The 144,179-nt window shown below is 44.2% G+C and overlaps 2 protein-coding genes across 5 annotated transcripts; one reads left to right on the forward strand and one right to left on the reverse strand.

The window, feature by feature from the left end:
- Positions 1–8,043: 8,043 nt before the first annotated feature.
- On the forward strand, positions 8,044–103,553 carry PYCR3 (pyrroline-5-carboxylate reductase 3). 4 transcript variants are annotated; one of them, XM_033933417.1, is made up of 6 exons: positions 8,044–8,338; positions 26,323–26,387; positions 57,672–57,851; positions 78,845–79,057; positions 86,437–86,529; positions 101,898–103,553. In XM_033933417.1, exons 1-6 carry the CDS (start codon positions 8,251–8,253, stop codon positions 102,090–102,092), a joined length of 834 nt encoding a protein of 277 aa, XP_033789308.1. In that variant the 5' UTR covers positions 8,044–8,250; the 3' UTR covers positions 102,093–103,553. The 4 variants fall into 4 exon arrangements, with proteins under 4 accessions (XP_033789308.1, XP_033789311.1, XP_033789309.1 ...); XM_033933418.1 differs by having other exon boundaries at positions 8,047–8,338; positions 101,910–103,553; XM_033933420.1 differs by lacking the exon at positions 78,845–79,057 and having other exon boundaries at positions 8,045–8,338; positions 101,910–103,553.
- Positions 103,554–136,205: 32,652 nt separating this feature from the next.
- TIGD5 (tigger transposable element derived 5) lies at positions 136,206–140,558 on the reverse strand. The gene has a single exon (XM_033933044.1). It carries the CDS (start codon positions 140,089–140,091, stop codon positions 138,358–138,360), a length of 1,734 nt encoding a protein of 577 aa, XP_033788935.1. The 5' UTR covers positions 140,092–140,558; the 3' UTR covers positions 136,206–138,357.
- Between the last annotated feature and the right edge of the window lie 3,621 nt (positions 140,559–144,179).

Genomic DNA, 144,179 nt, shown 5'->3' on the forward strand with positions numbered 1-144,179 from the left:
TCCTCTCTCCCAAGTCCATGCCTTCTGTGTCCAAAAACCCATTCCCTCCCCCACCTCAGCATCTCTTTCCCTCCCTTCCTTTCTCCCAAGTTTATGCCTTCTGTGTCCAAAAACCCATTCCCTCCCCCACCTCAGCATCTATTTCCCTCCCTTCCTCTCTCCCAAGTCCATGCCTTCTGTGTCCAAAAACCCATTCCCTCCCCCACCTCAGCATCTATTTCCCTCCCTTCCTCTCTCCCAAGTCCATGCCTTCTGTGTCCAAAAACCCATTCCCTCCCCCACCTCAGCATCTCTTTCCCTCCCTTCCTCTCTCCCAAGTCCATGCCTTCTGTGTCCAAAAACCCATTCCCTCCCCCACCTCAGCATCTCTTTCCCTCCCTTCCTTTCTCCCAAGTTTATGCCTTCTGTGTCCAAAAACCCATTCCCTCCCCCACCTCAGCATCTATTTCCCTCCCTTCCTCTCTCCCAAGTCCATGCCTTCTGTGTCCAAAAACCCATTCCCTCCCCCACCTCAATATCTCTTTCCCTCCCTTCCTCTCTCCCAAGTTTATGCCTTCTGTGTCCAAAAACCCATTCCCTCCCCCACCTCAGCATCTATTTCCCTCCCTTCCTCTCTCCCAAGTCCATGCCTTCTGTGTCCAAAAACCCATTCCCTCCCCCACCTCAGCATCTCTTTCCCTCCCTTCCTCTCTCCCAAGTCCATGCCTTCTGTGTCCAAAAAACCCATTCCCTCCCCCACCTCAGCATCTCTTTCCCTCCCTTCCTCTCTCCCAAGTCCATGCCTTCAGTGTCCAAAAACCCATTCCCTCCCCCACCTCAGCATCTCTTTCCCTCCCTTCCTCTCTCCCAAGTCCATGCCTTCTGTGTCCAAAAACCCATTCCCTCCCCCACCTCAGCATCTATTTCCCTCCCTTCCTCTCTCCCAAGTTTATGCCTTCTGTGTCCAAAAACCCATTCCCTCCCCCACCTCAGCATCTATTTCCCTCCCTTCCTCTCTCCCAAGTCCATGCCTTGTGTCCAAAAACCCATTCCCTCCCCCACCTCAGCATCTATTTCCCTCACTTCCTCTCTCCCAAGTCCATGCCTTCTGTGTCCAAAAACCCATTCCCTCCCCCACCTCAGCATCTCTTTCCCTCCCTTCCTCTCTCCCAAGTTTATGCCTTCTGTGTCCAAAAACCGTTTCCCTCCCCCACCTCAGCATTTCTTTCCCTCCCTTCATCTCTCCCGTCCATGCCTTCTGTGTCCAAAAACACATTCCCTCTCCCACCTCAGCATCTCTTTCCCTCCCTTCCTCTCTCCCAAGTCCATGCCTTCTGTGTCCAAAAACCCATTCCCTCCCCCACCTCAGCATCTCTTTCCCTCCCTTCCTTTCTCCCAAGTTCATGCCTTGTGTCCAAAACGCACTCCCTCCCCCTTTTGTGTTCCCCGTTTGTCTCCCAGCCCATCTTAGCAACTTTCTCAGCAAAATGTAGCTCGAGCCGCGTAGGCTTGTCTTCTATTTCCTGCCTGTCCCGCCGCGCACACATAGCCGATCGGAAATCTTCCCCGACTTCAGCGCTGACGTCGGAGGGCAGGCTTTGCTTAAGCCCTCCCTCCGACGTCAATGCTGATGTCGAGGAAGAGTTCCGATCGGCTGTGTGAGCGGCAGGGCAGTCGGAGTAGAAGATGAGCCTCGCGGCTCGAGTTATATTTAACCCCGCGGGTCCCCCATCGTCCCCGTTCAGCTCTCTCTCCTGTGCACCCCCTGGTAGTACTGCCCTGATGGCGGCCCTGCGCGTGCCAGCTGCAAGGCCTTCGCGTGCCACAGTTGGCACGCGTGCCATAGGTTCGCCATCGCTGGAATAGACGGTTTAGTTGCTTCCTATAAGAAAGCCGTGCTTCTGTGATGCATGGCCAGAGGGGCGTGCCCAGAGGGAAATCCAAGGTATTTTATATTTTGTTAATTTGTTGGAATGGGGAAATGTAAACAAAAATAACAATTTCTACACCAGTTTCTGTTGGGCCTATGGATCGCATTTTGCACCTATAGGTGATCTAAATCTCTACCAAAAATTGTTTTCTCCATTGGAGGTTTCATTTTCTCCCCCCCAGAACATATTTCGCCTCCTCCACCAGGACCTTGTGATAATGGGACCATATTAGAAGATCCTATGTCAGAGACAAGAACTCAAAAGGAACTACAAGGCACTTCAAAACTGTATTTTACTAAATTACCGCAAGCAGTGGCCTTGCAAGATTCACAATTGAGTATTCCTGTAACCGAAGATAAGCAAGATATTACCCTTAAATATTTATGGGATCTTAATCAAAGGATGGAAGGGATGTTAAGATCTGTTGTTTCTCAGAATAAGACATTTTCACAAGAAGCAGTTGAAAAATTTGTTGATTTGGATTCTAATATTTCCTTATAGGATAAAAGTAGGATAATTAAATCTCAGATTTGAGCTCTACAAGCTGTTTCAGCCTCAGCAATTAAAGATTCTTGCAATATACATTTTAAAATGGAAATGCTTGAGAATGCTGATAGAACTAGAAATTTAATATTTGTTAATTTTCCTATCATAAATTTGCTTTCACTTGAGATCCTTTACCTCAAAGAGATTCTAGGTGTGGAAAATGTTCCTACTTTTTCTTTTTTTAAATGTTATCTATATATCTTCTAGAAAAACAGCTCCCAGGAGAACAAGAACAATGGGTTGATCGTTTGGTTTCCTCTGCTTTTTTAGAGAACTCTCAAGATATAATTCAGACAAGGTCAACCCATTTGGTAACTTGTCTTAATGAAAATGATAAATCTCTGATAATGAAACTTAACTTTAAAAAGAAAGATGAAAACTTCTGTGGAGCTACTGCTACTATTAATTATTTCTAGAGCACTACCAGACGCACACAGAGTCACAAAAAGTAAGAAAACAGCCCCTGCTCGAAAGAACTTACAATCTAAACAGGCAAGACAGACAGATAAACAGGAGCTAAAGTGATGTTGTTCCCTTATGTAGCTTGGCAACTCAGTTGAGGCGGAAGGCTTTTCTAGCCTTGAAGCCCAGAAAGCTACTTTGAATCATGATTTTCCCCCTCCTTTACAAAGCCTTGCTAGTGTTTTTAGCGTCGGCTGTAGCGGTAACAGCTCGGATGCTCATAGGACTTCTAGGATCATTGGAGCTGTTACCACAGCAGTTGGCGCTAAAAATGCTAGCAGGGCTTTGTAAAGGAGGGGGTTATTGATGTATATTATAAGGATTTCCTTTTTTCATTATGTTGGATTGTATATAACAACTGAAAACTCAATAATACAAAAATAAAATAGAAAATAAAATTATTGATTGGTTATTTTATGATTTAAATCATGTTGGTCCCAGGTTCTAGTTTCTGAGGAGTTTTCTGTGGAATCGCTCACCAGAGTCTCCTGCCCATTTGACATTTTCTTCTTTCTCTGTGCCCACCATCCATCTTCCATCTCTGTACCTTTGCTTCCCTTCTCTCTCCTCCTCCCTGCAGGTCCAGCACCCCCTAAAGGTCAGCAACCCCCCAAGGGTCCAGCACCTTTTTTCCCTTCCCCCTCCAGCCCCCAATCCAGTGTTTCTCTTCCTTCCCTCCACCCTGTGTGGCCAGCACCCTCTCTCTTCCTTTCCTTCCAGCCACCAACACCACCCCTACTCCATGTGGCTAGCACTCTCTCTCTTCCCTTCCCTCCAGACACCAGCACCATCCCCTCACCCCATGTAGCCAACACCTTCTCTCTCTCGCTCTTCCCACCAGCTCCATCCTCAGTCAGTCAACATCCCCCCCCCCCCCACCATGGGTCCAGCATCCTCTCTCTCTTCAGTGAGTCTGATTCAGTGAGTCTGTAAAAAAAAAAAAAAAATCAATTTGAATCGTGAATTGGGCAGCTCTAGCCTAAACACACCTCTTACACACCTCTTTTAGACTCAAAGCGAAAAGGGCGAACAGAATGCTAGGAATGATTAAGAAGGGGATCACGAATAGATCAGAGAAGGTTATCATGCTGCTGTACCGGGCCATGGTATGCCCTCAACTGGAATACTGCATCCATGAAGAAGGACACAGTAGTACTCGAAAGGGTCCAGAGAAGACCCTTGGTTAAGGGGCTGGAGGATTTGCCGTACAGTGAGAGATTAGAGAAACTGGGCCTCTTCTCCCTTGAAAAGAGGACACTGAGAGGGGACATGATCGAAACATTCAAGATAATGAAGGGAATAGACTTAGTAGATAAAGACAGGTTGTTCACCCTCTTGAAAGTGGAGAGAACGAGAGGGCACTCTCTAAAGTTAAAAGGGGATAGATTCCGTACAAACGTAAGAAAGTTCTTCTTCACCCAGAGAGTGGTGGAGAACTGGAACGCTCTTCCAGAGGCTGTTACAGGGGAAAACACCCTCCAGGGATTCAAGACAACCAGAACATATGCAGGTAAGGCTAGTCTCAGTTAGGGCACCGGTCTTTGACCTAAGGGCCGCCGAACCACTGGTCTGACCCAACAGCGGCAATTCTTATGTTCTTAAGGATGAGCATTCCCTCTAAATGTCTAAAATCATAGTTTTGAAAAGCGGCACTTGGACGTTTTGCCGAGAAAAATGTCCAAGTGTCGATTTAGATGTTCTTTTGGATGTTTTTGTGTTTTGAAAATGCCCCTAATAGTATGCATGTTTGCTGTATGCCAGTGTCTCGCAAACTTCTGAAAGCTGCGGCACACTAAACCCTGTGCCGTGGCTGGAAAGCATCCAGAAATGCGCATATGTTGACATGATGTCACACACATGCATGATGTAATCATGGCATCTACGCATGCGTATAGGCCCTCCAGATGGGAGCCTGAGCTGCCGGTGTGTGTGTGTGTGTGTGTGTGAGGGGTGTGCTGCAAGAGGAGAGGCAGTGCCGGCATTGGCTGACTGCCTACAGAATGTGCCTCTCACCGCCAGAGGCATATTGTGTAGGCAGTCAGTTGGTACCTCTTCTCCTTGTCTGCCTTTTGTGGCACATAGCTGCTATGTACTATAATATTAGTGTAGCTGTATTGGGAGTATGCTGTATGTACAGGCATGATCATGTTGAGTGGGGACTTATTTAAAAAGCTTATGTATGTTAGGTGTCATTGACTGTGTATGAGTCCTAACAACTTCATGAATTACAGATCTAAAATCACATAGCCCGGTAAAAAACGTATAGCCTACTTAAACCTAAGATTACCTGAGTTTGTTAGTCAAGCTCCTTCCCTTGTTTAAAAGCAGATTGAAAACCCACATTTTTGATATAGCTTTCAATCCTTAACCCTACTCCTCTGCCCTCCAACCCAGCCAGCTGATTAACCGTTCCCCTTAACTGTATCCATGACATCCTGTTTGTCTGTCTTACCTGTTTAGTTTGTAAGCTCTTTAGAGCAGGAACTGTTTTCTTACTCTTTGTGACTCTGTGCAGCGCTGCATGCATCTGGTAGCGCTATAGAAATAATTCATAGTAGTAGTAGCAGGTTACAGAAAAACATAAAATCTTAAAATAAAATCAAGACATAATACATATAAATAAATTGGGAGCATGCTGTATTTTGAGGTATGGAGTGTGACTATTTTGGGAGTGTGCTGTATTTTGGATGTTATTCAGCAGGGGTGCCCAAAAGGTTGATTGCGATCGACCAGTAGATTGCAAAGGCAATGCGAGTCGATCGCGTAGCCCATCCCGGGTTCTGTGATAGACTCGCGTTGCCTTTGTGTTCTCCCCGTTCCCTGACACTGTAACAGTCAAGACTGCAAAAGCGCCGGGCACACCAGCATTCCCCCTCCCCCAACGTCAATTCTGACATTGGAGAGGAAGTTCCGGGACAGCCATGCAGCGATTGGCTGGCCCGGAACTTCCTCTCCGACGTTAGAATTGATGTCGGGAGGAAGGCTGCTGGCCTGTTACAACATCGGGGAGCAGGGAGAACTCAGCGGCAAAGACAGCTTGGGGAGGTTGTTTAGCGGGCTGAGTTTAAGTTGCTGAGTGCAATGGCAGTGGGGTATATTTTTTGTGTTGTAGAGGTATTTGTTGGGTTGAAAGGGAAGTTTTGGGAGTGATGAGTAAGTTGCTGGGGCTTCATTTTGTTAGGTGGGGCATTTTGATGGAGGTAGGGCAGTGGTGGGGAATAATTTCAGAGTAGGGGCAGTTTGGAGGGTTGGGAGATTAGAGAACAGGGAGAAACAGCAGAAAGGAGGACTTGCCTAACTGCTATGTACAATATGCATGCAAGTGTCTGTGCTATAGGATCTGGAACTGCTTCTCCCTTTGAAATGCACTGAACTGGAGGAGTGTGTGGCACAGTGATTGGAGCTACAGCCTTAGCACCCTGGGGCTGTGGGTTCAAACCCTGTGCTACTCCTTGTGACCCTGGGCAAGTCACTCAGTCCTCTATAGCCCCAGGTACATTAGATAGATTGTGAAAGAAAGAAAGAAAGGCAGGGAGAGAGGAAGAAAGAAAGAAAGAGGGGCAGGGAGAGAGGAAGAAAGAAAGAAAGAGGGGCAGGGACTGGAGAGAGGAAGAAAAAGTTGGACAGTCAGAAGAAGAAAGTGCAACCAAACTCATGAAATCTCAGCAGTGCCTTCGACCACGGTAGAAAAAATGATTTTATTTTCAATTTAGTGATCAAAATGTGTCCATTTTGAGAATTTATATCTGCTGTCTATAATAGCGGTTTTTAGCGCAAGGAGCCTATGAGCATCGAGAGCAGCTCAGGGCATTCAGCGCAGCTTCCTGCGCTAAAAAATGCTATAGCAGATTAGTGAAAAGGGAGAGGGTATATTTGTCTATTTTTGTATAGTTGTAAAGTCATCTGCCTAAAAAACTCCGGAATATAAATGATAATTAACATTTTCTCTGCGTACAGTGTGCTTTGTGTTTTTTTTTTTTCAAATTTTATTGTTGGTAGATCATTTTGACTTGGTTAGTTTAAAAGTAGCTCACAAGACCAAAAAGTGTGGGCACCCCTGTTATACAGTGTCCTCTCCATGCGTTTTGCACAGTATTGGCATGGTGGCGGTGTATTGTCTGTAGAATTAAACACGTTTGCCATTATGTTGGGGTGCGCTATATTTTATAGAATACAAGTATCATTGCCTTGTCTGTGGCACTGTGTTTGAAATTCAAATTAATTACCAGCTTTTTTTAATTTCATTTGGTCAAAAACCCATTTTTTTCACTTTCTAATATTTGATTAATAGTATATATATTCTGTACTCATAACGTTAATAATTAAATATTAAAATCATTCTAGGGTAGGGAGGGAAATAGGAATGATGATTTTAATATATATAAAGGGAAAAATAGTTTAGATATATTAAAATATATGTTGGAGGAATGATAAAATGTGTATGCAAATGTTTTATTATGAATTTAATTGTAATGAATGACTTTTTGTATTGTATTATTGTTTATTTATTTGATTCCTTCAATAAAATGGTATAGTGTAAAATACGGGGGGGGGGGGGGGTCGGAAATTGAGGGAACATATTGAGATATAAAAATTTATTTTGAAGGAATAATAAACATTTATTAGAAGTTAATATGGTCAATTTAAATGTAATGACTATTTTACTGTGTTATATTATTATGTATTTATTGTATTTCTTCAATAAAATATTATTAATAAATATTAAAATAATTTCTATTAGTGAGTGCTCATGGCTTATGTGCAGATTAGAGAAAGCACTTATTAATAGTAGTAAGAAATGATTGTAATATTATTAACTTTATGAGTATAGAATATATATATATACTATTAATCAAATATTAGAAAGTGAGAAAAATTTTTTTTTTGACCAAATGAAATAAAAAAAGCTGGTAATTAATTTGAATTAGCAATATATTACGAACCGGCAATCTAAATTATACACTCCTAATCATTCAATGTGTTTGAAATGACATTTAGCGGAGTACAAACGAAGTTTGCTGAAAATAGGGCAAGCGGGTGACCGTTGGGGGGGGACGGGCTCTGCGCACGCGCGTGCCACCTGTGCCGCTCGTCACGCGGCGCGGCTGTATTATGCGCTAACCCCCGCCCCCCTCGCTCGTCACGCGGCGTCACGCTGCTCGCTTTCCTCCCGACCTCCGCGCTCGCGCCTCCAGAGCAGAGACCGGCTTTGCGCCCCCACACCCCCCGGGTGCTCGTGCCACGCGCAGCCGTTGATGACGCAAGAAGGCGTGCGGCTGCCTTCGCTCGCGCGCCGACGGGCGTCCGATAGTGACGCGCTGGTAGAGGCGGCATGGAGAGTCTGGGCCGGCCGCTGCGGGTGGGCTTCATAGGGGCCGGGAAGATGGCCTGCGCGATCCTGGAAGGGATGGTGTTATCAGGTGGGCCAGGGCGTGGCTTCGCTCTGTGACGTTTGCGGGGCGGACGGCTTGATCAGACTTCCCCGGCGTTACCGTATGGCTCCAGGAAACCAGACGGACGGGTCGGGATCCGGCTTTTAGAGCCATTGAAGGACGGATCCGGATCCGGCTTTTACTTGAAGGTTATTGCCACTAATGACTGTGTAGTAGAGAATGACACGGGGAAAAAAATCTGTCCCCTTCGCCACCCCGTCCCCACAGCATCTACCCTTCTCTCTCACCACCTTACTGCCCTTTGGCACCCTTCGCGGGGTCCCTGCATTTCTCTTCCTCCCCCTTACTTTCTCGGCACGTTTTAAGGTTTCAGACTTGTTACAAGCCGAGTCGTGTGCGTGTGGGCAGAAGCTTTTCCTCTGACGCAACCGGAAGTTGTGTCAGAGGAGAAGCTTCTGCCTACACACACATGTGACTGCACGTATGCTCCAGCGGCTTTCAGCAAGTCTGAAACCTTAAAACACACCGCAAAGGTAACGGGGGAGGGGGGGAGGGAGATAGATAGATTCGGGTGGGTGAGTAGGTAGGAAAGAGGGAGCCACGCGCGTTCCCTCCCTTAACTGCGGTGACAAGGCCATTCACCGCTCCACGGGGCGGGTGGATGGCCTTGTCCCCATACCTGCAGTGAGCCCCTTTCCCTCCTCCACCGTTTTGGCGGGTTACCCGCGGCTAGCCGCGGGTAAAATCCACCGTGTCATTCTCTACTGTGTTGTCCAGCGGTCTCAAACGCAAACCCTCTGCAGGACCACATTTTGGATTTGTAGGTACTTGGAGGGCCACAGAAAAAAATAGTTCATGTCTTATTAAAGAAATGAGGTAAGAAGGCATTAACTTTTTTTTCTACAGCCCTCCAAGTACCTACAAATCCAAAATGTGGATTATCTGAAATTATCAGAAGCAATTAAGGAAAGATTTATAAACTATAACGGTTATAGTTTGTAAATCTTTCCTTAATTGCTTCTGATAATTTCAGCTATACAGTACTCCCCCGATATTCGTGGTGGTTTCATTCCAGGAACCTCCGCAAATCTTGAAAAACCGCAAATATGGTTTTTCGTGGGGGAGACTGGAGAGGGCAGCCGGAGCGCTGGTGAGTGAAAGAAATCACTCGCAGTATGCTCCAACCGCCTCTTCCTGTACTAAAGTCGGGCCTTAACAATCAGGAGCAGCATGTCAAAGCAGCTGCTGATTGGTGAGGCCCAACTTTAGTACAGGAAGCGGCAGTTGGAGCATCCAGCTACCCTCTCCTGCCTCTCCAGCTGTCCTCTCCTGGTTGGAGGTTTGCAGTTGGAAAATACTGCGAATGACCAGAACCGCGAATTCGCAGGGGAGCACTGTACACAGCTGAAAGCAGCGCAACAAGCAGAAAGTGAAAAGGTATCAACTGCAAGAGACAAGATTTTGGACCAATTATATTTTGAGGCCTTCGATATTATATAGAAGGATTCTTTATGCAAAACTTGTGCCTTAAGTGGTCAGCATCCGCAACCGTCTTCAACTCTCGCCTCCTCCAGCACCGGACACATGCACAAGCTTCACTGCCTCCGGTGGTTACCTTACGTTCTGGAACGTTGCCCGCCTCACTGCTACAACCTCACACAGCGCTTTCCTGCCTCTGTACGCGATTGTCCTCTCCACTCTACCCTTTTTATAATCACTAATTCTTATATTTTCCCTTCCTTATTTTAAAGTTCCTGTAAATCGTGCCGAGCTCTATCTTTATGGAGAGGATGCGGTATACAAACTTTAGTTTAGTTTACAGACGCAGGAAAGCGCTTGCGTGAGGTTACAGCAGTAAGGCGGGCAACGTTCCAAAGCGACCGCCGGACACTTAAGGCACAAGTTTTCCACAAAGAATCATTCTTTATAATACCGAGGGCCTCAAAATAGTACCACAAGTTTGAGACCACTGGTGTAGTCAATTCAGAGCAGTTTACGTTACTTTCCGTTATGGTGGTGTGATACATGAGTGCAGTGGCATAGTAAGTGGGGGAGGGGCGCCTTGCCAGCACCCGCCCTCTCTGCCCCCTACCACCACTCTCTGCCCCCTACCACCTTCCTCCATACCTCTTTAACATGCTCGGCGTGAGCAGCAGCCCCCAATCTGCTGCTCGTGCCAGCATCTGCTTTTTCTCTGACATCACTTCCTGGACCCATGCCTAGGAAGTGACATCCGAGGAAGAGCTGGCGCAAGCAGCAGGTTGGGGGTTGATGCTCTTGTTGGGAATGTTACAGAGGTATGGGGGAAGGGAAGGAACGGATGGGGTGTGTCTCACCCTCGCTACGGCACTGCATGAGCTTCAGTAATGGTGTTACAATGCCTGAGTAAATGATGTTACATGAGATTCAGTAATGGTGCTATTTATGCATGAGCTATGATGTTATAATAAATGAGCTACGATTTAAGGAGCTACATTTATCTTATGTATTTATACCAAATACGATGTATATTAGATTACTATGTTTACCCTATAACTACATATTCTACATATTTATACCATAATAAATTACTCTTTTTTTCTGGATCCATATGATAACTCTAGATTTTAGGGTAACAGAATGTGCAAAGCTTCTACTTCCCATCCTCTCCCTGCCGGGGGTGATATAAAATTATTTCCATGTGTATGGCTTGTTTTACACATGTACAGTATAGGGCTCAAAATAAAAAATAAAAAAAAGTCTAAAAAGTGGCCTAAATGGGTACTTGGACAATCAAAAAGCCTGATCGTCCATGATCGTACCCATAATCAAAGCTGGATTTAGACCAGTGGTCTCAAACCTGCGGTTCGAGGGCCACATGCAGCCCGCCAGGTCCTATTTTGAGGCCCTCAGTATGTTTTATCATAATAACAAAAGTAAAATGAAACAATTTTTTCATCATATGTCTCTTTAGCTATAAATTATAATATTATTATTAAGACTTAGCTAAAGGAAAGATTTATAAACTATAAAGAGTTTTTCCTCATGCAAAATTGTCATTTCTTTAATAAGACATTAACTATTTTTTTCTGAGGCCCTCCAAGTACCTACTAATCCAAAATGTGGCCCTGCAAACGGTTTGAGTTTGAGACCACTGATTTAGACGTATCTAAAACCAGCTTAGGCCTTTTCCCCTGCCTCTAAACGCACAGAGAAAAAAGAGGCGTTTTTAGAGGAGGGGAAAGGGCGGGCGAAGGTGGGCTGACCTAGACCTAGGTGTACAGCAGGTATAAGTGCCAAAAAGGGGCCGCTGAGCTGATCGTGGCTGCTGCGATCAGCTCAGCGGCCCCAGCAACCTGCCTACCCCCTTACAGCAATGATCACAGCAGGAGAGATGGCTCATCTCCCCTGCCGTGATCCACTCTTCCCCCCCCCCGACAACGATCAGGGCAGGAGGGAGCCCAAGCCCTCCTGCCCTGCGGCATCCCTGACTACCTGATTATGTTCGGGGCAGGAGAGAGCCCAAGCCCTCTTGCCCCACGGCACCCCCAACTCCCCGATTACGTTTGGGGCAGGAGGGAGCCCAAGGCCGCAATCCTCAACCCTCCCCCCACCCCCCGCCAAGTCCGATGGGGCCAGGAGGGAGCCCAAGCCCTCCTGGCTCGGCGACCTCCAACCCCCCTCCCCACCCCCATGATTCGGCCAGGAGGGAGCCCAAGCCCTCCTGGCCTGGGGATACCCTCTAATCCCCACCCCCCACTAAAATAAGGGCAGGAGAGATCCCAGGTCCTCCTGCCCTCAACGCACTCCCCACCCATGACCGCTCCCCGTACCCTCGCTCTTCCCCCCCCACTGACCTGCGACCCCCACACCCCAATTCCACCCCCCGTACCTTGCAATCATTGGACGGGTGCCAAGCCCGCCCGTCCGGCAGGCCAGCCAATCCAGGAGTGGGCCGGATTGGCCCAGGCGGCTCAAACCCTGCCCACAGGTGGGGGCCTGAGGTGCCTGGGCTAACCAGAATAGGCCCAGGAGCCTTAGGCTCCTCCTGTGGGCGGAGCGTTAGGCACATGGACCTGGCCCAAGGCCCTGCCCATGGGAGGAGCCTAAGGCTCCTGGGCCTATTCTGGTTGGTCCAGGCGCCTCAGGCCTCACCTGTGGGTGGGGTTTGAGCTGCCTGGGCCAATCCGGCCCCATTCCTGGATTGGCTGGCCTGCCGGATGGGCGGGCTTGGCACCCGTCCATCTGGCCAACGATTGCAAGGTACGGGGGTGGGTGGGGGGGGTTGCGGGTCAGTGGGGGGCCGATCAGGGATTCGGGGGGCAGTCATGGGGGGTGCGTCGTGGGCAGGAGGGCCTGGGATTCCTCCTGCCTGTATTTTAGTGGGGGGTGGGGGGTTAGAGGATGTCCCCGGGCCAGGAGGGCTTGGGCTCCCTCCTGGCCGAATCGTGTGTGGGGGTAGGGGGGTTGGAGGTCGCCGGGCCAGAAGGGCTTGGGCTCCCTCCTGGCCCAATTGGACTCTGCCAGGGGGGGGGGGGGGTTGAGGATCACGGGGCAGGAGGGCTTGGGCTCTCTCCTGCTGCAAACGTAATCGGAGAGTCGGGGTGCCGCTGGGCAGGAGTGCATGGGCTCCCTCCTGCCCTGATATCGTCGAGGGGGGGGGGTCGCGGTTTGACAGGGCAGGAGGGCTTGGGCTCCCTCCTGCCCGGATCGTTGTAGGGAGGGTGGATTCTGTAACCGGTGTTGTTTTTGACAGACACCTGTTACAGAATCCAGCTTTTAGGCGAAGGATTGGCTCCTCCTTCACCTAAAAGCCCTTGTTTTGGACGTTTGGGGCTTAGGCTTTTTTTAGGTTGATTATATGGTATAAGTTTACACGTAGTGATGGTCTGGGCGTTTAAACAGCTGAACGTAGAGGCAGGCCATTATCAAAAAATGTCCTTTTGGACATTTTTTTTGATAATGGACATTTTCTCTGCTTCTACTTTAAACGTTTAAGGCCTTAGGCCTAAAGGGGACTTAGACGTTTTATTTAAGTATGCCCCTCCACGTGTGTAAATTTGTACTTATTGTCTTGGGTGGAGCTGCAATACTCATATCTTATGTTTAAATCATATTTATTGAGCAACAGAGAACAAACACAGCCAACACGTCAACCAGCAAATCAAAAATGAGTATCAAAACCAGTAAATAGCAAGCTCAATCAATTTACAATTTCAACCACCAATCCCAGCCCACCCCAATGCAAGGGAGCAAAGAAATAAGATAGAGGGACCCCCCCCCAAAAAAAAAAAGTACTCATATCTTATAAAACATGTATGTTGCAAGGCCCTAAATGAATATACATGAGGTCTATTTGCATGCACTGCTTTCATTGTATGCTAATAGATCTCATGCATATTCACTGGGGAAATCCTGAAAACCCGACTGGACTGCGGCCCTCGAGGACCGACATTGGACACCCCTGCCCTAAAGTGTAGAATAGCCTACTCTTCTATATCAGATGCATGATTCACAAGTTGTCTCTCCGCTTATGTCTTCTGTAATCCTAATGTAACCCAAAGATTACTCATTATCTTAATTGTAAACTGCATTGAATCCTAGTTGAAAATTGTGGGATATAAGAAACTATGGTATGGTATTAACTAAATATTTAAATTTAAATGTTACATATAATCAGATTGGATTTATTTTATTGATATACTGCTTATATCAAAGTATTAAGTGGTTTACAAAAAAAGCTACATACTTCAAATACAATACATCACAATTTATCTATCAAAATATATACAATAAAACTCAATCTAAAACAAAACAAAAAAAATTACAATAAAATTTTAACGAAATCAATAATATTAAAATACTGTAATATAATGGGACCATCAGAATATGGAGCTTGCAGAACAGCATACAGTAGCTGTTTTTATTAGTTCATATGATAGTTTCTTATATCCTGCAGATTTTCAGCTAGGATTCATCCTGGTTTACAATTAAATGGAAGACTGGTTAATGGGTTACTATAGGTATTTAGGAGGCAAGAGTGGATATGCAACATGCAAATCACATAGAGAAGAGATGGGTCTTTAACATTTTTCTGAAGTTGTAGTAATCAGCAATCTGACGTAGTGATAAGGGTAGGTTACTCCACACTTTGGGGCCTTGAAATTAAAAAGTGGACTCAAATATCTTTTTCCTCTGGGCATGTAGTGAGGATGGGAAGTTCAGCTTGTAACGCTGAGTCCCACAAACCATTTTTTAAAAGATGTGTTGGTATATTAAACATTCTGTATGGCTGCAGTGAATATACATTAGCCTCAATTATCTGATGTAAATTGGTGCAACAGGTTGTTTGATAATTAAATTGAAAAGTCAGATAATACAGAATAAGTTTCAGGGCTGGCCCAAGGGTCCATGGCACCCTCAACCAACTTTTGCTTTATCTTGGAACATAAGAATATAACAGTTGCCATACTGGGACAGACCAAAGGTCCATCAAGCTTACTGTCCTTTTTCCAACAGTGGCCAAAGCCAGTACCTAGCAATATTCCAAGGAATAAAACAGATTTTATGCTGCTTATTCTAGGATAAAGCACAATTACTTACTGTAACAGGTGTTATCCGGGGACAGCAGGCAGATATTCTCACATCCCTCCCACCTCACCGGTTTGGCTTTTTGTCTCTTAGCCTGTTTATGGAACTGAGGAACTGCGAGCCGACGTTGGGTGGGAAGGTGTGTGTACGGTGTGGGCAGTCTCGAAGCGTCGTGAAAGCCTTAAAGTGACACTTTAACACTGTCTGTTCCGGGCTCCGTGGATGACGTCACCCACATGTGAGAATATCTGCCTGCTATCCCCGGATAACACCTGTTATGGTAAATACCGTATATACTCAAATATAAACCAGGATTTTTGGGCCAAAAAACTGGCCCAAAATGGGGGTTCCGGTTTATATTCGGGTCAACCCCCAGTGACCACCCGAAACCCTCCCGGACTTCCTGCAGGCCTGCCTTAGGCCGGGACAGGAGGGATCCCTCCGTCTCCTGCCCTGGCTGACACTAACAATTACCACCCTCCCTCCTTCCTTCCCTCGCGTACCTGTGTGTTCCCTGGTGGTCCAGTGTGTATCTCGCGCTGAAATCCTCAAGAAGATTGTCAAGGTAAGCAGCCAGCGGCGCACCCAGGCCAGCACGCAGCAGCAAGTTTTCCATGCTGACGGCCGGCCCTGCACCGCTCCTTGATAGGCTGCCGCAAGTTTTCGTTGAATTCGCGGTTCTTGCAGCAGCCTATCAAGGAGTGGTGCAGGGCTGGCCAGCAGCATGGAAAAGCTCGCTGCTTTGTGCCGGCCTGGGTGCGCCGCTAGCTGCTTACCTTGACAATCTTCTTGAGGACTTCAGCGCGGGATACACACTGGACCGCCAGGGAACACACAGGTATGAGAGGGAGGGCGGTAATTGCTAGTGTTGGCAGGGGCAGGAGATGGGAGGGCTTCCCTCCTGTCCCGGCCTACCACTAAGTGGTTTATGTTAAGGGGAATGGTTAGTCTGCTGGCTGGGTTAGAGGGCAGAGGGGAATACGGGACAATCAAGCCATTGTGATGAGGTTGGCTCTTTTTAGGGGGCAGAGGGTACAGGGAAGGAAGGTGGGACAGTGTTCAGAGCCTGGCAGGGAGGGGGGACAGTATTCAGAGCCTGGCAGGGAATGGGACTGAGTGCAGGGCAGGGAGGGAAGGGGACTGGGTGCAGAACTTGGCAGGGAGGGGGCTGAGTGCAGAATCTTGCAGGGGAGGGTGTGACAGAGGGGACACTGGGTGCAGATCCTGGTAGGGCATGGCGCTTGAATATTAAGCCCCCGACTTATATTAGAGTAAACCATTTTTCCTCCTTTTTGGGGGGAAAACGGGGGTCTCGATGTATATTCGGATCGACTTATATTCAATTATATACAGTAACTATGCTGTCATGATCCACTAGGTCGAAGGCACTGCTGAGATCTAGTTGACGTACGAGTGTGTTTTGTCCCTTGCTCAATAGACTATAGATCATTGAAGAGGGAGGCAATTACCATCTCCATGCTGAATGATGGTCTGAAGCCTGATAGGGAATTGTGGAGTGGCTGAAATTGTTCTAGGTGGTTCATTAGCTGAATTTGAATTATCCCCTCCATAAGTTTTATGAAGAGGGGGGATTTTGTAGCATTAGAATCTCTTCTGGCTTGTATTTTTGAATGAAAGTAGTGAATGAGTGCATCTGGGGTGGGAGTGGAGTCATGGGAAGCGCGTGTTAGAAGGGTGGTATCCTTCAGGTTAGTGACTAGTCTGAATAGCTCTTTTGTGTCAAGTCCGTGCTGGTTTATTAGAGTGGAATAGTAGTCTTTTCATTTTTCTTTCAGTTTGTATGCTCTTGATTTCTCTTGCCATTTCAGTTTGGCATCGTCTCCTCTAGTCTTATTCCAGGCACGCTCCAGGTGTCTTACTTGTCGCTTCAGTATTTGCAATTCTTATCAAGCCATTTGTCAGACTTCCTCTGATGTTGGACTTTCAGTCATTTTGATGCGATACGATTTAGTGTGTTATTACTGAAGGAATGAATCCCAGTAGGTATAGAAGTCTTCTGCAGGATGTTCTGCAAAGTTGGTTCCTTAACTGGCCCAGAAGGTTGACTTATCTATTGGGCCTCTGGTTAGGATTGTAGTTGGGGGTGAGCCTTGTTGTTTCTTGTTAGTTGCAAGTTCAGCTTGAACTTGTATGTGTGATGGTCTGATCAGAGAGACTGCTGTCATTTGCTTTCTGTGGAGGATTTTGAGGGGAACATGAGGTCCTTAGTCAAGGTGGCAACTAGGTCTAGGTGGTGGCTTTTTATGTGTGTGGAGGTGATGGGGGACCATGTATAGTCTAGGTCCTGTAAAAAGGTGAGTAGTCTATGACCATTTTGTCGTCTTTTGCTTCTAATTGGATATTTAGGTCCCCTAGCAGTTTGGGGAGAGTGAGTTTTTGAACACAGTCATAGAATGTGTCCCTTACGTTGGGACAGCTTTTGGGTGTCACATAGAAGAGGATGCATGCGAAGGGGTCTGCTGGAGTTGGGCTGGACAGTTGACACAATAAGATTTTGATTGAACTCTTGTATATTGGACTCGAGGAATTTTTTCACTATGAGTGCAAGGCCACCTTCTCTTTTGTTCTTCCTACATAACAGTATTATTTTGTAGCTTGGGGGCAGAGGTCTCTAATGAGTGGGTAGCCATGTTTTTGTTAGGAATAAGTAGCCTAATTTTTCCTCTGTGAGCTAGTTCCCAATGAAATTGGCTTTGCTCCTGACAGATCCTATATTGACGTATGCACATGGGATGGAGAGGTAGTTGGTTGCCTGGTAACCTGATGAACGTTGCAGAGTGGATAAGGTTCTGCCTTTCTGTGTCTGGAGTGTGTAGTTTTATTTCACTGGTTTTGCAATGGTTTCTTGACAGTCTGTTATGGTTCTGAATGCTGGTGGGAGTTCAAGATATGTGTTGGATCTAGTGATTGTGTGTAGTGGACAGGGATTTGCCTAGGACTAACTGTGGTTTATCCCATGCCACCACACCATATGAAGTAGATAAAGGCCAAATGGCCCATCCAGTCTGCCCATCCACAGTAACCATTATCTCTTCCTCTCTCTAAGAGATCCCATGTACCTGAAGAATTCCCTGGTTAATGAGTAGCTGGTAGGGAAGTCGGGGCAGAGCAAGTTTCCCATGCTGGTCCGACTCTTGTTCCTTCCAGTGTGTGGCAGTATCAGAGCAGCTCCCGATGGCAGTGGAGCTGCCCTAGTTGGGACTTTTTTAGATTAACAGGTTATAAGTAGGGCTTTTATTCATTAGTGTTTATAATCTGTAAATGTACTGTATATGTTTAATATCAAGGTTATTAGAGATTTTTTGAGGGTACAAAATAATTAGTGTTTATTGCTGTTTTTATGCCACAGAGGCCTGGATGCACTAAACTCTCCAATGGTCGAATGATCATCGCTAAACCAGTTTGAACTGGTTTAGCAATGACCTAATTTGTCAACCCGATGTACGTAATTGCTCACCGTGTGGTTTTCTGTGCATTTGTATATCGGCTGACTCTGCCATGCAAATGATCTCATTAGTATTAAAATATTAAAACAAGCCAACCAATCGATGCTTCATCGTTAAGGTATCCTTTAAATTGAATGATGGCTGCTAAGGGATGGAGATTACTGAAAGGTCTTCCATATTTTTTATTTTTTGATGGGAACAGATGTGTGTTACATACGGTTCACGGAAGTTTCGCCCCCCACATTTCGCCCCCCACATTTCGCCCCCCACATTTCGCCCCTGCACATTTCGCCCCCCGGATGTTTCGCCCCCACACATTTCGCCCCCACACATTTCGCCCCCCGGATGTTTCGCCCCCACACATTTCGCCCCCCCACATTTCGCCCCCACATTTCGCCCCCCCACATTTCGCCCCCACATTTCGCCCCCACACATTTCGCCCCCGTCTCGGAGCGAAAATCCTTACCTCGGAGCGCAAATCAGTCCAGCTACTGTTGTGAGCGCGAGAGAAGCCAAGGGGGGATCGAGGCTTCTGGAGAGATGCAATCAACTGCAGCATTAGACAGCTGTATTAGAGAAGGGTGGGATGTGTGTGCTGAACACGGCTACTTTCCCCTCCCCCCATACACGCCAGTGATTATCCAAGCAGGAGCACCTGGCCAAAGCGAGACAGCGTCCCGCGAGAGCTGTGCGCGAGCGAAGCCTAGGGGGGGTAGGTCAGTCCAGCTACTGTTGTGAGCGCGAGAGAAGCCAAGGGGGGGGTAGGGAGACGAAGTCTGGGGATGAAGGGGGATCGGGGCTTGGGCCGAAAGGGAACATGAGCGAAGCCAAGGGGGGGTAGGTCAGTCCAGCTACTGTTGTGAGCGCGAGAGAAGCCAAGGGGGGGTAGGGAGTCGAAGTTTGGGGATGAAGGGGGATCGGGGCTTGGGCCAGAGCTCCGTGCTATGTGTGTCATGCACACATGGAACGTTAAACATTGTGTGGAAAGCATGGCATGAGGGATTGTAGCAAGGCAAGAAACTAACTGCAACAACTCCAAATCTAGCCTCAAAACCTTTCTCTTTAAAGATCTATACCTAGGTTTAATTGCTCATGAGACTCAGGCAATGGCCACATATCAGACATTCCATTTCTCCCTCTTCTTTTCCCCATGCCCCTTTATTTTTATGCAATGTGTCCCAACCATTTTCCCCTTTTAGCGTGTTTTGTCTTTAATACCATGCAGTCTGTCTTTTTACTACCCCATTTTTACTTATATTTTAAATTTTGTACAATGTAAACCTCTTTGGTAATTAACGCAGTATATCAAAGCTAAATAAACTTGAAATTTGTATACATTTTGGCTTCTTTTATGCACCATGAAGAATATGCGCTCCCTGTGAAGAGTGCACACCATTTGCAGAGAGCATATATTGGGGATGACCTGGATTGGCCACTGTTGGAAACAAGAGGCTGGGCTAAAACAGGATTTATTTTTTTAATTTTTTACTGTGCTAAACAAAACAGTCAAATAACATTCAAATAACAAGTAAAATGAAATACAGTGATAAAGTGAACAAAAACTAACCTGTCAAATGAAATAACAGTCCAAACACAACACAGTCAAATAACAAGTAAAATGAAATACAGTGAACGTCAATCAAAATTCAAAATTGTATGCTATTCCTCTGAGATAGTCGATCAAATTTCGATTGTCCAAGTCCTCCACAATACGCAGAATTCTTGCAGAAATAGCCGCGTATTTCTTGTTTCGCGCATTGACAGGATTGCCTGCTATAATCTGCGTGATTTCAAAATTGTGAAGTCCTTGCTGTCTTTTCAAGCAGTTGATGAAGCGGTATATATTGGGGAAAAGTGAGCCGCAGGTTTCTTGAAAGCTGCGATGCCAGCCCTCGACGTCATTGTTCGTCCGATGTTGGCCTTTCAACGTTCGTTGATGAACATTCCAAAACACAACTGGAAACAATGGATTCTGGCGTCCTCTTCGGTTCATTCGACCAATGTAGGTGTCCTCGAAATAGTTGGCAATGGGTAGTGCTTCTTCTGGAAATTTGGGATCTTCCAGCAGCTCTTCAAATGATTGCACAACACTGGCCGGAGGCAGAAAAGCAAGAGCTGGTATCATGCGGATCCACTGTGCAAATTCGTGGTCATTTTGGTAGCGCACTTTCAATCCTTCATTCTGAACTCTTCGCCATATTGACTGCGACAAGTGGAAGAAGCAGCCTGTTTTCTCCATGTTAGGAAACTCGATTTCAAACGCTTGAATTGCAGCTTGTTCAAAATCGGTCATCAACTGCTTCGGTTGGAGACCTGGCTGCATATTCTTAAGCTGCTGCAGCATCTGTCGATAGGTTGTTCGGGTCTTGTTCGGCAACAGCGCGTACAATGCTGGAATGATGACACCACCGTGAACTGCATGGATCGTATAAAGCTGCTCGAACAAAGCTGGTGCAGTAGAAAACGTGCCATCAGCGAACCATTCACTGCTCTGTGCCAACGAGTGGAGATTATCCCTCGTTCCAAATATCAATATTCGGCTGGTTCCAGTCCCTGAATAAAAATAAAAATAATTTAGGCATAAATTTAGGCGGTGGATGGAGGAAACCCCTCAGTTGGGACGGGACATACATGGGCTTTTCAAAGTCCAAAAAAGGGTCAGAAATAGTCAGGGGTGCAGAAAAAACAACATTTTTCGACGAGCTCTATTCGCTGGCATCAAAAAATTCCGAAAGACAAAAAAAAAATTTTTTCTTCATTTTTTTGAGCTATTACGTTAATGGAATGTTTCACAAATTCTACTAAAATTGTACCTAGTAATTTAGTAAAATTAAATGTGGAAGATTATATAGCAACAATAATTCAAGATAACGCTTAAAACGGCTTAGAAAACTAAGACATACTTGTTTGACCAATTCTAATAAATTAAGAAATTTTGGGCCATTTAATGTGCCACAAAGTGATATAAAATGCGAGCAAATAACGCCTACATGTACGAGTACATAATGCTAATAGCTTGAAAAGAAAAGTTTACCCGAGTCCCACAAAAGAAATTGCTGTTGGACGCCATTGATAATGATCTCCTGAAATTCTGGCGGGATGACGAGTTGATCAACGGTTTGAGGCAGCCGCGGCATACCCTCGACTTGTCTTGACGATCGAATTGATCTCTTTAGCGAATCTTTTCTAGGCAGAAGCGCTCCAACGTTTGCATGGCTGCCTGAAATGACCTCACTAAGAATCTGCTGTGGCGTCTCCTGTGTCGACCTTGCCCTGGAAGTAACTTCATTGATTAATCGAACTACTTCAGGCCTTGCTGCCTGTGCTGCATGATTATGTATATTTACGATTTTCACAACTTCGCCATCAATTCCTTCAGTCCAAACGCGTCCTTTACACCTTGACCGCTTTTCGCATACCCAAATAGCATGTCTGTCATCTACTGTTCGTTTAGAGAATACATAAATATGATTTTCGTAAACTAGCTTCTTCTTGCCACGCTTTGAAAGAACTGATTCCATAACAAAATAAATCACTACACAGATCAGTTAATCAGGAAATCGAAAGGACTAAATGACCAAGAGGCAAGAACATGTCATATTTATAGAAGCTCTGGTGAATTTTGCAAAGTCATTGGCGCCAGATTGGCCGAATTTAGCACTGGCGACTATACATACATTTCGCCCACGCACCTTTCGCCCCTGAGCGTTTTCCCCTACTTCAGGCCTTGCTGCACTTATCAGCGCGCTCCAGCGGGATAAGCTCATGTTCCCTTTCGGCGGACCTGCGGCTCGTCGGAGGCGGCGTACGCTCGCGGGACGCGGTCTCGCTCTGGCCTTGGGCCCGATCCCCCTTCATCCCCAGACTTCGACTCCCTACCCCCCCTTGGCTTCGCTCAGCTCATGTTCCCTTTCGGCCCAAGCCCCGATCCCCCTTCATCCCTTTCCGCTGTCTCGCTCTGTCTCGCTCTGGCCTTGGGCCCGATCCCCCTTCATCCCCAGACTTCGACTCCCTACCCCCCCTTGGCTTCGCTCAGCTCATGTTCCCTTTCGGCCCAAGCCCCGATCCCCCTTCATCCCTTTCCGCTGTCTCGCTCTGGCCTTGGGCCCGATCCCCCTTCATCCCCAGGCTTCGACTCCCTACCCCCCCTTGGCTTCGCTCAGCTCATGTTCCCTTTCGGCCCAAGCCCCGATCCCCCTTCATCCCCAGACTTCGACTCCCTACCCCCCCTTGGCTTCGCTCAGCTCATGTTCCCTTTCGGCCCAAGCCCCGATCCCCCTTCATCCCTTTCCGCTGTCTCGCTCTGTCTCGCTCTGGCCTTGGGCCCGATCCCCCTTCATCCCCAGACTTCGACTCCCTACCCCCCCTTGGCTTCGCTCAGCTCATGTTCCCTTTCGGCCCAAGCCCCGATCCCCCTTCATCCCTTTCCGCTGTCTCGCTCTGGCCTTGGGCCCGATCCCCCTTCATCCCCAGGCTTCGACTCCCTACCCCCCCTTGGCTTCGCTCAGCTCATGTTCCCTTTCGGCCCAAGCCCCGATCCCCCTTCATCCCTTTCCGCTGTCTCGCTCTGGCCTTGGGCCCGATCCCCCTTCATCCCCAGGCTTCGACTCCCTACCCCCCCTTGGCTTCGCTCAGCTCATGTTCCCTTTCGGCCCAAGCCCCGATCCCCCTTCATCCCTTTCCGCTGTCTCGCTCTGGCCTTGGGCCCGATCCCCCTTCATCCCCAGACTTCGACTCCCTACCCCCCCTTGCCTTCGCTCAGCTCATGTTCCCTTTCGGCCCAAGCCCCGATCCCCCTTCATCCCTTTCCGCTGTCTCGCTCTGTCTCGCTCTGGCCTTGGGCCCGATCCCCCTTCATCCCCAGACTTCGACTCCCTACCCCCCCTTGGCTTCGCTCAGCTCATGTTCCCTTTCGGCCCAAGCCCCGATCCCCCTTCATCCCTTTCCGCTGTCTCGCTCTGTCTCGCTCTGGCCTTGGGCCCGATCCCCCTTCATCCCCAGACTTCGACTCCCTACCCCCCCCTTGGCTTCGCTCAGCTCATGTTCCCTTTCGGCCCAAGCCCCGATCCCCCTTCATCCCTTTCCGCTGTCTCGCTCTGGCCTTGGGCCCGATCCCCCTTCATCCCCAGGCTTCGACTCCCTACCCCCCCTTGGCTTCGCTCGCGCACATCTCATGGTCCCTTTCGGCCCAAGCCCCGATCCCCCTTCATCTCTTTCCGCTGTCTCGCCCAATCCCCGATCCCCCTTCATCCCTTTCCGCTGTCTCGCTCTGACCTTGGGCCCGATCCCCCTTCATCACCAGGCTTCGATACCCCTTGGCTTCTCTCGCGCTCACAACTCCCTCCCCCCCTTGGCTTCGCTCGCGCACAGCTCTCGCGGGACGCGGGACGCTGTCTCGCTTTGGCCAAGCCTCGATCTTGGCCAAGCCTCGATCCCCCTTGGCTTCTCTCGCGCTCACAACAGTAGCTGGACTGATTTGCGCTCCGAGGTAAGGATTTGCGCTCCGAGTCGGGGGCGAAATGTGTGGGGGCGAAATGTGTGGGGGCGAAACATCCGGGGGGCGAAATGTGTGGGGGCGAAATGTGTGGGGGCGAAATGTGTCTGGGGGCGAAATGTGGGGGGCGAAATGTGGGGGGCGAAATGTGGGGGGCGAACCTTCCGGATCCCGTTCCCTTTCGGCCCAAGCCCCGATCCCCCTTCATCCCTTTCCGCTGTCTCGCTCTGGCCTTGGGCCCGATCCCCCTTCATCCCCAGGCTTCGACTCCCTACCCCCCCTTGGCTTCGCTCAGCTCATGTTCCCTTTCGGCCCAAGCCCCGATCCCCCTTCATCCCTTTCCGCTGTCTCGCTCTGGCCTTGGGCCCGATCCCCCTTCATCCCCAGACTTCGACTCCCTACCCCCCCTTGCCTTCGCTCAGCTCATGTTCCCTTTCGGCCCAAGCCCCGATCCCCCTTCATCCCTTTCCGCTGTCTCGCTCTGTCTCGCTCTGGCCTTGGGCCCGATCCCCCTTCATCCCCAGACTTCGACTCCCTACCCCCCCTTGGCTTCGCTCAGCTCATGTTCCCTTTCGGCCCAAGCCCCGATCCCCCTTCATCCCTTTCCGCTGTCTCGCTCTGTCTCGCTCTGGCCTTGGGCCCGATCCCCCTTCATCCCCAGACTTCGACTCCCTACCCCCCCTTGGCTTCGCTCAGCTCATGTTCCCTTTCGGCCCAAGCCCCGATCCCCCTTCATCCCTTTCCGCTGTCTCGCTCTGGCCTTGGGCCCGATCCCCCTTCATCCCCAGGCTTCGACTCCCTACCCCCCCTTGGCTTCGCTCGCGCACATCTCATGTTCCCTTTCGGCCCAAGCCCCGATCCCCCTTCATCTCTTTCCGCTGTCTCGCCCAATCCCCGATCCCCCTTCATCCCTTTCCGCTGTCTCGCTCTGACCTTGGGCCCGATCCCCCTTCATCACCAGGCTTCGATACCCCTTGGCTTCTCTCGCGCTCACAACTCCCTCCCCCCCTTGGCTTCGCTCGCGCACAGCTCTCGCGGGACGCGGGACGCTGTCTCGCTTTGGCCAAGCCTCGATCTTGGCCAAGCCTCGATCCCCCTTGGCTTCTCTCGCGCTCACAACAGTAGCTGGACTGATTTGCGCTCCGAGGTAAGGATTTGCGCTCCGAGTCGGGGGCGAAATGTGTGGGGGCGAAATGTGGGGGGCGAAATGTGTGGGGGCGAAATGTGTGGGGGCGAAACATCCGGGGGGCGAAATGTGTGGGGGCGAAATGTGTGGGGGCGAAATGTGTCTGGGGGCGAAATGTGGGGGGCGAAATGTGGGGGGCGAAATGTGGGGGGCGAACCTTCCGGATCCCGTTACATACACAATATCTGTCTCCATAAAAAAAAAAAGTCATGCCAGTCCCCACTCCCGATGGCGTTCCCCACCCCCAACGATGCCCCCGAACAAGAAAAAGAGACAGGAGAGATGCCCACTCCTCCTGCCTCGGTCACCCGGACCTCTCCACACTCCACACTCCCAATACCCTACTACCACGTCACTCAACCTTGACCTCTCCACACTCCCGACCAACACCACCACCGCGAACTTTGTGACCTCTTCGGACACCCTCTCCCTGCAAACATTATGGCCCCCAACCCCCCCGGTGAACATCGCAACCACCCAGGACCTCCCTCCCCCCCCATTGAGCACTGCAACCCTGGCTCCCCTACCCCCCACCCCGAAGATCCTTGGCAGGAGGGATGCCCATTCCCTCCTGCCACTGGCTCCACCCATACACACCCCGAACCTGCCCTGTAACTTATTTTGTGGAAGGGAGCAGGAGGGATGCTCAGTCCTTCCTGCATCAGGCCCGCCTCTCCAAAATGGCAGGCCTTCCCCTTCCCAGTGCATCCTGGGATGCACTGGGAGGGGCCTAAGGCCCTGATTGGTTCAGGTGCCTAGGGCCCTCCCCTATAGGGGAGGGGCCTTAGGCACCTGAACCAATCAAAGCCTTAGGCCCCTGCCAGGCGCATTCTGGGATACCTAATTTTTCCTATTTGCATTTTTAAAATTAAATTCTTTTTATCGGTGTTTATCAATTACAAAAGCCCTAGTTATATTAACAGAGAAATATCACAGCATATAAGAACTGTAAAATCATCTAGGCTATCCATTCCTGATGAAATATATACCTGGGAGCCTAACTGATCTCAGCTTTGTAATCTCATTTTTGTATTCATATATTCTCTGCTTATCCCATGCTTTCCTTGTTTAGTTCTGTTGCAGAAGATGGTACTTTAACTTAAAAATATTACCAGTGCCCACATAACAGTGTTTCACCACTAATGATGATGTGTTGGCATATATTTTGGAGGTGTATAAAGAATAATGGGCCTTATTGGGGGAGGCTATTTTTGTTTTATTGACTTCCCTGTAGGGGCTCTCTGGTACCCTTGCTAATTTACTTTTTTTTTTGTATTTTTAAAAAAATTTTAAGATCAAATCCAGGCCACAAATGTCCTTGTGAGTGCTCCCTCAGACAAAAATCTACTAAAATTCAAGGTAAGAGTACAGCTCTCTGTTTAGTGCTTTTTTATTTTAGCTAATACTCTTACCTCTCAATGAGGTGTTCTTTTGTACACACATATGCTCTTCTGTGGTGACATGTTTGCTTTCTAAGGAAAATGCAGTGTGCCTTGGAAATTGCAGATGTTTCTCAAGAAGCACATTTCTTAATACAGGCAGTCCCCAGGTTAAAAATGAGTTTCGATTTTTAAACCATTCTTAAGTTGAATTTGTATGTAACTCGGATCCTGTATAGTATATTAAAACACATTAAACATGAAAGCAACAGTCCTCAAAATAAAGTACTATAGTTTAAATAGAAAGAAAAGATAAAATGTTTATACTTACTCTCGTTCTTCATCTGTCCCACTGATCCCTCTCCACCACAGTATTCAACATTTCTCCTTCTCATCTCTCTTCCCCATGCATCTGTACCTCACACCTCCTCCACCACGTCCAATATTTCTTTCTCCATCCCTATTCCCAACAATTCTCTTTCATTTCCCCATGTGCACCATCTCTCTTTCCCTCTCAGTCAGACAGCAATTCCCAACAATTCTCTTTTTCTATTCCTTTCCCCACCTCAGCATCTCTTTCCCTCACTCCCTACATTCTTTCATCCTATGTCTCAAGTTCATGTTCCCCTATCTCCCTCCATTCTGTGTCCCAGGATCATGCTCCTTCCGTCCTTTATCTGAAGTTTGTGCTCCATTCCTTTCTTCCTTCTATGTATCAATGTGACCCTCTTTTTCCCTTCCAGTCCTAATGTGACCCTTTTCCTTTCTTCCATGTCCCAATGTGCTCCTCGTTGTTCTTTCCTCCCTCTATGCTGTGCCCAAAATTCATGCCTCCCTCCCTCCTGCATGTGTTTACCTCCTTAGGCCGGCTTCCTCCTCCCAGCCACACTAGTCTTCACAAAGCTGTGGCCATGGTTCCTACACCTACACGCGGCCCATGGCTGACCCGGAAGCATTCCTTCTGACATCAGAAAGGAAGGCTTCCAGGTCATCCATGGGCTGTGGCTTTGTGAAGACAAGTGTGGCTGGGAGGAAGGAGCTGGCCAGAGGAGGTACAAATTTGGGACACAGCACATAGGGAGGGAAAGACAACGAGGGGCATGTTGGGACATGGAAGGTAAGAAAAGGGGCATGTTGAGACAGAAAGAGAGGAAGAGGGGCACATTGGCACAAGAAGGGAGAAGCAGGGTCACGCTGGGATGCAGAAGGAAGAGAGGGAGCAGAAACTTCAGACAAAGGAAGTAAGGCAGGAGGGAGCATGAACTTGAGACACAGAATGGAGAGAGGAGCATGAACTTTTCTTTTCCTATCTTTTCTTTCTATTTAAACTATCATATTTTATTTTGAGGACTGTTTCTTTAATGTTTAATGTTTTTATAGACTGTGTACTGTACAGGATCTGACTTGCATACAAATTCGACTTAAGAACAGTTTAAAAAATGGAACTTATTCTTAACCCAGAGACTGCCTGTATATCTAATTGGCAGCTAAAATACTGTATTTTTCGCTTCCTAAGATGCACTTCCCCCAAAAAAAACTGGATGGAAAAGTGGGTGCGTCTTATGGAGCGAATACAATTTTTTTTTTTTTTTTTAAACACCTCCCCTACCACCTTTTTTTAAAAAATGCCGGTGGTCCAGCGCAGTCTCACCAGGAGCTTTCCACGCTTCTGCTGGACGGCTACCTCCTTTGTTGCTGCAGTGCGGCGAATAAGGCAGGAGCACAAGCTTTTTGCTTCCTGCCTGATCCCGCGCCACTCCTTGAATGGCTGCTGTCAGTTCTTGTGAATCGCAAGAACTGACGGCAGCCATTCACAGAGTGGCACGGGACCAGGTAGGAAGCGAAAAGCTCGCGTTCCTGCCTTATTTGCCACTTTGCAGCAACAAAGGAGACAGCCATCCAGCAGGAGCGCGGAAAGCTTCTGGCAAGACCATGCTGGACCACCGGCATTTAAAAAAGGTATGGCGGGCTGCAGATCACCAGACACACATGCGTGTAGAGGAGGAAAAACCAAGAAAAAAATAATTCTGAACCAAATTTTTTTTGCTTGGTTTTTCCTCCTCTACACGTTGGTGCGTCTTATGGTCAGGTGCGTCTTATAGACCGAAAAATATGGTAATTCCCAGAGTGTTGGGGATATATATTTTTTCTTCTTTTAAATTCAATTTTCAATATTATTACATATATAAAGAAACATAACAAAAATATAAGCCATGACTTAAATGCAAGAAAAAATATCATTGCATCAGATTAAAATCCAATCATTATTCCAAAGAAATTGGGAGTAGGGATAAAAAATAAAATGTACAGAAATAATTGGAGGAAATTAAGCTATCAGGGGATATATTTTTTAATTCCAATCACCCAACTTGACATATAGATTTTGAACAGTTGGCAGTTCTATAATTCATTTCCTGTGCAAACAGCATATTATTCCTTACAGATGGGTTGTGTACCCCAACTTGTGAATTAGATTGTAGAAGGCATCAATCATTTTTCTCAGCTGCACCTCCTTGTCTCCCTGGGCAGTGCCCTCTCTCTTCAGTCTTAACTTGTACAAGAAAGTTGAGAAGATGTCTTTATCTCAGGACAAGCAGGCCTATATTCTCACAGATGGGTGACGTCACCACAGAGTCTTCGGCGGACCACTTTAAGAACTTAAAAAGTTCTTGAATCCCTACCGCGCATGTGCGAGTGCCTTCCCGCCCACCGGAGGTGTGCGTTCCGACAGTTATTTAGTTTCCGCAGAGCTAGTCAGTTGGCTCTTTTTGCTTGTGCATTTTCAACTGCCTTCTCGCTCGCACGGTTTCATTTTTTTGATCTTTTTTGATCGTACTTTGTTGTTTTTTGTTATATTTTATTTTATTTAGTTGTTGTTAGTTAAAAAAAAAAAAAAATTTACGTTTTCGTTTTCACAAACACGGCCCGGCGGGGCTTTTTATCAGACTCAGCCTTCGGCTTTTGATTTGGCTGAGGCTGTTTTTTCCTCGATGTCACGTCCATCGACAGGTTTTAAAAAGTGTAAATGCTGCGCTCGTCCGATTTCTATTACAGACCCTCATTGTTGGTGTCTTCAGTGCCTCGGGCCGGATCATCGGGCGGAGACTTGCGCATGCTGTTCCACTTTACAGAAAAGGACATTAAAAAATCGTCAGCTTCAACAACAATTATTATTTGGTACCGGCATGGAGGGTGATTCGGCATCGACCCAGGTAGTGGAGGCTACGCCGAAGTCTTCATCCCAGCACTCAACATCGCAGGATTCTCCGTTGGTGTCAGTGAGTAGGCCGGCTAAGAAGCCTTCCCCTTCCTTTTCAGGGTCTCAGGTCACTAGTGCAGAGACCCAGGTTTCTGGACTGCTTACGAGAGAAAATTTCACATCAATTTTCTGGAGCTCAGAGCGATGTTTTATGCTCTCAAGACATTTCAGCATCTCCTTTTCCCTCAGACTACTCCTTTGCACAGACAATCAAGTAGCGATGTATTACATCAATAAACAGGGAGGCACGGGGTCTCTCTTGTTGTGTCAAGAAGCTCAAAGGATTTGGACTTGGGCGACAGCTCGCAATCTGTTCCTCAAAGCGGTTTACATTCAGGGAGAGAAGAATTCTCTAGCAGACAATCTCAGCAGAATCCTTCAGCTCACGAATGGACTCTCGATGCTGTCACTCTTCAGTCAATTTTCACTCAATGGGACACTCTACAGGTGGACTTGTTTGCAGCTCCTCACAATCATCAGCTGCCCCAGGTTTGCTCCAAACTTTACTCTCCTCTCCGTCTGGCGGCGGATGCATTTCTTCTGGATTGGACAAGTCGGTTTCTGTATGCCTTACCTCCTTTTCCTCTCATGCTGAGAACGCTGTTCAAACTCAAGCAAGAATCAGCCACCATGATTCTCATTGCTCCACGGTGGCCCAGACAACATTGGTTTTCCCTTCTTCTACAACTCAGTTCCAGGGAACCCATACCACTTCCAGTGTTTCCTTCTCTACTCACGCAGAATCAGCAGTCCCTTCTACATCCCAATCTGCAATCTCTGCACCTGACAGCTTGGTTTCTCTCGGCTTGAGATCTTCTGAATTACCTCTGTCTCAACCTGTTTGTGATATTATTGATGCGTCTAGGAAACCGACCACTCTACAATGTTATCAACAAAAGTGGATTCGGTTTTTTTCCTGGTGTTTACTTCATCATCATCATCATGATCCTACTTCATTGGTAGTGGAATCAGTGTTGAATTGTCTTCTTTTTCTGTTGTATTCTGGTCTTAAATCCACATCCATTAGAGTTCATCTCAGTGCTATTACTGCTTATCATGCTCCAGTACAGGGTAAACTTCTTACTGCTCGTCCTTTGATATCCAGATTTATGAAGGGGCTTTTTAATGTGAAACCACCTCTCAAGCCTCCACCTGTGGTCTGGGACCTTAATGTAGTTTTGTCCAGTTTGATGAAGCCTCCGTTTGAACCAATGGACATGGCTCATCTTAAATTTCTTACCTGGAAAGTAGTTTTTCTTATTGCTCTCACCTCTGCCAGGAGAGTCAGTGAGCTACATGTACTGGTAGTGGATCCACCTTTTACTGTTTTTCATTATAAGGTGGTTCTCCGTACTCATCCTAAGTTTCTTCCTAAAGTTGTCTCTGACTTTCATCTTAATCAGTCTATTGTTCTTCTAGTGTTTTTTCCAAAACCTCATTCTCTACCTGGGGAACGAGCTTTGCATACTTTAGACTGTAAGCGGACTTTGGCTTACTATCTGGAGTGCACAAAGCCTCACAGAGTATCTCTTCAACTTTTTCTTTCTTTTGATCCGAATAAGTTGGGTCGTCCTGTTTCCAAGAGGACGATTTCTAATTGGCTTGCTGCCTATATTTCGTTCTGCTATGCTCAGACCGGACTGGCACTGGAGAATCGTGTCACAGCCCATAAGATTCGAGCTATGGCGGTGTCTGTTGCTTTCCTCAGATCTACTTCAATTGAGGAAATCTGCAAAGCTGCCACTTGGTCCTCAGTTCATACCTTCACTTCTCACTATTGTCTGGATGTTTTTTCCAGACAGGATGGGCACTTTGGCCAATCTGTTTTGCAAAATTTATTTTCTTAATGGCCAACCTCCCTACCGTCCCATTTTGTTAGCTTGGAGGTCACCCATCTGTGAGAATATAGGCCTGCTTGTCCTGGGATAAAGCACAGTTACTTACCATAACAGGTGTTATCCAGGGACAGCAGGCATATATTCTCACATCCCTCCCTCCTCCCCGGGTTGGCTTCTTGGTTGGCTTACCTTAACTGTCGGACTGCACGCCTCTGGTGGGCGGGAAGGCACTCGCGCATTCGCGGTAGGGATTCAAGAACTTTTTAAGTTCTTAAAGTGGTCCGTAACGAGGGCTCCGTGGTGACGTCACCCATCTGTGAGAATATATGCCTGCTGTCCCTGGATAACACCTGTTACGGTAAGTAACTGTGCTTTTCCTTTGCACTGGATTTGTTATTTTCGGATCTCAATCAGATCTTTTTTGAGGCTTCACTGTGCTAAGAGGTTCGTAATAGTCCTGGGACAGCTCTGCCTGGGAGAAAGGTCAGATGTTTGGGTCTGTAGCCAGGAGGACCGCACTTTTGAAAGAGCACCTGCCTGGCTGGCCTGCTCTATATTTGGAAGCTGGAGGAGAGGTCTCCTGGGAGTGGTCCTTAGAAACATAGAAACATAGAAAAATGACGGCAGATAAGGGCCATATAGCCCATCAAGTCTGCCCACACTATTTACCCACCCTCTTAGATCTTCTGACTTCTTAAGTATAATTGTAATTATACTGTCACTCTACTGACCCGCTCATTGTAATTATACTGTCACTCTACTGACCCGCTCATTCAAGTCCTAGTGACCCTATCCTTGGCATGACCTCGTAGGGATCCCACATGGGTATCCCATTTGTTCTTGAAGTCTGGGATGCTGCGTGCCTCGACCACCTGCACTGGAAGCTTGTTCCAATGCTCGATCACTCTCTCCGTGAAGAAGTACTTCCTGACGTCTCCACGAAACTTCCCTCCCCTGAGTTTGAGCGGATGTCCTCTTGTGGTCGAGGGTCCCCTGAGAAGAAAGATATCGTCTTCCACCTCGACCCGTCCTGTGATGTACTTAAATGTCTCAATCATGTCTCCCCTCTCCCTACGCTCTTCAAGAGTGTAGAGCTGCAATTTGCTCAGTCTTTCCTCGTACGGGAGACCCTTTAGCCCCGAGACCATCCTGGTGGCCATCCGCTGAACCGACTCAATTCTGAGCACATCCTTACGGTAATGTGGCCTCCAGAATTGCACACAGTACTCCAGATGAGGTCTCACCATGGCTCTATACAATGGCATTATGACTTCAGGTTTCCTGTTGACGAAGCTTCTCTTGATACAACCTATCATCTGCCGTGCTTTAGATGAAGCCTTCTCCACTTGAGTGGCTGCTTTCATGTCAGCACTGATGATTACTCCCAAGTCTCGTTCTGCCGTAGTTCTGGTTAAAGTTTCTCCATTCAAGGTGTAAGTTTTGCAAGGATTTCCATTACCGAGATGCATGACCTTACATTTCTTGGCGTTAAAGCCCAGCTGCCATATCAAGGACCAATTTTCTAAAGTACGCAGGTCTTGCTCCATAGCATCCTGTAGATTATAGCCGTTTACTATATTGCATAGTTTGGCGTCATCAGAGAATAAGGTTACTTTGCCTTGAAGCCCTTGAGTCAGATCCCCAATGAATATGTTGAAGAGGAGTGGGCCCAGGACCGAACCCTGTGGCACTCCGCTAGTCACCTCCGACATTTTAGAGAGGGTACCGTTAACTACCACCCTCTGAAGTCTGCCATTAAGCCAATCTTTAACCCATGCAGCTAGAGTCTCTCCTAATCCCATCGATTTCATCTTGTTCAGCAGCCTGCGGTGTGGGACGCTGTCGAACGCTTTGCTGAAGTCCAGGTACACGACGTCCAAGGACTCTCCTGAGTCCAGTCTTCTTGTTACCCAGTCAAAGAAGTTGATTAGATTTGACTGGCATGACCTACCCTTGGTGAATCCATGTTGGTTGGGATCCCGGAGATTTCCCTCGTTCAGGATCGTATCTAATTTATACTTAATTAGTGTTTCCATGAGTTTACACACTATTGAGGTGAGGCTTACCGGTCTATAGTTTGCAGCCTCAGCCTTGCAGCCCTTTTTATGTAGAGGAACGACGTTGGCTGTTTTCCAGTCTAACGGAACTTTCCCCGTACTTAGTGAGAGATTGAAGAGCACTGCCAACGGTTCTGCCAGAACGTCTCTCAATTCTCTGAGCACTCTTGGGTGTAAATTGTCCGGTCCCATGGCCTTGTTTACCTTTAGCCTTGCCAGTTCGTTGTAAATGTCCCCAGGTGTGAACTCAAAATTCTGAAACGGGTCATCCACGTCTTGTTTTATCATCAACTGTGGTCCGTGTCCCGGTGCTTCGCAGGTGAAGACTGAGCAGAAATATTCATTTAGTAGTTCTGTTTTTTCTGAATCCGCCACCGTGTAGTTTCCGTCCGGTTGTCTAAGGCGTACTATACCGTCTGTGTTCCTTTTCCTATCACTGATATACCTAAAGAAGGATTTGTCCCCTTTTTTAATGTTCTTTGCCAGAGTTTCTTCCACTCGAAGTTTGGCCTCCCTAACTGCTGTTTTGACCATTGTCCTTGCCCCCATGGAGTCAGGCGCTTGAGCGTAGTCTGATCAGACTTCATTACTGGAGGTCAACTGCATTCTCCCTTCCCCAAAGAATCGTGTGGAAATGTTAGGGGTTGAGGGTTTCAGGTTTTTGAACCTTAATAAAAGGAAGCCTGAAGAGACAAGTCGCTGAAGCCATCCGTGCTTGTCTGTGGCAGAAATTCCTTCTCCTTTTCCAGCTGTAGTAAGAAGCTGATGCAAGCATAGCACATGGCAATTCTGTGAGTACCATTCATTACTGTCTATGGGAAAATCTGGGTGTGTCTGAATTAAGCAAACCTAAAGGTTTCTAAGGTTGCCCCAAGGGTTCCTCCATCTTTAAAATCCTATTTTGATAATTCTTGGAGTTTTAGTTTTGCTCCCACAGGCTGTTTTTGGTGCCAGAATCGCTGCTGCTATGGCCATCTTGCATTTCTCAGTTTTATTTTAAAAGCCTCTTTATGCCTCCAAAATACCTCAATTTTGGTTTAAATTGATTGTAATGGACTCCTCAGGTGATTTGACCACTATGTCATGCCAAGTTTGTACTGGATGGGACACTGAAAAGCGTCCATGTGCTGCGGGGCATACAAGAGGGGGCAGGAATTGTGGGCTTAGCTTCCTCTGTTCCCTCTGTGGGTTATGAGTCGCAGAATGAGCGAGAGTTGGGTCTCAAATCCCTGTTAGAGCCCTTAAAATGCGGCTATGTGTCGCTGCCAAAACACTTGAGGAAGCACCTGACCCTGAGAGGAGGTGAATATCAGTCTGGCAGAGGTCATAATCAGGCTCAAGGAATGGGCATCGGCATGACAGATGAGGTTAGAAACATAGAACATGACGGCAGAAAAGGGCCACGGCCCATCCAGTCTGCCTACATTAATGGCCCACCCCCTAACTACCTCCATGAAGAGATCCCACATGCCAATCCCATCTTTTCTTAAAATCTGGCACGCTGCTAGCCTCAATTACCTGTTGTGGAAGATTATTCCAGCGATCAACCACTATTTCGGTGAAGAAATATTTTCTGGTGTCGCCATGAAATTTCCCACCCTTAATTTTCAACGGATGCCCTCTTGTTGCCGTGGGTCCTTTAAGGAAAAAGAGATCCTCTTCCACCTCGATGTGGCCTGTGACATATTTGAACGTCTCAATCATGTCTCCCCTCTCTCTGCGTTCCTCGGGTGAGTACAGCTGCAACTTACCCAGTCGTTCCTCATACTGGAGATCCGTGAGTCCTGAGACCATCCTGGTGGCCATTCGCTGAACCGACTCAACTCTCCGCACATCTTTTTGATAATGCAGCCTCCAGAATTGTACACAGTATTCCAGATGGGGTCTCACCATGGATCTGTACAACGGCATTATGACCTCGGGCTTATGGCTGACGAAACTTCTACGGATACAGCCCATGATTTGTCTACTCCTGGATGAAGCTTTCTCCACTTGATTGGCAGTCTTCATGTCTTCGCTAATGATCACCCCCAAGTCACATTCAACTACAGTCCTTGCTTGGATCTCACCATTTAGGGTGTAAGTCCTGCATGGATTTTTGCCGCCAAGGTGCATGACCTTGCATTTTTTTGGCATTGAAACTTAGTTGCCAAGTCTTTGACCAATGCTCCAGCAGGAGTAGGTCCTGCATCATACTGTCGGGCATTGAGCTTTTGTCGGGCACTGTGCTTTCATCTGTTGTGCAGTTGCCTACTATGTTGCATAGTTTGGCGTCATCGGCAAATAATATAATTTTACCTCGAAGCCCCTCAGCCAAGTCTCTTCCGAAGATGTTAAATAGGATCGGGCCCAAGACCGAGCCTTGCAGTGGCGGCGACGGCGGCCTTAGGGGTATTTTAAAGTTGAAGGATGCAGCGGCGGCTCCTCAAGATCCCCGACTGCATTGGACTTCCGACGCAGGTGGGGATTCGTGAGAGGATCCGCTGCCACTTCTTCAATGGTGTACCAAGTGGGGGGGAGGGGGGCGGTCCTGCCCCCGCCCCGGCTGTGCACCCCTCCTAAGGCTGCAGTCGGAGAGACAATCGCTGCCTGGCTGGGCGGAACTTCCTCTCCAACAGCAGAATTGATGTCGGAGGAAGCAGAGAGAACTTGGGGCAGCCGCGGCAGTGGCTTTGAGGCCTGTTTCCCCCGATGGTTGCGGCGGTGGCTTTGGGGCCTGTTTCCCCCGATGGATGCGGCGGTGGCTTTGGGGCCTGTTTCCCCCAATGGTTGCGGCGTTGGCTTTGGGGCCTGTTTCCCCCGATGGTTGCGGCGGTGGCTTTGGGGCCTGTTTCCCCTGATGGTTGCGGCGGTGACTTTAGGGCCTGTTTCCCCCGATGGTTGCGGCGGTGGCTTTGGGGCTGTTCCTCCGATGGTGGCAGCTGTGGCTTTGTGGAGGGTAGGGAGAAAGAAAGAAAGAAAGAAAGGGGGCAGGCAGGGAGACAGAAGGAAAACAGAAAAAAGGAAAGGGGGCATCAAGAGAGAAAAAAGAAAGAAAGGGCAGGAAGAGAGGAAGAAAAAGTTAGGGGAGGGAATGAGGTCTGGAGGAGAGGAAGCATACAGGCTGAAAGAAGGGAAGAAAGATTGGATGCACAGTCAGAAGAAGAAAGTGCTACCAGAGACTCATGAAATCACCAGACAAGGTAGGAAAAATGATTTTATTGTAAATTTAGTGATCAAAATGTGGCTGAATTTATATATGCTGTATATATTTTGCACTATGGCCCCCTTTTACTAAACCGCAATAGTGTTTTTTAGCGCAGGGAGCCTATGAGCGTCGAGAGCAGCGCTGGGCATTTAGCACAGTTCCCTGCGCTAAAAACTGCTATTGTGATTTAATAAAAAGGAAGGGGGGCATATTTGTCTATTTTTGTATGGTTGTTACTGAGGTGACAATGCATAGAGTCATCTGCCTTGACCTCTTTGAAAAAAACCCAGAATAGGAATGATAATTAACATTTTCTCAGTGTATAGTGTGCTTTGTGTTTTTTAATTTTATTGTTGGTAGATCATTTTGACTTGGTTATTTTAAAGTAGCTCGCAAGCCCAAAAGGTTTGGGCACCCCTGAGCTAGAGCGTTGAAGCTGTGTATTTCTATTTTATCCCCCCTTTTACAAAACTATGGAGCGTTTTTTAGCACCAACCGTGGTGGTAGCAGCTCTGATGCTCAGAATTCTATGAGCGTCAGGGCTGTTACCACTGTGGCTAAAATCCACACTACAGTTTTGTAAAAAGGGGGAGGGATTAGTTTGTGATGACATATTCCATACTAGGCGAAGGTGTTTTCTGTGTTCTGTGTGTTCGAAAGACATGGTTTTCTGTTAGGATTGACGGTGTAGGATTGATCTGTGCTGGTCTGGCTTGTTTAGTTTTTCAATGGATGTATTGATGTACTGCTCACTGCAATATGTAAGATGCTTTTTCGTAGGTACTCATGTGTGACGTGTGGCTTGTTACTAAAAATCATGTTTTTCGTACAGATTGGGGGGGTGCCAAAAAATGATGGGCCCCGAGTGTTACATATGCTAGGTACGCCACTGTATGTAAAGACACCAGAAAGCTGGCGAAGCAAAAACTTTAAGTAAATTGTTATTCTTCTAAGTTTTGAGTATTTAACCCTCCCACAATCTCACGGGCACTAGTTTCAAGTTTCAAATTTATTGAGATTTTGATTTAAACAGCAATATCAAATATTTTCAATGCGTATAACAAAAATAAATTTGGGGAAATAAATAAAACCATTTGAACAATAAACATACAAACATATCCATGGATGATTAAAAATACATAAAGAGTACAAGGATAAACTACATTTGTTTAAAAATGCATCCTCTGCGCCTGCTCATAAATTTGTGGAGTATGTAACTTGTCGCTCACGCATATTTTTTTTTGCACACACCTCATCAATCCTTAGAGGGAACATTGGGCAGGACCTTCCCTTCGTAAAACCATGTTGATGGGGATCTCGTAGATTCTCCTCGTTCAGGATCATATCCAATTGGCGTTTGATTAGTGTTTCCATAAGTTTACTCACTATCGATGTGAGACTTCACCGGTCTATAATTCTCAGCCTCCATCCTGCATCCCTTTTTGTGGAGTGGAATGACGTTAGCCATTTTCCAATCCAACGGGACTCTTCCTGTACTTAGGGAAAGATTGAAGAGTGCGGTTCCGCCAGGACGTCACTCAACTCCCTGAGCACCCTGGGGTGTAGTTTGTCCGGTCCCATAGCTTTGTTCACCTTGATAGCTCCTCATAGACACTGCTGGGCGTAAACTCAAAATTTCGAAACGGGTCTTCCGAGTTTTCCCTCGTCGGCAGCTGAGGGCCAGATCCCGGCACCTCGCAAGTGAAGACCGAGCAGAAGTATTCATTTAAAAGTTTGGCTTTGTCGGAGTCTGATTCTACATAGTTCCCGTCGGGTTTCCTAAGGCATACTATCCCATCTGTGTTTCTTTTTCTGTCACTAATATACCGGAAGAAGGACTTATCGCCCTTCTTGATGTTCTTCGCAAGGTTCTCCTCCATTCGGAGTTTGGCCTTCCTGACTGCCGTTTTGACCGCTTTTGACTTGGCCAGATAGTCTTCCTTGGATTCTCGCTTCCCTGATTGTTTTTAGAGGATCAACGCTCTTTTCTTCTTTTTTATGAGGTCTGAGATCTCCGCAGAGAACCACTGTGGTCTATTGTTTCTTCGCCGTTTACTTACTGATTTGACGTAGCGGTTGGTTGCTTCGTGTAAGGTTGATTTCAGAGTTGACCACATTACCTTTACATTATCTGTTTCGGCATGGTTTTGCAGTGCCCGATGGACGAAATCTCCCATGCTTTCGAAGTTTGTGCCCTTAAAGTTGAGGACCTTGGTTGATGTGCTTGACTTAGTGAAACCTTTCCTGAAGTTGAACCATATCATATTGTGGTCACTGGAGGCCAACGTATCGCCTACCGAGACCTCTGTGACACTTTCTCCGTTGGTGAGTATTAGGTCTAGTATTGCCCGATCCCTAGTGGGCTCTAATACCATTTGTCTGAGTCTCGCTCCCTTTATAGAGGCTAATAGCTTCCTGCTGCCGCTGGTCGTAGCGGAAAGATTGTTCCAATCCACATCAGGCATATTGAATTCTCCTAACAATACTGTGTCTCCATGCAAAGTGATATTCTCAATGTCTTCGACTAATTCTATTTCCATGTCCTCCTGTTGCCTTGGAGGTCTGTATACTACACCAAGATACAGGCATTTGTCCTTCCCCCTAGCCAAATTCACCCAGAGGGATTCCCCAGTGTACTAGACATCTGCGATTTTGGTAACTTTGATGTCCTCTTTAGTGTATAGTGCTACCCCTCCTCCCATTTTGCCTTCTCTGTCCCGCCGAAGTAAGTTGTATCCTTGTATAGCCATATCCCACTCATGGGAGTCTGTGAACCAAGTCTCGGATATCGCCACCACATCTAGGTCGGCATTCCTCATTTCCGTCTCTAATTCCAGAATCTTATTGCCCAAACTGTGGGCATTAACGTACATAGCCCTCCATACCTTATGTTTGCTATGTCTCTGTGTAGATATTCCTGCTTGAGCTAATTGGACTCCTATAATACTGTTTGCAATGTGTGTACTTACCTCTGACTCGGAAATGCAGTGTGTACTTACCTCGGACTCAGAAATGGATTGGCAACTTACCTCGCCAAGTTGGTTACTTGCGCCAGCACATGAGTGGGAACCCTCCCCCAACTTACCTAGTTTAAAGCCCTACGAAGTAGGCGGGCTAGTTGGTGTCCAAAGACGTTCTTTCCCCTTCTGGTCAGGTGAAATCCGTCAGGTTCCTGTAGTCCTTGCAGCGCCTCTCCATGGTTCAGGAATCCGAAGTTCATCTCCCTGCACCATCCATGCAGCCAGTCGTTTGTCCTCTGGATACGATCCTCCCTGGCTCTCCCCTTGCCACTCGCTGGGAGGATCGAGGAGAAGACCACCTGCGCTTCCATCCTCCTCAGCTTCTCATCCAGGGCTCCAAAGTCTACAGGTATGTTTTCCGTGGTGTTCCTGGCAGTGTCGTTCGTTCCAACTTGGATGAGAAGCATGGGGAAGTGGTTCAACGTGGATAAGCATGGGGAAGTGGTTCAACGTGGATAACTGTAAAATGATGCATGTCGGTAACAAAAATCTCATAGAAACATAGAAACATAGAAAGATGACGGCAGATAAGGGCCATAGCCCATCAAGTCTGCCCACACTATTTACCCACCCTCTTAAGTCTACTGACCCCCTAAAGAATAATTGTAATTATACTGTCACTCTACTGACCCGCTCATTCAGTCCTAGTGACCCTATCCCTTGGCATGACCTCGTAGGGATCCCACATAGGTATCCCATTTATTCTTGAAGTCTGAGATGCTGCGTGCCTCGACCACCTGCACTGGAAGCTCGTTCCAATGCTCAATCACTCTCTCCGTGAAGAAGTATTTCCTGGTGTCTCCACGAAACTTCCCTCCCCTGAGCTTGAGCGGATGTCCTCTTGTGGTCGAGGGTCCCCTGAGAAGAAAGATATCATCTTCCACCTCTACCCGTCCCGTGATGTACTTAAATGTCTCAATCATGTCTCCCCTCTCCCTACGCTCCTCGAGAGTGTAGAGCTGCAATTTGCTCAGTCTTTCTTCGTACGGGAGACCCTTTAGCCCCGAGACCATCCTGGTGGCCATCCGCTGAACCGATTCAACTCTGAGCACATCCTTACGGTAATGTGGCCTCCAGAATTGAACACAGTATTCCAGATGCGGTCTCACCATGGCTCTGTACAGTGGCATCATGACTTCAGGTTTCCTGTTGACGAAGCTTCTCTTGATACAACCTATCATTTGCCGTGCTTTAGATGAAGCCTTCTCCACTTGAGTGGCTGCTTTCATGTCAGCACTGGTGATTACTCCTAAGTCTCGTTCTGCCGTAGTCCTGGCTAAAGTTTCTCCATTCAGGGTGTAAGTTCTGCAAGGATTTCCGTTGCCGAGATGCATGACCTTACATTTCTTGGCGTTGAAGCCCAGCTGCCAGATCAAGGACCAACTTTCTAAAGTACGCAGGTCTTGCTCCATAGCATCCTGAAGATTACAGCCGTTTACTACATTGCATAGTTTGGCGTCATCAGCGAATAAGGTTACCTTACCTTGGAGCCCTTGAGTCAGATCCCTAATGAATATGTTGAAGAGGAGTGGGCCCAGGACCGAACCCTGTGGCACTCCGCTGGTCACCTCCGACATTTTAGAAAGGGTACCGTTGACCACCACCCTCTGAAGTCTGCCACTAAGCCAATCTTTAACCCATGCAGTTAGAGTCTCTCCTAATCCCATAGATTTCATCTTGTTCAGCAGCCTGCGGTGTGGGACACTGTCAAACGCTTTGCTGAAGTCCAGGTACACGACGTCCAAGGACTCTCCTGAGTCTAGTCTTCTTGTTACCCAGTCAAAGAAGCTTATTAGATTGGACTGGCATGACCTACCCTTGGTGAATCCATGTTGGCTGGGATCCCGGAGATTACCCTCGTTCAGGATCGTATCTAATTTGTACTTAATTAGTGTTTCCATGAGTTTGCACACTATTGAGGTGAGGCTTACCGGTCTATAGTTCGCAGCCTCAGCCTTGCAACCCTTTTTATGTAGAGGAACGACGTTGGCTGTTTTCCAGTCCAACGGAACTTTCCCGGTACTTAGTGAGAGATTGAAGAGCACCGCCAACGGTTCTGCCAGGACATCTCTCAATTCTCTGAGCACTCTTGGGTGTAAATTGTCCGGTCCCATGGCCTTGTTTACCTTTAGCCTTGCCAGTTCGTTGTAGACGTCCCCAGGAGTGAACTCAAAATTCTGAAACGGGTCATCCACGTCTTGTATTATCATCAACTGTGGTCCGTGTCCCGGTGCTTCGCAGGTGAAGACTCAAGCATGAGTACAGGATGTCTGGGGCGGTACTTGGAAAGACTTCCCAAGAAAGGGACTTGGGAGTTCTGATCGGCAAGTTGATGAAGCCGTCTACGCAGTGTGCGGTGTCGACGAAAAGGGCAAACAGAATGCTAGGAATGATAAAGAAGGGGATCACGAACAGATCGGAGAAGGTTATCATACCGCTGTACCAGGCCATGGTGCGCCCTCACCTGGAGTACTGCATACAGCACTGATCGCTGTACATGAAGAAGGACACAGTACTACTCGAGAGGGTCCAGAGAAGAGCGACTAAGATGGTTAAGGGGTTGGAGGAGCTGCCGTACAGTGAAAGATTACCAAAACTGGGCCTCTTCTCCCTCGAACAGAGGAGATTGAGAGGGGACATGAATGAAACATTCAAGGTACTGAAGGGGATAGACTTAGTAGATAAGGACAGGTTGTTCACCCTCTCCAAGGTAGGGAGAACAAGAGGGCACTCTTTAAAGTTGAAAGGGGAAAGATTCCGTACAAATGTAAGGAAGTTCTTCTTCACCCAGAGAGTTGTGGAAAACTGGAACGCTCTCCCGGAGGCTGTCATAGGGGAAAACACCCTCCAGGGATTCAAGACAAAGTTAGACAAAGTTCCTACTGAACAAGGACGTACGCTGGTAGGGCTATTCTCAGTTAGGGCGCTGGTCTTTGATCGAAACGGCCGCCGCGTGAGCGGACTGCTGGGCATGATGGACCACTGGTCTGACCCAGCAGCGGCACTTCTTATGTTCTTATCTAGGTCTGGTCTTTGACCCCAATTTGGTGGCCTGTTGTATGCAGCCTACCAACAATATAAAGGGGTACTTGCAGGGAGGAAACCCCTTCACAGTCTGTGGAGATGCAGAAACCATAAGTCCAGTCAGAAAAGGACTGGGATGATATGGGGTCAGATACTTTGCTATTGCTGTCCAAGAAAACATCCTCCTTGGAGGATGATGCTAGGGTCCATTTGGAATATTGCATTCAATTCTGGTCTCATCTCAAGAAAGATATAGTGGCACTAGAAAAGGTTCAAAGAAGAGCGACCAAGATGGTAAAGGGGATGGAACTCCTCTCGTATGAGGAAAGACTAAAATGGTTAGGGCTCTTCAGTTTGGAAAAGACACAGCTGAGGGGAGGTATGATTGAAGTCTACAAAATCCTGAGTGGAGTAGAATGGGTACAAGTGGATCGATTTTTCGCTCCATCAAAAATTACAGAGACTAGGGGACACTTGATGAAGATACAGGGAAGTGTTCTTAAAACCAATAGGAGGGCATTTTTTTTCACTCAGAGAATAGTTAAGCTCTGGAACGCGTTGCCAGAGGATGAGATAAGAGCGGATAGCATAGCTGGTTTATGTTTAAATTTGTTTTTATTATCGTCAATAATCAACCGACATAAAGTACAAGTCATACATAAAGCAATACAGAAGAAACATACCCACCCCTTCCCACCCACCCCCCCACCCCCCCAAAGGGAACAGCCCATATCATACATGCCTGTGTGTATTCACTCCAACAATCGAGCTTTCGCTACAGGAGACAAAGTGGAACAAAATGGTCTCCAACAATGGAGAAATAGCACCCCTTTTTTGGAATGCATGTCCAGAACATCTTGTCTTTCATAACCAGCCCAATAAATCATCTGAGTCCGCCAATGTGAGACAGTGGGCGTCTGAGGTGACAACCAGCATTGCAAAATGGTCTTTATGCCCACCAAGATCGCCCTTTGGACAAATGCCTTTACTCCAGGCCTAATTGGGTCCAGTGAGAATTTCAATGTGAAGAGGAAAGTCGACGTCTGTGTCCAGGAGCAGTTCCATAGGGACTGTATGATGAGCCCTATGCGCCGCCAGTAGGCTTGAATACCAGGGCATAACCAGAACATGTGTCCAAGAGTTGCTCCGACCGCCGCACATCTAGGGCATCTAGCTGAAGTGCTGATGCGGGCTTGGTAGGCTCTAATGGGCGCCATGTAAGCGCGAACCAGAAATTTATAGTACCGTTCCCGTTCGGTGGCTGCCACCAGGATACCTTTTCCCAATTTAAAGCTCCTCTGTAGCATGGATTCAGTGATTGTGGTTTGTAAGTCCAAGGACCAGGATTCGGCCAGAGTTCTATAATCAAGTTCCCCCGCCAACCCCTGCAGGTAACGATGATAAACACTAAGCGGGGTGGGATCTTGCGTTGTTAAGCAGAGGGCTTCAGATAATGTGTCTTGAACAGTGTCCGATAAGGCCAATCTGGGTAAGGAGTTCACATAGTACAATAGTTGTCCATAACTCAACCAATCATTAGCAGTTAAGATATGTGCCTCTATCAATTGCTGGAACGAGTGCAGGGTTCCATCCGCGTTTAATACCTGAGACAGATAAAACACCCCTCCCTGGGCCCACCTAGAAGGGGCCCCCAGACCTATTCCAGGAGCAAAAGCAGCATTGCCATGTATTGGCAAATATGGTGTCACATCCGGTCTGATGTGCAATTGTTTACATAGTTTCTTCCAGGTTTTCCTCAACGGAACTAGTAATAACTCCCCATAATGCTGTGTACGCACCGGTAATGTGGTAGTATGCAGTAAATAGCTGCAATGAAAGGGGTTAAATGCAAGGCATTCAATCTCAGCCACTGAAAAATGAGAGGTCCTACAGAGCCAATCATTAATATGTCGGAGTTGGCATGCCATATTCATTCTCCCCAGATGTAATAGTCCAAGACCTCCCTGGGATGCAGGTAAGAAAAGTGTACGGAGGGGTATACGTGCACGTCTGCCGCCCCACAAATACCCATTTAGTGATCTGTGAAGGGTGCAGAGGTGACGTTGTTGTAACAATAAGGGTAGTGTCTGAAGCAAATACAACCATTGGGGAATAATCATCATGTTGTATAGAGCTATTCGACCCAATAGAGATAAAGGGTAAGAGCGCCAGGCTCGTAATCTTTGTCCCGTTTGCTGGAGCCGGGGGAGTACATTAAGCTTGTATAGTTGAGTTAGGTCTTGCGGGATCCATATCCCCAGATAACGCAAGGACTTTGATGCCCATTCCAACTGAAAGGGCCCCTGCCAGGAGATTCGGACTTCGTCTTGTAAGGGCATGACTAAGGACTTCTGCTTGTTTAGGATTAGGCCGGAGAATATATGGAACTCGTCCAATAATTCAAGAGCTCTAGGCAGGGATTGCTGGGGGCACGCCAGGGTCAGCAAGATGTCGTCAGCAAATGCTAATACTCGCAATTGGGATGCTCCTTCTTTTAATCCAACTAAGATGTCGTCTCTTTGAATCGTTCTAAGGAGAGGTTCAAGGTATAGTATAAATAGTAATGGCGACAAAGGGCAACCCTGGCGTGCCCCCCTGCCCACCTCAAAGGACGGTGTGAAGACTCCATTTACCAATATGGATGCCGTGGGGGTTGTGTACAGTGCTCGCAATGCGGCTAGAAAATGTCCGCCTATACCTACATATTCAAGAACTGAAAACAAGTAGGGCCAGAGGACCTGATCGAATGCTTTGGCCGCATCCAGGCTCACCAAAATGCCCCCAACGCGCGATTCCTGCGTCCTAGCCATTGCTAAAAGAGTACGTCGTACGTTGAGGACAGAATGGCGACCCCGAACAAAGCCTACCTGTGCCGAGGATATGATGTGTGAGAGAAGCGGAGTCAGTCGATTTGCCAATAATCGGGATAGGATTTTTATGTCCACATTGAGCAGGGATATAGGCCTATAGGAGTCAACCTCCTCCCTGGATTTATTCGGTTTAGGGATCAATGTAATGGTGGCCGAGTTAGCATAAGCCGGGAAAGCTCCAGTGTCCGACACCTCCTCGTAGTAAGACATCAGTGATTCACAGAGCTGAGGTGACAGCATTTTATAGAATTCCGCCGAGAACCCGTCTGGGCCCGGGGCTGTGCAGGAACGCAAGGTCTTAATGGCTCTCTGGATCTCTTGGCCCTGCAATGGTCTGTTCAGAGCTTCTCGTTGATGTTCAGTGAAGCAGGGCAGGCCGGCATCAGTTAAGTAATCTAGTACATCGGGGCCTGAGTATGGTCTGGGAGTCGCATAAAATGTCGATAAGTGCTGATAGAACGTGTCCGCAATGTCCGTCGGTGAGGTGTGATAAGTATTGGGACCATGTCTAACTTTTGGAATATATCTGGAGTCTTGCCAATTCTTTGTTAAAGAGGCAAGCATCCGGCCCGGTTTGTTTCCATACCTATGAAATTTATATTTACGGTAGATGATAGAGCGTTTAGTACGGTCATGTATTAGTGTATTGAGAGCTACTTGGGCTACATGGAGTTCGTCCCTCAGAGCATTAGTAGGGGAACTCAGATACTCCGCCTTCAAGGCTGAGCATTTTCCTTCCAAGCTTATAATACTAGCTGCTATGCGTTTATTTCTTGCCGCAATGTAAGCTATGATGTCTCCCCTGAGGACCGATTTCGCGGTTTCCCAAAATAAACATGGTTCTGTACGATGTTGTGCATTAGTCAGTAAGAAGTCTTCCCAGCGTGCTCGGAGGTAGGCCCCAAAGTCCGGGTCCTCATGAAGGTAGGATGGGAATCTCCACCGGCGGGTTCCTAGAGGTGGTTGTCCCCAACCCAAGTCTATCCAAATGGGACAGTGGTCTGACACCTCCATTGGGCCTATAGTAGCTGCAGAGACTCGGACAAACCAAGACTCTGAGACCAGTACATAGTCTATGCGTGAATATGAACCATGTACTCGCGATTGATGGGTATAGTCTCGCTCTGTTGGGTGAAGCAGTCTCCACGGGTCCACCAAACCTAGTGATTGGCAAAGAAAGGGAATACCCTTGTTTAAATTTGGCACCGTCGATGATTGGGAGCCGGAACGATCTAAAGAAGTGTCCAGTACCTGGTTAAGGTCCCCAGCTATTATCAAAGGCAGTGAGGGGTCCTGCAAGCCCAGGGATACTAATTTATCAAAAAATATTTGAGAGTACGTGTTTGGTCCATATACAATCAGCAGCCGGAAGTCCGTGCCCTGCATTGATATCTTTATGAGTAAATATCTACCCTCAGGATCCTCAGAAAGTAACGTTACAGAGCAGTGTAGACCCTTACGTATCAGCAGACATATCCCGGCTCTTTTCCCGGAGGTAGAAGCCGAATAGACTGAACCCACCCAGCCCCTTTGCAATTTTTGATGTTCTTCCCGGGTCAATTTGGTCTCCTGGAGGCACGCCAGATCAGCCCTATGGTGCTTTATCTGTCTCAAGAGCTTTGTACGCTTAATTGGTGATGAAATCCCCGACACATTCCATGACAGAATACGGAGAGAGTGATCACCCAGGGTCAAAACACCAACAGCTTGATCCATCCAGCTGCGAGTATTCTACACCCAGGCGCCCAGCCTCACCTAGGTGAATGATAATGTCCCTGTAGTATCTGGTAAACAGGCAGAAATGAACGTACCACTTCCCCAATAACATTTCAATAGGCTGTTCCCCACACATCTGCTCCCTCCCCCCCTTACCCCCAGAATACCCAAAATCCATATCCCCGAAGGAATATGTGGAGGGTCCGAAAATGGCGCCTCGCAAGACCCCACCCCTACCCCCGCAAACAGTGAAACAATTGTGCCCCCATCATGTCAAACTTTCATCTAGTCTGTATTATTCAACATTACGATTGCTGGAACCACCGTCTGGTGCAGGAAGCGTTGCCACTCCGTCCGTTCCTATGTCGGCTCTGATGTTAGTTGTACAGTCTTGTTTATATAGTCAGCGGCTGCCAAGGCCTCGGTGAACACGTGCCAGGAGCCCTCATGATGAATCTTCAAGACCGCTGGGTATATAAATTGAAAACGATGCTTGTTTTCCTCCAGCTTGGCACACAGTGGGTAGAAGGCTTTTCTGCGTTCGGTGAGAGCCGCTGAATAATCCTGGCTTATCCGAATTGCAGAGCCTCTGAACTTCACTGCGTCGCGTTTAGTGCGGTACTGTCGCAGGATCTCCAGTTTGTGTCTGTAGTTGAGGATTTTCACGATCACCACCCTGGGCCTGGAGTCCCTAGTCGGACGGGGGCCGAGGCGATGTGCTCTTTCCAGGCACAGTGGGCCCAGAGATGTTGTGTCTGGGAATTCCAGCTCCAGCCAGCCCTCCAGCTCTGCAGTTAATTGATTGTCGGGTATAGTTTTGGGCACACCCATAAGGCGCAGGTTCCCTCGGCGAGAACGGTTCTCTAGATCATCTATTTTAGCAGCTTGTAACTGAACCGTCTCTTGCAGGGCCGAGAGATCCATTTCGTGTGAGTTTAGGGTGTCTTCCGCTGCCGACACCCGGTGCTCCAATTCGGTCGTTCTGGCCGTCGTGTCCGACATAAGCTGTTCAAGCCTGGTCATTTGAGTTGTTAGGGCTTCCATCTGGGGGCCCAGGACCTGCGCCACCGCCGCCTTCAATTCCAGCAGTGCCCCAGCCGAGAACTCCGTGACCGCCGTTCCGGATGCGGCCGCCATCTTGCCCGCCCCGGGACTCGCACGCTCTCTGTCTTTGCGCGCTGGTTTCGCGCGTGCCGCCTCCTGGGAACGGGTTAAATACCGTTCCATGCGGTCTAGCGTTTGTTGCCAGGCAGTCTTCGCTCTCGGGCGGTCCAAATGTCGGCGGTATGTGCGGGGGCAGAGACGGGGACTCGGAGCTGAGCGGGAACGCGTCCTCACTCGCTCATGGCGTCAGGTGACCTCTTATAGCTGGTTTAAGAAAGGTTTAGACAAGTTCCTGGAGGAAAAGTCCATAGTCTGTCATTGAAAAAGACATGGGGGAAGCCACTGCTTACCCTGTATTGGTATCAGGGAATATTGCTACACCTTGGGTTTTGGCCAGGTACTAGTGACCTGGATTGGCCAGCATGAGAATGGGCTACTGGGCTTGATGGACCATTTGTCTGACCCACTAAGGCTATTCTTATGTTCTTATTCTGATTCACAATTTGGGGCAGACAGCTTGGAATCAGTAGCAGCCCTAGACCAAGGAGAGAAGCCGACGATGCAAAGACTTTCAAACCATTGGATTTAGCTGCAGTTATTATAGTTTCTTTGCGGGAATTGGAACTAGAGTCTCGGCTTTCACTGTTATGCAGTACCAAGTCACAGTCCATGTGCCTCTCTTATTACCCAAAGATTACCAGGATGATAATGGAGCATTGGGACATGCCAGAAGTTCCCTTAACTGATGCGAAGGCGATTACAAAATTGTATTTCATGGCTTCAGAATTTTAGCAGTTTTCACCACCTAAGGTGGATTCATTGGTAGTGTAGGCTATTAAACGGACTTCGCTGCTTAGTGAAGGGGAAGTGATCCTGAAAGATATGCAGGATTGAAGAGTGGATTTGGTCTTCAAAAGATCCTGGATGAGGAGAATCTACGGGATCCCCGTCAACATGGATTTACTAAGGGGAGATCATGCCAATCCAACCTGATCAGCTTCTTTGACTGGGTGACGGGGAAGCTGGATATTGGGGAGTCCCTGGACATCGTGTACCTGGACTTTAGCAAAGCATTCGATAGCGTACCACACCGCAGGTTGCTGAGCAAGATGAGTTCTATAGGATTAGGTGACACATTGACGAAATGGGTTGGGAACTGGCTTGGAGGTAGGCTTCAAAGGGTAGTGGTAAACGGCACCCCCTCCGAAATGATAGAGGTGATCGGTGGAGTGCCACAGGGCTCAGTCTTGGGCCCAATCCTATTCAACATCTTTATAAGGGACCTGGCAGAAGGGCTTCGAGGTAAGATAACATTATTCGCCGATGACGCCAAACTAAGTAATGTAGTGGGCAAAAGCACAACGGACGAAGATTCAATGCCCGACAACATGATACACGACCTACTCCTACTGGAGCGCTGGTCTAGGACCTGGCAACTCAACTTCAATGCCAAAAAATGCAAAGTTATGCACCTGGGCAGCCAAAATCCATGCAAGTCCTATACCCTTAATGGCGAGATCCTAGCAAAAACGGTAGCAGAACGAGACTTGGGGTAATCGTCAGTGGGGACATGAAGCCTGCCAATCAAGTAGAGCAAGCTTCATCCAAGGCAAGACAAATCATGGGTTGCATACGAAGGGGTTTTGTAAGGCGGAAGTCATTATGCCTTTGTATAGATCAATGGTGAGGCCCCACCTGGAATACTGTGTGCAATTCTGGAGGCCGCATTATCGAAAGGATGTACTGAGGCTGGAGTCAGTGCAGAGAATGGCCACCCGGATGGTCTCGGGACTCAAAGATCTCCCATACGAAGAAAGGCTTGACAAATTGCAGCTTTACTCGCTCGAGGAGCGCAGGGAGAGAGGGGACATGATCGAGACGTTCAATTATCTTACGGGCTGCATCGAGACGGAGGAAGATATCTTCTTTTTCAGGGGCCCCACGACAACAAGAGGGCATCCATGGAAAATCAGGGGCGGGAAACTACGAGGTAACACCAGGAAATTCTTTTTCATTGAAAGGGTGGTTGATCGATGGAATAGTCTTCCACTGCAGGTGATTGAGGCCAGCAGCGTGCCTGATTTTAAGGCCAAATGGGATCGGCACATGGAATCTATTCACAGGGCAAAGGTAGGGGAGGGACATTAGGGTGGGCAGACTGGATGGGCCGTGGCCCTTATCTGCCGTCTATTTCTATGTTTCTATGTTTCTAATTTGAGGCTCTGGCTTTAGGCCTTAAAGGTAGTGGCAGCTTTATCCTTTGTGGTGCGAGCCTGACACAAAATGCTATGTCAGAATCCGGACCACAAAGGAGGCAGTGTGCTGGTGCCCCCCTCCTTGACATCATCTGGCAGCTTATACTATCTCCGCCTGCAGAATGCTCTGGATCAGGCAGTAGGCAGGCGATTTAGCATCTAAAGCTGCTTTCAGTGCAATAGATGTGTCATTCTAGAAAAGCGGGCTATCTCCCCATGACCACGAGCCATCTGCAGAAGGATTCCACTCTGGAACCAGGAGTGCTCATACAGCTGACTTGTGCTTAGCAGCCAATTCTAAGAAGTCACATTGGTGCCAGGTTGGCATCTTATCTCCCCTGCATAAGAGGGAAAGTTTTGGAGTTTTGGGAGACTTGGGTGCATATTTCTTCAGACCAGTGGATAGGATGCTGGACATAATCTAAGAGAGCTTCAAGCTCAAATTTTATCACCCATATAGTGACCTCTTCTTGGATTCTCCGGGGAGAAGACTGGAGAAGGCTGCCAAGGTCAGAGTGACTGTGCAAAGGCTGTTACAAATTGGAGCCATAGAGCCAGACGCAGACTCAAATTCAGGGAGATACTCTATATCAGTGTATCACAAACTGTTCCTCCTGAAATTTCATGTGTGCCATGAGACGCTGAGGAGGAGAGGCGCCGGCACTGGCTGACTGCCTACACCTTCACGATTGGCTGGTCAGGGCTCTATCCTTGCTAGACTGCCGACAAACATTTGCTTAGGTAGTCCAGCTCTTACAGGTTCTGGGGTGGATTATCAATTTCAGAAAGAGCCATCTGGAACCAATCTAGTATCTGGAGTATCTGGGAATCCTGTTCAGCATTGCAGAAAGCCAGGTGTTTCTTCCAGAGCCCCACAAACCAAAGATTAGACGTCAGATCTTAGACATCTTGATGAAGCCGGTTACTACAGCTTGGCATTATCTGCAGGCTCTGGGGTTTATGGTGGTGACCGTAGAGGTGATTCCACAGGCAAGAGTACACCTGCACCCCCTGCAGAGTTCACTGCAGGCACGTTGGTCTCCTGAGTCGGATTCACTCTAGCAGGAGTTAGCCTGAATGGCGAAGGTGCAACAAATCTTGAAATGGTGGCTCCAGATGAAGTTATTACCCAAAGGCATTCCTCTCTACATAAGAACATAAGAAGTTGCCTCAACTGGGTCAGACCAGAGGTCCATCGCGCCCAGTGGTCCGCTCCCGCGGCGGCCCATCAGGTCCATGACCTGTGAAGTGTTTTCTGACTAATCCTATAACCTACCTCTACTTCTATCTGTACCCCTCAATCCCCTTTTCTTTTAGGAACCTATCTAGACCCTCCTTGAACCCCTGTAGCGTGCTCAGAGTCATGGGTGATGCTAACAACAGATGCAAGTCTCTATGGCTGGGGTGGTTATTGCTAGGATCTCCCAGTACAAGACCGATGGCTGCCTTCATAGAAGACATGGTCCATCAACAGACTGCATTTGAGAGCTATTCAGTTAGCTCCCCCTCTTCTTCCAGACACAGCTGAAAGGCAAGGCATTCTCGGATAATGCTACACCGGTGGTTTATGTCAACAGGCAGGTCTGAACCAAGATTCTTCTCTGAAGCTGGATACCCAACTGTTTCAGTGGCCAAAAGTTCACTTGCAGGCAATAACAGTAGCGCATATTGTAGGAAAGAACAATGTCCAAACTGACTATCTCAGCAGGTGGATGCTGGATCCAGGGGAATGGTTGTTATTACAGTGAGCGTTTAACTGCATTGGGGGGTGACTGATGTTTGATCTTATGGCGTTGGCAGACATCAAGAAAGCCCCACAGTTTTTCAGTCGTAGATTTAAAACAGGAAAAGTTGGACACTCATACAACCTTGGCCAGCAAGAGAACTGCTCTACATGATCCCATCATGGCTGATAATAGGCCAAATCATTTGCAGAATAGTGAACCATCGGGGATTGGTAGTCTTCGTAGCCCTGAATTGACTGAGTCAACCATGGTATGCAGATCTGGTCCATTTGCAGCGGGACAGCTGCCTCAGACTAATGCTGCACCACAGCATTCTTTCGTAGTATTAGACAATCCATAATGCTTTGGTCTTATAGTGTGGCTTTTGAGTGCACAGCCTTAAGCACGGAAGGGATATTCGAAGATGGGGATATTGACTTTCAAACTAACTAAGGATAGGGACACAAACAATCACCATTTACCTCAAAATGCGCCCTAAATCGAACATTCAAGGGTCTTATGGGACACTGCAAGGCCACCCACAGTCTGAAAAAAAGATGACACAGAAAAAAGTGGAGAAAAAGCCTCAGTTAAGCTTCATATGGCTAAAAAAAAAAAACTCCACTTATGTGCCTTCACTATATCAAAAACAGTGGTGAAAAAATGAGGCACAATAGCAGCCCCCCAAAAAACACCTCACATCCAGCACGCCAAAATCTCACATACAAACATTGTTTACTCACAAGGCCTGGGTAGTGAGGCTTGGGAGTAAGCCTGATTGGAGACAGCTGGGACTTCGTGGACAGCTAAGTTTTTCTTTTTTCCTTGCTGAAAATGCAATATTTCTGAATGTGCCTCTGGACTGCAATCTTTTTTCACACAATGTTTGTATGTGAGATTTTGGCTATTTTCCTCAAACGAGAGGAGTTCCATCTCCTTTATCATCTTGGTCGCTCTTCTTTGAACTTTTTCCAAGCTCCATATGAATCTTTGTCAGACCCATCTATCATGGATCTGACTGTGAAGACGCTGTTGTTGGTTGCAATCATTTCGGCTAGGAGGGTGTCCGAGCTGCAGGTGGGGGTGTCTGTGCACCGTGCATTCATTCTGCATTCATTTCATTGATTTTGTTCATCAGGAAGTGAGGCTTCCTACCATTCAGCCTATGGGCGAGAAGGAACAGGATAAGGTTATCTTGAGATGACAAATGATTTTTGTCTTTTAGACCATCTGTTTGTCTTATCCAATGCTAATCATCGGGGAAGACCAGCTTCTAAGGCTTCTATTTCCTGATGGATTTGCATGGTGATCTCCTCAGCTTTCATTAGCTGTGGTAACTCTCCACCAGTCACCTTGATAGCTCACTCCTCCAGAAGTATGATGGTTCTTAGGCAGAGTCCAGGATGGTGCTGCTTGATAAAATTTGCAGGGCAGCCTGATGATCCTCTCTTCATACCTTTATGAAGTTTTACAGAGTGGATGTGTCATCATAAGCGGACATGGCCTTTGGATCCTCGTTGCTTGTTGCAGGCTCGTCTGTCCTATCCTAGACTCAAGGGACTGGCACATCCCACCTGTAAGGAATCATATGCTATTTGCACAGGAAGGAAGGATTAGTTTCTTACCTTGATAATGCTCTATCCTATAAAACCAACAATAACTAGGTTGGTATATCAATATTCTAAGAGACTTAGTCGAAATACCTCAGCCCCACCACTCCACCACTCCACTGAAGCTCTAGGGGCCAAGATACTTGAATTTCTGAATATTCATTTGGAGGGTGGCATGATCACCCACAGAGAGTATAGGTATCTCTATGAGAAATATCCAGTACCCCCTAGAATTTCTTTCGTGCCAAAAATACACAAAACTTTAAACAGCCCACCGGGGCGGCCAATAGTTAACACCCGAGGGTCGGTTCTGGAACCCCTTTCTAAATTTATTGATTTTTTCCTAAGGAGTGAGGTCCCTAAGATACGATCTTATATTAGGGACTCCTCAGATTTCCTTCGAAAACTAACAACAAATGAGATCATCATGCAGGGAAAATGGATGGTGACCCTGGATGTAGTCTCCCTCTATACTCAGATCCCCCAGCCAGAGGCATTGAATGTTATATCCGACATTCTTGACCATCGTACCCCTCCCCAACGGGTGTCTACCACTTTTCTCATGCAATTAGCCAAATCAAGTTTCAAGTTTATTTCGCTCTTGATGAATCGCCTATTTCGAATTTCTAGGCGATGTACATAATATAATAAAGAAACTTTAACATAGTAACATAAAATTCCAATAATAACTAACATGAAAAAAAGGAAAGGAGGTAAAGTTACAATAAGGGTAAAGAAAAAAAAAGGGAAAAACAAAAGGTAGGGTAAACAATTCCAAGGCACACTTTGTGAATATTAATTAAAACAGAATAGAAAATTTTAGAATTTTTAAAGGTCATAAGCATCCTTAAACAAATAAGTTTTTAAAAAATTTTTAAAAAATGGGTCATTCAAGAAAATTACTTCCGGTACCATCAAGAATTTTACCAACAGATTCAGGGGGTGGCCATGGGGGCCACTCTGGCCCCCTCGGTGGCAGCCCTCTTTTTGGCCAAATTTGAGGAAGACAATATATATTCATCTCAGTGGTTCGCTTCCATTGTATTTTGGGGCCGTTTTCTTGATGTTTTTTTCATTTGGGACGATACAAGGGAAGAGCTGGATCAATTTGTTCATTATTTGAATACGATTGATGGCAATATAAAATTTACCATGTTATGCCATCGTACACAAATGGTGTTTTTGGATATTGCCATTTCTGTCTTTGAAGGCAGAATCCAGACTTCACTATATCGTAAACCGGTGACACGGAATACTATCCTCCACTACGACAGTTTCCACCCATTCAAATTAAGATTTAATCTCCCCATAGCACAATTTTTGCGTGTCCGTAGGGTTTGTTCCTCTTTAGAGGAGTATAAAATACAGGCAGATCTGCTAGTGGGCAGATTTCGCAGAAGGGGCTACCCGGAAAAATCTATACGCCACGCCTATTTGAGGGCTAGATTCGCCCAGAGGGAGTTACTTCTGGGTGAGCCAGAGGATGTTGAGGAGGACGCTCATGAATTATTGACATGTGTGCTACCCTATTCGAAAGCCACTAAGATGTTGGTGGGTTATCTACACCAATATTGGCACATAGTACAGCTTCACTCCTCTCTGAGTGAGTTCCCTCGGATAGCATGCTCTAGAGGAAGGACCTTGGGACAAAGTTGCGACCCTTTAAAATATGGGAAGAGGACTGTGAGGGAGAGAGGTTGTCACAACCCCTGTGGGAAGTGCCAGTGGTGTTCCTCTACTATTATAGGGGACGTATGGAGGGTTCCAGGTAGATCATTATCTTTATATTCAAACGCGATCACGGATTGTACATCTGAAGACGTGATATATGCGATTGTATGCCCATGTGAGTTGGTTTACATCGGTAGGACGAATCGCAAGATTAAGATCAGACTTAATGAACATAAATCGCGTATTACCAACAACGTTATTCAGGCCCCCTTAGTAACCCACTGGCAGAGATATAAACATGGGGTGGATCAACTTAGGTGGAGAGTGGTTGAGAGAATAACGGGGAGGGAGGGTGGCAAGGATGTACGGAGATTGAATGAGATTGAGCAGAGATTAATCTTTACACTGGATACAGTGGAACCACGGGGACTGAATGCCGAGATTGACTGGAGCACGCTGATTGGAGGATGATTGGACCAATAGGTTTCTGTGGGGGGTGTGGTTATGTTAATGGAATGCATTTAAACTTGTACTGAGGACGCCGCCGCCATCTTTCACAGACTTTATACTTGCGAGTCGGATGACTGCGGCGACCTCGGTGAGTTGGTGTGAGAGGGGGTAGTGATGTATACATTGAGATTAATTTGGTGGGTGGTGATGTGTAGAGAAATGTCACACTTGCTGCCCTAAGGGTTTTGTTGCTTTTTATCTTTTCACAGGGAGACCCTTGAGACAGCACACATAGTGCGAAACATGTCAGGTCGGACTCCCAGGTTTAGCAGTGTGTAGATGTTAAGTATATAATCTTATACACTTTTATAACTTTCTATTTATTGAAAAATCAAAATTAAAATAAAAAATATTTAAATGAATACAATCACGGCGATTAGAGACGATTTACCAATGATGAAGCACCACGTAAATCTCCCGCTTTAGAAATTATTATTGCGGTGGAGTGGTGGGGCTGAGGTATTTCGACTAAGTCTCTTAGAATATTGATATACCAACCTAGTTATTGTTGGTTTACACGATCTAGCTGAGTGGGTTGGTTACATAACTACATAAATTACTGGTTTCAGATTAAAGCTATCCTATAAAACAGCATATGATTCTTATGTCCTGCCCTGTCAGAGATGAATACAGCCTGCGTTGAATAGTAGTAAGGGTTGAATTTCCAGTGGTTTGGCTCTTAGCAGCCTACAGAGAAGAAAAGAAAATTATTGTAATGCAGTGGGTTTAGATTCTGACTTCATGCTGCTTTCACAGAGCTATACAAGTGGTGGTGCTGGTTGCACACAGGTAGGTGGTGAGTTGGTTCCACTTTTAGTTTTGCAATTACAATGACTGTTTACTGTTTTTTGTTCCTTTTGCAGAGTAGAGCAAAATTAATGTTAATGGGGAGTTCCCCAAACCCTCCTTGTTAACCATTTCCTCTTATAGGGGTTATCACTTGCTTTGGTAGAGACTAAAGAGAGAGGGCATTGCCCAGGAAGACAAGGAGGTAGAGCTGAGAAAAATGATTGATGCCTTCTGCAATCCAACTTGTGAGTTGGGGTACACAATCCATCCAATAAGGAATCGTATGCTGTTCTACAGGAAAGAGGAATAACAAGGTAAGAACCTAATCCTCCCTGATATGTGAGGCCCATATGAAGACTTTTGCAGTAGTTACGTTTCTTCGTTACAGATTTCAGGTGCATATCACATAGTGATTTCATGAGCCTTCTTTCTTTCTGAAAAGTAGGCTAATACATAATTGGTAGTGATATTGAAACTTTGAAAAGTGAGGATTTATTGATTGTAGGCTCTTCCTGCTGCCATTAGGCACGGGAACAATAGTTGCAGAAACTAGATGGTGATTTTCCTCAGTTGGAGGAAATCAAGCTGATAGGTTACTATTAAATGTAATTCAGTGTTTTGGGTATTTAGGGCTGTGGCTGCATGGTGACTCATTCCAATGAGGCCGTGGTGGAGGATTGTAAGGTGGTATTTCTGGCCACAAAGCCCCATGTTCTTCCAGGTGTCTTGAAAGATATTTCTGATGCGGTGACCAAAGAGCATATTATCATATCTGTGGCTGCAGGTATCACACTTGAAACCTTGGAGAAGGTGAGTAGTTTTCCTCTACATCATTTTAAGCTTTCAGGTATGTGTACATATTCATATTTTAAATTCAAGCAGGATGTTGCCGTGCCTTTTCTTCATTCCAGCACACCTCTAATTGCTTTCTGGGAAGCCTCTAGGGCTAGCCTAATTACTTACCACTGCAGTTCCTTGTAACTTTGGGCAAGTCACTTAATATTTCATTGCCCCAGGTACAAAATAAGTACTTATCTAAAATATGTAAACCGCTTTGATTGTGTAAACTAGTGCAAAAGGAACATGAGTCTTGTCAAATGGGTTTCTTCCCTTCACCTGTGAGGATTGCAGAAGGCATCATCTACATTTTTCAACTCTGCCACCCTGTGTTACTGGGCAGTTCCTCATTTCCCCAGTTTTTCTTTTTGAAAGCAAGTTGAGAACATTACTTTTCCTCTGCTCTGTATCTGATTTATTATTTTTGGTTTTCTAATCCGACATTTGAGACTTCTGGGTTCTCCAGAGGATCACAGAAATTCTGGAACAACTCTGCCTGGGAGAAGATGCTGAGGAAAGTGAGATCGTACTTTCATCATTCTCACTTCACCATCCTTGTTCAATCCACCATCCTCTCTAGACTGGATTATTGCAACTCCATCTATTTAAGCCTAACTAAAAAAAACAAAAACCTCCATAGACTTCAGCTAATCCAGAACGCCGCGGCCAAGCTTATTTTCGCAAAAGGCAAGTTCGACCACATCTCCCCACTCCTGTCCAAACTTCACTGGCTCCCAGTTCACTCCAGAGTGCCTGTTTAGCCTTCAAGATCCTACATGGCATCCTCCCTCCCGTTATCCCACTCTTCTGGAATTCCTCTAACCCTAATTCCACTAGATCCTCCCAAAAACTGAAACTATCATTCCCCTCTACAAAAGGTATATCCCGCGTAGGAAAACTAGGAACATCCCTCCCCTTTAGAACCACAGAACTCTGGAATAACCTCACATCCCCGCTCAGAGTTTCAAGTGTCTCCAATCCTTCCGCAAACACCTGAAAACTTGACTCTTTTCAAAAATCTAATACTTCCCGCTTTTTGGTTCCCTGTCCCTCTTTATCTTCCTAGCTCCTTTCCTATAACCCTTCATTGTAGCTCATTTTCAACCTAACCCTGTAAACCATGCCGAGCTCTACGCTTGTGGAGATGGCGTGGTATACAAACCTAAGGTTTAGTTTAGTTTAGTTTAGAAGATACAGTCTCTGGTCTAGATGACTGTAGCTGGGAGGTCAATTTTTTTTTTTACAGGGTACCTACCTAGCTGGCTTGCACTAACTTTAAGGCAGCTCAGATTGCATTCCCCTGGGAGCTTAGCTTGCCTCTGATTTTGTCAAGTGCTTGAGGGCAGGCCGACTGGCCCTAGGTTGGTCCAGAGGACTGTAGCAGATGCTAACTGCCCTCTCCCCGAAGTCATGTGAGGAGCTAGCAGTGTCGAGGGTTTCAGTCTCTTAGAGCCTGTCTAAAAAGGCAGCCTGAAGAGACAAGCAGCTGAAGAATCTCTTATGCTTGTCTGAGGCAGAAATCTTCTTCATTGTCCAGCTGCAGTGTGAGCTGATTCAGGCACAGCACCAAGCACTTCTGTGAGTGCAGTCTGTTACTATCTATGGGAGACTTCAGAGTGGTTCAAGAACTGAACTTTTGAGGGTCTCTGGGGATTCCTATAGGATCCCCCTCCTCCAAAATCTCCTTTTCTGCATTTTTTGAAGTTTTATATACTCTCCCGGGCTGTTTTTTGGTGCCAAAACACTGCAGTGCATCTTAGATTTCCCAATTTTAAAAGCCTCTTATCTGCCTCAAAGCACCTCGTTGTTGGTAATAATCGATTTCTATGGATTCCCCAGTCCTTTCTACCCCTGTATCATTCCAGTTTTGTGCAAGATGGATGGCATGTGCCATATGCTGTGGGGCATATGAGGGAGAGGCGAAAGTGCTGGGCTTAGCCTCCTCTGGTCCCTCCAGGGTTGTAGAATTGCAGGAAGCTTGCTTGTTGGGGCATAAATCCCCCCTAGAGCTCTCAAATGGTAACTTGGCAGCAAAGCGCAAATGCAGAGACATCTCTGAACCCATGAGGAGACAAGATGTTCCCCTGCAGAGATCTTCAGAAGGTTCAAGTCAGGGATTTGACTCTGATTTTGTCAACTTAAGTGGAGTATAAAGCATCTACACAGTCTGGATTATCGTCAGTAGTTGTGCCTGGGGGTTTATATTTGCAGAGTGCAATTCCCAGCGGAAAGCTTTGCTGCAGGAACCAGATGTCCAGTCGGAAAAGGACTGAGATGGCATGGATCCTGATCCCCAGTCTTTACTCCCTCGTTGAATCTTTAGATTTAGAGGATATAGTAGATGACGGCAGATAAAGACCCGAATGGTCCATCCAGTCTGCCCAACCTGATTCAATTTAAAATTTTTTTTTTTTTTTTTTCCTTCTTAGCTATTTCTGGGCGAGAATCCAAAGCTTTACCCGGTACTGTGCTTGGGTTCCAACTGCCGAAATCTCTGTTAAGACTTACTCCAGCCCATCTACACCCTCCCAGCCATTGAAGCCCTCCCCTGCCCATCCTCCTCCAAACGGCCATACACAGACACAGACCGTACAAGTCTGCCCAGTAACTGGCCTAGTTCAATCTTTAATGTTATTTTCTGATTCTAAATCTTCTGTGTTCATCCCACGCTTCTTTGAACTCAGTCACAGTTTTACTCTCCACCACCTCTCTCGGGAGCGCATTCCAGGCATCCACCACCCTCTCCGTAAAGTAGAATTTCCTAACATTGCCCCTGAATCTACCACCCCTCAACCTCAAATTATGTCCTCTGGTTTTACCATTTTCCTTTCTCTGGAGAAGATTTTGTTCTACGTTAATACCCTTTAAGTATTTGAACGTCTGAATCATATCTCCCCTGTCTCTCCTTTCCTCTAGGGTATACATATTCAGGGCTTCCAGTCTCTCCTCATATGTCTTCTGGTGCAAGCCTCCTATCATTTTCGTCGCCCTCCTCTGGACCGCCTCAAGTCTTCTTACGTCTTTCGCCAGATACGGTCTCCAAAACTGAACACAATACTCCAAGTGGGGCCTCACCAATGACCTGTACAGGGGCATCAACACCTTCTTCCTTCTACTGACTACGCCTCTCTTTATACAGCCCAGAATCCTTCTGGCAGCAGCCACTGCTTTGTCACACTGTTTTTTCGCCTTTAGATCTTCGGACACTATCACCCCAAGGTCCCTCTCCCCGTCCGTGCATATCAGCTTCTCTCCTCCCAGCATATACGGTTCCTTCCTATTATTAATCCCCAAATGCATTACTCTGCATTTCTTTGCATTGAATTTTAGTTGCCAGGCATTAGACCATTCCTCTAACTTTTGCAGATCCTTTTTCATATTTTCCACTCCCTCTTCGGTGTCTACTCTGTTACAAATCTTGGTATCATCTGCAAAAAGGCACACTTTTCCTTCTAACCCTTCAGCAATGTCACTTACATACATATTGAACAGGATTGGCCCCAGCACTGAACCCTGAGGGACTCCACTAGTCACCTTTCCTTCCTTCGAGCGACTTCCATTAACCACCACCCTCTGGTGTCTGTCCGACAGCCAGTTTCTGACCCAGTTCACCACTTTGGGTCCTAACTTCAGCCCTTCAAGTTTGTTCAACAGCCTCCTATGAGGAACTGTATCAAAGGCTTTGCTGAAATCCAAATAAATTACATCTAGGATTCCAGGTCTCAGGTGGGTTCTAACAGCCAGGAGTCTGTGGCAGCCTTAGATCAGAGAGAGAACTCGACGGTGTGCAGACTTTTTAAACCTGTGGATTTGATGGAAGTCATTACAGTATCTTTGCAGGAATTAAATTTTGAGCTCCTGCAGACTTCCACGGCTGAAACTTCACATACAAGCAACTCTAAGGCCCAGTCTACTTTTCTCCCTCATATCCAGAAATCACCCTGATGCTAACGGAGCACTGGGAGGTGCCGGAGGGCCCTCTGAGGGTTGCCAAGATGATGGCTCCTGATTTCCATCAGCTTTTTGCTCCATCTAAGGTGGATTTGTTAGTAGCACAGGTAACTAAGCATGCTTGACTCCATAGGAAGGGAGTAGTGATTTAAAGGATGCAAAGGATCGCAGGACGGACTTGGTCCTCAAAAGATAATTTGAGGCTTTAGCGCTGGGTCTGAAAGCGACCACAGCAGCTTCCTTTGTGGTTCGTGCCTGCCATAAGATGCTATGCCGGAATCCATCCGCGGATTAGAACATATACCCCCAGGCATTAGTCAGAGGTGGATTATGTAGCAGACGCCCTATATGACATTTTATGGTCAAGGTTTCTGCTTAGAGAATGATGTGGGAAAAAATTTGTTCCCTTCCCTGCCCCATCCCTGCAAACTTTCTGATCCCATCTGCACAAGTCTCAAATAGTTGTGATTTTATATTGAAATTATTTTATTAAAGTATAAAACAAAACAATATTTTGTACAATCCTTATTTTATAAATCACAAATATAGAACAAGGATCAACAAAAAAACCCATCTCCCCCTCCCCCTCACAAATATTCCCTCCACTATTGAGAAAACTGAATAAGCCAAATAATTACAGAATGCATCATAGAAAAGCTAACAAAATACTTCAGTCAGACATGGCAGGGGAGTGCAACTAGGGCAACTGCCCCCTGACCAGAGAGAGCCCTAAGCCTGGGCTTTGCAGTCCTCAGTTATGTCATACACCAGCTCTAGCAGGTTTTCAAGAGTGATGATGCGGAGAAACTGAAAGAAAACTCAGTGGATCTGGAAGATATACTAATCCAAATCGACAAGTTAAAAAGTGACAAATCAACTGGCCTGGATGGTATACATCTCAGGATACTAAAAGAACTCAAACATGAAATTGTTGACCTGCTGGTCATTTTTCTCAATTGAGGAGAGTAAACAGTGGAGTTCCGCAGAGATCGGTGCTATTTAACTTATTTATAAATTATCTGGAAATTGGAACAAGTGAGGTGATTAGAACATAAGAAGTGCCTCTGCTGGGTCAGACCAGAGGTCCATTGTGCATACTGTTGTATCCACACTGTATTTCTACTTTACTGTATACTGTCTTGAACTGAAAAGGTATGACGGGATATAAATAAAGTTATTATTATTATTACAGTACACTTCTCCCTCCGTATTTACGGTGGATGTGGGCGGAACATAGCTGCGAATATGGCAGACAAGCAGCGATTCCCAAAGCTTTTAGGGCTTATAGCAGGCAAACATCAATTCCCAGCAATTTTCAGGGTAATAGCGATTTTCTCCATGCATGCTGGGAAGCAGCGTTTTTCTCTGTGCACACTGGGAAGCTGGGAAGAAGCGATTTTCAGGGTCAAACATTTGAAGCAGTGATTTTGTAGGAGAAAGCATGGAAGCAGCAATTTTCAGAGTGAATGTTGGTAAGCACTAAACTTTTTTATCGGTACAGTAAAAGAAAAGGAACTTTACTCATGATGTAATTTTTGGGGACGGAGTCAGAATGCAAAAAATCACAAATAAGCGAAACCGCGAGTGCTGAAACCGCGAATATGGATGGAGCAGTGTAGATGTCATTTACACAACTCATGGTTGGAGAGGAAAATAACCCACCGGTCAAGACTCATGTTCCTTTCTGGAAAGATTATCGAGGTAAGAATCTAATCTTATCCCAGGACAAGCAGGCAGCATATTCTCACATGTGGGTGATGTCATCCACGGAGCCCCGACGCGGACAGCTTTTCAAGCAAACTTGAAAGAAAGTTCAAGCTTGCTGTGCTGCACCACGCATGTGCATGCCTTCCCACTCCACTAGAGGGCGCATCCCCACCTCGTGGTCCTCAGTTCTAAAGTTTCCGCGGAGCCAGAAGCCCTGTTTTTGTCTCTCTCCGTGTTACTTGCCTTCTAGCACTGCGGCTTTGTTATTTTATTTAGAGTCGCTGTGCACTTTCGTGTTTCTTTTCATTCTCAGACTTTACGTCAGGTGTTCGAGCACTGGGGGACTCCTCAGATAGATCTGTTTGCTTCCCCCCTGAATCACAAGTTGCCTCTTTTCTGTTCCCGGATATACTCTCCGGATCGTCTCGAGGCGGATGCTTTCCTCCTGGCTTGGGAGGGGAAGTTCCTTTACGCGTTCCCGCCTTTTCCTCTGATTTTGAGAATGCTGATACATCTCAAGTCGACTCATGCCGATCTGATTCTGATTGCGCCTCGGTGGCCTCGGCAGCCCTGGTTCTCTCTGCTTCTTCAGCTCAGTGTCTGGGAGCCGCTTCTTCTGCCTGTTTTTCCTTCTCTGCTGTCTCAGAGTCGGGGGTCGCTGTTGCATCCCAATCTGCAGTCTCTTCATCTGACAGCTTGGTTCCTTTCCACCTGATTCCTTCTCTTCAGTTGTCCCAGTCGGTGAGGGATGTTTTGGAGGCCTCTCGTTAGGCCTCTACAAGGCAATGTTATTCCCAGAAGTGGACTAGGTTCACTTCCTGGTGTGCTTTGCATTCTATTGTGATTTTCCCCTACCCTTTGTATATTACCCTTAATTGTTCTTCCTTTTCTATCAGACAATGTAGTTCTTTCCCCTCCATCCTAATGTATCATGTAGTATTTTGTCTATGTTTAAAGATTTAATCTTTTTACTCAATTTTGTTCTTGTTTACCCAATATTAATATTTTATGTACATCGCTTAGTAATTATTGATAGGCGATTGATCAAATATTGAATAAACTTGAAACTTGAACTTGAAACTATTCATCCTTCGTCAGCTACTTTGTCTTCCGTTTTGGACTATTTGCTTCATTTGTCCCATTCTGGCCTTAAGACAAATTCTGTTCGGGTCCATCTTAGTGCGATTGCTGCTTTTCATCAGCAGCTTGATGGCAAACCTATTTCGGTTCATCCTTTGGTTTCTCGCTTTATGAGAGGGCTCTTGAATGTCCATCCTCTTCTCAAGCCTCCTCCAGTGGTTTGGGATCTCAACGTGGTTCTCGCTCAGCTGATGAAGCCACCGTTTGAGCCTCTGGCTAAGTCTCACCTGAAGTTTCTTACTTGGAAGGTGATCTTTTTGCTTGCACTTACTTCTGCCCGTAGGATTAGTGAGCTGCAGGCTTTGGTGGTGGATCCGCCTTTTACTGTATTCCATCATGATAAGGTGGTTCTCCGCACTCATCCTAAATTTTTGCCCAAGGTGGTATCTGATTTTCATCTCAATCAGTCCATTGTGCTTCCTGTCTTTTTTCCCAAACCACATTCTCATCTTGGAGAGGTGGCGTTGCATACTCTTGACTGTAAGAGGGCGTTGGCGTTCTATCTTCAACGCACTCAGTCTCATCGGAAGGTTCCTCAATTGTTTTTGTCCTTTGATCCCAATAGATTGGGTCGGCCGGTTTCCAAGCGCACCTTGTCCAATTGGTTGGCGGCTTGTATTTCCTTCTGCTATGCTCAGGCTGGTCTCGCGCTGCAGGGTCGGGTCACGGGACATAAGGTCCGAGCGATGGCGGCTTCGGTCGCTTTCCTCAGGTCTACGCCTATCGAGGAGATCTGCAAGGCTGCCACTTGGTCTTTCTTGTGCTTTCGGTTCTTACCTTTACCTCACACTACTGTCTGGATACTTTGTCCAGGAGCGACGGCCGGTTTGGCCAGTCGGTTTTGCGTAATCTGTTTTCCTAACTTGCCATCCTCCCACCTTCCCTTTTTTGGTTGGCTTGGAGGTCACCTACATGTGAGAATATGCTGCCTACTTGTCCTGGGATAAAGCACAGTTACTTACCGTAACAAGTGTTATCCAGGGACGGCAGGCAGATATTCTCGCAACCCTCCCTCCTCCCCGGGGATGGCTTCTTTGCTGGCTATGTGAACTGAGGACCACAAGGTGGGGATGCGCCCTCCAGTGGAGCAGGAAGGCATGCATATGCGTGGTGCAGCACAGCAAGCTTGAACTTTCTTTCAAGTTTGCTTGAAAAGCTGTCCGCGTCGGGGCTCCGTGGATGACGTCACCCACATGTGAGAATATCTGCCTGCTATCCCTGGATAACACCTGTTACGGTAAGTAACTGTGCTTTCTCGTACAAGTCCCATCCCCTTTAACCTTTACTTCTACATTCCCTTCTGTTTACAATATCTAGTCTTGTGATGGAAAGTAGGATGCATCTGTTCCCAGAGAGGTTTTCAATGTTGCTGTTTTAGAACTTTATGCCCCTTTAACAGCAAGTTTTTGTTAATTTTCTTTCTCTTCTAGGAGTTCATGAGCATAGGTAGAGTAGTAACCTAGCCTTTCCTTAGCAACAGCAGCAGATGAATCCAGAGACCAATGGGATAACACACATCTACCAGCAGGCGGAGATAGAGAAACTGATTAACAGGTGGTCCTATTGGCTGGCACTCCTGTATCTCCAGTATGCTCTATCTCCCAGCAGGTGATGGTTGCTATTCGAATAGCTCCTGGATTTTGGCTGTGACTGGAACTTTATTTTCTCCTGTTGAGCTTTCTCTTCAGTGAGACTGCTATTCTGTTTCTCCTGTTGAGGTTTCTCTTCAGTGAGCTGGCAATGCTATTTCTCCTGTTGAGATTTTCTCTTCAGTGAGACAGGGGTGTCCGGCTGAACGGTGCCGGCTTTAAGGGTTACACCTGGGCCCCCCCAGGTCCCTGCCTCACCCTCCCTCCATTGCTAGAGGATCTGACTGGGTCTCGATTTTTTCTTCTTTCCCTTCTCTATTAAAAAAAAAAAAAAAAAAGGATACCACAGTTGCTACATTCTGCTCTGTTAGTGCTGCACATCCAGCTCTCACTGGCTTCAACCGGCCCTAACAACAAGCTTTTGTGTTTTTTACTGTTGTTTGAACTTCAGGTTCTGTTTGGGAGTCTTAGTATTGTGGGTTCAGTCAACATATGTTTAAGGAAGGATATTTTATTGAGGCTAAGTTTTATGACTAGAAATCCATTGAGGGAGCCGGGACTTTCCCGCCCTTTGCATGCATGCAATTGGTTTCCTTGTTGGTTACAGCGCGGCAGTAGCAGTGCAATTTCATGCTCGCTCTTGTTCTCCTCATTGAGTTTCAGTGCAGCAGTAGTAGTCCTGTTTATTCCGAGGCTCTCTTTCATCGGTGTTTGTCACGGCCATGTGCAGCTGATTGTGCAGGTGCCGGTTTATAGCAGCACGCATGAGATGGGACATGTTTTTTCCGGCGCTGTGGGAAGCACCACACCGTTCTTCTGGTTATTCCCCGAGTCTGATTTTCTTTCTATGCAGGCCACAGCAGGGTAAATTTTGCGGGGCTTGAATCCGACTATGTTTCTAGGAGTGTTGATGCAGCGGCCACATGTCAGCGAGAATCAGGCGTGCGCTTGGGTCTCTGGCGATGGCAGCGTTCCAGTAGTTTATTTACAGCTGACTTTGGTCAGGGTATGCTGCGGCTTCTCTCCTTTCCGGTTCAGACAAGTTGTACGTGTTTCACCAGCTTTGGGACAAGCTTGGACAGACTTATATGTCTATGTCTGTGTTCCTGCTGTATTCCCTTGAAGGAAGCTGCTTGTTTAATTGGACTCTGGGGTTAGCACTCAAGGGGATTACCAGAGAGACTCTGACCTGTGCTAGGTCACCCAGTCTCGGTTTGTCTCCGGACTGGGTCGACATAAGGCAACTCACGGCACAATGAGATCAGCAGTGTCTGTGTCAGAGATCATCCATGTTTCTGTCAGAAACAGTAGATCAGGTTTAGTTTGTAGTATCCAATCATTTATTATGTGTGCTTTGTTTCTCACGGAGCAGGTATTTAGGTAGTATCCCTTAATCTTTTCGTAGCTGTTTGGTGTAGGGATTTCAGAATATGTTAGCTTTTTTATGTTTCTGTTGTAGGTCTTGTTCCTGTATGGTTTGCGGTGTTTGCGGGTGGTGTTTAGCACTGTGATTTGATGACTCTTCAGGCTTTTTCAGGAGGGAGAAGACGCTATAATGTCAGATCAGGGGGCTGTGCACATTTTTCAGGATGCTTGCAACTTTGCATCCTCCTCAGATTTCCGGTTCGTTCTTGGAGTCTCTATGTTTCCCTTTTAAGTGTTACTGGTCCTCAGGGCACTTCTTGTAGTTCTTCGGGAACTAAGAGATGTTGTTCCACTTACTGCATGGTGCCCAAGACGGGGGCATTGGGCAGGCTGGATCCCATTCTGCTGAATTAGTTTCTCAGAGTTAAACATTTCTACAGAAAAACTGGGAGAAGATTTACATTTTCACTATGGACTCCGAATCGGCACTAGGTTTGCTTGCCTCTCTTGGAGCAGCGCTTTTGGTTTTGGCACATGCCATTTCGCCTACCCAAGGCTTCACGAACATTTTAGAAAATGTGGGTAGTGGTAGCATTTTGGCGCTACCAGTCGATTCACCTAATTTCTTCTTGACTGACTGCTTGATTCAGACGTCTTCCAATCGGGCCATTTGACCGACACGAAAAGGGTAGTTTCTTTTCCTCAGTTCTTTGGACGTGAATCTTCAAATTAGCACAGCGCTCTTTTCTCCTGTACTATTTATAGGTATATCGGGGAGATGTTTTTATTCATTTAGGAGAGAACTGTGTTTCTTCCCAGAGACTAGGGTGATGGGTCACAGTCTCAGGTTTGCATTCTTCTTCGGTCACCATGACCAAGAACATAAGAAGTTGCCTCCGCTGGGTCAGACCATAGGTCCATCGTCTGCTCCCACGGCGGCCCATCAGGTCCATGACCTATAAGGTGATCCTTTGCCTAAAACCCTTCAATCCCCGCATCCATCAGGAATTTATCCAATCCTTCTTTGAAACCCCTTAATGTACTCTGTCCTATCACAACCTCCGGAAGCGCATTCCAGGTGTCCATCACCCTCTGAGTGAAAAAGAACTTCCTAGCATTGGTTCTAAACCTGTCCCCTTTCAATTTCTCCAAGTGCCCCCTTGTTCTTGTGGTTCCCGATAGGTTGAAGATTCTGTCCCTCTCCACCTTCTCTATGCCTTTTATGATCTTGTAAGTCTCTATCATGTCTCCTCTGAGTCTCCGCTTTTCCAGGGAGAAAAGCCCCAGCCTTTCTAACCTGTCTGCGTATGAAAGGTTTTCCATACCTTTTATCATTTTCGTCACTCTTCTCTGAACCCTCTCAAGTATCGCCATGTCCTTCTTAAGGTACAGTGACCAATGTTGAACATAGTACTCCAGGTGTGGGCGTACCATCGCACGATACAGCGGCATGATGACTTCCTTTGTTCTGGTTGTAATACCCTTCTTAGTAATGCCCAACATTCTGTTTGCTTTCTTTGAGGCTGCTGCGCATTGTGCCGTTGACTTCATTGTTGTATCCACCAGCACACCCAAGTCTTTATCAAGGTTAAGAACATAAGAACATAAGAAGTTGCCTCCACTGGGTCAGACCGAGGTCCATCTCGCCCAGCGGTCCGCTCCCGCGGCGGCCCATCAGGTCTGTGACCTGCGAAGTGGTTTCTGACCACTTCTATAACCTACCTCAGTTTTATCTGTACCCCTCTATCCCTTTATCCTCCAGGAACCTATCCAAACCCTTCCTCCGGAAGCGCGTTCCATATGTCTATCACCCTCTGCGTAAAAAAGAATTTTCTAGCATTTGTTCTAAACCTGTCCCCTTTCAATTTCTCCGAGTGACCCCTAGTGCTTGTGGCTCCTCTCAGTTTGAAGAATCTGTCCTTATTTACTCTCTCTATGCCCTTACGGATTTTGAAGGTTTCTATCATGTCCCCTCTAAGTCTCCTCCTCTCCAGGGAGAACAGCCCCAGCATTTTTAACCTGTCAGCGTATGGAAAATTTTCCATACCTTTTATCAGCTTAGTCGCCCTCCTCTGCACTCCCTCGAGTACCGTCATGTCCTTCTTGAGGTACGGCGACCAGTACTTCTTTGAGGGAGTGAACAGCCAGGTGGATAAAGGGGAATCTATAGACATCATTTACCTTGACTTCCAAAAAGCCTTCGACAAGGTGCCACACGAGAGACTGCTTAAAAAGATATGGAACCACGGGGTACAAGGGGAGGTCCACCGATGGATCAAAAACTGGCTGGCAAACAGGAAGCAGAGGGTTGGCGTAAAGGGACACTACTCAGACTGGAAAGGGGTCACGAGCGGAGTTCCGCAAGGGTCGGTGCTGGGACCGCTCTTGTTCAATATCTACATAAATGATCTAGAGGCGGGAACTAAGTGTGAAGTCATTAAATTTGCAGATGACACCAAACTATACAGCAGGGCTCAAACCAAGGAAGACTGCGAGGATCTCCAAAAGGATCTAACGCAGCTGGAAAAGTGGGCCGAAAAGTGGCAGATGAGCTTCAACGTGGGGAAATGCAAGGTCATGCACGTGGGGAAAAAGAACCCGATGTTCACATACAAAATGGGGGGAACATCACTAGGGGTCAGTAACCTGGAGAGAGACCTAGGAGTGATGGTAGACGCAACACTGAAGGCATCGGCGCAATGCGCCACAGCCTCTAGGAAAGCAAACAGAATGCTGGGTATCATTAAGAAGGGTATTACGACCAGGACGAAGGAAGTCATCATGCCGCTGTATCGTGCAATGGTACGGCCGCATCTGGAGTACTGTGTCCAGTACTGGTCGCCGTACCTCAAGAAAGACATGGCGGTACTTGAGGGAGTACAGAGAAGAGCGACTAAACTGATAAAGGGAATGGAAAATCTCCCATATACCGACAGATTGAAGCAGTTGGGACTTTTCTCACTGGAAAAGCGGAGACTTAGAGGAGACATGATAGAAACCTTCAAGATCCTGAAGGGCATAGAAAAAGTAGACAGGGACAGATTTTTTAAATTAAGGGGCGCCACAAGTACAAGGGGGCACTCGGAGAAATTGAAAGGGGACAGGTTTAGAACAAACGCTAGGAAGTTCTTTTTCACTCAGAGGGTGGTGGATGCATGGAACGCGCTTCCAGAGGCTGTTGTAGACAAGAAAACATTAAATGGTTTCAAAGAAGGTTTGGATAGATTCCTAGAAGAAAAAGGGATTGGGGGGTATAGATAGGTATAGACCATTGCTCAGGCAATGGGCCTGATGGGCCGCCGCGGGTGTGGACCGCTGAGCAGGATGGACCTATGGTCTGCCTCAGCGGAGGCAACTTCTTATGTTCTTATGTTCTTACTCCAGGTGCGGGCGCACCATTGCGCGATACAGCGGCATGATGACTTCCTTCGTCCGGGTTGTGATACCCTTTTTGATGATGCCCAGCATTCTGTTTGCTTTCTTTGAGGCTGTCACACATTGCGCCGATGGTTTCAGTGATGAGTCGACCATCACCCCCAGGTCCCTTTCCAGGTTACTCACCCCTAGCAGTGTTCCCCCCATTTTGTAGTTGAACATCGGGTTCTTTTTCCCTACATGCATGACCTTGCATTTCTCTACGTTAAAACTCATTTGCCACTTTTTTGCCCAGTCTTCCAGTCTCGTTAGGTCCCTTTGTAGGTCTTTGCAGTCTTCCGTGTTTCTAACCCTGCTGCAGAGTTTGGTGTCATCAGCAAATTTGATAACCTCACATTTTGTCCCCGTCTCCAGATCGTTAATAAATATATTGAATAGTAGACGTCCCAGCACCGACCCCTGCGGAACTCCGCTCGTGACCCATTGCCAATCTGAGTATTGGCCCTTGACTCCAACCCTCTGTTTCCTGCCCGCTAGCCAGTGTTTGATCCATCGGTAGATATCCCCTTGCACCCCGTGGTTCCACAGTTTTTTAAGTAGCCGTTCGTGAGGTACCTTGTCGAAGGCTTTTTGGAAGTCAAGGTAAATGATGTCTATGGATTCACCCTTATTCATCTGACTGTTTATTCCCTCAAAGAAGTACAGCAAGTTCGTGAGGCACGACCTTCCCTTGCAGAAGCCATGCTGGCTCGCCTTCAGTTGTCCATTGTTTTCTATGTGTTCGCAGATTGTGTCCTTTACCATTGCTTCCATCATCTTTCCAGGAACCGAGGTCAAGCTCACAGGTTTCCCCTTGATCCCTTCTTAAAGATGGGCGTGACATTTGCTATTTTCCAGTCTTCTGGGATCTCCCCAGTTTTTAGGGAGAGGTTACATATTTGGCGAAGTGTCTCTGCTATTTCGTTTCTCAGTTCTTTTAGTACCCTTGGGTGGATGCCGTCCGGGCCTGGTGATTTGTCGCTCTTTAGTCTGTCTATCTGTCTGAGGACATCCTCTTTGCTTACCTCTAGTTGTACCAGCCTTTCGTTGGGTTCTCCGTTTATAATCACCTCGGGTTCTGGGATATTGGATGTGTCCTCTCTGGTGAAGACCGACGAGAAGAATTTGTTTAACCTTTCAGCTATCTCTTTTTCCTCCTTTATCGCTCCTTTCCTGTCTCCGTCGTCCAGTGGTCCCACTTCCTCTCTGGCTGGTTGTTTCCCTTTCACATACCTGAAGAAGGATTTGAAGTTTCTTGCTTCTCCTGCCAGTCTTTCCTCATATTCTCTCTTTGCCTTCCTGACCTCTCTATGACATTCTTTCTGGTGTCTTTTGTGCTCTTCCTGGTTTTCCTTTGTTGGATCCTTTTTCCATTTCTTGAAGGATGATTTCTTGTCGCTTATCGCCTTTTTAACCTCAGATGTTATCCATGCTGGGTTTCTAGTTCGATTTTTTTTGCACCCTTTCCTAAACCTTGGGACGCACAGGTCTTGTGCCTCGAGCACTATGCCTTTAAACAGTGTCCAGGCTTCCTTTATGGTCTTCACCTTCCCTGAGTTGCTGCTGAGCTTTTTTCCTACCATTTTCCTCATGTCCTTGTAGTTTCCCTTTCTGAAGTTGAGTGCTGTCGTTTTGGTTCTTTTCACCTTTGATGTTCCCATATTTAATTTGTACTGGATCATGTTGTGATCACTGTTCCCTAATGGTGCTATTACCACCACTTCCTTTGCGGGTCCTAGCCCGTTGAGGATTAGGTCTAGAGTGGCATCCCCTCGCGTTGGTTCTGTGACCAGCTTCTCCATGAAACAGTCCCTTATCGCCTCTAGGAATTTAGTTTCTCTCGTGCAGTTTGAGTGCCCAATGTCCCAGTCTATTCCCAGATAGTTGAAATCCCCCATAACTACCTCCCTTCCACTTTTGCACACCTGCCTCAGTTCGGCCTCCAGTTCCAGGTCGTTTGCTTCTGACTGTCCTGGTGGGCGATAGTACAATCCCAATTTGATGTCAGCTCCTTCCCCTCCTGTTAACTTAACCCATAGTGACTCCAGACTGTCTGCCCTTATTGTTGTTTCTGTTCTGCACTATGAGGAGTGTGTGGCGCAGTGGTTGGATCTACAGCCTCAGCACCCTGGGGTTGTGGGTTCAAACCCCGCGCTGCTCCTTGTGACCCTGGGCAAGTCACTTAATCCTCCATAGCCCCAGGTACGTTAGATAGATTGTGAGCCCACCGGGACAGAGAGGGAAAAATGCTTGAGTACCTGATTGTAAAAACCGCTTAGATAACCTTGATAGGCGGTATATAAAATCCTAATAATAATAAACTTAAAAAACTTCTGGATGAAGGAATGGAGTCCTTTATATACAGTGCTATTCCTCCCCCCTTTTTGTGTGCTCTGTCCTTCCTGTAGAGTTTATACCCTGGAAGGGCCACATCCCATTTGTTGTCCTCTGTCCACCATGTCTCTGTGATTCCTATTATGTCTATGTCCTTATTTCCGGCTATAACTTCTAGCTCCCCCATTTTAGTCCTTAGGCTCCTAGCATTTGTATATAGGCAATTTAAGTCCCAGTTTGTTACCTTTTCTTTTGGATCTACTCTTGATTTGTTGCTCCTGCTGGTCTCCTCACGTGTTGCCTCCTGTGGTGTGTCTATCCCGTCCTCTGCCCGCTTTTTACTTTCTCCTAGTACTAATCCCCCCATTTTGTAGCTGAACATCGGGTTCTTTTTCCCTATATGCATGACCTTGCACTTCTCTATATTGAAGTTCATTTGCCATTTATTTGCCCACTCCTCCAGTTTGTTCAGGTCCCTTTGTAGGTCTTCACACTCCTCCGCCGTCCTAACCCTGCTACAGAGTTTAGTGTCATCCGCAAATTTTATAACTTCACACTTTGTCCCTGTTTCTAGGTCATTAATAAATACATTGAATAGCAACGGTCCGAGTACCAACCCCTGCGGAACACCGCTCGTGACTCTCCTCCAGTCCGAGTAGTAGCCCTTCACTCCAACCTTTTGCTTTCTGCCTGTTTAACTCATCTGTATATGTCCCATTCCACCCTGTGGTTCCACAGCTTCCTAAGTAGCCTCTCATGGGGTACCTTGTCAAAGGCTTTTTGGAAGTCGAGATAAATGATATCTATGGGTTCCCCTTTGTCCATCTGGCTGTTTATCCCTTCAAAGAAGTGCAGTAAGTTCGTTTGGCACGATCTTCCTTTGCAGAAGCTATGTTGGCTCGCTTTCATTAGTCCATTTTTTTCTATGTGCTCACAGATGCTGTCTTTTATCAGTGCTTCTACCATCTTGCCTGGAACTGAAGTCAAGCTTACCGGCCTGTAGTTCCCCAGGTCATCTCTCAATCCCTTTTTAAAGATAGGTGTAACATTTGCTATTTTCCAGTCCTCCGGGATCTCCCCAATTTTCAAGGATAGGTTGCAAACTCGTTGAAGTATTTCTGCTACTTCGTTTCTTAGCTTTTTTAATACCCTTGGGTGGATTCTGTCCGGGCCTGGTGATTTGTCACTTTTCAATCTATCTATCTGTTGGAGGACATCCTCATGGCTTACCTCTATTGTCAACAGTTTTTCTACTTGGTCTCCATTTAAGATCTCTTTGGGTTCCGGTACATTGGATGTGTCCTCACTTGTGAAGACTGACGAGAAGAACTTGTTTAACCTATCAGCTACCTCTTTTTCCTCCTTTACCACTCCCTTTCTGTCTCCATCATCCAACGGTCCTACTTCCTCCCTCGCCGGTTGTTTTCCTTTAACGTATCTGAAGAACGATTTGAAATTTCCCCCGGCTAGTACATAAGAACATAAGAAGTGCCATCTCCGGAACAGACCCTAGGTCCATCAAGTCTGGCGATCCACACATGCGGAGGTCCCGCCAGGTGTACCCTGGCATAGTATTAGTCCCCATATTCTAAGCTTCTCATAAGAGATGCGCATCTAGCTTAACCTTACCTATGTTACCTTAAGCCACTCATAAGGAGATGTACATCTAACTTACCTTTAAACCCTGGAATGGTGGATTCTGCAATTATCTCCTCTGGGAGAGCATTCCAGGTGTCCACCACTCGTTGTGTGAAGCAGAACTTCCTGATATCTGTCCTGAACCTGTCCCCCCTTAGCTTCAGTCCATGTCCTCTTGTCCGTGTCACATTAGACATTGTAAATAATTTTTTATCGTGCTCTATTTGGTCGATTCCTTTCAGTATTTTGAAAGTCTCGATCATATCCCCTCGCAGTCTCCTCTTCTCAAGGGAGAACAATCCCAATCTCTTAAGTCGTTCCTCATATTCCAAGTTCTCCATGCCCTTTATTAGCTTCGTTGCTCGTCTCTGCACCCTCTCAAGTACTTTTAAGTCCTTTTTTAGGTATGGAGACCAGTGATGGATGCAGTATTCCAAGTGTGGACTGACCATCGCTCTATATAGCGATAGTAGTCTCTCTTCATATTCTCTTTTTGCCCTCCTAACCACTCGGTGACATTCTTTTTGGTGTTTCCTGTGTTCCTTCCAGTCTTCCCCGGTTTGGTCCTTTTTCCATTGTCGGAATGATGTTTTCTTGTCTCCTATCACTTTCTTCACTTCATTGGTTATCCATACCGGGTCTTTTGTTCGGTTTTTTTTTACACCCTTTTCTAAACCTGGGGATGTACGAATCTAAATTACCTTCTTACAGCAGCTTCAATACTCCAGCTGCTGTAAGAAGGTAATTTAGATTCGCGGCTACAGGGCAGGGAGGCTTGTCGGACCGGGCCTGTTCTGTTGTCGGGCGGGCGGGGAAGCGCCACGAAGGTAAGGGGCAGGGAGAGAGAAAGGGAGGAAAGGTGGAGTGGAGAGGAAAAGACGCTTAAGGGAAATGGGTAAAACTGAGGTGGGAGAAGGACGCTGAAAGCACTGGGGAAGACAAAGGGGTGGAGAAGGATGCTGAAAGGACATGGGGAAGACGGGGGGGAAAAGGATGCTGAAAGGACATGGGGAAGACAGAGGGGGAGAAGAACGCTGAAAGGACTTGGGAAAGACAGGAGGAAAAGGACACTGAAAGGACATGGGGAAGACACAGGGGTGAAGGACGCTGAAAGGACATGGGAAGAAGGATGCTGAAAGGACATGGGGAAGACAGAGGGGGGAGAAGGACACTGAAAGCACATGTGGAAGACAGAGGGGGGAGAAGGACGCTGACAGGACATGGGGAAGATGGGGGGGAGAAGGACACTGAAAGGAAATGGGGAAGAGAGAGTGGGGAGAAGATGCTGGCAGGGAAGAAGACAGAGATGCCAGACTATGGGGGGAGCGGAGGGAAGAAGATGGGTGCCAGACCAATTTAGAAGGGGGGAGAAAGGGAGAGGCACAGTAACAAAGCAAATGGAAGACGCAGAGAGAAGAGAGATAGTGGATGGAAGGAATTGAATTAGAACACGAGGAAAGCAGAAACCAGGCAACAAAGGTAGGAAAAAAATTATATTTCTTTTTTGCTTCAGGATACAGTAGTATATTAGTTGTGTTGATAAAAATTTATAAACATTAGAGGCTCTGGTAGAAACCCGTTTACAAAGTATGTATTCTTCCCAATTAATATTTCCAATTAAAGTCTAATATTTCTCTATTAACTATGTAAGATAAGGGTGGGGTGGGTTTCTATTATATGAAAAATAAAAATTACTAGAGGGATTTCAGGATGGGAGAGGGCGGGATATATTTGCAATTATAAGATATAATGATAAGATGTACAAGTGTTTAATCTATGTTATTTGTTGCAATTTTTGTACACTTGATGAAAGTTTTAAAATGAATAAAGAATTAAAAAAAAAAATAAATAAAGTGTTTTTGCTTATTTGTAAATGGGTTTCTACCAGAGCCTTTAATTCAGTTTATAGGGACGGGCGGGGACGGAAGGGATTCCTTGCGGAGACGGGTGGGGATGGAGGGGATTCCTTGCGGGGACGGGTGGGGATGGAGTGATTCCTCGTGGTGATGGGAAGGGATTCCTCACGGGTGGGATTCCTCACAGGGACGGGTGGGACTTTGGCGGGGACGGATGGGATTTCTGTCCCTGCGCAACTCTCTAGTTCAATTCCCTTCAGCTTCAAGTGCCATCCTTAGCTTGTTACAAGGGCTAGGTATATTGCTCTTCGCTTACTTCTCAGCTTCATGTAGCTTAGTTCCTAAACAGAGTACGGTATATTCGTATACCTCTTAAAAAGCCCTGTCCGGAGTATAGTATTAACATACTTTTTGCAGTTTACCGAAGGCTTCATTTCATCCTTGTCTTTTGAGACTCTAAAGGGCTGTGCCGTTGAACACGGGGTTTCTTGTGGCCATGGCTTCAGCTCAGCGGTTTTCTGAGTTACAGGCCTTGTTTGGCGGGGATTCCTATTTCTGATTTACAAAATCTGGGATGTCAGTTCGGACGGTACCACAATTTCTTTCTAAGGAGGTGTCATCCTTTCTTTTATGACACTCGCACTTTTCCTTTCTTCTGGGGAGACGTGCTTTTATTCACTGCATTTTTTAGAAAGTGCGTAGCGTTCTCCGTGAGCTAGGTTTCTAACGACTTTTGGTGGTTTAGATCACCTTTTTGCATTCTTCACGGGACGCCTCAAACGAATGGCAGCGTCCAAAGCCTCCATCGCTCGATGGTTCCAAGAGGACATTATTTCCGCTTGCTTGATGGCAGGGAAGCGGTTGGCGAAAGAACTTCATGTCTATTTCGCCAGAGCGATGGCTACTTCTTGGATTCGGTCCAGAGGTTTTTTCCTTGGAGGAGTTTTGTCTCGCGGCTACTTGTTCTTCCGAGAGTGCTTTATCTCAGCATTACCGGTTGGATGTGGGGGCGCATGTGGTGGATGCATTTAGTGTTTCGATTATTGCAGAGGCAGCATTTGCTTCCCACCCAAATAGAGGATTGCTTTACTACATCCCATTGGTCTCTGGATTCATCTGCTGCTGTTGCTAAGGAAGGAAAAATTATGTTCTTACCTGTTAATTTTCTTTCCTTTAGATGCAGCAAATGAATCCAGAGCCCCACCCTTTCTGGATATTGTCTGTCGGTTTTATCTTTAACAACTTTCGAAGTTTGTTATTATTGATGGTTGTATTCTGTATTATTGCCTTTTGAGATTTGTTATGGGAAAGAAGTTATTGATGGTTGTATTCTGTATTATTGCCTTTTGAGATTTGTTATGGGAAAGAAGTTTTTTAAATGCTATGCCTATTGATGGTTACGGATGCTTGGGCAAGGAGCTATACTGGAGATACAGTAGGAGTGCCAGCCAATAGAACCACCTGTTAATCAGTTTCTCTATCTCCACCTGCTGGTAGATGTGTGCTATCCCATTGGTCTCTGGATTCATCTGCTGCGTCTAAAGGAAAGAAAATTAACAGGTAAGAACATAATTTTTCCTTTTAAGGGACTGCAGTGTGATTAAGAAAACCAAGCAGCAGGGCTGGCTTAAGGGACTGGGACACCCTGAACTACCTTTTGTATTGGTATTCCCCTCCTGCAGTCTGGTATCTTTCTCTTCCCCTCTCCCCTAACTGTGATCTGGTGTTGCTTCCTCTTTGTCAAGTCTTCCCTTCCTGCTGGACCAGATGAAACACTGGCTCAGGGCACTGATGATAGAGTGCCAAACTATCAGTCTAGCATCTATCCTTTTAGATGTTTGAAGGTAGACTGGACTGGGATTTTAGTGCCCTTTATCACTGGCATTCTGGGCCAGCTTAACCTAGGGACCTGCATGTTCCTTTGAGCTAGTGATATGACCTGCACTAAGCATCTTTAACTTTGTATTCCCAGTTCCTTCCTCCTGAGACCAAGGTGCTACGGGCTATGCCTAACTTACCTTGTGTTGTGCAAGTGGGGGCAGTGGTTTTTGCCCGAGGATCCTGTGCTGGCAATCAGGAAGCTGCTGTGCTGAAAACTCTGATGTCAGGGTGTGGCTTGTGTGAGGAAACACCTGAGTCCTACATCGATATCCATACAGGCCTAAGTGGCAGCGGTGTGGCATATGTAAGTATGATTAGCAAAAAATTCAGTGGGAAATAAACAAAGGAGGTAGTTCTACTTTAATAACAAAAACAAAAACTTTGTTTGTAAAAGTCTTCCTGAATGAGATGCAACTTCCTGAATGAGATGCGACAGTCACCAACAAATTGTTTGAAAAATATATATTTCCAGTGCAATAGGTGAGGCATTCTAGACAGATGGGTACTGTCCTCATGGCTGTGTGCCATCTGCAGAAGGACTCCACTCCAGAATTTTGTCTTTGCCTCTGCTCTACTTCACTTGGCTTCTTAGTTCCCTCTACAGTTTTTCCTTTCTGCACGTGTGCCTGCAGGAGTGTGTTCTGCTCTCCACAACTGTGTTGTTTTTTTTTTTTTGGTGTAGTTTTCATCTCTACGGGGTTTTTGGTGCTCAGAGCAATTACTCAGCTCTGCCTGTATTAAGATTTCCCAGACTTCAGTCTGCAGCTGAGAGACCAATCCCTGGTGGCACGTGTCAGCCAGCCTGAATTTACTTCATAGTTGCTCGGGGCCATCCCCCATCTTTCTCCTCCTTCTGAACAAGGGTTAGAGCACAGGTTTTTTGGCATCTGTTGGAGACATGGTGGTGTCTCGCAGATTGCCGGCTTCGTCTTCTCACCTCCACCCGTCCCTGAGCGTGTCTGTCGGTCCACAGGAGTGGAGGTACAGTCGGGCATAAGGTCTGACTGGCAGCCCGAAGATCAGCGTTGCAGAGGCATTCCTATCATGAGGCAATAATTTTCTGATTCCAGCTACTGAAAGAGAACTGCAGCAGGCTGCAGCACATTTTCAGTGCAGGTTATAATGTATCCTGCCAGAGCTGGTGTTAGACTGCAAACGTGAGCTAGGATTTAACAGAGAGAGGAAATATCTTTTTTGTTTATTTATTTTGTTTACATCATAGCACCAGTGTGAGTAGGAGAGGGCAAAGGGGATGAAGAGGTTATAAAAGGGGTGAAGAGGTTATAAAATAAACTCACCAGGATGTTTGAAAAAAACACCCACTTGGGCAGGAAAATTGAATTGAATCAAAAATTTGATTCAATAGGCTGGATCGAATCAAATTTTTTTCCCTGAATCAGGCAGCACTACTAAGCACACCTCTCTACCCAGTGAAGCTGGTGTGGTGCTTAAAGATATGCAGGACTGCCGTGTGGATGTAGTCCTCCGGAGACTTTTTGATGCAGCTACTTTAGGCATAAAGGCTGCTTCAGTGGTGTCCTTTGTCACACGCACCTTTTTCTCTCGTGACTGCGTACACTGGAGAATGAGGCTCTGGATCCTTTTGGCTGGGTCAGATTATGTTGCTGATGCAATGTATGTCCTTATGTGAGTTTTGGCAAAGGTGTTGTATACTCCATTTCTGCCCGCAGAATGCTCTGGATCAGGCAATGAGATGGTGATTCCACTTCCAAGGCTACTTTGGCTAAACTTTCCTTTAAGGGATAGTTATTGTTTGGAAAGGGCCTGGATATCCTCATGAATTCTGTGGTGGATTGTCATCTTAAGATTCTACCTAATAGCAGACCCAGAACCTTTAGAAGCTCAGGGTGCTCTAATTTTCATGGATCCCACGACAGTCTGCCGGTTCTGCGTTGCAGGGAAACTATCAGGACTACCAGCAGAGGTTCTCAGGGCCCAGACATAACCAGTCCTCTGCTTCCCGAACTGCTCCAGCTACCAAGAAGTTGCAATGATGCCAGGCAGGGAGTGGCCCCTCTGCATTTTGGGGGCCAGCTCTCAGCATTTCTTCAGGCCTGGGTTGGGATTTCATATGGCCAGTGGGTTCTGAACATTCGGTCTGGATACAAACTGAAATTTGCCCGGCCTCTGACAGATTGGTTTGTGGACTCGCCCATGGGACACCCGGAGAAAGCTGTCAGTGTTCTGACCACTGTAAGAAGATTGCTCAATATTGAGCAGCTAGACCTGCTCTTAGGTGTGCAGGAATAATGACAATGGTGCAAATATTTCCAACCAGGTATTTTTTATTAACTTTATCAGAGCAATGTTCAAGAGGCATTTGCACCAGAAGTTCATCTCAGATGCGCAAAATATGGCATTTCTGGCAACGAACTCGACTCTATACTAGTTTGTGCATTCATATATACCTTACATCACTGTTTTTCAACCACTGGTCTGCAGAAAACTCCTGCCGGTCCACGCAGGGCCAGCGAGATCGTGTCGGCGGTTAAATTTCCTGCCGACTGCAGTAGTATTGGCGGAAGGCTGCTGTTCCACGCAGCTTTGGGTGATCAAGACAGGCTGCCGACATCGGGGGTCTTCCCTTTGTGAATCTCGCCTATTCAGAAACAGGAAGTTGAAACAAAATAGGCGGGACTCAGAGAGGGAAGGTCCCGACGTCGGCAGCCTGTCTTGATTGTCGCCACTGCCAAGTCGCCGAAGAGGGCCACCAGGAAGGTGCAGGTGGAAGGGAGATGGTCAGCGTGTGCGGGAGCGAGATCATGGGGAGCCTTTGACAGTGGCTGTCTTTCCTCCCAGCAGCTCTCGTACTTGCCAGGGCAGTGATTCACCGGCAACGTCTTCTTTCCTCAGAGGCGGCAATGGACCCAAGGCTGCCTAAGTAAATCGCTGCTGCAGGCAAGTACTGAGAGCTGCTGGAAGGGGAGGAAGCCACTGTTGGAAGGCTGGGAAGCTGCTGGATAAAGGGAGAGGTGCTACTGGACCTGGAGGGAGGTAGGAGAGATGCTGCTGGGATGGGAAGAGAGTTACTGTTGGATAGGGGGAGGAGGGAAGGGAGAAGTAAAAAAGGAAGGAAACAGCTAGCAGAGAGATTACAGGAGGGGAAAGGGGGTCAGGGTGGAATGGAGAGATCAGATGAGGGAAAGTGTAAAGAGAGGAATGAGAAAGTAGCGAGAGATTGATGCTGGAAAGGAGATCAGCAGAGAAATAAGAGAGGGATAAAGATGCTAGATCTGGTGTAGGAGAGATAAAAATGAAGTAAGCAGTGAAGCTGGAATGAATGATGTAAAAAGGAGAGAGGAGGCACAGGCTGGATAGAAAGGGGAGAGGGACATAGAAAGAAGTCAAGATACATATGGAAGGGGGAGAAGGCAGACAGTGGATGGAATGGGAAAATCTGGATTGAAGAGACAGGGCAGACACTGGAAGGAAAAGAGTGAAAAGAAGATGAAGGCAGAAACCAGAGATAACAAAAGGTAGAAAAAAATAATTGTATTTCTATTTTGTCATTAGAATATATCATATTTGAAATATATATCCTGCTAGAGACATAACTGGGGACTGCAAAGCCCAGGCAGGAGTGGCGGCTGCCGGGAGGAGGGCTTCCCGGAACGGCGCTGGCGGCAGCTGCTGCAAGGAGGGCTTCGCACCGCTGAGGGTTGGGTGCTGCTCCTGTGAGGATCGCGGCCGGCTGTACCAAACTTCGCAGATCGTGTCAGAGGGAATGTACTTCCGAGGGGCATAGCGGCCTACAAGGTTCGCAAAAGCTGGTTGCGATGCTCACAACGCTGCATACTGGACTGGGGAAACAGGTAAGGAGTGCTGCTGGAGCAGGGAAGAGGTGCTGCTGGGCCGGGGGAGCAATGAAGAGGGACAGGGGGAGCAGGGAAGAGGTGCTGCTGGACAGGGAAGTGGAGTGGGGAGGGAAATGCTGCTGGTGAGAAAAGGTGGCTCGGGCTGAAAGGGAACAGATGGGAGAAGGGGGCTGGGGGGGGGAAAATGGGTTTAGAGCTGAGGCTGAAAATAGGGGACATGTAAGGGAAGGAGGCTTTACTAGCACCTGTTAATGTAACGGGCTTAAACACTAGTACTGTATAATATGTTTTAGCATCTCCAGGGGTACTACCTGAGCTCCTTTGATGCTTCTGTTGGCTATTGCTATTTTAGTGCGACAAGGCGGTGGCTGCTGCCAGAAGGATGCTGGGCTGTGTAAAGAGAGGCATAACCAGTAGAAGAACGAAGGTGTTGACCTGTACAGGTCGTTGGTGAGGCCCCACTTGGAGTATTGTGTTCAGTTTTGGAGACCGTATCTGGCAAAGGACATAAGATGACATGAAGCAGTCCAGAGGGGGGCGATGAAAATGATAGGAGGTTTGCGCCAAAAGACGAATGAGGAGAGACTGGAAGCCCTGAATATATATACCCTAGAGCAGGGGTAGGGAACTCCGGTCCTCGAGAGTTGTATTTCTATCTGGTTTTCAGGATTTCCCCAATGAATATGCATTGAAAGCAATGCATGCAAATAGATCTCAAGAGCAATGTACGGAAATTCTTCTTTAAGGAAAGGGAGGTGGATGCCTGGAATGCGCTCCCAAGAGAGGTGGTGGAGACGAAAACAGTGACGGAGATCAAAAAAGCGTGGGATGAACACAGAAGATCTAGAATCAGAAAAGAATAGTAAATATTGAATAACTAACACCAGTACTGGGCAGACTTGCACGGTCTGTGTCTGTATATGGCCTTTTGGGGGAGGATGGGCTGGGGAGGGCTTCAATGGCTGGGAGGGTGTAGATGGACTGGAGTGAGCTTGGACGGAGACTTCAGTAGTTGGAACCTAAGAACAGTACCAGGCAGAGTTTTGGATTCTTGCCCAGAAATAGCTAAGAAGAAGAAGAAAAAAAACCAACAAATTTTTAGATTGAATCAGGTTGGGCAGACTGTTGCTATTACATGTTTGTTTATTTAAGTATTTATATACCATTTAAAGCCTAAGTGGTTTACATTCAGGTACTCAAACATTTTCCTTATCTATCCTGGTGGGCTCACAATCTATCTAATGTACCTGGGGCAATTGGGGATTAAGTGACTTGCCCAGGGTCACAAGGAGCAGCGTGGGACCTCCTAATGGTCCATTAGCATTTCTGTAATGTCTTAATAAAAGTGGAAACATAGTCTGTGCTTTTGTGCTGCTCATAAGCAAGCACTGTGCAGCTGAGGACTGCGGAGTCTGTATCTTCCTGGAGGGATTCTATGTTTACCTCCAAAAGCACTGAGGGCTTAAACAGCCTGCACATAGTCGCGACCTCTCCGAGACCAAAGGCCTCCACTAGATCCAGATCTGGTCCTCCCTAGACATGAAGAAACATCTCCTATTACTGAGGACCCAGACCAGGACAGTAAAAGCATTGATATAGAGCCCTAGTCGTCCCAGTCCTTAGTGTGAGCGGGCAAGAATATAATATTGGGTGTAACTCTCGACAAACATCTGACTCTGGAAAAACATATAGACCTACTGTTTAAGAAATGTATTTCAGTTTTATGGAAGCTCCACGCCATCAAGAAGTTTTTTGATGAACCTTCATTTCGTTTGCTGGTGCAGACATCCATTTTGAGTATTCTAGATTACTGCAATATATATTTAGGGGTTTACAAAAAAATAGTCAAAAAACTGAGACTAATTCAGAACACTGCAGTTCGCCTCATTTTTGGACTAAAAAAATGGGAGCACATTACCCTTTTTATCAAAAACTTCACTGGTTGCCAGTAGAGTCCAGAGTTCTGTTCAAGTTTTTCTGTATTGTTGCAAAGCAGTTTGGGGGATGCTACCAAATTATCTTGCTTCTCAGTTTTCTTTGAACTATTCTAATAAGAGCACACGTAGAATAAATCTATTTAATTACCCTTCTCTAAAATCATGTCAATATAAGAAGTTTTTTGATAGAATTTTACTATTCCAGGTCACTAAATTGAATACATGGCTTGGAAAACCTATATTAGAGGCTACTTCTTATTCTGATTTTAGAAAATCACTAAAGACATGCCTGTTTGACATGTTTACTTCTTAGTTGTGGTACTGTTTAACTTCTCCTGCTTTTTAACTTTTTAATTGATGCATTTTTTGACTATTTTAATGTACTCTATATATATTGATTGTATGTGTTTTTTACTTTGTTGTGAACCGCTTTGAACTTTTGGTATAGCGGTATACAAAAAATAAATTATTGTTTTTTTTATTTTTTATTTATTAATTTTTCATTCTTACAGCAATTGAATCACACATAATATAATTAATTATTACATGACATTTGTAATTACAATCAATACATCCTATCATAAATGATAAATCCCTCCCCTTTTTCTCAACTCCTATTTCCAAAAATTATACATATCCCACCCCATCCCTATATACCTACTACAAATGTGCTAAGAAATCTGATCATTAGAATAATTAGTCAATGGTTCCCAAATTTTCTTAAAATTTTGAAGATTCCCTTGTTGTAACGCTAACACTTTTTCCATTTTGTATATATGACATACAGAGTTCCACCAGAATGTATAATTTAATTTGGTATAATCCTTCCAATTTTGAGTAATTTGTTGCATGGCGACTCCTGTCAATATTAATAGCAGCTTGTTATTATTTGCTGAAATCGGGCTCTTGAGTTCTCATTGCAGTGCCAAATAGTATGGTATCATATGAGAGTCCTACATGATTTTCTAGTAACTTATTAATTTGGGGCCAAATTAAATTCCAAAAAGCATTTACACAGGGACAGAAAAAAATTAAATGATCTAACGTCCCTACTTCTATTCTACAATGCCAGCATCTATTGGATCTAATACTATCTTTCTTGGGTCACCAAGCCGCAAAATGGTATAAATTGTTATATGGATTTTTAAATAAAAAAAAAGAAAACTGGACTTAGGGATATTTGGAGTATTGAGATTGGACAGACAATTTCTGCTTCTCAATGGCCACGATTTTGGTCCTGGAGATTAAGGTCTACAAGGTCAGCATCTATGAATCAAACATGGATGTTTTTGTTGCATAGAGTGTTATGGACCCCTACGCGCCTGCAAAATAAATTATTGTTGAGGAGTCTCCTCTTTTGTCCTATGGTTGGAGCTCTTGCATGCTTGGGTACTAACTGTCGGTGGCAGTGAAGTAGGAGGAACCCAGAAAAAAATCTGAAGTGGATTCCTACTGCAGATGGCTTGCAGTCATGGAGAGTTAACCCATTTGTCTTGTCTGACGTACCTATCTACTGGAAAATATATATACTGTATATATAAGATAAGAGCATAATCTCTTTATTCCTCCATTTTTGTTATTCTTTTTTCTTTGCCGCTTGTTAGAATCAGCATTATTGTTTGCAACACTAAATGCTTGATTGTTGTCATTTACTACAGTTCTCGTATTCATCTTTCTCCCATGTTTTTCCCCCAAATATTTTAGCAACTTTCTGTGTCTGAGGAACCAGCTGAAGAGTTGGTTTCCATAGAACACTCGCTGTCGTAATGCCCTGTCTGAGAGCAGAGCTGTAGTAGAGCAAGAATGGACTGATCGGGTTGCTAAGCTGCTCTCCTTCCACCTTCCTCACATTTCACACTTAACAAATACTGGAAGAAAACTATTTATTCTACTTGTTTTCTTTCTTGCAGGTTTACATGTTTGCTGAAGCGCTGGCGGAAGGTGCTGTTAAGATGGGTATGCCTAGCGACCTGGCCAATAAAATAGCTGCACACACACTACTAGTAAGTGTATGACAATTTCAAAGAATTTGTGACAATCTCTGGCGAAAAGGTGACTAAAGTCACCAGAAATGTAAAAAATGAGGTTTTAGTAAATTCTGTTAAACAGTAGTCCAAATGCCAATCTTTTCTGTGAAACAATAAAAAGTTCAAATCAAACATGTAACTTTTTTTAGTCTGCTTATGGACCCATTACATGAAAAATTTGCCAGTCTCAACATTTTGAATTCTAGTGCAATAGACACATTATTCCGGAGCCTTCGGGTAGTGAATTGATTCCTGTGAGAATTCTGTAGAGAGCCATCTCATTAGCATTCTTTTGTTCCACCCCCTATCTCTCCGGGCTGTCCTCCAATTCCTCAGTTGTCTCTCTACAAGCAAGTCTGTCTTTTCTGCTCATGTTTATCTTTCTATTAAATTTGCTTTTTGCTTACTGTTTGTGAGGCTTTTCAGTGTTGCTTATAGAAAATGACACAGGAAACCATCCCGTGTCTTTAGTGTCTATCTCAGCATCAGTCCTTGTACACCAACATTCTTCAATGCAAGGCTTCAGGGTCAGTGGTTGTGCCCATTTATACTCTTATTTTTCCTTGTTTCCTTAAAGAATGGCATGGGGATGGTTTCCCACGGTTAATAATAATAACTTTATTTTTGTATAATGCAATACCACAAGCAGTTCAGAACGGTTTACAGAGGAAGAGACTATATACAGACAGCGATGTTACAGAAAAAGACTTTCAAATTACATTAGCATGCCAAAAGTAGTCGAGATTTATCCGTAAGCATTTCAAAGATACAACAAGGCAGGAAAGGAGTCAGAGAAATTTATCAAAGAGATAGGTTTTAATTGATTTCCTGAAGGTTTGGTAGGAGGGTGCATTTGAAATGAAGTTGATTAAACTTTTATTCCATTTGCCTGCTTAGAATGATAATGATCTGTCAAGGAATTTCTTGTAGATACAGCACTTCAAGGATGGAAAAGCAAACAGATAGGCACTACGTGTGCAAGTGGTGCCTGGAAATTCAAAATGGTGTGACAGGTAGATTGGGGATGAACCTGTTATGGTTTTGAAGCAGAGGCGACAAACTTGAAAATGACTCTTGATTCCATCAGCAGCCAGTGTAGTTTTTTGTAATATGGGCTTACATGATCCAATTTTTTGAGACCATAAATGAGACGGATGGCAGCATTCTGAATGACTCTCAATTGTTTGGTTTTCTTTTTTTTTTTTTTTTTCAAAATTCTTTATTCGTTTTTTCATCTTACATCAAGTACACAATATTACATCATTTGAAACTTTTACACATCACTTGAAATTATTTCAAAGTCATCTTACATACATAAATTTATTCCCTCTCCACCCACCCTTCCCACAAATATTTTAATTCAAAATATATAAATATTGTATTCTTATCTATTGATGAAACCTTTAAAAGAACTTTATACCATCCCCCTCCCCTCTATGTATAAATGTACTTTCAGTGGAAAATGATGTCTATTAATTACAATAATTTGTCAATGGCCCCCAAATCTTTTTAAAATTATTATAATTCCCTTTTTGTATGGCAATTGTTCTTTCCATTTTATAAATATGGCATAACGAATTCCACCAGAATGTATAGTTAAGCCTAATGTAATTTTGGTTTTCTTAAAGGATCCCAAGTATATAATATTGCAATAATCTAAGATGCATCTTTTACAGAATCGGGGTCTTTGCACATAAATAAGCATACATCAATTATTACCGTGTTTCTCTGAAAATAACCGCAGGGACGGGATAAATTCTGTCACCGTGTCATTCTCTGAGTGCTGAGGATCCCAATATGGGGACATCTCTGGCTGCAGGAGAGTGCAGACTCTAAGGTCAGAGATCTGCGTCCAAGGAGCAGACTGCCTTGCAGTGCACCCACTTGGACAGCCTGCACTAACAGTCTGGGAGCTCAGGGACTGGTCCCATGGGAGCAAGGTTCGCCCCAGGTTCTGTTCGCAGTGGGCTTGAGCGCAGGCTGAGTTTTTCAGGATCAGGGCTGACTGCTTTCCTCCCCGCAACTGCATGTGCAGGGTTCCGGTGGGGGTTGAGATCTCTGGCCAGTCGGGCCCGAGAGGCAGTCTGAAGAGACAAGCAGACTTGTTTGAGGTAGAAAGTTCTCTCTGTAAGCTGTCTGCAGGTACATTAGATAGAGTGTGAGCCTGACAGGACAGATAGGGAAAAATGCTTGAGTACCTGAATAATTTGTAATCCGCATAGAATTGTAGAATATGTGGCATATAATATAAATAAGTACCTCAAGCAGCACACAGTATGGCAAAGCCCTCCCTCCGACATCAGCGCTGACATTGTGAAGACTTCCGGTCGGCTGTGTGCGGCAGGGCAGGTAGGGAGAAGGCAGTGGCTTCCAAAGCGGAGGGCGGTCCGCCCCGGGTGCAGCCATGGGGGGGAGGGTGGGGGGAAGTGAGTGTGCACAGCCGGTCAGGTCCCCCGATCGACCGACAACAGGCCCGGCCAACAAACCTCCCTGCCCTGTAGCCGCAAATCTAAATTACCTTCTTACAGCAGCTTCAGTACTCCAGCTGTTGTAAGAAGGTAATTTAGATCCACGGCTACAGGGCAGGGAGGTTTGTCCGACTGGGTCTGTTCTGTTGTCGGTCGGGTGGGGAAGCGCCACAAAGGTAAGGGGCAGGGAGGGAGAAAGGAAGGAAAGGTGGAGTGGAGAAGAAAAGACTCTTAAGGGAAATGGGTAAAACTGAGAGGGGAGAAGGATGCTGAAAGCACTGGGGAAGACAAAGGGGTGGAGAAGGACGCTGAAAGGACATGGGGAGGACAGGAAGGGGGGAGAAGGACTCTGAAAACACATGGGGAAGACAGAGGGGGGAGAAGGACCCTGAAAGGACATGGGGAAGAGGGGGGGGGGATAAGGACCCTGAAAGGACATGGGGAAGAGGGGGGGATAAGGACCCTGAAAGGACATGGGGGAAGACAGGGGGGGGGAGAAGGACGCTGAAAGGACATGGGGAAGACAGAAGGGGGAGAAGGACGCTGAAAGGACATGGGGAAGACAAAGGGGTGGAGAAGGATGCTGAAAGAACATGGGGAGGACGGGAGGGGGGAGAAGGACGCTGAAAGGACACGGGGAAGACAGGGGGGAGAATGACACTGAAAGCATATGTGGAAGACAGAGGAGGGAGAAGGATGCTGACAGGACATGGGGAAGATGGGGGGAGAAGGACGCTGAAAGGAAATGGGGAAGAGAGAGTGGGGAGAAGACGCTGGCAGGGAAGAAGACAGAGATGCCAGACTATGGGGGGAGCGGAGGGAAGAAGATGGGTGCCAGACCAATTTGGAAGGGGGGAGAAAGGGAGAGGCACAGTAACAGAGCAAATGGAAGACGCAGAGAGAAGAGAGACAGTGAATGGAAGGAATTGAATGAGAACATGAGGAAAGCAGAAACCAGGCAACAAAGGTAGGAAAAAAAATTCTTTTTTTTTTGCTTCAGGATAAAGTAGTATATTAGTTGTGTTGATAAAAATTTATAAACATTAGAGGCTCTGGTAGAAACCCATTTACAAAGTATGTATTCTTCCCAATTAATATTTCCAAATTAATAAAGTCTTTTTGCTTATTTTTAAATGGGTTTCTACCAGAGCCTTTAATTCAGTAGCATAATTAACTGAAATAACTATTTCTGAAGTTTATAGGGACGGGTGGGAACGTAGGGGATTCCTCGCGGGGACGGGTGGGGACGGAGGCATTCCTCGCGGGGACGGGTGGGGATGGGTGGGAGTCCTCACGGGACGGGTGGGACTTTTGCGGGGACAGGTGGGGATGGGTGGGATTTCTGTCCCCGCGCAGTTCTCTAGTTCAGAGGTCCTGCGCATGCATCTGAAGGATGGACGGCTTGAATAGGAAGCCAAGCAGGCAGACCTAAATAACAACTTGAAAATGGCTGGGAGGACAAGAAGCACCAAGACTACAGTCAAGACCAGCATTCCAGTCACCGAAGGGATCCAGGGGATGGCCACGGCCTACGTGCAGACGGAGGATAACCCAGGACGGTGGACAGAGGTCTCTATGCAGACCGAGGCCATCCCTCAGCAGTACACTACAGTCTCTACGCAGACAGAAGAAGTGGGCCAGCTAGTCCGCCTACTTCGTAGGGCTTTAAACTAGGTAAGTTGGGGGAGGGTACCCACTCACATACCAGCGCAAAAAGTAACTATCCTGAGGAGGTGAGTCGCAACTCTTAGTCCGAGGTAAGTACACACACTGAAAACAATACTTTAGGAGTCACACTAGCTCAGGCGGGAAACTCTCCACAGGGACTTAGCAAACATAAGGTATGGAGGGCTATGTATGTTAATGCACACAGTTTGGGCAATAAAATTCTGGATTTGGAGACAGAAATAATGAACGCCGACCTAGACGTAGTGGTGATATCCGTGACTTGGTTCACAGACTCACATGGGTGGGATATGGTTATACCGGGTTACAACTTACTTCGTCGAGACAGGGAGGGCAAGTTAGGAGGAGGGGTAGCACTATACACTAAAGTAGACATCAAAACTACCAGAATCACAGATGTTAAGTACACCGGGGAATCCCTCTGAGTGAACCTGGCAAGAGGAAACGAAAAATGCCTGTATCTTGGTGTGGTATACAGACCTCCAAGACAACAGGAAGACAAGGATATAGAATTAATATATTCAAAATGGAAAGGTCAATAGCTGTACAAAATGGAAATTATAAGACATTTAATAAAATATGGGGGCCATTGACATCTTTTTGTGATGATTAAACACCAGTTACTCTATTGAAATATACATCGTGAATAGTAGAGAGGGGGAAGGGTTCTTAAGCTATTGTGATTATTAATAATAATAATGGGGAGGGGTGGTTTTTATGTTTATATATATACAATTTTTGTTTTTCTTGAATGATTTACAAGTGATGTTTTCAAGAATTTGTGTGGTTTTAATATGTACACTTGTTGAAAGATTAAAAATGAATAAAGATATATAAAAAAAAGAATTAATCGAAGACATAGACAACATCACTTTGCTGTTAGGGGACTTCAATATGCCCGATGCAGTACTGTTAGGGGACTTCAATATGCCCGATGCAGATTGGAACACACTTTCTGCGACAAACAGCGGCAGCAGAAGGCTATTAACCTCCATAAAGGGAGCACGACTCAAACAACTGGTATTGGAGCCCACTAGGGACCAGGCGATACTGGACCTGATACTCACCAACGGAGAAAGCGTCTCGGAAGTTTCGGTAAGCAATACGCTGGCCTCCAACGACCACAACATGGTATGATTCAACCTCAGGAAAGGTTTCACTAGATCGAACACAACAACAAAGGTCCTTAACTTTCGGGGCACTGACTTCAAACGCATGGGAGATTTTGTCCGTCAGGCGCTGCAAGACCAAGCTGAAACCGATAATGTAGAGGCTATGTGGTCAACCCTGAAATCTACCCTACACGAGGCAACGAACCGCTATAAAAAACAGTAAGCAAACGACGGAGAAACAACAGACCCCAGTGGTTCACTGCAGAGATTTCGGACCTCGTTAAAGAAAAGAAAAAAGCTTTTATTTCCTACAAACAATCAGGAAAAGGGGAGGCAAAGGAAGACTATCTGGTCAGATCTAAAGCTGTCAAAACGGCAGTCAGAGAGGCCAAGCTTTGAATAGAAGAGACTCTAGCAAAGGACATTAAGAAGGGGGATAAATCCTTCTTCAGGTATATTAGTGATAGAAAAAGAAACACAGATGGAATAGTACTCCTTAAGAAACAATTCGGGAATTATGTAGAATCGGATTCCAATAAAGCCGAACTACTAAATGAATACTTCTGCTCAGTCTTTACCTGTGAGGCGCTGGGATCCAATCCACAGTTGCAAGCAAGGCAAAGCTTGGGTCACCCGTTTTGGAATTTCAAATTTACACCAAGCAGCATCTACTGCGAACTATCAAGACTCAAAGTGAACAAAGCCATGGGACCGGACAATCTACACTCCAGGGTACTTAGAGAGTTGTGTGATGTCCTGGCAGAGCCATTATCTGTGCTCTTCAATCTTTCCCTGAGTACGGGAAGAGTCCCCTTAGACTGAAAAACAGCTAATGTCATCCCACTCCACAAAAAGGGCTGCAGGACAGAGGCTGTGAATTACAGACCAGTGAGTCCCACATCCATGGAAACACATCCCACTCATGGAAACACTAATTAAACATAAATTAGATACGATCCTGGATGAGGAGAATCTATGGGATCCCCACCAACATGGATTTACCAAGGGAAGGTCCTGCCAATCCAATCTAATTAGCTTCTTTGACTGGGTAACAAGAAAGCTGGATGAGGGGGAGTCCCTAGACGTCGTGTACTTAAACTTCAGTAAAGCTTTTGATAGCGTCCCACACCGCAGGTGGGATTAGGAGAAATATTAACTGCATGGGTCAATGATTGGCTAAGCGGTAGACTTCAGAGAGTGGTGGTAAACGGTACCCTCTCCAAAACGTCGGAGGTGACCAGTGGAGTGCTGCAGGGCTCGGTCTTGGGCCCAATCCTTTTCAGCATATTTGTAAGAGACCTGACTCAAGGGCTTAAAGGTAAAATAACATTATTCGCCGATGATGTCAAACTATGCAAGTAAAAGCACTTTGCCCGACAGTATGACGCAGGACCTACTTCTGTTGGAACATTGGTCATCGACTTGGCAGCTAGGCTTCAATGCTAAAAAATGTAAGGTCATGCACCTTGGCAGCAGAAATCTATGCAGAACTTACACACTAAATGATGAGACCTTAACTAGGACAAAAGTAGAACGTGATTTAGGGGTGATCATTAGTGAAGACATGAAAACTGCCAATCAGTGGAGAAGGCTTCATCAAAGGCTAGACAAATGATGGGTTGTATCCGTAGAAGTTTTGTCAGCCGGAATCCCGAAGTCATCATGCCGTTGTACAGATCTATGGTGAGACCTCATCTGGAATAGTGTGTACAATTCTGGAGGCCACATTACCAAAAAGATGTACTGAGAGTTGAGTCAGTTCAACGAATGGCCACCAGGATGGTCTCGGAGCTCAAGGATCTCCCATATGAGGAAAGGCTGAATAGATTGCAGCTATACTCACTCGAGGAACGTAAAGAGAGATGAGACATGATTGAAACGTTTAAATATATCACGGGCCGTATCGAGGTGGAAGATATCTACTTTCTTAAAGGACCTTCTGCCACAAGAGGGCATCCGCTGAAAATCAGGGGCGGGAAATTTCATGGCGACACCAGGAAGTATTTCTTCACCAAAAGGGTGGTTGCTCATTGGAATGAACTTCCACTTCAGGTGATTATGGCCAGCAGCGTGCCAGATTTTTTTTTTTAAAATCTTTATTCATTTTCAAAAATTATAACAAGTGTACAACATTCATTCAGAAATACCTTAATTAATTTATGTTCATGGCAGATGGGTAAAAGTGGAAATATGCATGGGAAATACAACCATGACGTTGTTTAATATATATGCCCCTAATTCAAAACAAAATGAATTTTTTAAGACTCTTTAACAACTGATCTTACCACTGGCTACTTCAAATCTAATAGTAGCTGGGAATTTTAATGCTGTTATGGATCCTTTATTAGACAAAAACCCAAGTAGATATATGAAATCGATGGGACTAGATAATTTGGTACAAACTTGTAATTTGACAGATATTTGGCGAATACTTCATTTTAATGGACGGGAATTTTCTTTCTGTTCTCATGTTCATAATTCTTTTTCAAGAATAGATTATATATTTATATCAAAACACCTAGCACATCAAGTAACACAAGCTGCCATTGATCCAATCATATTATCTGATCATGGTGGAGTGTGGATTGAAATTAAAATCACAGATCAAAATACAAATAGACCAATATGGAAATTTGATAATACATTGCTTGCTGACCCAATATTCTATGAGAATTTTCAAACAAAAATGAAAGAGTATTTTCAAATAAATGATAAAGATGAAATCTCTAGGGAAATATTATGGGATGCTTTTAAGGTATCAATAAGAGGACAAATTATTTCTTATTCGGCTTATCTTAATAAACAAAATAGAAAACAATTTTCTAATTTGGAAACAGAAATAAAAATTTTAGAATCAAAATTAATAGAAAAATGGGAATATTCTATACAACAAGAATTATTAAAACTTAAAGTAAAATACAATGAATTCTCATCAAAGATGATAAGAAAAGATTTATTCTCCCAGCAGGCATTGTATTATGGAAACTCAAATAAGTCGGGAAGAATATTGGCAAATTATCTCAAAGCGAAAAAAAAGAAATCAAAAATAATTGCTATAAAAGATGAAAAAGGTGACACATTAACACAAATTGAACCTATCTTAAAACAATTTCTAAAATTTTATAAATCTCTTTATACTTCCGAGACTTATTTAAATAAAGAAAAAGATGGTTTAGAATTTCTGAAAATGTTAGAGGGTCCAAAAGTTCCTGAACATATAAAACGAAGTTTGGAAGAGCCAATATCATTAAAAGAATTAGAAACAGCTTTGAAATCCCTTAGAGTTGGATCCGCTCCAGGTGGTGATGGATATACAGTGGAATTTTATAAAACATTTCAAAATTTATTATTACCCTATTTATTAAATCTTTTTCAATATCAACTTAATAAAGGATATATAAATGGCACTATAGCAGAATCTTTAATTATTGTTTTACCAAAGCCAAATAAAGATTCCACATTGGTTTCAAACTATAGGCCAATATCTTTAATAAATGTAGATGGAAAAATATTAGCAAAAATACTTGCATTAAGATTGGCTAATGCTCTTCCCCATATTATAGGTATGCCTCAAACAGGATTTGTTGCTCAAAGACATTCATCTCATAATACCAGATTAGCATTCCATATGTTATACTTAACAAAGAAAATGAATGAGCCTACTTTTGCTGTTTCTTTAGATGCAGAAAAGGCTTTTGATAGAATAGAATGGACATTTATGTATCAGGCTATGGAATGGTTTGGTATAAATCCTGGATTCATACAAATGATACAAACATTAAATAGCTCCCCCTCTGCTAGATTATATATAAATAATACATTTTCAGAAAAATGTAATCTACAGAGAGGAGTTAGACAAGGATGTCCCTTGTCTCCTTTACTGTTTGATATAGTTTTAGAACCCTTAATATTAGCAATCCAACAAGTAAAGGAAATACAAGGTATACCTCATTCAGATAGAGAATACAAAATATCAGCCTATGCTGATGATTTATTATTATATTTGAGGAATCCAGAATCCACCATTCTACAATTGCTTGAACTAATTGATAAATTCGGAAAGTTTTCAGGATATAAGATAAATTGGAATAAATCAGAAATACTTCCTTTAAATGTACACTGTACAAAAGGTTTATGTAATACATTCTCTTTTGTTTGGAAGGAGGATACTATTAAATATCTTGGAATTTGGATTTCAAAAGATTTAGAAGACACAATGAAAATTAATGAAAAATGTTTATTACAAAAAGTGACAGAGATGTGTGAACAATGGAATCCTTTACATTTATTTACATTATTCTATTTCTATCATTTAAATTTCTCCAGAATTCTACTGTTCAACGGCTCCCCCTTCTGCTTCTATTCCTTTCTCTCCTCTCTTCTACCTTCCAAAGTATTTAGATCAATGCTGTCTTGTTAAAATGTTTATTTTATTTTTATTTTTCCTCTAATTCTACTTTTCACTTCTCTATTACCCTCCAGGTACTTTAGTTAGATTGTGAGCCTTCGGGACAGTAAGGGAATTTTTCAAGTACCTTTCTTATTTCTAATCTTAATGTATATTTTCTGTAAACCGCTTAGAACCTAACGGATGTAGCGGTATATAAGAAATAAATTACATTACATTACATTACATTATCTTGGTGGGGAAGAGTACAAACAGTTAAAATGATGATCTTACCTGTAGTTTGTTACCAAATGGGAATGATACCAGTTTTCTTTCAAGATTCTTTTTATACAAAGTTAAATAAGGTATTGACAAAATTTATTTGGCTCGGGAAAAATCCCAGAATTGCTTTAGTGACATTACAAAGACCAATTGCGGAGGGAGGGGTAAATTTTCCCAACTTCTATAGGTATCATCAAGCCTATATTTTACGTCAAGGTATGTATTGGATCCTCCCAGAGCCCACTGATAATATTCCAGATTGGTTCTGGCTTGAATGGAGACTCATGTTTCCTTTACGTCTCAGTCATGTAGTTAGTATCAAAATGCCAAGGCTATACAAAGAACATAAAATATTCATGGATACATGGAAAACTTTAAGATATATAAGTAATCTAACTCCTATTCCAATTAGTAAATCAACAACTCAAACGATTTGGTTAAACCCCAAGATCAAAATAGGCGGTTTCAAAATAATCTGGAAAAACTGGATGACAGCAGGTATTCGTATTTTAGATGATATAATAAAAAATGGAAAGTTGCTGGAGTTTTCACAATTGCAACATAAATTTGATCTTAAAAAAACACAATATTTTAAATGGTTGCAATTGAAGCAATCCATTCAGGTAGGGTTCCCTGAATGGAAAAATCTTACTAATTATCACAGTTTGGAATTCCTGTGTTTCCAGATTAATTCAACAGGTCATGAAGCTGCACAGTGGTATAAATTAATATCCGAATATATAAATAAAAAACCAAAAAATGGTCTTAGAGACATTTGGAGCATTGAGATAAAGCACCAAATTAGTGCATCTCAATGGCCACGACTTTGGTCTTGGAGGCTAAAATGTACGGTATCAGCATCTATGAGACAAACTTGGTTTTTTCTTTTACATAGAGCTTTCTGGACCCCTGTTAGATTACAAAAAATAGATAGCTCTAGGTCAAATAGATGCTGGCACTGTCATGTTGAAATTGGGACATTAGATCATCTTTTATTCTATTGTCCATTCATCTTAACATACTGGAAATCAATCTGGCCCCAAATAAATAGGATGTTAGAAAATCCGGTAGCCTTGACATATGATACCATATTATTTGGAACAACTATGAGAGCAAGAAGTCAAATATCATCAAGTAATAACAAACTTCTTTTTATTTTAACTGGAATAGCAATACAACAAATCACATTCAATTGGAAAAAACATGACAGATTAAATTATACATTCTGGTGGAATTCTGTATGTCATATATACAAAATGGAGCTCACTATAGCAACACAAAAAGGACATATAGATAAATTTCAAAAAATATGGAGACCATTAACTGAATATTGTAAAGAATGATTAATTTTCCCATGTATAGAATTTGATTAGAAGAAAAAGGGATTATATCTCTAAATATTATATAATATATTAATACTTGATTTATAATATGAAATATGGAAAGAATAGCATTTAAAAATTTTATTCATGTATTACTGAATAGAAGGGAGGGGGGAGGGGATGGGATATTATTATATTAATTAAGAATTATATAAATTTAGTTTTCTGAAATATTAGTATGAATTTATATTGTTGATGTAACATATGAAAATGAATAAAGATTTCTCATTCAGTATTGATAGGGAGGGAGGGAGGGGAGATTATTATATTCAATAATAATTATATTAATTTAAATTTCTTACATAATATTATAACTTTATAAAATATTGATTTTCTAAAGAAATTTTAAATTTGATATTAATTTGTAAGTTAATCAAGTGTGATTATTCAAGTTTATAATGAATTTATTTAAAACACTTGTAACATAAGAAAATGAATAAAGATTTATAAAACAAAAAAAAAAAAGAAATACCTTAATTCATCACTTGACATTCTTATTTGTATTGTTCCAAATAAATAATTATATAAGAAAACCACCCCTCCCACCCATATACCAATAAATAACAACTATCATTATATTATCCGTCATAATCCCACCCCCCCTTATCTTATCCAATATTCTGCCAGATTTTAAAAGTAAATGGGATACGCATGTGGGATCTCTAGGGGGGTAGAATCAAGGGGGTGGGTCATGGCCCTTTTCTGCCGTCATTTTCTATGTTTCTATATGTTAATAATATGAGCATAACAGACATGTTTCTCGGGGAGAGTCCCTGTACCCCTCCCTATTCTGTTTCCTCTCTAGAGCTGACCATCTGCTTTGGTACGAAATGAGGGGAGGACAGTGTAGAAAGAAGGGAGGTAAGCTAAAGGATACTAATGAGGCTTTCTACAATAATTCTCACGGGAATAGATTGACTGCCTTAAGGCTCAGGAATAATGTGTTTGTGTAATAGAAAGATTACCAAGGTAATAACCTAATCTTTCCTTTGCTACTTTAGTCACCTTTTCCCAGAGATGGCCACATTTATCATATCACATGATTATATAACATATTGCTTTTCCTCCTGAGGGGAGTGAGCTTCCTTACTCAGGAAGTGACGTCACTGGTGAGCTATGTTCCCTCTAAGCAGAGCACCTGAGCAATTGCTGTATATAAAATCTTTATTCATTTTCAAGTCTTTTTTTTTATTTTTTATAATTTCTTTATTCATTTTTAAACTTACATCAAGTGTACAGTAAATATCAACCAAATATAATACAACATCACTTGAAAAATTTTCAATATCATACACCAAGAAGATTTAACTCCCACCCCCCTCCCAAATTCATATACAACTAATATATACCACATAAAAATATCTTACGACAATCATCTATATATTCTTATATCTTTCAAGTCTTACAAGTATATAATATTCAATCAGAAACATTTTTAAACAAATCACTTGACAATCTTACTTATAATCCATACATTCTAGAAGCGTTGTTCACATATTTAACAAAGTTGCTCACAAAAGTTAATTTCTTAATCAAAAAAAATATTTTTAAACTTATCGTTCAAACAAAAATAAAAATGTGCATGCACCAAGCCAGTCCTTAGAGGGAGTATTGCTGGTGAGTGACTTACTTTCTGAATGAACATGCTGTTTGAGTCACAGTAAAGGGGAATGCCCCTTTTGTACACCCCTTCATATGATCTTTGGGTGATTGTAGCATTTGTCATAATTATAGGTATTTTGCTAATCATACAGTACTCCCCTGATATTCGCGGGGGTTCCGTTCCAGGAACCCCAGTGAATCTTGAAAAACCGCAAATATGGTTTTTCATGGGGAGACTGGAGAGGGCAGCGGGAGAGGCAGGAGAGAACAGCCGAAGCGCCAGCGAGTGCAGGAAATCACTCACTGTATGCTCCGACCGCCTCTTCCTGCACTAAAAAAAAAAAAATATATATATATATATATTATATTATTGTGTTTGTTTGGTCATATTTTTTATTGGATTATGGTTATACTTTTATGTTTTTTTTAGTTGTTTTGTCCCATGAAGAAGGCAGTTTTAACTACCGAAACCTAACTGGAAAAATTACAGTAATCTTAGTTACACATTCTGGTGGAATTCGTTATGTCATATTTTTAAGATGGAAAGAGCAATAGCGTTGCAAAAAGGAAATTATAATAACTTCGTAAAGATTTGGGGGCCATTGGAAAAGTATTGTAATGAATAGGCATCATTTTCTTCCTTTTTTAGATTTATTATATGCACACTCAGGGGGGAGGGAGGATTTAGGGAGGAAATTTTATAATTATGTTTATAATAATAGTATAATATATTTTATATAGAATAATGATGAAGGGTGGGTGGGTAGGGTTTTTATCATTAATGGTCTATTAGATTTTATGTGTTAGATTTTAAAGTGCTATATTGGAATCAATGTATGATATATTTATGTGCACTTGTTTGATTTTAAAATGAATAAAGAATTGGAAAAAAAAAAAAAAGATTATCACACTTATATAATAAAGCTTGGTGTGGTTGCATTGGATATCACATTTGCCCTTTCTTTGTTTTGGTTTGCTCAGCAGGCACTAGGCCATAATGGACCCCTCAGACCTGTATCACTGGTTCATGCTGCACGGGGTGGAGAGGGGCAAGAGAGTGATGCTACACGGGGTGGAAAGGGGAAGAGAGAGATGCTGCTCGGGGTAGAGAGGGGAAGAGAGAGATGCTGCTCGGGGTAGAGAGGAGCAAAAGAGATGCTGCTCGTGGTGGAGAGGGGCAAGAGAGATGCGGCTTGGGGTGGAGAGGAGCAAGAGAGATGCTGCTCGGGGTGGAGAGGGGCAAGAGAGTGATGCTGCACGGGATGGAGAAGGGCAAGAGAGAGATGCTGCACAGGGTAGAGAAGGGCAAGAGAGAGATGCTGCACAGGGTGGAGAACGGCAAGAGAGAGATGCTGCATGGGGTGGAGAGGGGCAAGAGAGAGATGCTGCACGGGGTGGAGAGGGACAAGAGAGAGATGCTGCTCAGGGTGGAGAGGGGCAAGAGAGAGATGCTGCATGGGGTGGAGAGGAGCAAGAGAGAGAGAGAGATGCTGCACGGGATGGAGAGGGGCAAGAGAGAGAAAGATGCTGCACGGTGTGGAGAGGCACAAGAGAGAGATGCACGGGGTGGAGAGAAGCAAGAAAGAAAAAGAGATGCTGTACGGGGTGGAGAGTGGGCAAGAGAGACACTACATGGGGTGGAGAGGGTTAAAGAGAGATGTACTTTGTATTGTTTTCACTAGAAAAGGAAATGCATTTCCCTTTTTATTTCTCCACTTTTTGTGGTCAATGCTATTTAACTTCTTGGAATTCCCAGTTCTATTTTTGTTTGTGTTTTTATTTCTAATTTGTGATCCTTTGTTCTGTATCTGGTGAGGGTATGTCACTGTGATTGTAATGGCAGGTTGAGAGATCAGAGGGAGTTCAGGGGGCCCCCTTTCTTTATTTACTAACCTGGGCCCTAGCATGTCTAGCACCGGTCCTGACCCTTCCTGTAGCTATTGAGGATCTTCAAATGTCACCAGCTTAGAACCTCCTCCAAAAGGTAGCCAAACCTGTCTTCTACCAGGCTCTGCAGTTGGCAGCAGCATTCTTTAGCCACCGACAATTAACCATGCATGGGGTGTTGGCATCGATGTGCATGGATGTTTCTCCTGCCTGCCAAGCTTGGTAATAGGAAGCTCTATTTGCCTATGGAGAAAGTCAAAAATAGAGGGGGGAGACTGAGACAAAATATTGTTCCCATCCACTTTCAGCTCAGGCCTTCCCAAAATTGACTGTATGGCCTCATCACTGCTTCTAGACTAAAATGGAGTGAGCCAAATTGAATTCCATCAACAAAGCCTTCCCATTAACCTTATGTTTATTAACTGGAGTACTTTGACTTAGTTTGTCCTAAGGACCATTCCTCTGATTTGAGTCCCAACAGCTACTCTTGCAGAATATAGCATAAATTCATAGATCAGATGCCCATAAACCATCTCAGTTGTTTTTACAGGGAGCTGCAAAGATGATCTTGGAGACCGGCGAGCATCCAGCTAAATTACGGAATGATGTTTGCACACCTGGGGGCACTACCATCTATGCCTGTCATGAGCTGGAGAAGGGGGCCCTACGGGCCACAGTCATGAATGCAGTGGAGGCAGGAACAAAGCGCGCTCAAGATATGGGCAAAAGCTAAGACTATATTGCACCAGCATTGCAACTGGTGTTCATGAATTCACTTGGAGGAGTAATAAGAACAAATTATTGCTGGACACCATTGCCTGTGCTGTTTGAAATGCACAAATACTCAAGTGTTCAGGGCCCAGGTTCCAGTCTCACCTCTAGAATTTACAGCGTAATTCCTAGGCAAGTCCCCTAGCTTTTATAATCAACTTATTTGTAAGCTGTCTGCAAATCAGTATAATTTAAAATAATGTGACTGATAGGTAGAATATGTTTCTGTCTGCTGATACGGATAGATGTGACAGTAAAAGAAATTGTTGCTCTGCGGCATTCTCAGTTCACAGGCCAGAAACTCATACTCGGATCACCTTGGGATCTATTGACTGTTAACACAGGTGCTTACCCGCTGCCTTGGGCATTCTAATGTTTGCAGGTGCTTGGCATTGCTGTGAGTAAGTGACTGAGGACTGCTGCTGCTCTTCCTAGCTGAGACCAATCCATCATGGTATAATGAAAAAAACCCTAACCCTGCTCTTTGAGGCCTCACTGCTTAAATAGTATCCTAGGCTAGCTTTCCACTGCACTTTCTAACCTCCTGATTTTTTAAATCATATACCACAGTCATTAATTTAATTTTTAATCACATTGTTGCATAATGTTCATCCACAAAATGAAGCATTAGCTGGGTTAGGCAAAATTGTCTGATTCAGTGTCTGATAGAGCTTTTGTTAAAATTGCCTCCCTTCCCCTGTAAATGGTTATAGGGAAGGTAGAAGTATAGCTGGTCATGTACTATTTGTCTTTAATTAGAGAAAGAGAAATCTAGTAATCAAAACTGGCAATGAGTGTTTGTTTCTGATTGATCTTGCTTCAAAACATTTTGTTTTTTTTGTGCAGCTTTTTCTTCAGGTGGCCATCATGCGGTACTACCTTGTCAGGATCAAACTTACACGTGCTATGGTGCTTGTCTTGTTTACACAGTTTGACGGTGCTCTAGTCTGTTTTCTCTGAGAACAAGCAAAACTCTACTTAACCACATTCAATGGAGCCTCCAGCACAGACGCTAACCAGCATTCTGGATTTTGCTGAAGCCTTTGGCAGCACCATACTGCACGTGCATGGCTGCCTTCCTGCCCAATGTGAGTGCAGCAGTTGCATTTTAGCCAGCTCTCTTCAATACAGAAAAATGAAGGTAAAGACCTTATGGCCTATCCAGTCTGCCCATCCGTGCCATATATTATACCCTCCTCTACCTTAGAGATTTTATAATTGGTTATGAGAAAAGAGAATGAATTTCCTAGAATCCAATGGGTTACAAGATCTGAGGCAACATGGCTTTATCAAATGAATCTGATTTGAATTCTTTGTGTGACCAGAGAATTGGATCGAGGATGTATGGTAGATATAATTTACTTAGATTTTAGCAAAGCCCTTGACATGGTTCCTCTTAAATAAATTTGACAAGCTGAAGTTAGGACCAAGAGTGCTGAACTGCATTAGAAACTGGTTGACAGGACACCCCCCCCCCCCCCCAGCCGCACAGTGGCAGGCCAAACTGAGAGTGATGGCACAATTTGAGATCCGCTCTTTTGATAAAACTCATAGATAGGCTTTATGGGAGGGCCTGCTGGACCTCTTAGCTCCTTAATTCCTTTTTGAGCACCTCCTTCAATCTGTTTTTTGGGATTTCGTGACGTCGGCCTCTTCGCTAGCTCTACCTGCACTCTGGGGGTGGGCGGGGGGAGTTGGGTTGGCTTTGGTAGGGGTGGTATGTGTGGATTGCTTGCTGCGTTGGATGAGGTATGCTTGTTGGGTGATTGTTGTGTGCTATGAGATGTCTGATTTTTATTTGCCTGAGTGTGTGTTGGGGGGACTTTATACCATAAAATGTTATGGCCGATGTCCTGGTCTAGCTGTGTATTTTTCGTGGGTCTTGAGGGTCTGGGTTGGCCTACAGTTTTTCTTTTTTTATGCTGGACATTGACCAGTTTGGTTTTACTGTTGCATTTCTGGTTCTTCCTTTATTGTTCCTGTTATTTTGTTGATTGAATTTGACTGTCTGGCCGTTTTGCCATTCTCAATAAAAACAATATTAAAAAACTCAAAAACTGGTTGACAGACATATCAGAATGTGGTGGTTAATGGAATTCACACGGAGGAAGGAAAGGTGAATAGTGGAGTGCCTCAAGAATTGGTGCTGGGTCCGATCCCGTTTAATATTTGTTAACAACATTGCCAAAGGGCTAGAAGGTATCAAAATTTGTAACAGAATGGACACCCTGGAGGGAGTGGAAAACATGAAAAAGGACTTATATAAGTTAGAAGAATGGTCTAATGTTTGGCAAATAAAATTGTTACGTCCCTTCCGGATTCCATATGCTAGGTGTTCAGTCCCTTCCCGCAATATGGGAGTTGCAGAAATCCAGACGCTTTTCTGAGCATGTGCTCCTCTTACCTTAGAGAGCGAGTTAGAGCCCCCTACAATTTCAATTTCTACAAGCAATCCATGCAGAAATCTTTTGAATTGCTCTTCTTTTTTTCGCTTAAAGTTCATCTTTTTCGGTGGCTTCAGTGCCTTGAGAGCTGAGACCCCTTCCAGTGGTCCTCTGTCAGAGAATAGGACATAGTCCCTCGAGTCCAAACTGCTGCTTCATGGAGAAATTTTGGTAGATCTGGAGCCAGCCTGCTGTGTGCTGCCATTCTTTGAATCAGGGTCCATTCCACTGGGAGTTTGCTTGCCCACTGACTTTGTCGGGGGTTTAAGCGCGCAGGCTGCATTTCCCACCCTCGGTTGCATGGAGCGGATCAGTGAGGGTGGAGATTACAGACGGTGTCCGGCCAACTGGCAGTCTGAAGATCTTCAAGTCTGATCAATTTGGAGCTATTCTGAGGCAGAAAATCTTTTTCTCCATTCAGCCGCTGTGTGAAAATGCTGACAGGCAAGGGCACTTCAGTGACTGTAATTAAACCTCCATTTCCTATGGGAATTTGGGCATGGCTTTTTTAACTCATTTTTCCAGTTTCTGAGGGTAGGGTTCAGGTCCCCCACCTCCCCAGACCACATATCGCAATTTTGTATTTTTGAGTTTTGTTTATTTTTGTCAATTGTGGTGCAAATTGCTTGCTGTGGCCATTTTGAATTTTATTCTGTGTTTTTTTTCAAAGTTTTATTTCTGCCTCAAAACCCCTTGACATGATTAAAAATTGTTTGAGATGAACTCCCCAGCCCCTAATCTATCGAATGTGTGCCTTGACTGTGCTGGATTGACACCAGATCTGTGACCGTATACCGCATGGCGTGCTGGGGGAAGGTGCAGGAACTTTGGACTTCACCTCTTTCAGGTCCTACAGGGCTGGGGAGCCAGCCTGGGTCTGTGACTATAGGGAAATATCTCGCCCAGAGGCTGTCCTGGAGTTTGGTGCCAAATGCTTGCGTTCCAAGTCTGGGGACTCTTTTGGCGATGCAAGCATCTCAGCAGGGCCCTGTAGTGCACAAGGTGTGAATTGTCACCAAACTTTTTTCGTCTCCTCTGGAAAGTGTATTCTTCGGACCCAGCTCATTGGACACAGCCAGCGGGCACATTGGTTTCTTCTAAACTTTTCTAGAGACCTCTCGTCCAGCTATGGCTGAGCTCGATTGCATTGTGCCACACAGATATTATGTTGCTTTTAGAAACATAGAACATGACGGCAGAAAAGTGCCACGGCCCATCTAGTCTGCCCACACTAATGGCCCACCCCCTAACTACCTCCATGAAGAGATCCCACATGCCAATCCCATCTTTTCTTAAAATCTGGCACGCTGCTTGCCTCAATTACCTGTTGTGGAAGATTATTCCAGCGATCAACCACCCTTTTGGTGAAGAAATATTTTCTGGTGTCGCCATGAAATTTCCCACCCCTGATTTTCAACGGATGCCCTCTTGTTGCCGTGGGTCCTTTAAGGAAAAAGAGAGCCTGTGACATATTTGAATGTCTCGATCATGTCTCCCTTCTCTCTGCGTTCCTCGAGTGAGTACAGCTGCAACTTACCCAGTCGTTCCTCATACGGGTGATCCTTGAGTCCTGAGACCATCCTGGTGGCCATTCGCTGAACCGACTCAACTCTCCGCACATCTTTTTGATAATTCGGCCTCCAGAATTGTACACAGTATTCCAGATGGGGTCTCACCATGGATCTGTACAACGGCATTATGACCTCGGACTTAAGGCTGACGAAACTGATTTGTCTAGCCCTGGATGAAGCTTTCTCCACTTGATTGGCAGTCTTCATGTCTTCGCTAATGATCACCCCCAAGTCACGTTCTGCTACAGTCCTTGCTAGGATCTCACCATTTAGGGTGTAAGTCCTGCATGGATTTTTGCCGCCAAGGTGCATGACCTTGCATTTTTTGGCATTGAAACTTAGTTGCCAAGTCTTTGACAAATGCTCCAGCAGGAGTAGGTCCTGTGTCATACTGTGCTTTCATCTGTTGTGCGGTTGCCTACCATATTGCATAGTTTGGCGTCATCGAAGCCTCTCAGCCAAGTCTCTTACAAAGATGTTAAATAGGATCGGGCCCAAGACTGAGCCCTGTGGCACTCTGCTGATCACCTCCGTCGTATCGGAGAAGGTACCGTTTACTACTACCCTCTGAAGTCTACCTCTAAGCCAGTCCCTAACCCATGCGGTTAATATTTCACCCAGTCCCATCGAACCCATCTTGCTCAATAACCTGCGGTGTGGGACGCTATCAAACGCTTTGCTGAAGTCCAACTACACAACGTCCAGGGACTCCCCTATATCCAGCTTTCTTGTTACCCAGTCAAAGAAGCTGATCAGATTTGATTGGCAGGACCTTCCCTTCGTAAAACCATGTTGATGGGGATCTCGTAGATTCTCCTCATTCAGGATCGTATCCAAGTGGTGTTTGATTAGTGTTTCCATAAGTTTACTCACTATCGATGTGAGACTCATCGGTCTATAATTCTCAGCCTCCGTCCTGCATCCCTTTTTGTGGAGTGGAATGACAGCCATTTTCCAATCCAACGGGACTCTTCCTATACTTAAGGAAAGATTGAAGAGCGCGGATAACGGTTCTGCCAGGACGTCATTCAACTCCCTGAGCACCCTGGGGTGTAGTTTGTCCACTCCCATAGCTTTGTTCACCTTGAGTCTTGATAGCTCTTCGTAGACACTGCTGGGCGTAAACTCAAAATTTCAAAATGGGTCTTCCGAGTTTTCCCTCGTCGGCAGCTGAGGACCGGATCCCGGGGCCTCGCAAGTGAAGACCGAGCAGAAGTATTAATTTAAAAGTTTGGCTTTGTCGGAGTACGATTCTACATAGTTCCCGTCGGATTTCCTAAGGCGTACTATCCCATCTGTGTTTCTTTTTCTGTCACTAATATACCGGAAGAAGGATTTATCGCCCTTCTTGATGTTCTTTGCAAGGTTCTCCTCCATTCGGAGTTTGGCCTCCCTGACTGCCGTTTTGACCGCTTTTGACTTGGCCAGATAGTCTTCCTTGGATTCTCGCTTCCCTGATTGTTTGTAGATGATGAACGCTCTTTTCTTCTTTTTTATGAGGTCTGAGATCTCCGCAGAGAACCACTGTGGTCTATTGTTTCTTCGCCGTTTACTTACTGATTTGATGTAGCGGTTGATTGCTTCGTGTAAGGTTGATTTCAGAGTTGACCACATTACCTCTACATTATCTGTTTCGGCATGGTTTTGCAGTGCCCGATGGACGAAATCTCCCATGCTTTCGAAGTTTGTGCCCTTAAAATTGAGGACCTTGGTTGATGTGCTTGACTTAGTGAAACCTTTCCTGAGGTTGAACCATATCATTTTGTGGTCACTGGAGGCCAACGTATCGCCTACCGAGACCTCTGTGACATTTTCTCCGTTGGTGAGTATTAGGTCTAGTATCGCCCGATCCCTAGTGGGCTCTAATACCATTTGTCTGAGTCTCGCTCCCTTTATAGCGATTAATAGCTTCCTGCTGCCGCTGGTCGTAGCGGAAAGATTGTTCCAATCCACATCAGGCATATTGAAGTCTCCTAACAATACTATGTCTCCACACAAAGTGATATTCTCAATGTCTTCGACTAATTCTATATCCATGTCCTCCTGTTGTCTTGGAGGTCTGTATACTACACCAAGATACTGGCATTTGTCCTTCCCCCTAGCCAAATTCACCCAGAGGGATTCCCCGGTGTACTTGACATCTGCGATTTTGTCTCCTGACCCTGCTTTTATTTTGGATATAGCTGATACCCTAGCCAGGGATGGGTCAACACGCTCACCCTGAGAGTTTGGATGAGAACCCCCTCCATCAGTGGGCCTTTTCAGCATGGCTTTGCCCACCATTTTATTGCTGGGGTGCTGCAAGAGCAAAAAAAAAAAAAATCCTCTTTTATTCCATCTTCTTGGTCTGGTTACCAGGCTGCTCTTTCCGGCTCTCTCAAGCTATATATAAACTTTCTCTGCCTGTTTTTGTGGCGTGTACCCTCTGCGGAAGTGGATAGTGTTGAATGATTATGGATTATGTGACGGACACCCTTTCTGATCTCATTAGAGTTATTACCGCTTATGCAGTGTCTGCGTACTGGCTGCTTTGGTTCTGTCCTTGGGCTGGGAACACTGCCTCCAAGGCCACTTTAACTTTAAGCAGACTTCCTTTTAAGGGTCAGCTTCTTTTTGGGACAGGTCTGGATGACCTCGACTGGTGTTGCTAATCACTACCCTAAGTCTCTCCATGTGCACAAGTCTTGATGGACTTTGGGAGTGGACAGTAGTAATTTTGTCCCTCACACTGTTTTCATCAGAGATCCTTGGGCTCTTCCTCCCAGAAATAATCCCAGGAATTCAGGGGGACATGATTTCCAGCTGTCTTATCACCTCTGTCCTGACTACTGTTCTATTGCCTTCAAGCTCAAAATCTTGCTCATGATCTTTGTCTTGTTTATTATGTTCAGTTCTAATTCCATGTTATGATTTTTGACTTGGACTTTTCGATACAGCATGTCATCTTTGCTGCTGGTGATGAGCATTGTTTCATCTGCATAATGCAGGTTGTTTATATTTTGGCCACCAACTTTGAAACCAATGCTTTTATCTTCCAAATTAATTTTTCTGAAAATGTCTTCGCCGTAAAGGTTGAACAGATAAGGTGACAAGATGCATCCTTGCCTGACGCCACATTTTATTGGCAAACCAATCAGTTTTGCCATGTTCAGTTTTCACAGCTCTCAGCAATAAAGTTGACATCTAAACTTTAAAGAAGCAGCCTTTAAAATAACTGAGGGGTAGTTATCCAACAAACAATAAGATCTGACATCTTTTGTCTGCTGACATTGATGACAAATCAAGAGATAGTGCCCCCCATTGAAAATGACTGATACTATTGTCAAACTGTGCTGTGATGGATAATATTTTAGATAATAAATAATCAGCTGTATAGCAGATTATACTTTTTCTTGAGATAAGTTTAAACAAGCCCTAGTATCAGTGAGATGATAAACAATTTTAAATACATGTAAATGTTTAGTAGCAGAAACATCCATACCTATTAGCTTTGAATAGTAAATCTTCCTTTTGGTCCTGATAGCCATTTGATATTCTTTGATTGCTCATCTTTATTTATTAACTTCAGATGCGTTCTAATGCCAGACACGTTCCAATTATCTACAATGCTGTTTTAGCTTTGAGCTCTTATTTTTTTATTTAAATTATTTATATACCACTTATATTCTAAGTGGTTTACATTCAGGTACTTTATCATATTTCCCTATCTGTCCCGGGGGGTCAAATTCTATCTAGTGTATCAAATCATTTGTCAGACTTCTTTATTCGTTTGGATCTAAGTGAGACCACTGTTTTACAGAATCCAAAAGAACTGTATTTGTGTTGGAAGAGTCAAATCTTGACCAAAAAGTTGATTAATTGGTTTTGTTGTTCTTATTTTGAATTGTTTTCAGTTAATGTTAAGAAAATATAAAAAAAATAATCTGACCATAAAATATTATGCCAATGACCTTCAGAAAGAAAAATATTAGGGGATATATGAGAAGAATGAGAAAAGGCTACAAGGTCCAGCTGATGTCCTTTATTATAGTGGACCAGGAATTTGATAATTTAGTGCTTCCAGGAACTAAACTAAAACGCTAGCACACCTTTATAAAAGGAGCCCTAAATCTTTAACCTTAGGATCTTCAGAGCATTCAAAGTGTAAATTAATGTCATCTGGCACTAAGTTGTAAGGGGACTGAATTGAGTTTCAAAATATACTGTAAAATCACAAAACAGGTCACTCTAGGTTATTTACTGGGTGGTGAATAAAATAATATACAGCCTCGGGGTTGTGGGATCAAATCCCGCACTGCTCCTTGTGACCCTGGGCAAGTCACTTAATCCCCATTGCCCTAGGTACATTAGATAGAGTGGGAGCCCACCGGGACAGTTAGGGAATAATGCTTGAGTATTTGAATAATTTGTAATCCACATAGAATTGTAGGATATGCGGAATATAAATAAAAACAAAAACATTCCTAATCTCATATGCCATGATTTTTTAGTTCCTGAGATCAAAACAACTCCAAAATTTCTATGTCCAAAAATTCTTTAAAAATTAAGGCAACACGTACTCCCCTTGTTTCTTTCTACATACAGTAATGCAATCCCTTTTTATAGCCCAGTGGACAAATTTCCTTAATCAAAGGATCCTCCTTGGTCGTTAAATGTCAAATAAGTTTTATAAGCAACAGATCTAATGTTAGTATAGTTACAATGAACTGGAATATAAAAGGCAGAGCTCTTATTGTTACACGGAAGATATTTTAATTTTGAGGACCCTTTCACAGGTTCTTCTTTGGCCTTGCCTGTTGCAAGTCCCTATTGACTGATGTTTGTTTTCAATGATCCTGATAGCTAGGGATTCCCATATGGGCTAAGTAGTGTCCTGATTGTCCTTGGAGAAAGTGAAATACCTACCTGTAGTAGGTATTCTCTGAGGACAGCAGATCACATGTTACCACATACCCTCCCACTTCCTTAGGAGTTGTGTTCTTTAAGCTTTTTGTACTGTATTGCTGGTCTTGTCTGCTCACATTGGACAGGAAAGCATTTGTGCATGTGCAGTACAGTTGCCAAAGCCTTCAGAAAAATCCAGAACGCTGAATAGTTATCTGTGCTGGGAATCCATCAAATGATGTCATCCATAGGCAGGGTATGTGAAAGTTTGTAATATGTAGGAATGCAACACAGCAAACACACACACACAGTCTTAGAGTTGGGATGGAGGCGCTGCCAGGGGCTAGCTCCGAGTCCCTTTTTATTATGCTTCTAAGCTAATGACATCATAGTAACTCCCTCGTTACACATCTAATGATTGGTGGATACAATGGTACATGCTTTTTACATTGGTGGAAACACAGGTACATGCTTTACCTCGTGATCACCCTCCAACTCAGCAGCTGAGTCTTTGCACATCCTCAATGCCTTTCCAAATAAGGACTGCTTGATTAAGATAAGGGTTAATATGTGACAGGGGTTTTGTGTCAAGAAGGGAGGGGGGAATGAGGAATAATTCAGTATTCATACACAAGGGCGAAAGGTCAGTGTGCTGAGCTTGCCTTGTATTAGAACATTACTACAGTAATAGCATGAGTGACTGTTGCATTTTAGGTTTAAATTTTAAAATAAATAAGATGTGGTTCTATGTCCTCTGAGAACATACAGTACAGGTGAGTAGCTTCACTTTAGCTCAGAGAAGTCTTCTTTTGACCTGGGGGAGCCTGTGCAGCCACACAACCCCTCCCTCCTCCAGTCCCTTTTGTCTACAGTCATGTGCAGATGAGTTCTCCCAACCTCTTTGGTGCTCAGTATGAGAGGAAAATAGAATAAAAATCAAACTCTGAAACTAGAACCTGACAGTAATAGTTTCCTCACAAATCTTGGTGGCAGAAAGCTTTGAAAAATATACCAGAACATCTGAACCACAGATACGTTGGGAAAGAAACAGTGTGCCATGTGAAACTTTAAGGTAATAGCATACCAGTTGCAAATTTTATACGACCACCGTGCTATGCTATTTTAGAATAGCTCAACAACTAGTATCAGTTGCTCATGTTAACAAACCAGGTTTAGTTTGATCATCTTTGTCTCTGTCTTCAGGAATCTATGTACTAACCTATACTTCTAGTGCAAAAGGCATATGAATCTTGAACCAGTAGGTTATTCTCCTTTACTCATGAGTTTGTAGAAGGCATCATATACCTTTTTCTCTCAATTCCACATCTCTGGACTGTGCCCCATCTCCTCAATTTTTCCTTCTACAAGCGAATTGAAAGGTGTCTTTTCTGATCTGCTTTGATTTAGATTTTTTATTTTCAGGTCTTTTCCAATCTTGCAGTTCTCCAGAGGTCCCCAGTATAACTAGAGCAGCTGTGCCTAGGAGAAGATACAGACTCTGTGGTCAGAAGTCTAGCCGGGAGGGCAACCCTTTTACAGGGAGCCTGCCTGGTCAGCCTGCCCTAACACCTAGGTGACTTGGGGATCGTTCCCCTGAGAACACAGCTTGCTCCTGGTTTATACTGGAGCTTGAATGCAGGGTGTATGGCCCTGTGTCAGTCCTGAGGGCTTTAGCTGGTGCCAGCTATGTCCCATCCACCCCCTCCCCAAAAACATGTGAGGAGCTGGGGAGGGGGGGTCTGGGGTCTAAGGCTCGTTCAGAGTCTGACTGGCAGCCTGAAGAAACAAGCATTTGGAGTAAAATTTCATGCTTTTCTGAGACAGCAGTTTCAGCTGAAACAGGCACAGAAAGCACAACTAAGTACAGGATATTGTAGCCTATGGGAGACATCAAGGTGGTATACATATTGATATTTTAGGGGTTTCTAGGGCTGGTATTTGGGTCCCCCACCTCCAAAAACCCCTTTACTGCATTTTCTGTGCTTTTATTAAGTTCTCCCAGGTTGTTTTTTTTTGTGCCAAAATGCTGCTGTCGTGGCCATCTTGAATTTCCTGATATGAATTTAAAAGCCTCTATCTGTCTTAAAACACCTCGATTTTGCTTAAAATCATTCCAGTTAGACTCCTCAGGCTGTTATAATGTGGATTCATGCCAGATTTGCATTGAATGGTTGGCTGAGGAATGTCCTTTTTCCACATGCCGTGGAGCACATATGGGGTGGGGGTGGGGGGAGAGCGCTGGATTTTGCCTCCTCTGATCCCTCTAGCACAGGGGTGTCAAAATCCCTCCTCGAGGGCCGCAATCCAGTCGGGTTTTCAGGATTTCCCCAATAAATACGCATGAAATCTATTAGCATACAATGAAAGCAGTGCATGCAAATAGATCTCATGCATATTCATTGGGGAAATCCTGAAAACCCGACTGGATTGCGGCCCTCGAGGAGGGACTTTGACACCCCTGCTCTAGGACATCCCAGGCGCAGGTGGCTTAGTTTGGGTGTTAAAAATCCCCCTAAAGCCCTCATATAACAACTCGGTGCATTCGGCGAAGCGTAGATGCCTCTGAGCTTGCAAGGAAACAAGGTGAGTCTTCGGGTCTTCCTGTTGAGGGGTTCACTCTAGATCAGGAGTAGGGAACCCAGTCGGGTTTTCAGGATTTCCCCAATGATTATGCATTGAAAGCAGTGCATGCAAATAGATCTCATGCATATTCATTGGGAAAATCCTGAAAACCCAACTGGAATACTGCTCTCGAGGACCGGAGTTCCCTATCCCTGCTCTAGATTTTGTGAGTTTAAAGGTTTTAAATTATCGGGGTCTGTAAGCACCATCTGCGGTGATGCCTGTGCTTGCGCAAGGGGGGGGGGGTGTTTGCTCTCAGCACAGTTCCCCCACCTGAGTCATCTACAGGACACAGAAGTCCCTGGAACCTCTGGACTTTTTCATTAGGCAAAAATCAAGTGGAACAGAGACTCATTCCCGTCAGCTGGGAACCTCGCACACCACAATGGAGAGGGGAAAGCCTACTGGTATCTGGAGCAGAAAAATTGCATATGTAAGCCCATACTTAGGGCTAGATAACGATCGTCGCTAAACCAGTTTTGACTGATTTAGCGACAATCACATCTAAGGACCCGATGCAGAAAACAGCTCTCTGTGTGATTTTCTGCATGATTGCTCATTCTCTGACCTTGCAAATAAGCTAATTAATATTGATATGCCATGTGATTGATGCCCTAACGTGGCTTTCCAATGCACAAAAAAAGTGATTGCTTTTAGCAATCTGAACAAAGCGACTGGTCAAGACCAGTTGTTGACTTGTCCCAACCAATACAAAAATATAACTGCCAAACATTTTTTTTTTTAATGGGCATGAATGCTGTGTGTGTTACACACATCAGCCCCATTAAAAAAGAAAAAAAGCCCCCTTGCCAATGAAGGCCCTCACTGACAAACAGGGACTAGGATCAACACCCCTCCCCCTTCTGTGTCATCAAAAACGGCAGGAGGAATAATAATTTTATTTTTATATACCACCTAACCAAAATATGGTTCTAGGCGGTTTACAACAAATAAGCACAAGTCATAGAGTGGAGAGTAATTTTAAAAGGAAAAAAACAATTCAAAACTAAATACAATAAATAAGAATTGATCCTACAATAGAAAATATGATTTAAAAGAAAAATGCAATTTAAAAGAAAGGTTCTAAGCGGATTACAACAAATAAGAACCGACCATAAAATAAAAATACAATTTAAAAGAAGATACATTGCATGACGGAAGCATGGAATTATTAAACGAAACAACCAGTTAGGATACAAATTTTTCAGACAGTTGGGTCAAAATAAGAGGATCCTAGCATAATTTTACCAAACCAATCATTCAATTTGGCAGCTTGAAAAGAGAGAGTTCTCCTCAGAAATCTTTTGTAACAACATAATTTAACGGAAGGAAATGTAAACAGACAAACTTTGCGTATGACTTTAGTTGGGTGGTTCAAAGAAAAATGGGAAACAAGATATCCAGGTGACAAACCAAAAATTGATTTGTAACAAATGCAGGCAAACTTAAACAAAACTGGCCTCAATCGACAGCCAGTGGAGTTTCAAATAATGTGGTGTAATATGCTCCTACTTCTGGCCATGCTGACCCCCAAGAAAAAAAATCAGGAGGGATGACCTTCCAACAGAAGCCCCCCTCCCCCCGGTGCTAGGAGCTACCCCTGAACCCTACCCTACCCTTCCCCCCCCTAAAAAAAAAAGACAGGAGAGATGCTCACAGTAACAACCCCCCGGTACCTTTTTCAGAAGTTGGGAGCAGGAGGGAAGCCACGGCCCCTCCAGCTCCAAGGCCTGCTAATCTAAAATGGCGGGTCTTTCCCTCAGTACATCATGTGATGCACCAAGGAGGGAAGGCCTGCAATTTTAAGATTAAATATTGAACTAGGCCAGTACTGGGCAGACTTGCACGGTCTGTGTCTGTATATAGCCGTTTGGTGGAGGATGGGCAGGGGAGGGCTTCAATGGCTGGGAGGGTGTAGATGGGCTGGAGTAAGTCTTAACAGAGATTTCGGCAGTTGAAACCCAAGCACAGTACAGGGTAAAGCTTTGGATTCTTGCCCAGAAATAGCTAAGAAGAAAAAATTTAAATTGAATCAGGTTGGGCAGACTGGATGGACCATTTGTGTCTTTATCTGCCGTCATCTACTATGTTACTATATTACTATGTATTTTGGATTGGTGGGCCTTGGAGCTGAAGGGACCATGCTTCCCTCCTGCTCCCAACTTCTGAAAAAGGTACCAGGGGGAGCATCCAGTGTCAGGAAAAAGGGCATCCCTCCTGACTTTTGGGGTTGGGAGGGGCTTCCATTGGCAGGAGAGAGTGGGCATCTCTCCTGCTGATTTTTCTTCATGGTGGGGTTGGTAAGCTAGGAGGGAGTAGGAATCCTTCCTGCTAATTTTCATTGGTGCGAGGGAGGGGAGGAGCTTTTTTTTTTATGGGGCAGATATTGTGCATGTGTAACACACAGCATCTGTGCCCATTAAAAAGAAAGAAAAAATGTTCCTGCCCCGAACAGCTGAGTGACAGAAGGCTACTGCAGGGCATCCCCTACCAGCTCTGCGCATGTGAGAGTCACTCAGTGATCAATTGAACAGGAGAGTCGGGGATTACAACGAACCTCTGTGCGAATCATTTGCATGCAAAATTTTTAGTGCAGCAATATCTCTTTTAGAATCAACCAAGGATTGGAGCAGACCCACACAGTCTTTCCGATCCTGTTTAAAAGTGCATCTGGCCCTAAGAGACAGAACCCAGCAATATGCAACAACCAAGTTAAAAGTGGAAATCAAGGTGTGATATCCTCGTGAACCATTCCTATTTTCTGTAAAGAACAACTGTATTATTCTGCAGCACATTGCTTCTGTAACTCAATTAGGTTTTTGCAGGATATTTCTGTCCTGCTCTATAACACTTTCATTTTGTCGATTGCACCTAGATTTTGCAATACCAGAACATCCTACTGTAACAGTCAATGACTACTATAAGGGCATTCCCTACCAAACTTAGAAACATGATGGCAGATAAAGGCCAAATGGCCCATCCAGTCTGTGCATCTGCCGCATCCACTATCATCTCATCTCCCTAGAGATCTCACGTGCCTGTGCCATGATTTCTTGAATACAGACACAAGTCTGTGTCTTCACCACCTCTACTGGGAGACTATTCCACACATCTACAACCTTCTCTGTAAAAAAAAGTAATTCCTTAGATTAGTCCTGAGCCTATCACCTCTCAATGTCATCCTATGCCCCCCTCATTCAGGAGTTTCCTTTTAAATGAAGGTGACTTGCCTCGTGCATTTATGCCACATAGGCATTTAAACATTTTTTAATCATATCTCACCTCTCACCATTCCGGGTGGAAGGGCTATGGCTCAGTGGTAGAGCTACTGAATGTACCCAGAGGTTGTGAGATGAAATTCCAGTGCTGCTCCTTGTGACCCTGGGCGAGTTACTTTATCCTTCAGTGCTTTGAATGTAAGCTTTGAAATGCCAAAGCAACAAAAAGGCAGTATACAAGTTCTCATCCCCTTCCCCCTTCCAAAGTATACATTTTTAGATCTTTTACGTCTGCCTCCATAGACCTTATAATGAAGACCACAATCATTTTAGTAGCCTTCCTCTGGACCAACTTCATCCTGTTTATATCTTTTTTTAAGATGCAGTCTCCAGAATTGTACACAATATTCTAAATATGGTGTCACCAGAGTCTTATACAGGGACATCAATACTTCCTTTTTCCTACTGAACCATACCTTTCCCTATGCACCCTAGCATCCTTCCAGCTCTTGCCATTGGCTTTTCAACATTGTGGCCACCTTAAGATCATCACATCTAAGTCCCACTTCTCTTTCATGCATAAAGGTTCTTCACCCCCTATGCCAGGGGTCTCAATGTCCCTCCTTGAGGGCAGCAATCCAGTTGGGTTTTCAGGATTTCCCCAATGAATATGCATGAGATCTATGTGCATGCACTGCTTTCAATGCATATTCATTGGGGAAATCCTGAAAACCCGACTGGATTGTGGCCCTCAAGGAGGGACTTTGAGATTCCTGCCCTATGCTGTACCATTCCCTCAGGTTTTTCCAGCCCAAATGCATAACCTTGCATTTCTTAGCTACCAAATTTCAGACCTTTCTTCAAATTTTGCTAGGTCTGTCCTCATGTTATTCACATCATCAAGGGTGTCATGTATTGCAGATTTTGGTATCATCTGCAAAAAGGAAAATCTTACCTGACCAGCTGTTCAGCAATATAGCTTACAAAAATGTTAAAAAGAACAGGTCCAAAAACCGATCCTTGAGGCACATCACTGGTAACATCCTTTTCTTTGGAATGATCTCCATTGGACACTACCCTCTGGCGTCTTCCACTCAACCAGTTCCCGACCCAATCTGTCACTTTTGGGTTTATATGGAGGGCACTCTCATTTATTAGATGCCTGCGTGGAACACTTTCAAAAGGCGTTGCTAAAATCTAAATACATCACATCTGGTGCTCTCCCTCTATCCAGTCAAAAAAATTGATCAGATTTGTCTGACATGACTGCCTCAGGTCCTGAAATCCACTGGATTCAAAAAACTTCACTATTATCTTTTTCAAGTTTAAATGAATTTACTTACCACAGAAGGCCTGTAGTTCCCTACTTCGTCCTTACTTCCACTTTTGAGGAGAGGACCACATCCATCCTTCTCCAGTCCTCTGGTACCACTCCCAATTCTAGAGAAGCATTGAAAAGGTCCGCCAGCGGAGCTGCCAGAACTTCCCTAAGTTCCTTGGATGTACACCATCTGGCCCCATCACCTGCAGAGCGCCATTTGTTTTATGCTCACAGATTCTTCCAGTTGTACAAATGCCAACTGCTTTAAAGAGCAGTCATCCCTATCTACAGAGGCAAAAACTATGGAAAAGAAAACTGATACTCCAGCTTGGTTTGAGATACAAGCACGAATACAATTCAAATTCCACTGCCTGATATTCAAAGCATTACACGGCTCTTCCCCCTCCTATCTAAACAACCGCTTAAACCAAATCTCCACCTCAAGACACAGAAGAACCTCGAACCCTTTCGCCTTCCCCCCACTCAAAGGCACACAACGCAAGAAAATGTTTGACAACCTTCTGGCAACACAAGCAGCAAAAATCAACCATTCCATCTCCAATCTTATGACAATATCAGACAACTTCAAAACATTCAGAAAAGAAATCAAAACCCTGCTTTTCAAAAAATTCATCCAAATATCTTAACCCCTCCTCTTTTACCTCCAGAAGATTCACCTACCTTCAGATAACCTTCCCCCAAATTACCCACCTTAACACCTTCCAATTAAACAAATACCATAAATAGATTGTAACCTACCCTCTCTAATTGCATTCCATATGTATTTTTCATACAGTTCTTCACTGTCAGTTTAATTTCCATCCTATAAGTTCACATAGAATTTTTCTTTTTTCAACCATCTTTATTTTCTCTTCTTTATTAATTTCCAGGTACTTTAGTTAGATTGTGAGCCTTCGGGACAGTAAGGGAATTTTTTAAGTACCTTCTTACTTCTCATTTATAATCTTAATGTATATTTTCTACAAACCGCTTAGAACCTAACGGATGTAGCGGTATATAAGAAATAAATTACATTACATTACATTTGTATGTACACCATTACATGTCTCATGTTTGGCAACAATTCCAATCCCTAGACACTTAAGGAGATACCCTCTGTTGAGTGCGACACAGCATGCCCTTCATCTATTGGATGTGATAGCAGAAATTTCAATCAAGGATAGCCCATTCTTGTCTATTTGGAACAATCCCAAACTCCAACATAATGGAAAGTCACTTTCATGGAAGCGATGGCAGCGGGCTGGGCTGTGGTTTCCTCATCAAATAACTACTCAAACCTCTATTGTTCCTTTCGACACACTCTGCTCTACATACTTATTACCTCCTTCCACATTTTCTCAATGGCTTTCCCTTACTGAAGCAATATCCTCTCAGTCTCTACGATTTGATTTTGAGTCATCCATTCACACTATACGCCATTGGTCTTTACTGGCTATATCGAAAGGCAAAGCAATCTCCCTATTTTACAGCATACTAAGGGACAACTCCTTTATCTTTTCCCCTCACTCCATGAAACACTGGGAATCCATGCTAACAACTCCTCTTTCTGATGTTGATTGGGATCTTTTTTGGTCCTCGACAAACCGTCCTCTCTTATCCTCCAGAGTTTCACAGTCAATGTTCTTCATCATGTGGAATGCGGTATGGACTCCTTTTCGGATGTGGAAAGCCAACCTTAAACAAGACTCTGTATGCTGGAACTGTATGAAGGAGGCCGGAACCCTTGATCATATGCTTTTCCACTGTACTCCAGTTCGCTCCTTCTGGTCTCGCATCTGGGACACTATAAAGCGTGTTACTAACTGCTCGGATGAAATTTCCTTGGATATTATAATTCTTAGATCTCAGCACCCCTGCTTTGTTCTTTCGAATTGTCCTCCTAAACTTATTGACACTATGTTTGTGACTGCCCTTATGCACATATTAAAGAATTGGAAATCCTCTTCATCATTGGATTATACTTTTTGGTGGAACTCTTTGAGCATGTATCATAAATTTGAATCATATGCTTATGAGAAGAAAAATATTGCTCGATTTTCCATGAACATGACACGATGTAACTCGCCTTGGAAATTCTTGGACTCTTATGTTCGTTCTATTTCATAGACACTCCTGTCTTTCTCTTTTTCTCTTTCTCTTCTTCTCTTTCCTTTCCTTTTTTTTCTTTCTTTCTTGTTCTCTTACAAGCAGTCCAAATACTTTGGATCTCGTAGAATGTTTTAACCCAACTATAGTTGATTGTAGTTGCTGTTGTGTTACATTAAGCGTTCTTAGCTTCAATGTCCTGATGTTGTACATGTATCTGAATGCATATTTGGACTGTATCTTTTCATAAACCATAATAAAAACATTGAACTAAAAAAAAAAAAAAAAAAAAAAGAAAACTGATTCTTCATAGACTTACCAGGGAAATGCAGTCACACTTGGTGATGTAATTCGACAGAGCCTTGGGTGGCAGAGTAGTTCTTCAGCAGGGAGATATCAAAGTTTGACCTATCTGGGGAAGATGAGGGCAGCTGCCTCAGTCTCCCTCCTCCCCCTTCAGCCCTCTGGTCTCCCCTCAGAAAATTTTCATTTATGGTATTTTTCTCTTTTACTACAAATTCTCTTGGTAAACCATGCTGTTAATGATCAGTTTTTGTGTTAAACTTGTGTTGATGGTCCGTCAAGGAAGCAACAATTAGGTCAGCCACAGAAACAAACCATTCAGCAAGCCAAAATCTTGCACATTGAGGTTGGCTCTGGATCTCTTGCTTAGCTTAACTAGGACTCATGGTCCACCCCTCCTCCGCTTCACCCTCTGTGCCAGTCTGTAAGTAAACATCAAAATTGGGGGGAGGGGGGACCCATTGGCCAGTTATTTGGCATTCTCTCAACTGACAAGGGAACATCTCACAAATTTAAATAAAGTTCCTAGACAAGTTCCTAGAGCTCCAATTCTGAATCAGTCCCTTAAAAACAGCAAAAATTATCTAATTTCTAAATACCCATTTTAAGTCCTGCTGCCCAAGCACAAACAGGGACACCTCAAGACATTAATTCATCTCTTCCACCTGCTTCAGGGTTTTAAGCATGAGAGTGCCTCTATTTTACAAGCAGTGGATATTCCTCCAATATTGCCACAGCAACCTGTCTCGGGAGAATTAACTCAAATACAGAGCTCCCCAGGCTTTTCAAATTCTCCCTGGTCTAAGCAACAAGCAGAGTATGTTCTTCTTAGGAATCCAAATCCCCTTCCTGTCATCATCTCTCCCTCTGATTCACAGACAGCATACTTCTGAGGAATTCTTTTATACCAAATTTATTTTAAAAATTTATACTGAGCATACCTTGGGAGGTAATATAAATGATTTCAGGTCCATATGGTTGAGTTTAGTGAAAGGTTACAGATCAGCCATTTCATGTTCGAGTTCTTTCAGTACCCAGGAATGTATCCCATCCGGTCCAGGTGATTTATCACTCTTTATCTTGTCGATTTGTCTCAATTTTTTTTCCAGGTTCACTGAGATTTCTTTCAGTTCCTCTGCATCATTACCCTTAAAACACATTTCCATTATAGTGTTTTCTAATTTCCATCACCTTGCGCTTAAGACTACTGCAATATGCTACTCTCAGGCCTTTTGCTTAGCCATTTCACTCCCGTCCAGAATTCAGCTGCATGACTTATATTCTGGGAGAGCCGCTATACTCATGTTACCCCTACTTCATTGGCTTTCCATCCATTTCTGAATACAATTCAAACTCCTTTTACTGACCTACAAATTGTACTCACTATCTCCCTATCTCCCCCTATGATTCCCCCCGTGAGCTCCACTCAGCTGGTAAGTCCCTCCTAACTGTGCCCTTCTCTTCAACTGCCAACTCCAGATCCATCCCTTCTGCGCCATATGCTTGGAACAAGCTGCCCAAATACCTACGGCGGGCTCTGTCTGTGGTAGGGTTCAAGACCCAGTTAATAGCCCACCAAGTGCTTATGACTCCTAACTCCTCTCACCTTGGGCTCTGCATCCCCAACCCTATATGTCATGTCTGTCTGTCCAAGCTAGATTTTAAGATCTGAGCAGGAACATCTATGTCAAAATGTACAGCGCTGCAAACGCCTTTCAGCGCCATATAAGTGATTAGTAGTAGTAACTTCATCATCTTTCCCTTCATATGTGGGATTTCTGACCGTTCCCCTTAACTGAATCCATGACATCCTGTTTGTCTGTCTTGTCTGTTTAGATTGTAAGCTCTTTGGAGCAGGGACTGTTTTCTTATTCTTTGTGACTTTGTACAGCGCTGTGTAGAAATAATTCATAGTAGTAGTGTGAAGAGTTTCAGTCTTTGGGAAGCAGAGCTGAGCTTGTGATGTCATAATGCCTCATTCCACCAATAAGAGCCAACCTCATCAGTGATGTCACAATGGCTTGATTGTCCTGCACTCCCCTCTGCCCTCCAACCCAGCCAGCAGATTAACTGTATCCATGACATCCTGTTTGTCTGTTTAGATTGTAAGCTCTTTGGAGCAGGGACTGTTTTCTTTGTGACTCTGGACAGTGCTGTGGGTGTCTGGTAGCACTATAGAAGTAATCCATAGCAGTAGTGTGAAGAGTTTCAGTCTTTGGGAAGCAGAGCTGAGCTTGTGATGTCATAATGCCTCATTCCACCAATAAGAACCAACCTCATCAGTGATGTCACAATGGCTTGAGTGTCCTGTACTCCCCTCTGCCTTCCAACCCAGCCAGGAGATTAACCCTTCCCTTTAACTGTATCCATGACATCCTGTTTGTCTGTCTTGCCTGTTTAGTTTGAAAGCTCTTTGGAGAAGGGACTTTTCTTATTCTTTGTGACTGTGCAGTGCTGTGTACGTAGTAGTATATTTGTTATGGTTCCCGCTGATTTTTTGTTAGATTGAGTTCCCTAAAACAAAGCACCAGCTCCTCCCCCACCCCATGAATAAGATGTGGACTTTTGTAAGGGGCTGCATGGATTGAGAGGCATCCTGAGAAAAGGACTTTACGCCTGTCTTACCTATAACACTGGTCAACAACAACAACAAAGTTTTTCTTTGCTACTGCGAACGTAAGAAGTGTTCTTAGTTAATTTAATGACGCCGATTTCAGATCTGTAATTGAAATTCAGCAGATCAGGTTTCTGAGATACACGTTACTGATTTTTTAGACAGTTTGCCATATCGGCACAATATTGCGAGTATGAACTGTGTCCCACCAAACTTCTGTTAAGGAGTTTACTCTGAAAACAAACAGGAAGACAATAAAGAGACGTGTTACAGCATAGATTTAAACCTCACTTAACTCACACAATTCTGCTTTCTCTTTGACAGTATTTCTCAAAAAAGTCACTACATGTAAAGACTAATAAGCATGGATTTCAGCTCACTGTTAATCAATTTGCATATCCAAATAGAACTCTGCTCAGAGACACGAAGGCTGATCTCTCCGCCTCACCACCCAATCATTGCAGTGTTCAATGCAAAGTTACTCCAGGTTGCATACTTGTTAATTATTGCATTGCTAGCCACTACAGCTATGCTAAGACTTCTTTCAAGTAGTTTAATGAAGCAAAAAAATATTAGAACTTAGCTTTGAATAAATGACTGGTTCCGACGTGCCACGTTTCGGTACTGCGTCAGGGAACCGACAAACAAATACAGTTTAGAACTGGAGGTGAAGACTCACTAAATATTAGACACGGTTTAAACTTGTTTCTTCTTATAGATCTTGAGTTAGCAGGTGAGGTTGGTTTTCATCCACTTCAGGTTCATTCGACTCCTTCACCGCAGCAGAGGCGCATTCTTCATCTGAACTTTCGGTACCTTGTGCTGCAGATGTGGAAAGAGGAACTGGAACTGGATTCTCCGAGTCATGAGGAACGGGTTTAATTGCTGACGGGCAATCAGGATACACAAGTTTTGATTTATTCCTCTTTATGAGGGATAATTTGTAGGCTTATGCCACACCAGCGAAAGGCATCATCTCCCATTTCCCATTCAGCTACTGTGTTAATTCGGAATAGGAGACATGAGGTGCCCACGCTTTACCTTGGTCGCCAAATTTTACAGCCAAAATAATGCTTGTATGCACTTTGAAGTCTGCTGGACAGACTCTTTTGCTGATCTTGCACAGTAAATTGTCCACAGACATAACAGAAATTATCAGGATGGTTAACACAACCTCATCTGTTCATAATAATTATATCTTTGACAAAAACAAACAAAATATTAAAAAAAAAAATCAGTTAGAAAAAGCAGCACAATCACTTTTTAGTATAAACTTTCAAATTACTGGTATATGTGATTGAAGAGCTCTCCTAAAATACAATATTGCATCAGAGAAAAAATTAAATAGCAATGCTTCATGGTAGCGTTATTGACAAAAATGATATAAACACAAAGTGACGCATAACTTAAAAACAGGATGTGATAGGCAAAAACTGTTTTCAAATTTAGAGTTAGCATGTGGCCCTTGTTAAGGTACAGGTGGCAGAACTCCAGTAACAAAATGGTTGTTGACCAGTGTAATTTATAAACCAATCCCATTCTATCAAATGATCATCTGGTTGAACTTCAATTTTAAATGTGGTCTACTAAAACATCTCAATTAATAATAATAATAATAATTTTATTTTTATATACCGCCAATGCCATGAAAAGTTTGAGGCGGTTTACAACAAGAAGCGCTGGACAATCAGCGAAAAGGTCAACAATTTAAAGAGCTCTATACAATCTTATATAATGGAAGAAGTAGAAAGCTATAAAGTTCTTAAGGTTAATGGTTGAATTTGCAGTGCTATGGAATTCTTAGTTTACAAATTGATTGAACAAACTCGATTTTACCAATTTTCTAAAATTGAGGTAGGTTGAGGAGTGTGAGATAATGTTACTCAGCCAATGGTTCCATTTGCCTGCCTGGAAGGCGAGGGTTCTGGCCAGGAATCTTTTATAGTGGCAGGCCTTTATTGTTGGGTAGGTGAATAGATGTATTCTTCGTGTGGGTCTATTAGAACTTTAAAAATGATTTTAAGAGTGCTCAGTGTGATATCTTATTCAAAACCAGCAGATTGTGAGAATAAAGATATATAATCCTTGCATCATTGCACTCACCTCCCTACCAGCCCTAGACAATTCAAGCAAACTTATAATCAAAAATGTAGATAAATGAATACTTAGCTGAATTCACTGAATGTCAATTCGGTTGAAAGATATTATGAAGTTCACCACTCATGAATAAGTTTGCTCAGACAGATTTTTATCTTGAAAGGCTGTTCATTGATGATAGTTAATTTGATGCAATGAATTCTTCCATGTTGTTATTCCGTTTGTTAAAGCTGGTTACGAAATAGTGTAGAATATAGTGAGCCTTCACCACAACCATAAAATCCAAATAGCAAATCAATGTGTAGCTAAAATATCTTGATTTAAAAACTCAAGCAAAGTGTCCAACATTTCCTCAACACCGATCGTGTTTCGCTAATAATAGCGTCATCAGGAAGAAAAAAACTAAAAATAAAGCAAAGAATAATAATAAATGTGTTGTAGTTGTAGAATATCCGAAAAATATTTTGAAAAAAGTTTCTAAAAAGTTAGTAATGAATTACCTTCGGGTCTCCCAAAAGAACGATCACGCCATCTGGGATGTTTCAGTAAATGAGCCGAATCAACGTGTGACGTACAAACGTCACATCATATAGGAGTCGTCAAAAGGTCACATGATATACTGCGTGCTAATAATCTATTAAGACCTAATGACTGATATTTACCTAATGGTCCATTCTATTTCTCTATTGAGACCATTAGGAGTCACAGAATTCCAAGTGTAGATTAGCTGTTGTTCATGATATAACAGAATGTGAGAGATATCACCCTGCCTATTGAATTTAAATTGCCTGATTACACAAAATTTAAGATCATTTAAAGAATGGCCGGCTGAAGACCAATGATCTGTTAAAGGAGCTTCAAGTTTATTAGTCCTAATACTGCTCAGATGTTCCGCTATTCTTAATTTAATGGGTCTTTTAGTTTGACCTATATAAACCTTATTACATGGACAAAAAATCCCATATATTACCTGAGAGGTATTACAATCAGAATGACCCCGCAAATAATAGATTTTATTAGTATTAGGTATCTTAATGTGATCAATAGTTAAAGAATGGCTACAATATTTACATCTGCCACAACTTGTATGTCCCATGGGTCCAATAGGATCTTGATCTATAGGATTAATATTGAAAAATTCACCTAGATTCTTACTTCTCTTATATGCAAACATCGGGATTTCTGCAAAAACTGGATGAAAGCTAAGTATGTTCCAATGTTTATATATAATTTTTTGTACATGAGAAATTTTACTAGAAAATGGCAATACACAAGTCATTCTTGAATTGATTTGATCAGACTTATTACTAGGTAACAAAAGCCAATCTCGATTAGCGTTCTTAGCCCTCTTGTGTGCAACTTTGATACATTTTTTCTTATAGCCCCTATCACGAAAACGTTGACTCATTGCTCTTGCTTGATGATGGTAATCAACAGGTGAGGAACATAAGCGTTTCAATCTAAGAAATTGACTGTGAGGTATGCTATTTTTCAATTTTTTTGAATGAAAACTTCTATAGTGAAGAATAGAATTTCTATCAGTATTTTTTCTGTAAATAGTTGAATGGAAATGGCCAGCTATGAGAGATATTTGAATATCCAAAAAATTAATTTTAGATTTATCCATATTGGCGGTGAACTTGATGTTACAGTCACACTCATTAAGCTGGTTCACAAATAAATCTACTTCCTCCAAAGTGCCTTTCCATATAAAAATGATATCATCAATAAATCTCTTCCAAAATAAAATCTTGGAGAAGAATGCTGAATTATATATGTATTTGTCTTCAAATTGGGCCATAAATAAACATGCCACGGCTGGAGCAACTGTTGCTCCCATGGCAACACCTTTACGTTGTATGAAGTATTGATTCTCATATACAAAATAATTATTATTTATTACTAATCGAGCCATAAACATTAAAAGGTCAAATTTATTGCCTACTTGTGATGATAGTAACAAATACTTTTCAATAATTTGTAGAGCTGCTTGTTGGGGTATACTAGTATATAAAGACGTTATGTCCAATGTAACCAATATAAGATCCTCTGTATTAATCGAAGAAAAATCCAAATCCTGAATTTGTACTAATAAATCCATAGAGTCTCTAATATAGGAGCGAATGGACAGCATGAACGGTTGTAAATAAAAATCAATATACTGTGATAGAGGTTCTAGTAAAGATCCACAACAAGATACTATAGGTCTCCCTGGTGGATTGTTGTATGATTTATGTATTTTCGGGAGAAACCTAATCATCGGTACTGAAGGATATTTACAGTATAGATATTTAAATTCTTTGGATGATATGATGCCATCAGTATTGGCTTGACAAAGAGTAGTATATATAACCCGTTGAAGATCTTTAGTCAAATCATTCTCCACCTGTTGATAGACTGTTGAATCAGAAAGTTGACGTCTAGCCTCTATATGATATGTTTCCGTATCCATGACTACAACTCCTCCCCCTTTGTCAGCACGTAAAATTTTTATAGAACTGTCATGCGTCAAAGTATTTAAAGCTGTTCTTTGTGCTCGTGTCAAATTATGATATTGTTTATGATTAATTGTCTCCATTGTTGCCATATCCCTTAATACCAATTTTTCAAAAGCACCAATCATGTTGTCTACGGGACCTGGAGGAACCCATGTTGAAGGGACATGATGAGAGTCTGTAAAAGAAGGTTCTTCTTGAGATTGCATATTAGTTTGGCCAAAAAATAATTTTAATTTCAATGATCTAAAGAATTTGTGTAACCAGGCTTGAGTGTCATACGAGTCATAGTAGGAAAATGGAACAAATGACAAGCCCAATTGTAACAATGATATTTCTGAAGGAGTTAATATTCTTGATGAAATATTAAATACCAATGTTACCGATTCTTGTTCAGTTTGCGTGGTTTGAGTTTGTTCTGAATACCCGGATCTGTTTGTTTTTCTGTTGACGTTGTTAAACGTAAAAAAGAATCAGGAATAAGTGGTATTGAATCCGATTTTGAACCTATTGATTTCATTCCATCACTAGATGATTCACTAGAAGAATTGATAAATGTGATGTGTTTCTTGTTAGGGCGATTACGTCTTGATTTTCTATTTTTGTCCATCCATGGGTATATATAACCTTTAGTATAATCCAATTCGTCCCTTTTAAACTTAGCTATTTTTTGTTTGCGGATATCCGTTTGATATACTTCCATAGCTTTAAAGTGATAATGAGTTTCAAAATCTTCTGAATTCTCCACTTTTTTTGATATTTTCTAATTTTTCAAGTAATTCCAATTCTAAATCTTTGATAATAGTATCAAGATTATCAATAGTTAGTAGCATTAGATCTAAACCACACTGGGTCAGTAACGCGTTCCATTTTTCCACATATTGTGGATTATTGAGGAACCTAGGTTCCTTATATAATCTCAGTCCCCTTGGGATTCTTTGAGTATGACAATATTCTAATAATGTTGCTGAATGCATCTGTTCTCTAATTAATGTTCTATGTAATTTGACTATATTAGTCCAATCATCTGTATTGGTTTCATGGGCTCCTATTAAAAGACGTGTACCACTCATTAATTGGGTGATTCTCACAATCTGCTGGTTTTGAATAAGATATCACACTGAGCACTCTTAAAATCATTTTTAAAGATTTATAATTATTGTTTACTATATAAATTCACTTTATGAGTTATATTGTTTAAATTGTGAATTGAGTTTATAGATTTATTCTCCAACCTATTTAGATTTTGATTTTCTATTAGAACTTGCCAGATTAAATTGGGAAACTAGGTAAGTGGGGGCCAGACCCCACTAGGTAAGTGTGCTGCAGAGGTTATAACTACAGCCTCAGAACCTTAAGGGTGTGGGTTCAAACCCATGCTGCTCCTTGTGACCCTGGGTAACTCACAACCCCCCTCTCCATTGCCCTAGGTACATTAGATTGTGAGCCCACTGGGCAGACAGGGAAAATGCTTGAGTATCTGAATTAATTTATGCAAACTGTTCTGAGCGCCCCTGGGAGAATATAGAAAATTGAATAAATAGTGTGAAAAGTTTCAGCCTCTGATAACCAGAGCTGGTATTGTGACATCATAATGCCTCATTCCACCAATAAGAGCCAACCTCATCAGTGATGTCACAATGGCTGGATTGTCCTACACTTGGATCCCTTTTGCTACATTTTGATTTCTAGAGTGGTGCAGTGGTTAAAGCTACAGCCTCAGCACCCTGAGATTGTGGGTTCAATCTCACACTGCTCCTTGTGATCCTGGGCAAGTCACTTAATCCCCCCATTGCCCTGGGTTCATTAAATAGGTTGTGAGACCACCTGGATAGACAGGGAAAAAAGTTTGAATACCTGAATAAATTAATGTAAACCATTCTGAGCTCCCCTGGGAGAACAGTATAGAAAATGGAATAAATAAATACTATTTCATACATGTTCCTCTGAGCCCAATACCTTCAAGAAGTTTCAGACTTCCACAGGAGGTCACCAATCACACCACGCGTACAGACTAAAACTGTTCACATAAATCTTGGATCATACAATAGAGGACTTGAGACTGTCCGACTAGAACTTTTCTTTCTATATCATGTAAATGATTTTCTTATAATTTTGTGTTTGATCTGACAATCTTTCTGTACAAAATGTTTTGATTTTGTTAAGAATTTTAAAATGATAAATAAAGAATAATAAAACTGTTCACATATCTGTACTGAACATAGTCTCCTTGATGAGGGGGATAATCATTGTTTTAGATGGGAATTCCAATTCATGATTGCCGACCCCCTGTGGAATGTGTTGCACTTTGTTGAGTTGCAGATTTCAGTAATTTAACAAATGAATGAGAGTAGTTGCTGTAATTGAATCCTTTGCAAGAGACCTGAGGTAATGCAAGTGTCTTGCAAATTGGACCACAGCATTTCATTGCGGGATGCCCTTGCAGGTGCAAGCACACAATGAAAACAGAAGGGGACATGTGGTGCTCCTGCCTCAGGAGTCTATAAACAAATTAAAAATACTTTCCGAGACATTTAAATAAAAATAACATTACGGCCAGAAGATATTGAGCACTACAGGTCGCCTTCTCTGCTTTCTTTGTGTTTCTACTGTAATAAGGTAGGATCTCCTGTTTGGGTGCAAGAAAAGAACATGTATACTGTGGTTTGTGTTTGTCAGTGAGTGGGTGATGGTTAGAAATGAAGGACTGCCTATTTATATCTGTGTAGGAATCCAAATTTCTGGATAACAGCCTGAGCTTTAAGTTAAGAATAGATTTAAACAAATACAAAAGATTTTTTTCCTGCCCTACAATAATAAAACCAGGTAGATTTACCCAAGGTAAAATCCTGAGATCTTTTCCATATATTGATAGCCAGTAGCAAGGAAGTGGGGTTCACTTGTCATGTAGAAAGGGATGGTTTAAATAATAGAACATTTATGTCTACATTAAGAAAATGGAAACTAGAGTGTAGGGTTTTTCCTGTAAAAAAACTGAGAACTGCAGTTCCCAAGAGGCATTGGTGCAATGTCAACAGGACTAAGCTTGGGGAAGAGTGGAAAAAACGACTGGCGATTCAGCGGCCACCATTTCTGTAATGAAGTCTGGGGCAGATTGATTTCTCTAAGATTTTGGGAATCCTTTTCGATTCCTCTCTTACCTTTAAGGATCAAATAAATTCTTTGGTCAAGAAATGCTTTTTCAGTTGACAAATGCTGAGGAAGGTTAGATCTCTTTTCCATCCACACCAATTTGACCATGTGACTCCTTTGCTGTTGAGCCTTCATTGGCTCCTGGTTTATCTCAGGATTACATTGAAATGTGCATGCGTTACATGGTATTTTCACTCCTCTGGTCCCTCTGCTATGGAACATTTCTAGATTTTCCTATGCTAGAGGTGCTCAACAATTCAAACTCTCTCTTCCATCTAGAAAAGGAATTAAAGGAGTCAAGAACTTTAGCCTTTCTTTGGCTTTCAAATTTTCTCAATTATGGAACGAACTCCCTTTAACTTTGAGAAGCCCTAACCCTTTCCTATTCTTCCGTAAATCTTTAAAAACTTTGTTATTCGCTAAACACTTCGAAAATTCACCCTCTTGTAATTCTTGTTGCTTTCTTTTTTTTTAACTATTGTCAACCGAGTCGAGCTTCCTCTGGTTGATGACCCGGTATATAAAGTTGTGGGTTCAAAGCCTGTGCTGTTCCTTGTGACCCTGGGTAAGTCACTTAATCCCCCCATTGCCCCAGGTACATTAGATAGATTGTGAGCCCACCAGGACAGATGTGAAAATACTTGAAGGACCTGCATGTAAACTGCTTTGAGTGTGGGTGTAAAACTACATAAAGGCGGTATCCAAGTCCCAACCCCTTTCCCTAATGTCATAGTGCCTCATTCCACCAATAAGAGCCAACCTCATCAGTGATGTCACAATGGCTTCATTGTTCTATACTTGTCTCACTTCTGCTATTATATTAGAGAGTGTGATGCAGTGGTTAGAGCTACAGCCTTAGCACCCCCACCCTGCTCCTTGTGACCCTGGATAAGTCACTTAATCCCTCCATTGCCCCAGGTTCATTAGATAGATTGTGAGTCCACCAGAACAGATAGGGGAAAAATGTTTGAGTACCTGAATGAAAACTACTTAGTATTTGTGTTCCACTTATCTAACATAAATAAATATAGATTGCAACTGCCTCCTTCGCTCATTCTGCATTCTGTGACAATGGAAGGACAATCCTCAAGACCTTGTTTCAACTCTGTTAAGTTCAAGAAAAATATCGCGTTTGCAACTTCCAGAGAAGCCCATCTGCTAGTTACTTCATTCACCACAGCCTGCCAAAACATCGAGCTCATAAACCACACAGGACCTAGGGGGACATGAGTTCGGGTAAGGATTATGCTTGGAATCGGTAGCTATTTAGACTTTGGCAAAGCTTTATGGCTTGATATGGGAAGGGGGTGGGGTTAGGGATGAGCCACATACTCATGTGCTAATGAGAAAACCAACAGAAACTGGAGAAAGGTGGGGCTGTCCTTCCAGCAGTTTTCAAACCCTTGTACTGTGTATGTTCTGCTCTCTAAAAACTACAATTCAAATAAGAACTGTTCACTGATCTACAGTACTTTCAACTTGAAAGAATAATTAGAGACCTAATCAGTAATTACAAAACCACAAAATCTTGCTTGCCTACACCTTCACGCCCTTTTTACAAGAAGTTCAAATTACCTGGATTTTAGGTGAAATAGAGGCTCCTTGTGTCCAATCACAGTAGCAAAGCTATTTCTGTTAGAATAGATGAATTTAAAGAAAAAGGTCTAAAGATGTTAAAAGCACTCCAGGATAGTTATTCTAAAGTACAGATCAGGGGCAGACAATCTCAATATGTCTGAATATCCCTAGGGGAGACTGTAAAAATGGAAACCGTCTGATCCCATCAAATTAACTTCAATCAGACCATTCCTCCAAAACAAGTAGCCATAAGTTAAGAAAATTGCTGAGGAAGTGAAGATTACTTGTTTTTAAAAGAACTGCAGATGTCTCTGTCTGAGACGGGGCAAAATTCTGACAGTTCTATGTGGCTGGCCCAGGAAGTCACAAAGTGGCAGATCTCTGGGGGCGATAAACCCTGCATTTCTATTTTTGTTTGATAATGATTGTCATGTTTAATTATGAAAATCTTGGAGGGGGTGGGGGGTTTGTAAGGATGATTCATCTTTGCTATACAACAAATCAAGACTGTGCCGCATATGGTGTGCTGCATCCACTTGAGACCACCCATCTGTTGCCTTGCACCGCTGAGACCAAAGCGGACATATTGGTCTCAATGCTGAGCATCATATGTGACTTTATTTAATTAATTTGATCATACCTTATACTCCACTTCTCCCATCACAGAGGGCAATACAATGAAAAATATTAAAACCCAAAAGTAACATAACATACAATAAATGTAAAACTCCAAAAGCTTTATGAAAGTCTAGCTTTTTCCTAAAAGTCAGCGCATGGCCAGCTGCTGAGAGACACTGGTCCTGTCTGGACTCATCAGGCATAATTCAGTCGAGAATTAGAAACTCTCTGTAGGTGACACATGGGTAACAAATTTCATAGCATCCCTGATCTAATTTAGACCATGCATCTCATGAGATTTAACCCTAAACAGAAACTACACCAACTGCTCATTGAGTAACAGGTAAAAAGCTCAGCTGCTGCATTTTAAGATACCAGCCACATAGTCAGAAACTCCCAAATAAACAATTACAGTAATTCAGGATTTACTAGAACCAGAAATTTAAAACAAAAGACAGCATATGGAGGTGAAGGTGAAGATTTATCAAGTGAGACTTTTTGATTTCTTATTTTTAATTACCATTTAAATATTCTGTAATTGTTCTTTCACACAGTGAAATAAACTCCTACTTCAATATATTTGAAAATGTAATTTTCGCACAATGTGAAACATCTACAAGGCTGAGACTAACAGGACAGACTGGATGGGTCAGATAGGCTTTCTCTCTGGTTGCCAATTAGAGAATGACACAGTGACAAAATTCATCACCGTTCCCGTCCCCGCGGATAACCATGGGAAATAATCCCATGTCATTTTCTAGTGTCTATCTCAACCTCGGTCCTTCTACACCTGCATTCTTCAAAGCAAAGCTTGCGGGTCAGTGTTTGTGGCCATTCATACTCTGATTCTTATGTGAGCCAAGGATAATGAAGCCATTGTGACATCACTGATGTGATTGGCTCTTAGGCAGTGGTGGAATGAGGCATTATGACATCACAATATCTGCTCTGGATACCAGAGACTGTCATTCTGTAGTGTCTGTTTCAACCTCAGTCCTTCTACACCAGCATTCTTCAAAGCAAAGCTTGCGGGTCAGTGGTTGTGGCCATTCATGCTCTAATTCTTCCTTCTCTCCTTAAAGAATGACATGAAGATGGTTTCCTGCGGTTATCCACGGGGACAGGAACGGTGATGAATTTTGTCACCGTGTCATTCTCTATTGCCAATTAGACAAATCCAGCAACCTTATCTTTTTAAGGAAATATTGAAGGCTGCAACAGGCCAATGTACTTGCTTCCCCCCTTAATTCCAATATAATTAAACAAAATATAGACCAGTTAATATATTTTGGATTTACTTATTTTTTCCCCTAAACCTTCACCCATGTGCATGCACACAACAGGTACCAAGAAAACACACACACAAAAGTCCCCCAAAGCTTGTGAAAAAACTGCTTTCTCATGCTGAATTGATGTATCAATTAAACACTCAAAGCAGAAATAGTAGCAATAAATAAAGACAGTAAATGACATAATTTAGTTTGCAGGTAAAACAAAAGTTAATCATTAAGCTACCCTTTTTATTTTAGCTTCCAAGGTGATACCAGTGTTTAAAGTCTTAGACCCCCCCCACCCCCTGTTTTGAACATAATAAAGAAATTTGGAAACTGCTGAGCCTTACCAGGTACTTCAAGCAGACTCACGGACCTGCAGAAGAAGCATGACATGAACCGAAAAACACAGATAACAGATTTAAAAGCCAGGTGACAGCTGCTTATAAAAAGTGCACCCCTTTTATTCAAAAGAATGGAAATGTACAAGAGCAGAAAGATAGAAGATGTAAAAAACCAGAACAAAAAGATAATGAAGCCTTCAAAGTTGATATTCAGAGGACTCAGGATAGCACAACATGATTTCTGGGCCTAGTTAAGGAAATATGAGCCCAAAGCAGCATTTTAGAGAGAGGAACCTGGAAGCTCTGATCAGTTTCTGCAGGATGGCCTTCAGCCACATTTTACACCCAAGCTGTAAACCTGATGGAATGTTAACGTGGTCACGGAGCTTCCGAGCTGGCTAAAGTAGTGGCCACTAATAGCCTAGGACAGTCTCTCTCAAACACAGTGGTGTGCCCCAAAGAGATTCCAGAATTTTACATTATTTTTAAAAATGCCCTTCATAAGTACACTTCCCCCTCTGAATCCGCGGTTTCAGCATCCGCGGATTCGGTTATTCGCGATTTTTAAACAAAAAAATCCATTTTAATTTTTTGGGCTATTTTAATCCCTGTAAGCCCCCCTTAAGCCTTACCTGGTGGTTTAGCAGGTTTTGGGGGGCAATAGCGATCTTCCCATGCTCCTGCCCCTGCAGATCGCTCATAGGAAATGGCTGCTTTGAGTGCCCGTAGTCTCGAGACTACGATGGGCGCTCAAGGCAGCCATTTCCTATGAGCAATCTGCACGGGGCAGGAACGTGGAAAGATCACTCCTGCCCCGAAATCCCGCTAGACCATCAGTTAAGGCTTAAGGGGAGGGGCTTACAGGGCTTAAAATAGCCAGGGGGGAAACGGGGGTTAGGGGCAGAACTGGCCCGAATATTATTCATGGTTTTTTAATATTCGTGGGCTGGCTCTGCCCCAACCCTCGTGGATATGGAGGGAGAAGTGTATACACTAGAATAGATGACATGTACGTCGTGCATGCAAGAGTCTGTCAATATTATGAGCATCTGCATGTGTAAGGATACAACCACCCAGAGAAGCATCATTCTATGATGTGATTGGTCCTTGAAAACTAACCACGAATAATTTTTTGTTTTAATGCAGTAGTTATCCTAACTTGAGCAGCAAAGCAATCAAGGCTTTGTTACTGTTTAGATCTTCTTATCTTTGCGAACTTGGATTTTCAGCTCTGACAGAAATTAAATTGAAAAAAAAAAAAAGAGATGGTGGATGATGAAATACTTGTTGCTTGTCAACTATCGGGTCGCATTTTTAGTTAATTTGCACTCAAAACCAACTCACCCATCGCATTGATTAGCAATTCTATTCTACTTTAGTTTTACCATTTTTACAATTGCTCATACATAGCTTAAAGAACTTTAAATAAATTAACTCTCAAATTTAATTTTTTGTTGGTTTTGCAATTTTATAATCAAATAAAAACATTTGCTCTGTTTAGTATGCCAGAGCTAAAAAAGGTTTGAGAGACACTGGCCTAGGGAGATGCCTGACATATTATAAAGCAAGCAGGAATCTCCAGAGCAACCCCAAACCTGGAAAATTAGTAACAACTTTTGAATGAAAAGGTTCATGTCAATCATACTAGGTTCTATATAGAGTCCTGAAGTAAGATACTATACAAGTACCATTAGGAAGAAAGTTTTTTCTTCCCCTCCACTCAACATGAAATCATAACCTTATCTAGGTGTTAAGCTGATGAGTCTTAAAACCCTTTTTTCGCACAGAAGCAAAAGCTTGTGTGATAAGCCATTCTTTGATACGGTATTAAGCAAACGCGTTCCAAAATAAACGAAGCATTTCTTTTTAACCCACGTAAACTGTAGACACTGCCCCAAAAAAGCCTGAAGCTCTTTGAGCTTGGAGGTTTGCTGTGAGGAATAGTTAGATCTGACACAATTATTTTTTTGATAAAAACATATAGCACATCCTCTTCTGCTTAGGTGAGGATGTTAAGAGATGACATGAGAAATGTGTGCTAAAGGGAAACCTACTTCATTTCTACTTCCTAATAACTTCTACTACATTCATCTCAAGCTCTGACATGGTTTTTCTAATCAATAAACTAACTAGCATCTTGGCTAGCTAAAAGATCAACCCCAGAGGTTTTCCAATAAGTTTTTCAAAAGGCCACTGTAAGACTTCGAAAGGAAAGAATAGATCATAAAGGAATAATCTATTTGAAGTCTTTGACATTTTAAGTGCCTACGCACAAATTAAAAATAAAAACAGAAAACGGCTGTTACCCTACAGATATAAACCCTATCACACTGCTACTTCTGATAGAAATGTTTGATGGAGGCATTTGTGCTAAGACCCAAATGTCACAACAAAGTCAGGAGAACCTTCATAAGTCAAGACTTAATTTAATTTGAATTGAAAAAAAAAAAAAAAATTAGCTTATTTTTCATAAAATCACACTCTTTTGCTTGTTGTGCATTCGTAAAAGTGAAAAGAGTGTGATGTGACTACTTATAAAAAAAAAAGTTACAACGAAGGACAGAATTTCCCCATAGTTCATACTGTATAGTGCTCAGTGGCAGCTGGTGGACAGCAGATGCCTTTAACAAAGGGGGACTGCGGCTCGTTAGAAAACGCAACACTTTGTGAATACTCCACCCCTCCTGCAGTACTACAGCAAGGTCAACTGAACTTTGTACTTTTGCAAGAATCCTCTTCAACACTGGCTTCCCAAATGTCATCCAAATGCATTCCAGGCCTGGAAGGTGGCAAAAACAAGTGCTTTGAGATAGGAATGGGAACCCCCCTCCCCCAGAAGGCCGTTTTTAAGAATTCTTCCTCACAGCATGGAAGAAGGCTGGGACTGTGGCTAATATTTCCCACTTTCATTTCTCTCTCCATCTGCCCCTCATCCCCCCCCAACCTACCAGCCCACAAATCCACAAATACGCTTCCTGTGGGAAAAGAACTTCAGAATTTTAGAGAGGATAATGACATGTTAAAAACATAAATACAAAAATTAATTGCAAATATTTCCATTTCAAATCGACTCACACTACTTAATTCCCTCCCCTTGATTCTCTTTGGACTTCCCAGATAATGAGCGGCTGTAACGTGAGAAGCCCCCAGGTGTGTCAGAAGGTTTTCTTTGAAACCAGATCTTGGAGGAGAAACCATTAGGGGAAATAAGGATTTCAAAATCCTTCTAAAGTCATTTCTCTTTTTTACCACAGCAATTGGCTGTCATATGTGTCAAGTTTAGATTCCCCAAAACAGAACAGTTATCGGTACTAACAGCACAAATCTGCTACCCAAATATCAATGAAATAACATTCTTTTGGCTGCAGCCTATTTGCTACTATTAATTTCATGCCTTGCAATTGTTTTCTCTTAAAATAATAAAAGACTTCTGCATTTAGCAACATTTCTGTTGTCAGGAGCATTCTCTGATTCAGTCCATAACAAAAAGCTTTCCTTGTTCTCATCACCATTGATCCACAGCCACTGCTGGCTATCCAATGCATGAAAATGTACCGTTACAGAGAAGGGCAGAAAACATATGTGGAGCTACTGTACTGGATCCTCCTTAGAGGCTATTACTGGGAGAAGGGAGTACGGAGAGTGGCTTGGCACTTGGCTTGCCAGTTTCAGTCGCTGTGCTGTGGCTATAAGGGAGCGAAGCTGGACTAATTTCAGTGGCCCTACTTCCTGAGGATCCTGAGTCTCTAGCCAACGCAGGGCAGTTTCCAGTCCTTTAACAGCTTCACTTGCTGATGGCACAGGATCATCTTCTGTGCCATGCTCACTGCCCTCATCGTCGCCCAGTGTCTCCACAGCACTGGATGTGCTCATCGTGGATTCTGTTGTTTCCTGTGCCAACTCTTCCACAACGGGAATGGAATCGTCCAAGTGAACCCATTCAGCTACATCCTCAAGAGGCATGCGTTTGTAAGCCAATGCAGCCAGATTGGTCAAATCTGAAAACACTTTGCTGTACTCTTCCCCATCTGTCTCTGCAGCAGTGTTAGACTCAAAAGCAGCCCTCAGCCCAAATAGCCAGCACTTCTCAATGCTTCCTGCCTGGATCATGTTCCAGGATTGACCTGCAAGATAGATCATGTCCTTCAGCATGAAGGACTTAACAAAGTCACCAGGGGAGCTGTCACAGGACACAACCAACTTCAGAAGTTCCCGCTTGTAAAGCTGTTTAAAGGAAGAAATCACACTATGATCCATTGAGGGGATTTTGTTTCTTGACAGGAACAAAACACGAATGTTGCCATCTGGTGTTTGTAGCTCCTCATCAATAGGCTGCGCTGGGCATTGGTTGACCAGGAGAACAGCTTTTTGCTGGAGGCAGCATCTCCTCAAGTAACGTTTAACCCCTGGAACAAACTCCTCAAAGAACCATTCTCGTAACAGTTCAAAGGTCATCCAAGCATTTCTGCTATACCTATATGCAGCAGGGAATTTGTCCTGGTTATGATGCCGGAGACTGGATGGGTCCTGCAATTTTCCCACCACCAGAGGCTTAAGTTTGTGGTTACCTGTGAGGTTGGCAGCAAGCAACACAGTGACTCGGTCTCTCACTTTCTTGAACCCATCTATCAGCTTTGCATGTCTTATTTCTTGAATGTGATCAGGCAGCAGTTTCCAGTATAGTCCAGTAATGTTGGCGTTATAAATCTGTTCGTCCCCATACCCTCCATCGCTCATTGGAATTTTGGGTTGCTCTGGGAAGACAATAAAAGGTTCGATCTCGGTTGGTCTTGCTTCAGCCTCCCCGTAGATCCGCTGGCTTGATATGCCGTGCCTTTTCTGCCAACGCCAGAACCAACCATGACTGGCCTTAAAAGTGCATTCCTCTCCATAAATCTGCTTCGCAAAAGCTTCTGCCTGGGCTTGTATGATAGGGCCGGACAGCGGGATGCCTTGCTGGCGAAGGCTGATGAACCAAGTGTACACAGCTCTGTCGATCTCTTCCTCGTTGGCAAGGCGCATCTTCTTTCGGTGTGTGCCAACGTCGCCGCCCAACTGGTCCAGGAACCACCTCAGCTTCTGCTCATCTTTGAGCCAGCCCCGCAGCGTGCCTCCGGGCACCCCGAAATCCCGGCACACGCTGGCCTGCCTCTCGCCGCTCTTGACCCGCTCAATGGCCTGGAGCTTGTCCTTGATGGTGTACGCCTTGCGGAAAGCCATCTTCACCATGGTGGGCATGCACTCGGAATCGGCCAGGGCAGCGGGCATGCAATCTGCCTCCGTCAGCCTAGCTTCCAGCACTTGCCCACTTTCGCATGCCATAGCAAAGAGAAGAAGGAGAAAAGACTAGTAAGAAAGTGGACACGGAATGGGGCAGAGAAAGTGCTCTTTCCAGGCAGGGGCAAGGGCTGTGGGCTGCACACCGGCCCGGGGAGGCTCGAGACACCACAGCCCCCCCCGCCCTCCCCCGCCGGCTTCGAGGCTCCGTCTCCGGGGGGGGGAGGGGCAGCGCGGCGGCCCAGAGCGTTATAGCGAGGGGACGACACAGGCGCCCCCAGGGGGGCGTGCGTGGGGCAGGAGAGGAGGGGCGCCACTCTCTCTTTTGTCTCCTTTTTCCGCTCTCTCTCTCTCTCTCTCCTAGGACTTCAAAACCCGGGCGGTCCGAATGGCTGCGCGCATGCGCCCCGCTCACTCCTCCGCTGGCTCTCGGGGCTGGCCGGGAGGTTTGCGCCTGCGCACGCCGGGACTCCCACGCTCGCGGCGCGCGCCTGCGCCGGCCGGACGCGCTCGGAGCCTGCGCACTCGAGCTTTTCGGTCACACGCTGTCATTTGCATCTTTTTTTTTTTTTCTTTTGGAACGTTCTATATCTGTTCGTAGGGGAGCACCTCAGAATTCATTAAAAAAAATACATACACAAAGGCGGGAAAAGTTCTTTGACAACAACGGGTAGTTGAAGAAGACGGAAGCGGGCACGTCTGAAGTCTATCGCTGCTTCGTTCGGGGTTTAATGTGGGGAAAATCTGTTGGACATCAAGCGCCGCTCCCCCCCTCCCTGCTCGGCTCCGCTTGCTGTGGCCCGTCCCTGCCCGCTTTCCGTTTCCGCGCGTGCTCTCCCCTCCCGCTCTCTTTCCCTTCCCAAAGCGTGTGGCGTGCGAGGCGAGCTCCGGGTTGGTCTCCACTTCTGCGGCTGTACGAGTGAGTAAGGGGACCCGGACCCCCCCCCCCCGGGGGCTGTGTCTCACCTCCTCCTTCCTTGGCGCGCGACCCCTGACGCCCGGTAACGGTGGCAACGCAGACGCTTAGGGTCGCGTGCAAGGCGGACGAAAACGGTTGTAGAGTGCGAATAGCAAGCAATGGCGTAAGGGGGGGGGGGGAGAAGCTCCTTTGCAACACCTTCAGTTTTAGTTTAAACTAAACGACTTGTACTTAAACTCTACTCTTAATTTGCTGTAAACTCCCTGTATTTAACTACTGCACAGTCCTGTATGTCCAAACATTTAACCTATTGTACATCTTATTTGTCTAATTACTCTCCATTGTGTATGTTTATCTGTAGACCGTTCTGAGCTACTGGGAGGACGGGATAAAAATCTAAATGTGGTGCCTCACACAACGAACTTAATTGGTTCCAGGAGCAAGTTTGTTATGCGAAAAGTTCATTATGTGAAACGCGTTTTCCCATAACAATACATGTTAAAAAAAATTATTCGTTCTGTAGCATAAAATATGCTAAGATGACATAAAAAAAGATAAATTTTTTGTTATTATTTTTATTTAGATACATCTAAAAACATAATTTTTTTTTAAAAAAACACACATTTTTTAAATTTTAAGACAGATTAAGTAGAGTCTACCGAATCTTGCACATCTTCATCCATTTTCTGCTTTTTGGCTTTTTTTCTAGCATCGGGGAAGCGGCGAGAGTAGCTCCGCCCCCCCCAACGCATCAGCAGTAGGCGCCGGGCCCCTCCATAAAAGGAGGCGAGCCGACGGTCCGCCACTGCACAGGGAGCCAGGCGAAGGGCTGTGAGAGAGGGCAGTTAAGCGCAGTGACTAACGACTGCCTGCAGTGCCTGCGCGGAAGGATGCAATACATCGGCAGCTCGGGCGACTTCGTTGTGTGAAACGAAGTTCGTTGTATGAATCAAGACATGAAGTTCGTTGTGTGCAGCGTTCGCTGTGCGAGGCGTTCGTTATGCGAGGCACCACTGTAAATAAAATAAATAAATAAACATTTCTTACATTACATTCCCCCCACTCAAAGGCACACAGCGCAAGAAAATGTTTGACAACCTTCTGGCAACACAAGCAGCAAAACTCAACCATTCCATCTCCAACCTGCTGATGACAACGGGCGACCTCAAAACATTCCGAAGAGAAATCAAAACCCTGCTTTTCAAAAAATTCATCCAAATATCTTAACCCCTCTTCACCTACCTCCAGATAATTCTCCCCAAAACACCTACCAAGTAAACAGATCCCTGAAATGTATTGTAATCTTACCTACTCCAAATGTAATCTATTTGTTTATATCACACAGTTCTGCACTGTGAATTTGCTATCCAACTTGTAAATCCCCTTGCAATCTTTCCAGCTATCTAATAATAATAATAACTTTATTCTTATATACCGCATTACCATGGAAGTTCTATGCGGTTAACAGATGAAGAGACTGTACATTTACAGCGAAGTTACAATTTCGTTAATGTTACATTTACATTTTAGACGATACATATTCGGTCAAGTTACCTTTACATTTTAGACAATAAATATACAGTGAAGTTATGTTGTAAAAAAAAAAAAAAATTTGTATCTTCACTGGAAAATGTCCAGTCAAATCTTTTGTAATCCGCCTTGAACTGCAAGGTATAGGCGGAATAGAAATCCGTAATGTAATGTAACGTAACATTAGTGATTTCTATTCCGCCTGTGCCTTGTTGTTCTAAGCGGATTACAATTAGAAGATATCTGGACATATCCAGGAGAGTTACATAACAAGCAAGAGAGAATATAACAGGTTGCAATAGAGAATCACATCACATTCTGGTTACAAAAGACAATTACATAACGTTGAAATAAGCAGGTTTCTGGTTATAGATAGTGGTTACTTGGTTGAGGTTTCTGAAATTTTGAGATGTTGGGGGATGTATGTCAGCAGGTTGCAGTACTTTAGAAGTTACAGTACTATATCGTCTTAAACCATCAATTGTTAGGTCCTCGGAAACTCTACAATCAAAAGAAATCAGACCAACATAACATAACTTTATTTTTCTATCCCACCCCATCAAAAGAATTCTAGGCAGTTTCCACAAAGAGAAGAAACTGGACAATCTGTGAAATATAAAACAGTAAAAAATGAATGCGTCCAATTTTACCTTAAATCCTAAAATGGTGAAATTGGACGCACATCTTCTTGCGGGACACATTGAGGGATACAAATGATTAAGGTATTCGCCCAGGTACGCCTGGCTGAGCCTCCGCTTGTGCGGATCACCGGACTGGATGGACCCCAGGTCTGATCCGGTGCAGGCATTTCTTATGTTCTTATGTACTACAAAAAGTTGCACTGGCTGCCAATGAAGGCGCGCATTCTGTTCAAATTTGCCTGCATTTGTTTCAAGCAGGTCTGGGGTTTAGCACCTTCCTACCTGCTACCACACTTCGTATTTCACAACCCCATAAAACCAGCCAGAAACCGAAACATATTTACTTACCCAAAAATCACAGGCTGCAAATACAAATCCTTTCTGGACAGGACTTTCAAGTTCCAAGCAGGCAGACAACAGTTCTGGCTGGACAACTACATAAACAGAGCCAGTCTGACCTACGGCGCATTCCGAAAATCAATCAAAACCATCCTGTTTGACAAATTCATCTCCTAAACAGAAGCCTCCAAATGATATATTCTCCCTCTCTCTACCTCGATGTAATTTTGCTGTTTTTTTGCAGTTCCTTTACCTAATTCTTATGTAACCCTCTCTTCTTACATCCTGTATTTCGCCGATTGTCCAGCCTTCTTCGAATGTGAACCGCCTAGAAGTCTTTCAACTATGGCGATATAGAAGAATAAAGTTATTATTATTATTATAATCTATTGTGTTAAAAAATACATTAAAATTTAAAATTAATAGAATAAAATGAGTTATGTTAAAAGTGAAAACACAAATTTTTTTTTTTTAAATCTTTATTTAATTTTATAATTTGACATAATAAACAGTCAATTCAAAGAAATATTCCAATACCAGTCTCAACCATTGTTAACATTATAATCAAAAAGGTAAATAAAATAGCAAAAAGGAAAATAAACAATTCAATAGTATAGTACAATAGGAAAAGTTTTCCTTAAAATTCTAATATACTGGATTGGAAAAATTAGACCTCAATAAAGGGGGAGAAAGCTAATTTGGTT

This window comes from Geotrypetes seraphini, chromosome 2 (assembly GCF_902459505.1).
Source record: "Geotrypetes seraphini chromosome 2, aGeoSer1.1, whole genome shotgun sequence".
In the NCBI taxonomy this organism is placed as follows: Eukaryota; Metazoa; Chordata; class Amphibia; order Gymnophiona; family Dermophiidae; genus Geotrypetes; species Geotrypetes seraphini.

What these genes read in the sequence shown, in the direction of transcription:
- PYCR3 (XM_033933417.1), top strand. Translation starts at nt 8,251, where the DNA reads ATGGAGAGTCTGGGCCGGCCGCTGCGGGTGGGCTTCATAGGGGCCGGG. An exon ending in AAAATCTACTAAAATTCAAG is followed by an intron (nt 26,388 to 57,671) that starts GTAAGAGTACAG and finishes TTGGGTATTTAG; the next exon opens with GGCTGTGGCTGCATGGTGAC. An exon ending in TAGCTGCACACACACTACTA is followed by an intron (nt 86,530 to 101,897) that starts GTAAGTGTATGA and finishes AAACCATCTCAG; the next exon opens with TTGTTTTTACAGGGAGCTGC.
- TIGD5 (XM_033933044.1), bottom strand. Translation starts at nt 140,091, where the DNA reads ATGGCATGCGAAAGTGGGCAAGTGCTGGAAGCTAGGCTGACGGAGGCA.